The 127,166-nt window shown below is 39.8% G+C and overlaps 4 protein-coding genes across 11 annotated transcripts; 3 read left to right on the top strand and 1 right to left on the bottom strand.

Moving 5' to 3' along the window:
* Window positions 1-26,243: 26,243 nt before the first annotated feature.
* On the top strand, window positions 26,244-32,498 carry LOC126408092 (arfaptin-2-like). 7 transcript variants are annotated; one of them, XM_050073472.1, is made up of 10 exons: window positions 26,244-26,569; window positions 26,764-26,872; window positions 27,581-27,689; window positions 27,993-28,055; window positions 28,619-28,705; window positions 28,847-28,950; window positions 29,342-29,563; window positions 29,648-29,805; window positions 29,908-30,082; window positions 31,096-32,498. In XM_050073472.1, exons 2-10 carry the CDS (start codon window positions 26,774-26,776, stop codon window positions 31,249-31,251), a joined length of 1,173 nt encoding a protein of 390 aa, XP_049929429.1. In that variant the 5' UTR covers window positions 26,244-26,569; window positions 26,764-26,773; the 3' UTR covers window positions 31,252-32,498. The 7 variants fall into 7 exon arrangements, with proteins under 7 accessions (XP_049929429.1, XP_049929422.1, XP_049929444.1 ...); XM_050073465.1 differs by having other exon boundaries at window positions 26,244-26,648; XM_050073487.1 differs by lacking the exon at window positions 26,764-26,872.
* Window positions 32,499-34,578: 2,080 nt separating this feature from the next.
* On the top strand, window positions 34,579-41,446 carry LOC126408734 (FH2 domain-containing protein 1-like). The gene is made up of 12 exons (XM_050074386.1): window positions 34,579-34,772; window positions 35,285-35,840; window positions 36,713-36,774; window positions 37,485-37,587; window positions 37,705-37,790; window positions 37,878-37,978; window positions 38,091-38,161; window positions 38,252-38,359; window positions 38,480-38,550; window positions 38,633-38,750; window positions 38,843-39,007; window positions 39,094-41,446. The coding sequence occupies exons 2-12, from the start codon at window positions 35,475-35,477 to the stop codon at window positions 40,378-40,380; spliced, it is 2,538 nt and encodes an 845-aa protein (XP_049930343.1). The 5' UTR covers window positions 34,579-34,772; window positions 35,285-35,474; the 3' UTR covers window positions 40,381-41,446.
* A 1,573-nt stretch (window positions 41,447-43,019) lies between these two features.
* On the top strand, window positions 43,020-58,990 carry LOC126398833 (tripartite motif-containing protein 3-like). 2 transcript variants are annotated; one of them, XM_050058449.1, is made up of 13 exons: window positions 43,020-43,165; window positions 52,433-52,605; window positions 53,282-53,522; window positions 53,722-53,873; window positions 54,009-54,189; window positions 54,269-54,998; window positions 55,245-55,348; window positions 55,439-55,606; window positions 55,703-55,871; window positions 56,427-56,486; window positions 56,726-56,796; window positions 57,175-57,315; window positions 57,409-58,990. In XM_050058449.1, exons 2-13 carry the CDS (start codon window positions 52,460-52,462, stop codon window positions 57,559-57,561), a joined length of 2,316 nt encoding a protein of 771 aa, XP_049914406.1. In that variant the 5' UTR covers window positions 43,020-43,165; window positions 52,433-52,459; the 3' UTR covers window positions 57,562-58,990. The 2 variants fall into 2 exon arrangements, with proteins under 2 accessions (XP_049914406.1, XP_049914417.1); XM_050058460.1 differs by lacking the exon at window positions 43,020-43,165 and adding an exon at window positions 49,600-50,415.
* Window positions 58,991-60,700: 1,710 nt separating this feature from the next.
* frem2b (FRAS1 related extracellular matrix 2b) lies at window positions 60,701-118,216 on the bottom strand. The gene is made up of 24 exons (XM_050058437.1): window positions 113,003-118,216; window positions 111,779-111,868; window positions 93,600-93,746; window positions 87,658-87,888; window positions 85,201-85,326; window positions 83,827-84,078; window positions 75,662-75,811; window positions 74,639-74,848; window positions 74,336-74,533; window positions 74,054-74,218; window positions 73,578-73,760; window positions 73,364-73,494; window positions 73,108-73,263; window positions 72,537-72,840; window positions 72,193-72,324; window positions 71,663-71,994; window positions 68,649-68,841; window positions 68,419-68,523; window positions 68,152-68,279; window positions 67,923-68,057; window positions 65,046-65,172; window positions 64,245-64,432; window positions 64,009-64,155; window positions 60,701-63,156 (listed from the first exon to the last, which is right to left on the bottom strand). The coding sequence occupies exons 1-24, from the start codon at window positions 118,011-118,013 to the stop codon at window positions 62,656-62,658; spliced, it is 9,342 nt and encodes a 3,113-aa protein (XP_049914394.1). The 5' UTR covers window positions 118,014-118,216; the 3' UTR covers window positions 60,701-62,655.
* Between the last annotated feature and the right edge of the window lie 8,950 nt (window positions 118,217-127,166).

The following is a 127,166-nucleotide window of genomic DNA, read 5'->3' as shown; positions in this document are numbered from 1 at the left end:
ATTACACACACACACGCACACAGGGGTGAATTCATGTGTGTATTTTTTGTCCGTGGACTGGAAATATGGGCGGAGCTGGCTGAGTTGGACAGCCTGTTGATGATACACTCAACTTGAGTGTCATAGCAGACTCAGGTTATGAGATGAATGCTGTGACCCAAACCGAGCACCTTGGATCAGGGGCCAGTATATACACAACAGAACTCAGATGATATGAGTAAGAGGGCAAAAGCCAAGTCATTACTCAAAGCTTAAATTAAAGGCTCTGCGTAAACCAAATGAAATCTATCATTTTCCCGTCAACACAAAGTGGATACGCAGGAGGCTGCTCTGTTAACATGCAATCTTCAGTGCCAGGGTGCCCTTTTCCTTTCACTGACATACTGCTTTAAAATCTGTGTCTCCTATAGAGCTGTCAATGCTGTCATACTTTTATGATACTGAAAATCCTTGATCTTTCAGTTTTTTTTCTCTTAGCCTGCTGTTTCCTGATAACCACTTAACTATATGTATTTGTTTAGCTGGATGTCATTCACATATTTTTTGTCCATTATGACTGTTGGTCATGATAATATTGTAAGCCTACTCATCATGCCCATTGTTGAAGTTTGAGAAACGTGGACTCTAACAAGTTTCAAGGGACAGTTTATCCCCAAATCAAAACTACATTATTTTTCCTCTTACCTGTAGTGCTATTTATCAATCCAGACTGTTGTGGTCTGAGTTGCTGAGTGTTAGAGATATTGTCCGTAGAGACGTCTGCCTTCTCTTGAATGTAGTAGAACTAGATGTCACTCGACTTGTGGTGCTCAGAGCACCAAATGAATACATTTGAAAAACTCAACAGCAATGTCTCTTTTATAGAAAGTATGACCAGGATACTCAAGATAATCTGCAGACCTTGTTGTGAGCAGTTTCCTGTAGGAACTATTTTCTCTCTAACAAACTACACCCGACAACTGTATACCCATAGCCTGGTTCCAGACCATAGACCCCGCCCACTCAACTGAGTAGGCTTGCATTACTGGTCTGGCATACTTCAATGAATTTGCCAATTGGTCCGTCCAAACGATGGACGGACCAATGAACGCCGGGGGTCTAGCGATTAGCCAATCAGCGCCACGCTGATGTCAAGCTGTACGCCGGTGGGTAACTGGTGAGGCGACCGCTACAGATCCTACAGACCACATTAACGATGCTATCGAGGTATTTCACCACTACTCGCGTTAATGGAGGACCAAATTAAGGAAGCTGCTAAACTGGATTTAACGGCGATGCAGCTGGGCGTGCATGACGACGGAGACATTTTAAACGGGCAATGCTCGCTTGTTTTCTGCACCCCCGAGGCATGGATACTAATGACGTCACATTCTGGGTGAGTCGTTGATCTCTACTGATTGGTTAGGGAAAAAATCAAATTCCCTCCCCCTTGTAAATCGCCTTCAATGGAAGCCATGTCAGACTGAAGGTTCTGGGAGCTTCAGTCTGACACTCAGGCTAGTATACCCATGCAGAGGGAATCAGACATGCGCTCATAGGCAGGAGGCTCGTGTCTGTGACAGACACGAGCCTCCGCTACTGTCCGCTAACATTAGCTAGTGCTGTGGTGCTAGGTGAGCTAGCAGTAGATGCACACTTCATTCAGTGCTGTGATTCAACTGGCTGGTTAAGTTTGATAGAAAATAAATAGTTCTTTTATGAAACTTCTCATAAGTAACCAGGTCATGATATCGTAAAGAGTCATTGCTGTTAAAATGCACAACAAGCTGAGTCCCATCTAGTTGCATTATATTCAAGAGAAAGCAGACATCTTTACCACTGATATCTCCAACACTCAGATCACATCAAAACAATGTAGACTGATAAATAGCACCACAGGTAAGAGGAAAAATGTTTGTTTTTTTTGTTTGTTTTTTTAAAGTGCACTGTCCCTTTAATGTTAATTAAGTCATATCCTAGATTGCAGAAAACTGGAGAGACTAACACAACTGGATCCTCTCTTTATTGAATGTAAAGTCTAGGAAAACTGAAGGGTGTCTACGGTGTCATTTTGGTTTTCAGTTTGGAAACTAGCTAATACTTGTGTAGCATGCACAGAAGCTATATCAAAAGTGAACCGCAGCCTCACACTGATGTAAATAAATCAGCATGTGTACATGAATAAGTCTGTATGTAGTTTTCTATAAAAGCTTCTGTACATGGATTTCCAGGGGACTACATTTTGTGTTAACTTTCCGTCAAAAGAAAATAGTTTTGAACTTCTACTTCTGCTCCATTTTTTTATTTGGAAAGCTGTAAGATGCTAGTGCCCCTTGTTCTAATTGTTTTGTCCTTGCTGTTCACATTTACCATATCTATACTAATAGCCATGATGGACAACAATATGAGAATAACACCCAGGCTGACAAATGCCATAACTTCCCTTTCGAACTTGGAAAGCACACTCATTTGTATTCTGTTGCAGTGCGATCATTAGCTATGTGTTCATGCTGTTCATGCTTAAAGCTGCTTTTTTCACAGAGGAAGCATCCCGCCTTTGAAATCCTTAAACCTGCTGGAGAACAAAAGTGTTGTTATTAAAATTGATCAGTTCCACACTTTGATCAAAGAATTTGCTAATCAACTAATTTCATGCTTTGTTGAGTGATTTGCCTTTGTTAGCAGTATAGCACCCTTCTGAATAGATGCAATGCTCTCTTTTTCTCGCAACACAATAACAGAATGAGTTATTACCGCTTCAGTAGCATCATGCTTTTTACAGACAGCTGTATCTGTGAAGCATTTTGTTGCTTCGTGATTTGGGCACTGCTTGTTTCAGTCAAATTATGTTTAGGCAAAAAGCTGCATAAGTAGCATAATTACACAATTACCTTTTCTGATGGTAACAAAACATCTGATAGTGTTTTATTTTCCGTAGGCAAGTTTCAAAGATATGTCTTTAAAAAAAGGAGTGAATGTCTGAAGAGGATTTCAGTGTTTGTAACTAATGACCTTTCGCATAACATTAATTAGTAACAGAACCTCTGTAAAATGTATTAAATCTTTGGAAATTTATTTCTTTTTTCATTTTAAATTTTATTCTACAGTTGCATTCTAACTCACAGTTTGATAGATTGTTAACAGTGTGTGTCATAATGGGTGCAAGTTGTAGAGGACCGACACACCAAGCCAACAATTGGCTTTTGGTTGATTTGAGGCCATTGGTAGGCACCTGTCACCCTAGTTTTTGTGTTGTGACAGCCCTGTCTGTGTTTTTTTCCGGCAAATCTGCACTTTCGATTGGCATCAAAGATGGCGGAGCCCATCGGTGAATGTAATCACTCTAATTGGCAGTTCAGCTCAGTGCAGGAGAAGAGGAACGCAAGTCAGGAAAGCAAACAACAAACCAAATCAAGAGGTGTGAGATCAAACCAAACTTATTATATTATGTATGATTACTTTTTATCCATTGAGCTCTTTAAAAACAATTGGTAATTATTCCTGTTATTGTTTTCAAGCACACGGTTAATATAATTTGTTCTTTCAACATTGTTTTTTTTTTTTGTTAATGTGCTAACTGGCTAACTAACATCTTGAATTTGTCCTTTTGGTCTTCTGGTTTTCCTTTTTGAATGATGAATACAGACTACAGCTGCCTGCTGGTATGGAGAGTTTTTACGATCATTCAGGCGCGGAGCGTACGTGCTAGTTGGCTGTTGGCTGTAGTCTTTGTGGTATATTCAAGTTCACCTTCAACAAAACACAGGCAAATGGGATTGACCTTCATCGCCACTAGTTACTTAGTGTTGTTTTGATGTGTTTGGGTCTTTGTAATGCACTTCACCATGTAGTATATATACATGCTTATATAAATTTATGGCTAATCAGAACATGATAAGTTTTGACGTAGTCTGGAATTGGAGCTTGAATTTCTCCAGAAATCTGTGACCTTGACATGATGGTCTGGCTATTACATGCCTGATGAATTACAAACTCAGTCCATTAAATGACCGAGTAAGTAATTTTAATATCAAGACACAAGTGCCTGATTTTAATCTGAAAATTACACCTGAAAATGGGTTCAGTGATGTAGTTCTACCAAAATTATGGTAGATTCTTTTAACAGTGAAAAATTACTCTTGACAAGTACGTTTTTTTTTTTTATCTTACTGAACTACTACTCAACTGGTTACCAAGAGTGCAACAGGTTAGACTTTTATATCAACCTGAAAGATGGCAATCTTTTGATCAACACTACAATGTTAATTGTCTATTTTGAGGAATTGGCTGTCTGCATTAAAAAAGACCTGCAGTCACATTAGGTTTGGTTGATTTTCAGTTGACAGCTAATGAACAGAATCTAATGTGTACCTTTCATTACAAATGGCCAGTAATGTGTGATATAATGTATCTATCTATGATAAAATGTTGGGGAAAGCATTTGAAGATGTTTGAAATGTAAGAGTTTGTTTATATAGTAAAGGAGGGAAAACAAAAAAAATATATCCAATAAGCCCATCAATGCATTGCACATGTATCTGTCAGAATCATTTTGTGCTTAAGTTATATAAAAACCTTAAAGGAGAAATAACAACACATTTGCTTGTCCAGTTACATTTTCTTAACATTCTGTACTGTAAGTAGTAGAGCTACACTGGAGGTCAAACCATCAGCATAATTACTGGACTTAAATTTTTCGACTTACATCATTTTCAATAAAGAAAAGTATATATAATGTGAAAGGGAATCTACACTCAAACCTGCATGTGTGAAGTGTTGACAGGAATTCTAGAGAAACCTCTCTGTGAAGCTCCTCATTTAAAAAGGCCCTGGGGCACAGGGTGGGGACCATATTTTTACATCTTGTCCGAGGACTGAGGGTTTCAGGCAGCATGCCTACCTGACATTAAAGGTAGCCAAAAAATTAACCCTTACTCAGATGTTCCAGAGAACTTCCATGCTCTCTAGCAGTAGAGGGCTCATGTAGCCCTGAAGGCATAATGACTATAACGACTGGAGGATATAATGGGTTTAACATGGCTTCTGCAGAAGAGCTTGTGCCATTGGTCCTTCTCACTGTCTTATGTTCAAAAGCACATTCTATAATGAAGCTACCAAAATAGGCAGACCTTCAAAGGTAGTTAACCAGGGCAAGATAATGTCTCTCTTTTTTATAATCTACCCAGTGATCTCATTTTGATGACATAGTATATGATGTGACAGATAAAAAGATGAATACCGGCTGCAGAGATCAGTCACTTGTGAAGTGAATCACAGTAAAGGATACGGGCTTATGGACATAAGGAATGGGAATCTTCGCATTCGGGTGTGAGCTGCTTTGTCTGCAGGCCCTTTGGTAAGGATCAAACTCTTCTCTGGAGAAACCCAGGCTACCGTCCAGTTAAAATGAGGCCAGACCAGAGAGAGGTCTCTCTGCTCATGCTTGGATTACCCATAAACCCCTCATACCTGCAGCTTGCACGGAAGTCTCTGCTCCTTGTTCCCCTCAGCAGAGGGCCAGGCTCCAGGGATGCTCCATCCTCAGCTTACCACAATCCTTTCTCCAAACACTCCAGAGAGACTTCCCCCCCCCCCTCCGATCCTCTTGTCTCTTACGAGTTCTGTTTTTTCCCCTGCTCTCTCTTCAAGGTCTTGCCAGGCTACTTGCGTGACTAGAGGGAATGGAAAAAAACGGTTTCAAAACCCATTGGCACGCGAGCCCCAAATCTATTTTTGGAGAGCGTTCTTTTTTTCTTTGAAAACAAAAAAGCCACAGGGAGAAATAGGCAATACTGGGGTGAAGGGGGTCTGTTTCTCATTTGGCCAGGCCTGCCTCCTGTCCTGCCCCGCCAGCGTCAGAACCACAGCACTATGGGGAAAGAGGGTGGCTCAGACTAGGGAGGAGAAGTGTTTTTCCTGCAAAACCGCGGCCAAAACTATGGACCCTCATCTTAGCCCTTGTCACTTAGCAACCAGCCCAACCTGCTTCCCATTACTAGGCCATCTGCTTGTGTTTCAGGCTTTACTTTGTTTTGATTTGTTTCGCCCCTTTTTAACTTTTGTCTTAAATTCGCCGTGATTAAATTACTGCATTTGAATTCGTCCTTCATTGTTAATTCATTTTCATCAGGCATTGTTTGGTAGGCCTGCTGCAGAAGCATATACTGCAATGCAGTCTATGGCTTAATTCCATTCTGCCTCCATGATTTGTTGCAGTTATTGTGTATCGTGGTTTGTGGAGGAGACAGACAATGAGATAGGAATTCAATAAATTATGTATGAGGCATTTATTGTTTGACAAATGTGGATATATTCTTCACTCTTTTAGCTTGTTTGTAGAGGTTACAACAGCTCTGAATTTTGTGCATGTAACTGGAGTTGGTGCTTTAATGTAACAATGAAATTTCTGACCCATATCTTTAAAGCCATTGTTGCAACTGGAAAACAATAATAACGTTAGATAGCAATAAAATTATAAGCTGCAAAGTGCATTCCCTGAAAAAAAAATCAAAACAAAAAACAAACAAACACATTCCCCTTAATTTATTTGACAGCAACACAATTAACATAATTTTAGCGTAATTTTACAAATAGCATATGTTTCCCTCTTTGATTGTTGATGACGATGTTTCTTTATGCCAAGTTAGTATTTCCTTTGTTCTGTTAAGAGGAGGCTACAAAATGACATGGGATCTTGTCTGAAAAATACTGTAATAAATAAAAATGATGATGATGTCACTGTTTTTAAAGACTTTTATGAAGAGCTATTAAGGCTGACAACTAATCTGAGTTTGTAATGACAACAGTTGTAATTACAGCAATTTGGGCAAAAGATGCAGCAGTCTGTCAGTCTGATGGGCCAAAATATTATGGCATGAATGAAAATGGAGAGCTTTGTGGTTGTACAGTATAATGACTTACAGCAGTGTGCTGCTGCACTGATGACGAAGTGTTTCCCACCACTGATTCTGTGTTGGGAAATTTCTTGTAGAGACTTAGGAGACCCACTGTGCCCTTAACTGATTCTGTCAAAACAAAAGCCCCTTTTCCTATTTCACTGTACTGTACAGCAGCAGAGTACATGGCTAAAAGTATTTATGTACAGTATTGGTTCAGAGTATCCAAGCAAAGTACCATGACTCCTTGTTATCCACTTTAGAACAGTTACAGATGCAAAAGTGTAATTGTTGGTGCATGAACATGTCTAGGAGAAACTCATAGTGCACCTACATACTCCCCAAGCCAAAGAAACCTAGTGATGAGTGGAGACGCTGCTATTATTCCATATGCACTAGCATCAAACTACTGTACCTCCTGACCCTTAACTCGTAAACACGTAGCACTTGTTATGTATGATCATGCTTCAAACATGAAGAAGAAGTTATTGAGAGGATCAAGTGATCGCAATCAATTCTCCATTATTGGAGACATCAAATTTGATTAGAAAGATGAAGAGTGCTCTGCTCTGACAAAACTGAATTATGATTAGGGAAAGAACTATATAGATACCCAATTCAAAATAATCTTTAAGACATTTTTAAGCATTAGGTTTGTTATTGGCAAGAGCCAAACCTCTGCTGAAGGCCAGAATGACAGTTATGTTTTGGTAAGATTTCTGAAAGATAGAACTGGCTTTGGTTAAGGTTTGGTAAAAGAAGAAGCAGTAGTATCACTGTCTCCTCTCTATGTGCATTTCTATCCAGACCCAAGTAGAAAAAAGTCAGACCAAATAATAAACCACATTTTTTCATCAAATCTTTAGCCTCGCAACATTGCATAAGATTTTTGAAAAATTGTTTTATTATCCCATTTTTATAGCTTGAGAACATACCATGTTGACGTTACTTTGTTAGTGAGAGTTGGGATTATTTTCTTAGTTCATTATTTCTATGGGGATCTGGCTCTGTGTTGGGCAAATCCATTGGAGACTCAGATTGATTGACTGAATGCAAACAGATTCCAACTCCCTTGCTCTTAGCGAATCATAGAAGCATGGGGAGAAACACTGGTTAGTATACCTCTGCTATAAAATAGCCGCAGGCAGTTTCAGAGAAAAAAAAACACTGAATATACTGAAAGCTCAATAGTTTCCCAATGTAATGATCAGCCAACGTGCATCTCCTGTAGAGTACAGGTGCTGACGGAGGAGGATTAGAAAGTATCCAGGGGAAAAGTGGACTCATCGTGGCACATAAACATACTTTCCAGACATATTTGGTCTGATAAACCATCACTGAAGTCCAACTGTTGTAACTGAGGAACTCAGCACTCAACACCTGCTTTAACAGACATCTCTACCTTCCAGCACTATGCATCTAAGGGACATAAATCTAGGACTATGAAAACATGCACTGACAGGCCAAGTAAGAAGACCAGAAGAAGCCATGAGTCATTTTCATCACTCTTGTTATTTAACTATCAGACTGTACAAGTTTTACTTCAGAAAATAATTGAATTAATGTCCCAGTACCTTGTATTCATGTTTATCAAGTACTGACAGCAAAAAAACAAAACTAAACAAAAAAACAAAACAAATATGTATATCAAATTTTGTACATTTCAGGGCAATGAATATGAAAACACCTTAAACTCAGATAGATAGTTATGGCTAGTAACAAACTAGTAGACATTTAAAATCCTTACTAACTATAACTGTGTCTTACATTAACAACAGACTTCAGATTACGTTGTAGACAAGCATGCTGCCCTCAGACTTCCATTGATAACCAGCTAAAACTTTACCATGTTTAGTTTTGCCTGTTTGATATGATCATGACAGCTCCGACTGCTATTTCACAGGCCAGTGCAAACGTTCCACACTCATGAAAATCACTCAGTCAGCCTTTGGCCTCTTGTAGTATTATGTGTTCTGATCCCAATAAATGATGAACTTTTGCTGTTGACAGATTCATCCATCTATGACTGATAACCCTTAAAACAGACTGGGAAATAGGCCTATATATAGCCTAATAATAAAACAAATATTAATGGGCTTGTGGCAGGCAAAAGGCTTAGTAACTTTTATAAGTTTATAAAAAAAAAAAGTTCCCATGCCTGGCTCCACTGGCAAACAGTTATTTCAGGCTGAACATTTTCCACTCGGCCACCTGATTAACAACATAAAGAAATATCTAATCCCTGAAGCTAATTAACCCCCTGACATCAAAATACACCCAGGCCTTAAAGGGACTTCCATGCAATTTGGATTTAAACCAGACTAGCAGACTGATAAACAGATTTCTTTGTTTTAACCCATTGCCTTTTAGGTCTGGCTTTTAATAATTGTCTTTCTGCTCTGTGTTGATGGCATCGAGCACAGTAAAGCACGGCTGTGTTTGTGTTTTCTTTGAGCCGGAATGATTCCAGCACGGTCCCACCAAACAAGCTGCCAGCCTTGAGGTTTGAACAGTGGACTGACATACTTAACCTCATCAGTCGCTGCACACTTTCTCTCATTTGCATATGATACTTGGCTGTGGGAAAAATGTGGGGTACAATAATGAAGTTGCAGCCAAACGGGCAACAATAATTTATGATGATCCCCGATGATGTTTATATCAAATACACACACTCTCCACCGCTTTGAGGATTTATTATGGTGCACACGGTGAATGGAGAACATATGGCAGTGCTTAGCTGCCAAGTGTTTTTTTTTTTGTAAGGCTCACTATCCTCACAGCTCAATGAAGAGTGGTGAAATTGCTAACTTTGAATGGGGATGTTAGCACAAAGGTGCACAGTCAGGAAGGACTTAGTGATTAGTGTGCCTTTCTCAGCTAAAGCTCTTAAATGTCCCGTATTGTCATTATCATTTTTATTCAGTACACACCAAAAGTGCAGCTAAAAATATTTCAGTTGAAAAAAAGTCCATTTAACTTTCCACATTTTACTTTTAATATAAAACTGCACAAAGACTCCTGGAACCTTTCTCAGCTGAGAAACAGAGGGAATTTTTAAGCAGTGGTTTCTTTATCCTTCTGGTCCTGGGAAACAAAGCTTTGTTGGTTTTCATTCTAATCAAGAACTGAGCTACAGCTTGGATGCCAGGTGAATGCAAGTAACTGCAGTTGACAACCTTTTGTTATATAAAACAAGCAGTGCTCTACACCCTGAGGACCAGCACTGAAAACCACTGCTCTATGAGTTCCCTCATCCAATTTTATTCCACTCAAACCCATATGTTAACACCAATACAAATAAAAAGTCTAACACAGCTGTCACTGTATGGTCAATCGCATACTGATATTGCACTTTTAGAATCCCTCCTGTTGATGTATAGCAAAGTACTTTTGTATTTGGCCAATTTTGCACAAGCTTTGAACGCAGAGTGCTTACTAAGAATTACACATTGCTTTTATGTCTTCTTCGTTTGCAGCTATATCACATGATAAATTGGGTTTTACACATTTCCTCATTGACTTCCATTTATATCCTCGTTTCAGTGATTAACAAACCTTAATAGACTATTTTCAGGGCAGATTTTTAGGCATGTCATAGCAGGAACTACACAGCTGTAATTGATTGCATTAAAAATGGCTGCACTCCATTTAGGTCCTGGTATGGTGCATGCTGGCTCACTGGCTTGGTTTACTGATGGATCTGAGGTGTTGTTAACTAAATTCCTTCCACCTGTGCTTTGCCTGCCATGACAAGTTAAAACATCTGCTGTGAAAAATACAGCATCAGAAAATATTAAAAACTTAGATTCAGTTAATAGACCGCTGAAAGAAGGCAATATGGCTGCTTGGTGACTGCTAATGACACTGGAAAATGAGGATGTGTTTTTAGTGTTTAAAATGGAAACTGGTCTGAGCCTCCTGCAGCATTTTGTCACCATATGGGAACATGGGAAGTTTTTATGACCACCATGCTGCTGGTTATTTGTCAGTGGTCTCACAAAAGGCACTGGAAGCCACAAGTCTTATAAAACAAGTAGCTGAATAATTAAACATCATTGAAACAATATAAATCAGACAGTAAATTTAAGAGATTGGTTATGATACAGTGTATGCTGTACAACATACATAGGGAATATATATTATTTTTATACATATTTTAAATCATCATTATCATCATTAACATGGTGATCTAGCAGAAGAAAAATAAAGTTAGCCACCTAAGAGAGAGGCAATGTCATCAAAAGCAAATCACAAGGCATTTTGGGAGCTTTTCTGGCTAAATTAGCCTTCATTTTCTGCTATAAACAATTTTTGTCTCATTTTACCCGACACAGACTGCACTTCACTCTGCACTCTCACTAGGTGGTTGGGTCAGGAACTATGTTCTTTTTTCTGATAGCTGTTTACATGTGGGTATCACAGACAAGCGTGAAAGAGCCTCTCCAGTTTCCATTATACACTCACGTACCACATGCTTTGTGCACCTCAATTATCTGCAAGTGGCTTGTTAAAGGTCAAAGTATACGATACTTGAGTGTTGCACATTTAATGGAGAAACACCGAAAACATAACCTCTTGCCTTAATGTGAAAAATCAGTTAAAAAATAGTCCAATTTAAAAGACAGCGAATGTGAGTGTGTATGTGAGTCAATGAATATTAAGGAAAAAAATAAAAGGCACAGCTGAGACAACATGCTACCTGTTTTCATTTTAATTTTGGGGGGGGGGGGTTCTAGTAATAGCACTTCCATCACCTGCAAGTGTGAAATTCAGTAGGACAAGTGAGTGCAAAACTGCCCCTTCTAGCTCAATGCATGTTCTGGAGGAAGTGACAGAGATTACAGTATCAAAGACCCTACACACCCTTGGGACCCCTCAATGGGTGTTTTGACTTATCCTGGCTGATAACACCTCATTTGTAAGTAGCTATGTGTTTGCTGACTGTGCTCTATTGACATCTCCCTTAGGAGGCAGGGCAACTCCTTTTGTCATTTATATAACTTCATTCTAAACATAAGCTAAATAAGTTTAACTTATTTTTTTTTAGTTTGGTGAATACTAAGTAAGTCTTAAAATACATTTCTTATAAATTAGAATTCCATGCATAGCTCCACTTTTCTTTAAACTGAGCAGATGTCAAATTAGCTAGAATAAGTAAAACACCTGTGTGGACATGAAGAGCCTTATCTACGATAAACAAAAACTCTACAGTATATGATATTACTTAATTTTAAATTATTATTTGCATAAAGTCAGAAAATCAAATCTTGCATACATGTATACAGCAACATACACCATAGAATGTATAGGCCTTAATATGTCTCAGTTTACATTCTTTAGCTCTGTGGGTATTAAAGGAATACTTCATCCACAAAATGACCATTTTTAAATCAGTTTGTCATACTGTGTTACTTTATTTTTCTCAAATGCCTCCACAGAAAATGGTGAAGAAACTGACTGATTCGGGACCAAGTTTAACAACAGCAAAATTATACCAAAACATCAATTTCCAAACTCTCACAAACATGTGCATTACAATCCAAGTACTTTCCAAACACATACATGTTCGCTAGAACATTACTATTTAAAATTGAACTGAAAGTCTCTTCAAAGCCAATCAAGAAATCAAGATGTCTGTTTTCCATGAAGGCATGTGAAAAAAACCATATACCTCTTAAGGTGTTTATGGAAAGTGTTTTTATTTTATTTTCAGGTGGTGCAGCTTTATACCTGTACATATGTATACATCATGGCAGCAATAGTTCAATACCCATAACAATACACTGTTGTGTCTGAAATCTTGGGTGCCACTCTTCATCTCTGCCCTTGGTTCTTTCAGTCCACTAGGACTTCTGTCGTAAATTAATGCTCTACCCAATGACAGTGTGGTGAGAGTGGTGGGAGCCAAGAAGTTTGAACTTCACTTCTCCAGCCGGGCGTCTGGAACAAGCCCAGCTACTGAGAGAGCTCTGAACAAGAGCGGTCTACTTCAAGTGGAAAGTATTTAAGCCTACAGTCCCATCTGCTTTCACTTTGATTCCCCATCTAAATAGATAGTGTCTACAGCGTGTAGACGATTATGTGTTTTACACTGCAATTCACTTCAAAAATATTGATGTTATGGAGATTTTCTCTCGTCATCATAAGCTGTTCACTGTGCAGGGTCTGCTTGGATCTTGAAGTAACACACTCAGCATCTCATAAAAGTTATGGCTCATAATTGCAAAACGTTTTACTGCTCATAGGAAACTATTAAGTTTGAAACTTTAAACTCAGGCAAGAATGTCATTGATATCCTCCGAAACTGCCTGCTTGGTCCTTAGAGTCCCCTACATTAAAATAGACTTTGTTGTTGTAAGAAAAATAACCCAAGGGAGGACTGAAGTTTAATCTCACGCATAATGCTTATGCATATGGATAATGTTTAACATTTTAATTTATGTGAGTGTTTGTCTGTTATAGTGTGATATGGCAGCTGGTATCATTAAAGCTCACAGTGTCCATCGCTTCAACCCCTAATGTGCACTCATTATAAACAATTCTTACTATCATAGTATCCTTAGAATGAGACACAGAAACCTTTCTACTTGCCTATTTTTACTTATTAACTGAAACAAAAGAAATAGTTAGTGGGTAAATGTTGGCTAGAGCTAACTGCAAAGGAAGTATTCTAACACTATATCAGATCCAGTGTTGATAGCTCAATAAAGCCTTGTCATCATATGCAAGCAGCAAAAGAGAGGATGACAGAGTGACAGCATCAATGCATCAATACAACAAAACTGATGAAAATAACAGCAAGGACCAACATGACCGTTAACCTACAGAGAGAAAGCAGATGAGCCATTGCTCACACCCTAGAAACATAGTGAGAGTACAACAGACATTCCCTCTCAAATCAGCGTAGCAGGATGGTCAGAGCTGCAACCATTTTTGTGTGTACCATTACCAGAGTTGGGTATAACGCGTTACAAAGTAACACATTAGAGTGCTTTGATTACTTTTTGCAGTAATGAGTAACCTAACGCGTTAGTTTGCTGTTTGAGTAATCAAATACTTGAGTACATTTTCAAACAAGCCATCAGTTACTTCCGTTACTTTTAGAACGCTGGTCCTTCAGCTCTGAAACAGCAACGGCTGTCTTTTGGTTCTAATAACGGAGATAACATTAAACCTATCAGTCCGAAACAAGCCATGAAGCTTGTGGCTCGCTACGTGGTAGAAAAAATGCTGCCATTGTCTACGGTGGAGTCTAAAAAAAGGTGGAGGAGGACTCGCTGACAGACAGTTCAGACTCAGGACTTGCATTATGCCTGGTACACACTACACGACTTTTCTGCCCGTTCTGAAAGTCACTATGTCACATTACACGACTGTGGAGTCATAATATCATGCCGTGACTTGGCCGACAGACATGACACACTTACACAATGGTACTCACCAATTATCCCTGGTCGTCTTTCACGACGTGTGTGATGTCATCGGGTTATTCTTGTCCTATTTTTATTACGTTTACTATTATTTGAGTCTGTTCACATGCCAGCCGAAATGTTGTTGTAGTCACCAAAAAACGTCAGCAGATGGCAGGAGTTACATTTGAAGCACCATATGTAAACATTCATGCTACTGTATCCTCCACAACCAAGTTCCTACAAATGTTTCAGAATAAAAGCCTATTTAGAAAATGGAGGGATTCTCTCAGGCAAGGTTATATGGGGCTTTTAATCTGAAAGAAATTCAGGAAGTGTTGAGTTTGAAATGACGGTGCGATATGTTAACTTTATAAAGACAACGGAGCGGATAAAAAGTAAATATATTAACACACAGAGGGATTAACAAATAACGGACCGTCTATAATGTAGTTTGTTTCAAATGAAGCTGGGAGCCTCTGCAGTTGTGGTGAGTAAAAGCCCCGCCGCTATTTGTTAATGTTATTACTTTATGTCCGACCGTGAGGATGTACCATTGTTTGCTAGCTTGATGCTAATGACAGTAACGTTAACTCAGCGGGTTGACAAAGTGCCTCTGCTGTTTCACACCATCATTTCCCCCTTTTACTCTGTGTGGTAACATCCCTAGAGGAAATATTAAAAACGCTGGGGTGTTGTTGTCATACAGTTGTCTACGGCAGCAGATCGTTCTGTGTTTCTACTGGTCAAAGTGACGGCTGTGATGGGAGAATTGGATCTCAGTGAAGGGCAAGTGGTCCATAACTTTAATTTTGGAGACAAAAAAATGTAGGCTTAGCGCCCTGTGGTCCATTGCCCAATAGGAAATGTAGAATACTCAAAAGTACTTTAAAAGGGCTTGAGTTACTTTTCTCAGGGAGTAATGTTGGAAGTACTTTAAAAGTACTTGAGTTACTTTACTGATAATGCAGTAATGCAGTAAAGTAACTGGTTACTTTTTTAAAAAGTAATGCAGTAAAGTACTTTGATTACTTTTAAAGTAACCCTTACCCAACACTGACCATTACCATTGCCACTGCAACCACTGTAACATTGTAGCTAACACCCATGTAAATTTTGGTATAAACAAACTGACTTGCTGCAAATTGCAAACGCGCAGAGACTAGGTTTTGCAGTAATGACACAACAAGCAGTGGAGTAGTACATTTTCAAATAAACATCTGTTAATTCAAAAATATTACTCTAACTATTTCCCTGCATTTTTCTTGCTATTAAATGTATGTTTGTTGAAACATGATGTACTATAGCTGCCTTTGCTGGTCAGTGGACAGCTGACAGGCAGAGACAGCGCATTAATAGCATGCAGATCAACATATTTTTACATCTAACTTGATGAATTAAGAGTTTATTGCAACCAAACCAGAGGTGGTAATTATTGGAATATTGGACTGAATAACTAAATGGCTAACAAGACTAACTGAGACAGTTTTGGTAAGTTTTAGTATGTTTCTGTTGAGTTTGAAAAAAGTGAGTTTTACGATAAGACAACAAGGCAGTAAAGCTAAGGTTAGTCTTGGTTCTATAAAAGAGAGAAACTTGTATTGGTGTTTGGTTGTATTGCTCTTTTTAATAAGCAAAATAGGTGTAAGAATAGGCCAAAACTGAGATCTTAAACTAGTGACTGTGACACATTTTACAGCCCCACTGACGTGTGTTGCCACCATAACAACTAACGCCAATAGCCATTTTCTTTTGTACTAGTCAAGTCACCTCAGCAACACAGTACAATGTCCTTTCTATTCATTCCATTTCTATGGACCTCTTTATGTGTTGTACAGACCTGAGTGCCAAGCAAGCTTGTTGGTTAATACAACTGCTCTTGGGAGGCAGGTTCAAAATGAAGGAAAAAAGAATGACAGTATGACAGTAGAACATTTTTCGTTGCATTCAGTTGTGTAGCAACATCCAATTGTACATAACCTTACTCTGTCAAAAGAGAATCGATTCCAACAGAGCTTTTATTCTATTCATTTTGTCATGATCGAAACTAGCCATGACCAATGGTAGCAACTGCACCAGCAAGTATATGTGTCACACAGCTTCTAACATCTGTGCCACTTGTGGTGTGGCCAAACACTTTACAATTTAGAGCATTTCTACACCTTAGGCTGACCCAAACCTGTAACTGTTACCCTAACCCTGATCCCATTTTATAACAAACCCTAAGATTAACCCAAGCTAAATATCTTCAGACTGCTTTTTACACTTTTGTACTAACTAAATTCTTTCCTGACACACTGTAGTGGGTTTATCGACATTGGGCTATCCATATCAAATGTAATTACTTCAAGAAAATATTGCCAAAAGCTACTGTGTACTTTAGGGAAAATGGAATATCATTCTGCACCTGAAACATTAACATTAAGAAAGAAATGTGGCTATCTTCAACTATTATCTTACACAAAATTAGTTTGTGACTAAACATGACACATTTCCCATCCTTACAATATATTTTCAAACTCCCACCAGCCAACTTCAGTTTTACAGGAGACTGGTAGGATTTCATGTTGTACACTACATGTGAGATGGCTCCTACCTACATATTAAAGGGTGGGTCAGGTCTGATTATCATGATGTTTCTTTGGCAAGACTATAAAGGAGTCCAGTGTATTGGTACTGTTCCTCCCAAGACCCAGATGCTGTAAGATACAGATCAAAGGCATATGTGGGCAAACAATGTAATAAAATTATAAATAATGTAACATAATGTTCTGTTAATTAAACATTAAACAGGAATAAAGATTTCATGATGGCTGACTTGAAAATATCTTGATATTAAGGATAGTGGCTGAGCTGGAAACAGGCTGATGGTAGAGGGGTCTGCATGAACTTTGACCATGCAAAATATTGTAGTCTGCATAGTCAGCTATATCTGACCATCATGGGATCAATTTCAAGATTGGTCATAATGCTGTAGCTTAAAAGAGTATATTTCTTTTCATATTTAATAGCTAATTCCTTATTTGATTTCTTTTTTGTAATTACCTTCTCTGTGTGCTGGTTGGGCTGTTTTCCCATTATTTGCAAGACAAACTGTCTTTCTCTGTTGGCACAGGAGTTCAAATGAATATCAACACCCCATGAACACTGTATTGCTGGACTCTGCAATGCAGTCTTCACCCCTTTCTGCTCCTCTTCAATTCTTGGTCTGTCCTCATCTTTTTTTATTTAGCTCTTAATCATACCATTCATGTTAAGTGTGAGGGCGATCAAATTGAAAATCCTTTTTTAAAACTTGATTGTGATCCCTGTTGCTTTGAAAGTAGACCCAGTGTAACAGTATAATGTGAAAAGGTAAGTCAGTCTAGGTGCAGCGTGAGTGTAGTATAAACTGATTGGGGATTTGAGGTGTGCAGAGTTAGGGTTGAACTTCCTACAGTTGTTAAGGGCCTCATTGATCCTCCTTTGGATTGTGTTAATGAGAAAGTGGTGCTCTGATTTGCAAGTCTGGTTTAAAACTTCAAAGAGTATCCTTTAGTATTCACAGAGTGGGAGGTGAATCATGATTCTTCCCTTAAAGTCCATGGAAAAAAAAACTTAATAGACTCTTCCTTTAGCAAGGTTTTGACCGTTTCCAGGGGTTAGAAACCTCTTTTTGACACCAATTCCACCTACTGCCTTTTCAGAAACTTTTAATTGAAACTGAATAAACCGCGTAGCTCCTAATACTTCCAAAGAGCATCAAAACACACCCTAGAGACATTTTCAGTTTAAATTGACCACAGTTGTCTAACCCACATTGTTGGTCACATTTAACAGTTGTTTGGAAAAACATTTTCAGAAATGGGGACATACTGTTGAATGGTGCATCACTCAATGATACCACAAGAAGAGAGGAGCTGACAGTGCTCTTTCTGTCCACGTTTAACTCATGACATGTAATTTTACAGTCAAAATTTATATTTTTTTTCATTGGAATGTTTTTAATCTGTTTAAGCATCACTACATATGTGCTTACACATTTTTATGTCATGGCAGCAGCATATAAACCCAATGCCTCTTCACCCACACCAGTGGTGTTATAATGCTGCAATACAAGGTGCAGGCTTGCTCAGTAGAAGCAGTTTGGTGTTCAGTGCATTACTCAAGGGTAGGCAGAGAAACCAGGAATGAAACCATGAATCATTTGTCTAATGGATGACCTGTTGCACTGCAGCTGCCCCAGGAAAAATAATTTAAATTTTGGGATGGTGTGGGAAGCTAGAGAAAAAGGAACCCAATTAATTTCTTTCATTTATGCCTTGGTTTTTGTCCTTGCCAAAAGTGCAGTGTAGGAAGAATAAACAAACAAAATGGCTTATTCAAATGGCTGTCCTGCACACTGTGGCCCAGGGTGGAGCAGGTTGTCTGATGGTAGACTGAGCAGCAGGATACACCTTGTATGGTAGCCTTGGCCACCAGTGTGCGGTGGTGTGTGTGAATGGGTGAATGTGACGTTTTGTGTAAAAGCACACTGAGTGGTCGGAAGACTAGAGAGGTGCTAAAGTGCAAGTCCATTTACCATTTATTACACATGCAATTCAGGATTTAAGAGTAGGCTACAAAGCACTGCTACAAGAACTTGTACATATTTGTTTTGCCAGTCATGCTGCTGCTTTTAGGAAACATGAGTACACAGACAAAGAGGGTGTATTCATGGGGAATAAAATACAAAGTTGTTAGGCTACTGTATAAAATATTCAATATAGAAGCTTACTGCAGTTATTGTACCAGCGACAATTTCAAATATCTCCCCTGCAGTAGATTCTTTCTAAATGTATCAGGCTTCAGAATCCTAATTTAAAACAGATTTACATATCACTTTGAGCACTGCGAGACACCAGTCAGTATGTACTGTACCTCATAAAAAGTGTAGAAGCCTGGCAAAAGTTGGACTTTAGCTATTCATGCAGAGCAGATAGGGTCTGTAGTTGAGCCATTAACTAACCCAGCACATCTGTGAGGCAGCTTGTACCTTAAAAAGTGGCAGAGTTAGTCTTTGGTGTGTAGGGCTTTGGAAAGGGTACGAGGTTGAAGAGACTCAGAGGTCTGAGCTGATGATGACAGAGGGTGAAAACAGATCTCAATCAACACACATTGCTCAGCTCCACATCTGCTTTATCACATCTCGCCTGTTGCTGTGATTTAGAGGACAAGACGCCTACAGGTGCTGTTCCACTTACTGCATGCCAGAGGAATCATGTCCCATGTGATTAAGAGAAGAATAAAAGAGGTCAGATATACCACTGTGAGGGACTGTCTCTGCAACTTGTGTTGATATTTGCTGTGATGTTGGTATTTTTTCTGAGTAAATGCAGTAAGACTTTAGTTGATGGCTTTATTTAACATTGGTGTGCAAAAGTGCATAAAATAAGCATGGCAATTAGTCATGGAAGACAAAGATGCATTAAGCATATTTTACCTTTTTGCCCTCAGTGGAATTAAACAGATTATAAAAAATATAAATAAAAAATCTTACTGCATTTACATATTGTGCAATGCCTATTTGAACAATAGAGATTAAAAAAGCATTTCAAACCCACATAGCTGATGTTTCAGGTGATAAGACAATATGCTTATTCTTATCCTCTATAGTCACATGCAGTATGCATGCTTTCTGTTTAGGAAGCAGGGCAGAAAAATTCAGGAGGGTCTGAACACTTATCCTTGGCAGACGTCCTGATGTAGTTAAAAAGCCCTACATTAGAGGAGAGCTGGCCTGAAATGTTAATGCTTTTGATGTTGTTGAATGGTGTAAATCTCTCAAAAGTGTGACACAGCTTTTGAAAACACACTTGAATTGGCGAACAGCAATGGCAGTGCTTCAATAAATGTGGATAGGTGGATGTGATTAAGCTTTTACCAGGAGTCACACCTTCCCTGGAAAGCCTCTGCTGAGGTGCTGGAAGTGAGACTCTAGCCAATTGTCAAACCTATTCAGAAGAACAATTTGGGTTCCTTCTTAGTTGCCAAATGGTACACTTTTTATTCTCTCAGCTAACTGAGGCATCATGAGAGTCTGCTAGTCCCGTCTACATGTGTTTTGTGAATTTGGAAAAAGCTTGCAACCAAGTTCCCCAAAGTATCCTGTGTGAAGATCTACAGGAGTATGGACTATTTGGTTCCTGTACATTTAGAGTCAAATATGTGATGGTTCTCTGAGCATTCTGACAACTCGCTCAATGTGAGCATTAAGCTTTCAGACGGATGTTCTGTGTCCACTGATTTGCTTGTAGTATATTCATGGATAAGATATCAACACTCACCTGAGGTCTATAAGGCATCCAAATTAGTATGACACATTTTAACATCACTGCGTGTTTATCTACAGAGTCAGTACAGCATAAACTGTGTAAGTGAAGGATCATAATCATACCCAAATAGAAAACCTAAAAAGCTTGAGGTTGAGCGATGCTTTAGTTTGAGGAAAGTTGTGTATCTGAAGCCCCTTTCAGACAAGCACTGCAGACCTGAAATTATCTAGAAATTACCCTGGGGAGCTTTACGTAAGACCGCAACTGTCTGAATCAGTTGGACTGGACCTTCTACCTCGTCAGCTCCCTGGTACAAAGTCTGTGTAATGTCCAATTAAGCCCATCTGTGAATAGAGCAAGTAATTGTCCAGAGAATTCACAGCAAGTGAGGAGGTGTAATGATGATGTTTATCATGTGGCTTGTGCAAAACTGGAATAAAAACGAGGGTGAAGAAGAAAGGTCATTTACATGAAAATGTCTAACTGGAGAGATGGCAAGAGAAAGGAACTTTAGACAGTAGGGGCCGAAGCCGAAATCTTCAAACAAATTCAAGGAATGGCAAGTGATCTGTTGTTTATGACTAAATTACGAACCAGCTACGTGACCATAGTGTAATCCGCATCATGTCCTACCTCCTGCACACTCTACCCAGGAACCACCCTTTGTCTAAACCAAATAGAGCACTGGTTTAGTTCCAATGTTCCAATGAGTGAAGGTAAGTAGGTTCAAGCGCCTTTCAAGCTACCCTGCCCCCATCCCACCAAAGTGCTATCTCTTGCACACATAACCTAAGACTGCCCTGTCCACTGACTCTCTGCCACCCATTTAACTGATGTGAAGAACAGTTTTAATTACTCATTGGGGCACTTTGGAATTGTAACATTGGCCTTGATATTTCTAAATAGGACTTAATACAAACATGCTTTAAATATATTTTTTTTAAAGATATTTTTATGGGCATTTTTTGCCTTTAATTGATAGGATAGTGAAGTGTGAAGGGGGGAGTGAGAGAGAGGGAGAGACATGCAGCAAAGGGCCACAGGCTGGAGTTGAACCCAGGCTGCTGTGGCAACAGCCTTGTACATGGGGCGCCTGCTCTACCACTAAGCCACCGACGCCCCACATGCTTTAAATATTAATCTCCATTCTGTGCCCGTATGCTCATAGGCTTTAGATAGTAAACAAAAAAAGAGAATACAGATATACCCCAAGCAGTCATCTGAAGAGGCTTCCAGTACTGTGTACTATGTACCAGACCTGACTGATTTGATGTGAAGCTATTGGAATACTTCTTCCTGGATACAGTCAACTGGAGAAAAAATGCTGGGATGCTCCACTGGTGCATTGGTCAAGTTTTACTGTTATGCTCATAATGTTTATATCATTTGAGTCTATGACATGTAATCTAGGTTTCAGATTATGCAGTATTTCCTTTTCCAAGAAACACCATATTAAATGATGGTAATAAAATCTGTCAAAATAAAAAGTTCTCCTAACAACCCTTAAGTCAATAAATGTCATGGTTACATGTCCACAAATAACCCTGCTTTGTACAGATTTTTATTCAGTAGTTTAATGACTTTAAGACACCCACACTTTCCTTGTATTCCCACAGAATTTTTTTCCACACTTGGTGAAGCTGCATGATTACTTACTGAGCGGCAGCACAATGTATGCAGCAGTCTAAACAAATGTGAACATACAGTATGAGGAGGCATCTGGTAAACCAGAATCTTTTGCCTCATCAGTTGTTATGTTGCAATACAAGTTTCAGATGATTGGCATATCTCAGGAAATGAGCATAGACAGTTATTTTAATTGGCAGGAATCCTTTTGTCATGAAAGGTGGGAGTTATCATGGACATTTTTCTGCATTTGATGGCCATTTGCAGCTTAAATAAAGCCATAATTGACAGAATCTGCAGTGCTTCATGGCTCAAAATGTTCCATTTACATATTCTGATTTCAAGAAATACTTGTATAGCCATTATAACTAATCATCATTATAATAGCTTTTTTAAGTTTTGTGAGCAAGATATATTTATATCATACTACGATACAGTATTATATTTAACATGGAGTTCAAATATCTTCGTATAGCAGTCCTAATTCATGGTTTGAGAAAATGCCTGAAAAAATAAATGAGTTTGCAAAATTGGAGACCTGGAAAACAGAAAATTGCATGACAAAGTGAGTAAACAGTATAAACTAAACAACTGCCCTTTCGTGCATATCCTGACCACAGCCTCTGTGCACCAACCAAAGGTAGCGTTCATGAAAACAAAATTAACAACTGCTTTAACACTTCAGTGAAAATGCCAACAAGCCCTTGTGGGATTTACGATTCTTAAATTGCCCTCTCAGTTTATTTGCGGCCTCTGACTGGTTGTCCCTCTGATTATGCAGGTGAATTTAAGTGGAAACATCAGAGCAACAGTAAAGCCTGTATTTTCTGGAGGGCCATTGCTCTCACGCCATATAGCCAAGGTCGTTGTGCTCACTGACAAAGAGGTGGTTTGTATAGAAGAGAAAATATGTCTTGAAAATAAAAATGACCTTTAACACATAAAAAATATCCTGAAGTTTGTTTTTGTTTGTCTTTTCATGTGTTAAAATATTACTCTCCTCAGTTGTCTGGGACTCAATTTAAATAATAGAAATTCTCTTGACAGCTCTTTGTTTATTCCTAAATGAAAGGCTTAAAATGAAGAGGATAGTAGAAAAATGGAACAGAGTCTTTATGTCAGCAGGGATACATTTAAAAACACACATGTCAATCAAAATAATGTTTCTTGTCATTAGAAATGTAATTTACCCTTCTAAACCATGCATTATTTCACATAGACCCATATGTGTACTGTTCAAACTTTGTTCAGTGAAGGGAAAGCACATAAATATGTATTGTTCTTGTGTTGTTTTTTCCAGTCATTCTACGATTGCCATTCAAAGCATCTAAGGATCTATTATGTTGATGAATTGTTGTTTCACTCAGAGAGCATTGATTGAACCACCAACTGGGAAAAAGGTTGACAGACTGTTTGAAATAGAACATTAAAGACACTATAAAAAATTACTTCCATATGCTCTATAATGTAAAAATTGAGCACTGTTTGTAATTCCCATGGAGTGAGGATGCAGGCAGCACTGCTTTGCTTTTTTCTTCTGGATCTCTCTGTCTCACTCCAGTACTTTTGTTTGCTGGTGCAGAGCACAGGGGAGTGTGTGAGGATGAATTTACCTCCCAACATCTGGAAGCGTGCTTAATGATCATTAAAAACAAGCTGAACTATTCTCTAAAATGACAGGGGGAGGGGTACACTGTGGTTTGGGTCTCACGCTCCCCTCATGCATACGCTGACTTTGTGACACGCAGTGCAGTCTCAAAGGAGACCCTGCCTAAGACCTTTAAAATTTAATTTGGTCTTGTTCTAAATTTATAGGCGATACTAAATTTACATTCTCCTGTGTGAGAATTTGGTGTCTTAAAATTTATTTCCAAGGGTGAGAGTAGACAGAGTTTGACAACTGTTATAAAACCCCCACCGCTGCTCTTGTTAAAACTGTTGACTGTCATGAAGCTAAGATAATGTGTTGTTTATCCCATTAACATGCTGAAACATGAGAGCATTTGTGATTAAAGTCTGTTTAAACAAGCCCTAGGCATTTAATTGCAGCTTGCAATCCCTTACAATGCTAATAACTAACTGCTGCACATCATATCCTTTACCTCCACTCCAAAACACAATACAACTGGTTTTAAAATTCAAGCCTCAGCAACAGCAAGCTCTTTGGCCCTTGAATAATGTGGAGGTCAAAGGTACTGGAGCTAAAGGATGTTGAGTCAGTCACTCACTTCAAATGGTAAGTCAAAACATACCCATACAATTATTCACTCACCAAACAGGAACCAAAGTACTGTAGCTGGTCAACCACTGAAATACTTAGCTTTGTGATGATGGTAACAGCAACAGCCTCATTACCTTTTTATTTGTGTGACCTCAGTTCCTGCCCTAAAAAGAGTGGCAATAGGCTATAAGCTATATATTGACTGATGAGACTTGTATATGTATTCTAACTTAGTCTGTTGACAGTATCAAATGTAGCTGTATTTGCTCCATATGTGAAGAAATATATGCATTCTTGTACCAGATGAAGTTAGAATAGAGGTTGCTTGGGATTTACCAGTTGGACTGCTGTTCTCAACCAAAGATATTTAGGATCCAGTATGTAGGATTTAGGGGCATCTATCAGCAGAAATGGCAAATAATATTAATAACTACATTTTCATTAGTTTGTAATCACCTGGAAATAGGAATTGTTGTGTTTTTATTACCTTTGAATGAGCCGTTTGCATCTACAGTCAGAGCAGGTCCTCTTCTACAGAGTCCGCCATGTTGTTCTACAGTAGCCCTGAACAGAGAAATCCAACACTGACTCCAAGTAGGGTCATAAAGGTATTCATGGTGTCACACTCATTTGCATATACAAAAAGGAATAGAAGTAGAGCTAAAAAGAGACGTTACAATCCTGCATTCTCTCTTACCTCCTCACACCTGGCCAGCTGCAGTGTGAAGCCTGCGTGCTTGTCAGATTGTTAGTTTTGGAAATCGGCAAACATTTTGCAGACACTATTCAACAACCGGAAAAGTAATTTTCTTTAACTTGTAGGTCAAACTTTAGTTCGTCTACATACCTCTAGATATCTTGTGAATCCGATGAATGAGAATGCTCCAATGTAAACATACTTAGTTATGTTTGTATATGGTAAATACCTTGTCAGATGTAATACTGTATGAATTTTGACAGAAGGATCAAAAACAGAACATATATCATACCAGTCAAATAACCTTTGACGTGTTGATTTGTTGATTAAGGGAAAAACATGACTAACCCGGCTTCATGATTTGCTGTCTTTGATCTTGGGGGTGCAGTAGTCAACTTCAGTAAAGTGCAAAGGCCGGAAAAGAAGGTGGACAGAGATGAAGAAGAAGCAAGAAGGCGAAAAAAGTTCTTTTCAACATTTTAAATGTTTGGAAAATATGTCACTTTCAGGAAGTCAGCACATCAAGGAAAATTAGCCATTTTACTGTAGGAGTACAGTGTGGGTGGGTGTGAGGGGTTGGTTCTCTGTTTAGACCTGGAGTAATTACAGCAAAACTTCTACATTTGGAGAACATGTGCACTCTGCTCGCATCCCTGATTGAAACAAATGAGGCAAATAATTGGAAGTGTGGTGAGTTTACTAGGGTGAAGTCTATCTCCAGGCCTTTCACATCTCAAAACAAACGACTGTATTTATACAGTTTGATTTCAAGAGATATTGCAATCAATGTCGCAGGCAGGACGCAACAGCCTTCAGTCTAATGGTTAGTAATCACAACATTTGAAGGGCCAGCGCCTAAATGGAGTTACTGATGGAGAGTTACTGCATTGTGTGACATATCAGGCTGTCTTTTGACTAGTCAGTGAGATGATAGTGACATCTTCAGGAGCAGGGTAATACTACAGTTTAGGGATAAAGCTACGTCGACACTGTACGACGTGGAAGATGCAGCGGGGGAGGAGGCTTGACGATGATGCTACGTTAACGGTATTATCCTTCACAATAAAAGCATGTATTCACAATGTGGGCTTACAGTCTCTGATTTGGAAAACGACACGCATTGGACAGCATAGATTATCTATTTTACTCGAAGTGCTTTGCTTTTAAAGCCCTGCCATTTGACATGCAATAGAATAAAAATCACGTCAACCTTTATTTCGAAGTGATACTACTAAAGCTGTGAGCTGGCTGGATGCAGGGATTTTCTGTCTGAATTACATGGAAGCAGGCAGATAACGTGAACACTGCTGGAAAATAAACATGGATTTAGCATTAAATGATAATTAAAGACAACGGCGCTTTCCTGTTGAAATTAGTTTGCAAGCAACGGCTTGTTTCTCCCTCGGACGACTGGACCTGGCTCCAAATATCAGATTGCCACAGTGGTGAGGAAGCTAGCTGTCAAGTTGTAGCCAACTAGCCACATCAGCACCGCTGAGATTAGCTAGCCACGTTAGCAACAATGTAAGCAAGCTGTTATTTTGTGTCGATGTGGACCTGAACGCTTTATGATCATTATTTGGTCAAACTGCTTGCACGATACCATCTTTATGTGTCAATGTTTGGTGCTGTCTTGCAGAGATTTAATTATGGCAGACAGTATCATGAGCAAGGCTGCTACCATGGAGATCCCCATTAACAGCAATGGAGATACAGGGAATCTGCCAGAGGATGACAGCCTAGAGCAGGTCAGTTAGTCACATTTTCTCTCACCTCACTGACAGTGTCCTTTTATTAAACCTGTTTTGGCATCTTGTGCTCAACTTGTGCTTCTCTATCATTGTTCACATTATAGCACAGTTTGGGACTGAGGCTGGTTAGGCCAGCAGTTACCTAACCATGCACAGGCCTGTAGCTATGTACAGTAGCTATACACCACTATCACCATCAATACCTGCAACTGACAATGATGTGTTGAGTGCATGGAGAGGGACTAAGTCTGACATTAATTGGAAGCAGTCAATAAAATTCATAGTGCATCATTTTATGTCTCATTAAGGTACTGTGTGACAGGGTTAAGACAGCTGCAGTATCAGTAGTCCTACATGAATAATATGTCTGTTTGCGTGAGAAAAGTGATGCTGGATGCATCATATTGAATAGCAACACAGCAGATAAGCAAATTCTTGATGTGGTCTCAGGTGACAAAATATAACAAATTATTAAATTTGAACAAAAAAAAAATCCTTGTTTGCATTTTTCTTGTTCTTATTTTAATTTTGGAATATCGCAAATTATGCATCTGATTTTCAATAATATAATAATAATTGTTTTGGTTGGAAGTTACTTTAAGTTGTTAATGTGAAAAATGAAGTTGCAGCTTTCTGGGTTCTGTAATAATATTCACTGCATTTTTAAGCACATTAATTATTGATATTTTGTTGTAAATTCATCAGGATTTGCAGCAGGTGATGGTGTCTGGACCCAACCTGAATGAAACCAGCATTGTCTCAGGCGGTTATGGAGGACCTGCAGGGGGCATCATTCCTACCAGCACCATCAAAGGTACTGCGAGAAAACCTGACTGCCATCCCTCACAGGTTTTGCTTTGTTGTTTATTCTTGTTGTTCATGCTGCAAAGACATCATGAATCTATATCCCCTCCCAACAGGCTGCGCAGGCTGCCATGTACTGTGACAGAGACCTGTCAATGTTGTTGCAATCTTTAAGTCACCAAAGAGGTCGATACTTAATGCCTCTTTAAGAAACCATACTGAGAGCTTTTCCTCCTTGTAATTTGATGTGTCACTAGAGAGTTTGCTGACCTCTAGGTTCCTGGTTCACGTTACAAACGTCCGTATCCCATAGGGCCTGCAGTTCGCTTCAACCCTGAGTATCTGGACAGAAGACGAGCCCCTGCACCAGGACCAGGTGGCTGTGTATTCTGACGGTCCTTTCTGTTTTCTAAGTTAACCTTTATATGTTGGTCTGTTTGGCCCCGTGTAAGAGGTTTTGATATTGCCTGACCGATGGATGTATGCAACCTTGCTCGTACCTCTTCAACTCACAGCTTAAGCAACAAGAAATGTTTTGGCAGCTTTCAAAATTAGGGGTGCACTAACCTGATATTACAGGGCTGTCACTTTAAATGTTGTATTGCTGTCTAATAAGAATGTCCTCTTTTGTACTGTAAAATGTACTTTGGATGACTGTTTTGTCATTGCTTGGTAGTTACCTCTCATCCCTTTAAGTCCATTTTCATCTTTTTATAAATCCTTTTCTTCTGCATGACAAAACCTGCATGGCAGATTATTTTAGAACCTCTTTAACTCCAGTTTTATTATATTTCCTGCACCACAGAGCCTAACATTTTTCTTTCAGTCTACATACTCTGCTGTTCAGCTACATATCTCACTGCCAGACTTTTTCGACACATATTTCACTCCATGCTTTTGTCTCATCTTCACTCTTTATCATCACCATGCTCATTTCAGACATTCGCATGAAATCCAGAGGTGTCGGCTTGCCTAAAAGTCAATCTGCAGCCAGTCGACTTGCCCAACACACAGACCTGCATCCAGGTATCACCAGGCTCATCACCATGTCCACGCCATCCTCACTCATTCCCTGACCCATGCAATTTCTGCAAACCTCTGCTTTGTAAACTTTGATAGAATAACATGCCACAGCGTGTACATTGTTCTTGTTGTTTTCTCTGCTAGGGTCATCAAACAATAACACTGGCAGTTCAACTGAAGAAGTTTCTCGAGGTGTGGCAGTGGAGAAATTGGACAGTGTAAAGAAATGGGGCATAAACACATACAAGGTATCATGCATTGTATGTATGTACTTTGTTTCCAAGATTTCCATAAGCTGATAAAATGATATGTTGATTCTATTAATCCCTCTTACAACTGCCTGTATTGAACATAACATTTAAGATACATTTAAAATACATATGAGCAATTTTGTGGTATTGTTTGGTACCAGGCTTATCCATATTGCTTCTGTATCCGGTTTACTAAGAATATTCACTGTATTACCCTATATTATTACTGCTACATGTGTATTTGCTTCACTGAAATGTGATCTTCAGCAGTTTTTTTTAGCAACTTATACCTCAGTTAAATTGACTCCATGTTTTTGTACCACCTTAACCTCATTTAATTTTCCTTATGCTTGGTTTAATCTAATCTCTGTCCATGTCCACTATGCAGTGTACAAAGCAGATGTTCTCAGAGAGGTTTGGCAGAGGTTCAAGAACAGTAGACCTGGAACTGGAAGCTCAGATTGACGTGTTAAGAGAGACCAAGAGCAAGTATGAAAACATCCTAAGATTGGCCACTGCACTCACTACTCATTTTCAAAGCATGGTGCAGACACAACAGGCTTTAGGAGACACATTCACCGACCTCAGCCAGAAGTCCCCAGAGTTGCAGGTAGTGTACAGAATTGTTAAAGCTTTCCATGTGATGTGACGTGCAATTGAAGCTAGCAGGTAAAAGTTATGTGTTCCTTTTCAGGACGAGTTTGGGTATAATGCAGAGACACAAAAGCTGTTGTGTAGGAATGGCGAGGCCCTGCTCGGTGCCATTAACTTCTTTGTGTCCAGTGTCAACACCCTGGTAAACAAAACAATGGAGGATACTCTGTTGACCATTAAGCAGTATGAAAATGCAAGGTAACAAACCCTGATATCCAGCTAAGAAGTTGAGGAATACGATCTGAATTCCTGTGTGGTGAACACCTGTCTGTGACAGCCTGAACTTTTTTTTGCTTGCAGACTTGAGTTTGATGCCTATCGTTCTGATCTGGAGGAGCTGAGTTTGGGCCCTAGGGATGCAGCTGCCATGGTCCGCATTGAGATGGCTCAGCATGACTATCAGATCCACAGAGACAAATATGAAAGGCTGCGTAGTGATGTCACCATCAAGCTTAAATTCCTGGAGGAAAACAAGGTTTGTGGTTTACAATTGTTTTATTTCCTATATCTGCACATTTAAAAAGTAACTCCGTGTCTCTTGAAATCTTGCTTTTTGCTGATCTCCACTGGTTTAACAGTGATGTAGGTGTATTATAGGTTCCCCTGACATCATTGTTTGGAGTGGTTACACGTGCAACAGTGCACACCTTTAAACACACCCAACAGGCATCAGTAATGCTGGGTGTGGTCAGAAGTCAAACAGGCTTGAATCTGTCAACCAGTGAACACTGCTCTTCAGCCAAGTTACTCCTTAAAAAAAACACCAGCTCAGAATTGCTTTTGGACACATTTCTAAATGTGGAAAAAAATCAGCAAGCTGGTAATTTATATTAAGAAGAGATGGAGCATACTGTGATGCATTCCAGTCTGTCATTGCTTTGTCACATCATTGATTTGTGAAATAATGTCTAGTTTACAGTGTTTAGTAAGTCTTGTGTTACTTCTGACTTATTATGTCCTGCAGCAGTGGTGCAGGACCGATTTTCCACATTAGGGCACAAAATGCATCTTCTCCTTTGCTGGTATGCATCTATTGAGGCAGTCCAGGTCAAACTAAAAGAGACAGACAGGCTTCTTTTGCACACAAGCCTATTATTCTGTAAATAATTACAGTAAAGAGAGAGAATGCCTGAGATGTGTGAAATTAAACACCTGTGAGCTACACTGTTTAAGAACAAAACATAATTCTGTCTTATTTTTGGTTTTTGTGCCAAGTTAATGAAAAATAAGACAGATAAAAATCAACATTACTCACTGTTTGTAAGACTTTTCATGTCTCAAATATCTAAATAGCCTGCTGGACACTTGAGAATACATCATGGAGGAATGTAACATGCAAGTTGCTATTGGGTTGATTTCTCAGAAACTAATCTGAGCAGCTACTGCATGTCATCCTAATAGATGTCTATGGGGCTGTACTTTCCTGTAAACACTTGAAACTGTTTTTGTAATGGCAGAATTCCCCTCTTCTGTTTTTTCTTCTTTTAGGTGAAGGTTATGCACAAACAGCTGCTTCTCTTCCACAATGCTATCTCAGCTTACTTTGCTGGCAACCAGGAGCAGTTGGAACAAACTTTGATACAGTTCAATGTAAAGTTAAAGCCCCCAGGATCAGACAAGCCATCCTGGCTGGAGGAGCAGTAAAGAGCGCTCAGGGTTCAGCTGTATAGTGACGAACCAGTCAGAGAAGAACTTGGCATTATGGTTAGATGGACAAGATTGCAGCGCATAAATTATAGGACTGATTTGGCCAGTGATAAAGAAAAACATGAGATATCTCTTTTGTAATGTTTTTCAGTATCATTTATTACATAGATGGAACAACAATTTCAGTTGTATTTAGAATCTTTTTGTTAAGTCACAAAATTACCTTTTGTTACTTTCTTATTCTTTAGGTAGCACAATCATTTACATGAATATCACTTCTTATTTATGTACAGTATAGTCTACTGTTGTGGAAATACCCCTTGGCAGTTTTGCACATGCATTATTTTGTTGTTTTTCAATGTTGTCTAAAGCGTTATCTTATATTTCAGAGTATATTACATTGAAGGAATTCCGCAAATGAGATTAGCAAGTCAGTGGGATAATGTCAAAAATGTTCTGGAATGTCCTCTGAAATTGTACTTATGTTTCTTGAGTATGCATGACTGAACCGTATTCTTTGAATTTAGTTTAAGAGATTTAAATCAGAGACATCAGGATACAGCATAAGTTCTTAAAGTTATCCCACTTTGCTTCTAATACCGCCTTGTGGTATACCTGCCTGATCGGTTTACACTTTACATGCATAAAAGGGATAATATTATATTTTGAATATTGAGATTTTCTCTAACCTAATATCCAACCCATAATTAGTTTGAATCTCCTGAAATTTGGGTAGCTACAGATATGTCCTCCTGCAGCACAGTTACAAGTGTCTCTCTTGTTTACACATGGAAACAAGCCTCAAAAACAGATGTTACACTCAGTAACGTAGAATCAATTTATATATCAGATGCTTTGATGAATACAAACATCTGAACTATCATAAAGAAATCAAAATGCAACACATAGCCAGTGTTTGATTGACTATGTTTTAATAGGAGGCGTGAGTGTGCAATTAAAGACAGCCTTTGAGACTCACTCTTGAAGTCTCAAACAGTGGAAATACTGGATACGTGTGATACAACATGCACTCTAGGTTACAGAACAACTTTCAGTGTCTCTTCAAGGACAGAATGTATGAGTACATTTTTTCTTACTCTGTGTTATTTATTTACCAATCACTTTGTGACACAACATTGTATGTTATGTATATTTCTTTTAAAATCTAGTCCGCTGATTGTCTTTGTCTTGTTCTGCATTTCCAATAAATCTGCTGGATGTTTTGTTTCACTTAATTGTGCCGTGCGTTGAACAGATCTCTGTTTCAGATGAGAAGCTCTCAGATTATGTACAGAAAACTCACAGTATATGTTATTTGTATGGCACCATCAATTATGTACATGATAATTCAAACTGATATATCTCTAACATGCTTTCTATGACTTATTACGAGACTTATTATTTTGTTTCATAATCATCAAATTATACTTTAGTTTTTTGAAAGTGCCGTTCAGTAAGTCTACTTTAGAAAGGCACATGAAACGTTCACTAAACAGTGTTTGTGATCTTGGCAGCAGTTTCTTGTTTATGCTGCTGTTTGAAACATAAATTTCCTTTTTAAGTTCAGCAAATGTCACACACTAAAAGTACTCAGTGAAAGGAAGTTAGAAATGCAGTCTGGAGACCATGGAAATTACAGCTCTGTTCACACAACTAATTTGTTAACTACACCTAACAGTATCAGGAAACATTACAAACTTAGTTCTAGCTGTTGCCCACATACATGTAGTGAGAGCCTTAAAAAGAAACCTCAACTGTAGACATGATGATAAATACCCATGACATCCTGTGGCTTACTGTATGCATTATTTTGTGGTGCCTTTGATTATGTACATAACAATACAGAGAATGAGGCCGCTGGATACATACGAAACTACAGAGTTTTGAGGTATAACACAAGTTTCAGTATCTCCCCTTAAGGACTGAATGTTAGAGTTAGTTCTTATTTTGTAATAGACTGTAGGTCTACTGTTGTAACCTTCATATTCAGTATTGCTAGACTAGTTTTACCTGATGTCATTTCAACAACAGTAGCTTAAACAAGCCGGATGCGTTCTTTGTGTACAGTAGGTGTGTGCAGCACATTAACCCTACCAACATGGCAAAACAGTAACATTAAAATCATAAACATGTTCTTGTGATGATCTCCTTTTCCAGCTCCCCTCCCAATAAATCTGATTCCATCTCAGACACAGAATTGATCCTCCATGCACACCCCTAATCCCTGTATCTTGGTACAGGTGTCTTGGTTTTAAGCTTATCTTTAAATGCCACACAGCTCAGAGTGATCACATGCTTGGTCTGATGATGTTAAGTGAAGAATTTATCCCTTCTTTGCACTCCCGTCAGTCTTCTCTGAATGAAAGTATGCAGCAAAGAATATTAATATTTCTAGAGACTCCCCTGTTAAAATTCACTGTACTTTCATTACTCTTTTTGCAGTAAAAAAAATACATTCCTGGTGAACAAAATGTGGCAGTGGCCTTAATTATATTAACAGTGTTGTTTATGTGGAATGTTTGAGTGTATAAATTATGTTGATGCTTCTTTTAAAAAAAAAAAGGAATGGACAACAGCGAGCTCTATGAAATGCATTACTCTCAAAGGCAAGGAATGATAACATAAGTAAAGTTCAAAATTGCCTGTCCTTGCACTACTTGGCACTGCTGATTTTACAAAATATCTGACTTAAAAATAAGAAACACATTTCTTCCAGACATTTTTTTTAACAGAAAAATAGGATGAAGGATGAAAAATTGTTTCAATTTGTAGCTGTCATGTGGTATGCTGCAGATGAGGAGTCTAGTCAAAGCACTTTATTGAGCTTAAGTATTTGATTGTAAAGAACCACATGGTTTGCATACAAATGTGCATAGGGTAGTGCAGATATCATTCGGCTTATCATTTGTGGAACAGAGTTGAAGTGCTTGCCTCTAATTGACTACACTGCAAACAGTTGAAGGCCAGTCTGCCACCAGGCCATATTTAAACAAATGACATTGTGTGAGCTGGTCAAATGGCTTAATGTTTAACCAGAGTATGTTGTTTTTACTCCTTTATTCACTTGCTAATGTGTTAACAAAATTAGATTAAATAAAAAGGCAATCCAGCTCTACAACTGATTAACAGTGTATTCTTAACAGTAATTTTCTTAAACACCTTCAAGAAATCAATTATCTTTCCCCATCAGTCTGGACGTTAATCGCGCTGGAAGAGTCTACAAATGTAGTGGACTGCGTTCGTAGGTTCATGACAGCTCGACAGAAAACACAGCAGAGCCCCAAACCTCAGCCAACAAGCCACAACTCCCAGAGTTCCCCCTGCTTGGAAGGTGTGGGCTGTAAATTACCTGGGCGTGTCGTTAAAACGCAGGTAGTTTCGACACTCTCGTCTCGCGCTATCCGGGTTATTGACAGTCTCAACTTGGATGGTGAAGTTCCAACAAGACAGCGGAGGACTAAGACAGGAAAAGAGGAACTAATAAGGATAATACGTCAGCAGCTGAATAAAAAACAAAGGTGAGTTTTCTCTCTACTTCCCGATCCTTATGTAATACTAGTGTTAGTACATTACGAAACATTGTAACAAATGGTGATTTTAGTAGTGTATAGATGAAGGTGGATAAAGTTGGCCGGATTCATCAAAACACCAGGGCCTTTATAAGCTACAATTTAGCCTTCATGTCTATCTTTATTCACTTGTTTCTGCCTAATGAGCATCTAGATTGACTGCATTTAACATCCTCAATATCTGTTTATTCATAGTAGCCTACTTCCTAAAGTGCCCATAATAATCCCACAATAATTCTGGTGGATTTGGAGTTACTTCTGCATGATGAGTGTAATGTGTATCATAGATTATTACAATGATTTTCTTAAGTTTTGAGAACCCTTTGAGTCACTAGAGTCGTTTATTTTAGTTACTGTGGAGAAAGTGAATGCTTTATCCATTGCTAAACCCCAATGCTTCCAGTCGTAGTGTACATGAGACTTTTTGTAAATCTGTCCCCACCCTGTTCTGTTTCTTTCAGTCTGAATGCATCATCCTAACTGACAACATTTTGGACAAGTCTCTTCACCACAACAGCTGCAGCAAAATCCAATAAAACATTCAGAACAGTTTATATTTTGCTGCCAATTTATTATAGATTTTACTCCTGCTTGTATGTGTGACTGAGACCATGACTTTGTCCCAAACCTGCTGAAAGCTCCTTGACAAAGATGCAACCGGGAGATCCACCCGCTCCACCACCACCACCACCACCACCACCACCACCTCCGCCTCCACCACCTCCACCTCCACCTCCAGTCCCAGGCCTCCCTCCATCCCTACATGGCCCAGGCCTCTCTGCCAAGGGAGCGCACCGGCGCTCCAAGATGCGCAATTTTAACTGGGAAACCCTTCCCAAACACAGTGTGGTAGGAAAGCACAACATCTGGACAGCAGATAAGACTGATGGGGAATATGAGCTGGACACTGATCACATGGAGGAGCTGTTCAGCCACAAGCAGGACCAGCAACAACTCAAGGCCCAGAATCGGCAGAGTCTGAGGGGCCTGCCATCTACTGCTTCAGGAGGGGTGATGGTGAGTTTTCCAGCCACAGGATACAAGTGTCAAACTTTGCTGAGTCCGTAAAATTTTAACTCCAAGAGTATGTCGCAATACATTGAAATGTTTTCTATTTTTGTTGTGTAATGCTGAGATATGGAGACAGCTTCTTCAGCCTGGATTGACTTTTTTTCCCTCTGCTAAAACCTAAAACCAGTCTGCAGCAAACTCTATTGAATGTGGATATCCTATGTTGACCTCATTCCACGTATGACATAAATCACATGTGACTTTTTGGGAATGGGACTATAGTGATATTTTGAAAACATCACTTTTTAAAAATCTAAATAACCAGTTTATTTGTACAAGCATTACCGGATATAATGTTTGTCTAAGAAGCACTGTGTTTTGATTTAGAATCACTTAATACAAGGGTGGAGTTTAACTATTCTTCATCTCTGTTTGCTAAAGGAAGGTATAATTGTGTCCTCTCACAGCACTATTCTGTATAATAGCATACTTATGCTCTGTATTCCAGCTATTGTGTCTAATAAACAACATTTATTGCCATTAATTGAAAGTCTTAAGCCAAAACACATCTATTCATGACCTTCTCTTATGTTGTTTATTTGACGTTTCCCCAACAAAACTGGGTTAAAATCTGTTACCAAACTCATATTTTGACCTATGTCCCATTTTCCAAGAAAATGCATCGATGATGCAATGGTATCTTTGCCCTGATTGTTCAATACAATCATCTCAAAGAATCCCTAACCTTTGGAATCAACTGTCTGTTTGAAAAGCTGAGGTATCTGTGATACAAAAGACATTGCTGAAGCCAATAGTAAAATTATCTTAGCGACTGACAAGCTGATTATATCCAGGTCTGTGTCTGTTTCCATTCACAGGTTTCCATCCTCAACTCCAAGAGGAGCATGAACATTGGAATTTTCCTAAAGCAATTCAAGCGGTGAGTCAGTGGTAGTACTTCTAAGCTGTAATTGATTTTGCTCAATAATCTCGTCATACTTCCCTGTAAAACAGCACAGGATTAGGTAGACTAGTCTGCAGCATGACTGGATCATACGCACAAACATTTAAAAGCCAACATGTCCTGGCAGGTCTTATCTACGCTGTTCTACTGCTCCAACAGGTTACCTCCCTGGTAACCCTCAGATCAATTGTTGAGAATTATTGTAAATGTATTGCCCAAGGCTGTTTGGCATGTGCAACAGATCCAACAGAGATGGAAAAAATTACCATACTGCTGTTAACAATGTCCTGCAAACTGACAACATTTTCAGCGACAGTAAAACAATATATGTATCAACATATTCATCTAACTACTCAGGGCTTCTGTCTACTGTATTTTCCTCTAAACGTGTTCATGTTTCTTTATTTTTTCAAATATGTATCTTGTATTGATATTCCATCATTATAATGTCCTGTACAGCATGTGTGTTTTTGAGGATTGACATCAGATGTGCTGCTATTTCGCAAAGTTATTTGAGCAGGTAGAGGCTTGTAGGTGACAGTAGCCCAGCTTTTCCAAACATGCCAAAGTGTGGTATCAACATAGACACAGACTGCTCATGAGAAGTCCCAACCCTAAACAAAAACATCAAGGTAATTGGTGCCTAAAGATCTGAACCCTATCTGTCTCTTCGTCTCACTCTACAGGCCTGTAAAAGAAATAATTGAAGAAATTAAATCAGGAAGTAGTCTCGGTTTTGCTTCTGGAAAACTGAGGGAGCTGTGCAAGCTGCTGCCAGATGAATGGGAGGTACTTGTGTCAACTGCTCATACTTTTGTAATGTGTCAAATGTGTTCTTTAAATCTTCAAAACTTGTTACTTGTAATTTGACCTTACTTTTTTGGGGGGCTCTTTTAATGAATGCAGCAGAAGCAGCTGGTCGATTTTAAGGGCGACCACTCCACTCTCCCAGAAGCAGATCTGTTTATGCTAATGCTGGTCAAGATTCCCAGGTGAGCTACCTGACTGTAATTTCATATATTGCAGGTGTTAAATGTCAGTGGTAGTTTACTAATGATGGAAAACCTTGTGTCTGACAGCTATGAGGAGCGTCTCAGCAGTTTGGTGCTCAAAGAGGAATTTTTTCCCCTCATGGATGAAATGAAAGAATTTATTGCCACTATGACAGCAGCTGGAAAAGGTACTGTTTGTTTTCCTGGATTTTATATAAATGAGACTCATAACGATATTGAGCAAAAATAGAATTGCAAACCCGTTTAGACTTAGAATTCACCATGTGTGTCTCCTTTTAGAGCTGTTGGAGTCGGATCATCTCCATTCTGTCATTCGCCTGGTACTGAAGACTGGGAATTACATGAATGCAGTGAGTGTGTAATACGTGATAATGACGTTTTATATTATGTTCCTTTGTGTTTATGCATCTCTGAGTCTCACATTATTTATTTCATTACAGGGTGGCTATGCGGGTAGTGCAGTTGGCTTTCGAATGGCTTCTCTGTTGAAGTTAGCAGACACCAAAGCAAACAAACCTGGAATGAATCTTATGCATTATGTTGTCATGGTAAGTAACTTTTATTACTTTGATCAGATTGCAAAGTAGGGCCAGTTTTTCTGTATCCTAAGATATGTTTCTGAAATGTTTTTTTTTATATATATATACAAACTTTTCTATTCACCACAGCAAGCTCAGAAGGTAGATGTGGAACTGCTTAAATTTACAGATGAACTCAAACACATTGAAGCTGCAGCAAGGTAAACAGTCTTGTTTACAGGCACTCAGCATGTTTTAACCCTCTTTTTATTTACTGCCAATTGATCTTGTTTTTATTCTCAGAATTAATAAAGGCGAAATTGAAGCAGAGTTTGAAAAACAGGTAAAGAAAGTTCAAGATGCCAAAGCAGACATCTTGAAGGAGGAAGATCTAATGGCACAGATGGAGGATTTTCTTAAGGTGAGGAAGCGTTTTGTTGAGGAATTCAGCTCAGTTCGTGTGAATTTCGAGGGGGTTACATGTTCTAATGTTTTGATTTGGGCTCCATTTAGGAGGCTGATGCCTGCTTGGCAGAAATAGAAACAGATCTTCAGGAATTGCAGTCAGTGAGTGACTCTGTGGCAGAGTACTTCTGTGAAAACCCAGACAAGTTCAAACTGGAGGAGTGCTGCTCCATTTTCAACTCCTTCTTTGAGAAGTTTAAGCGGGCCATGCAGGTAAGCCTTTGCGCTGGCATGTTTTCCTTAGCTGAGCTATAAGAAAACACTGCTGCATAAAACATTAACTGTGTGATTTTCTGCAGGAAAACAAGGCTCGAGAGGTGGCAGAGATGCAACGGAGACACAGAGAAAGATTGCAGATTGCTGCTAAGCGCAGGTCCACAGCTACATGCTCCAGTAGAGACAAGGAACTTGATGGAGTTGCATTGCAGTCCATGCTACAGAATCTTCTTACCAATCGTGCCTCTCGGAGGAGAATCGGAACCGGAAGGCCCTCATCCATGTTTGGAAGTCCCACAGGTGGCAGCCCCAACAATGGAAGCCTATCAGAAATTACCTCTCGGGCAAACCTCCCACCTGGTGATGAAAAAAGTGGAGGCCCTATTAGAGTGAAGGACATGGGCAGAAAAGAGTGGAATTCAGCATTTGAACTCACAGAGAACCCTTCACAAAAGAAAGCCCAGTCTAATATCGAGGATAACAAGACAAAAGCTGACATTCCTCATGAAGAAGAGGTGAAAACTTCCAGAAAAGAGGACCTCAGAAATTTTACAAACCCAGCCAATAGGACCACCAGCATTTCTTCCTCCTGTAGATCTTTCTCAGCCACCACTGATGATAGCGAGGAAGATCTACAGGATAATAATGAGGAGGAGGCCCAAAGGTTACGTGAAGCATCCAAAAAAGTTTTGCGCTTTCAGAAGAGCCGTGGCAGTGTCTCATCTGGGGACCATTCTCTGGAAAATGTGAAATCTCCTGGTCCAGTTACCACCTTGCCGCGTCAGCGCACCTTCGATGAAGAGACAGATAGGTATCCTGGAGACCCTACCAATGAGGATTTAATTAGATTTTTGCTCAGTCCTCAGTGCTCCTCAAAATGTAACCTTGGCCGCCGCCATACTCTACCCACCATGGTCTCTAAAACTGAGGAAGAGGAAGATAATCTGTTTGCTAAGCCTCCACTCAGAACTCCTAAATCTGCAGCAAAAGAAAAAGGGACACAGGCAGCAGGGAGTGCTGGACACCATTCCTCAAAACAAGTGTTTGACTTTACTGATGTATCTCACAGCTTTCAAAAATCTGCTTCACAAGACCAGACTTCTCCATCAGCGGAAAAGAAAAGCAAGCCAAATGATTCTATGACCAATGCTTCCGATCGAGGGCTTGGGGAGCAAAATGAAATGGGCAAGGCAATGGAGCCCACAGGCAACCACTTGCAGAAGAATAGTGAAAATGTTCCCCCTAAGAGTACGTGGATTAAGGCTGAAAACCCTGGACTATTTTTTAGCTTTTTAAAACGCCTTGGAGACATGAGCAAACTACAGAGCAGCAAAGAAACTGTCCATAAGAGCACTGATTCTGCTGTATAGGCAGGTCAGGGAAGCACATGTAACTTTAGTGTCACTTGTAATATACTCATCATGGTGATGAGTATATTTTTGTTACATTTGTAAATCAATAATGTGGTTGTGCAGAGATTGAGAGATGGTTCCAGAAAAGTAGTTGGAGAGGGAAAAGTTGAGGAAAAGCTATTTTGTATGTTGTACCACTAGATGGCAGAATATAACAGTAACATTGTAAACTGTTGCACAGAAAACAGGGCTGTTGTTGATCTCCAGGCAATCTGTACATTGTCTGGTGAACAAAAGAAAGATGGGCACACACACTATAAACATTTTTAGTTATTTTTTTTATCTGTTAATAACAATATTACCTTGTCAGTACAGTGTTGTTCTCTTTAGTTTGATAAATGGGTCAATACTTACAGTGTGTGTTCTTTTTCCAGATCAAAATATACAACCTTGCAGAATGTATTGAGAAAGTAAGTGGATGTTGAGTGTGAGCATAAGAGAGCATAAGAGTAAGAGAGCATAGAGAAATCAGATTGTAAGTTAAATCGTGGTTTAATTATTATTTTTGATACTTTAATAACTGGATGCTTGGATTTAGTGCTGTTATTTTTCAGTTTTACAGTCATAAATATCTTTGTCTTTTGCCTCTTTGTTTCCCTCCCCCGCTGCTGTCACAGAATCACATCAAAAATGCTGAAGGTTGAGGATGCTTTCAGGGTCTTACTCAATTCAGCTATTGTTTTGAGCTAAAATGGGTCAGTGTTACAAAGGCTGCTTGTGCCAATACATCTAGGATTTCAAAATGTAAGTTTGATTACTGGCATCTATTAGCAGTCAATTCTAGGGTTACAATAATTAGCTTTTTAGGACTATGTCCAGCTGTCTGACTGAAGTGTTACAATGAGGTAATGTTTGTTTTTGCTCTTATTTAAACACAGCTAGAGTGCTATTTCTTTGCAGTTGAAATTGTACAGAACTAAGATGAATGGTCATCAAAATTACAGAGAAACTAAATCTTAAGTTGTGACATTGTTCCTTGTATCTCTCATCAGTGAGAACAGTAAATAAATTTGTATAAAACCTCGTTTTTTGTGTTAGAGAATCACTGAAAGTAAAAGGTCAAGACAAGTCTCTCCACCTAAGAGTATTCATATTTTTATATTATATATGTATGGTCACAAATAGAAATTCAATCACATATTTGTACAATTCTACAATTGTTTGTAATGTGTGATAAAACAGCATACTCATTAAAAGGTCCCAGGCCATAATTATTTGTATTTTACTACATTTGTTAGAAACATTTTACACCTGCTGTGACACATGCTGTCTATGATTTGATTGCATTGCATTATCTATGTATCTTTCACCCTGTTATTGCAGGATCGGCAGTTATAAATTGCTACAAGCAGCCATGAATATTTTTATTTCGATATTAGCTTATTTAATTAAAAAGAAAAGTAGCCTTAAAATATTTGACATGAAACAATGATTTGTTCTAATGTACAAATGTGTGATGAAATAGTTGGAGAGTTTGCATTCTCCTCATGTTACAAATCATATTATAAGCTATTTTGACTGTATCTGTCTTGGCAGTGAGAGGTACCTGCAGTCTGTATTGTGTGACCTACTCGCTGCTGCTGCTGCTGCTGCTGCTGCTGCCAGACTGCAACAGCCATCTTGACTAAACTACGATGGATGCAGTATCCATGGCAACTCCACGTTGCAGAATAAAACCCAAAGATGACTGTGTTTGCCTCTCACCCCATGCCCCACCCCCAACAAACTCCCTCCCCACTGCATGCACCACCACAGCAGCCTCACACAGTGCATCCACATTACAATACAATGCCAATTTTTTTTAATTCATCCGTTAAGTCATCCTCCATCTCATTAGGCTTTACCTTCAGCATCTATCTACCCATCCCCCACTCCCCTGAAAATAAACCTTCAGAGTGAAAGATCCATTGAGCCTGAGCTAGTTGCTTTGTTCTTCAAATTCCCTGTTCATGTAGTTCTATAAAAATATGTATCTTATATTATTGCATATTCCAATAGACTCATCAAGTGCCCCGATCGCAACCCCCATACCACCACCCCCTGACTCCACCCAAATAAATGTATCATCCATAGCAGACCAAACAGGACTCCCCCTGTCTCTCTGCCTTCCCCTGCACCCTCTCATTTTCCTGCTGTCATAATATTACTTAGCATTTTCCCTTTTTACTGTTACAAATGCAAGAAACTGAGGCCTCATGAGGCAAGATTCAAAAGAACAGAAACTATTGTGAAACAGTGAAATCACTGCACTACAGTCTATTTCAGGATTGTAGTCTGATTATTTTATTCAGCAATATATTCCCTGTGTCTTTGTATTCCAGTAATCCTTGGCACCCTATCAATTCAAAGCTTAAAGGTAATAAACTGCATCCTTTGTCCATTTAAGGGAACTGGGCGGTATCTAAGGAAGCCAAACCCCTTTGCACCAGACAGACTGTTCCTCTCAGTCAGTTCCTGAGATTTCAGCTCTTTTGCATATTCCCTACCCCCTCCATATGTCATGGGTTCCTCAACTCCTCCCATCAGCCATCTGACCAATGCTGCATGCAAGCCACTCCCCTAATCTCCTCCTTTCCCTTCTCCTCTTCCTTACTGTCCCCTTCTTCGCCCAGACAGACCCTGCCCTTTCCTTTCTGTCGCCCGGTCTCTGGATTTTGTTGTAGCGGATTGGGACGCTGACAATGGGAAGCTTTCTCTACGGCCTGCAATGCTGACACTCCACTCCCTCCTGCTGGGTATTCATGTGAGTACAATCTTGGCTCTTCACTTCTTTTTATCGTATCGTATTTCTGCTTTCTCATCCCGTTTGTGCCATCATCTGGAGTCCTAAATAATACAATGACTGGGATGAGAACAGATGAATAATTGATAATTCCATCCCATCCAGCATCTGTGTTGGTAAATTACATAGGGACTGTACTTATTAACCATGATGTCCTCACTGTTGTTGTTTTTATTCATCTGTCATTCAAAACATAAATTAAAAGCGTTTTATCCCAGCCTTGTTTAAATGCAACTGTTGCACTAAAACACTCTACTGCTCTGATTCTTTATTGCTTCCTCAACCAGCCCACACACTTCTCCATTTTAGCTCCTAGGCAGCCCTGGCTGCCGGCTCTGAGGCAGGTGGGCATCTCTGCTGCAGTCTGAGGGCTTGGCTCTGTAATCAGGCATACATGCTCTTTTGTTTAGAGGATTAGTGATCTTTCGTTGGTTTTTGGATCTGAATATTAATAGGGGTATATTGCTGGGAATCTGTGTGAGCCACATGTGAATCAGCGTGTTGTTTGCTTATGTCATACTGTGAGTCCTTGTGTTGCATTGTACTGCAGCAACAGCAACAGCCAATGCATCATTTTTCACACCTCTGGCCTCGACTGTGAGCAGATGGTTCAGTGGTTCCTTATTGATTGGTCTTTTGTTCAGGGATATGGCTCCTCTTTGAGTAAAACTATCTCAAAAGTCACACGTTTGATGAGTTCAGCTGATGGAACTGTGTGCCTGGTTTCACTCAATTGGCTGCCTGCACTGGGTCACAGAGAGGTTGCAGACGGTCCTGGAGGCTGTGCCTGAGGGCAGATACTTAGCAGGGGTTACATGTCTGTCTCAGGGTTTCATTCAGTTTGTATAAATGGCTTGAAGTCTCAGATTATATCCAGTGTTCTTTAGGTAGACAGGGCGGGCAGCATGTGTACTGTCATATACAGGGGTGCTATATTGAGCCTATTGAGGTACATTCTGAATTGTTTCAATACATCTTTGTAAATCTTGTGTAGGCTGCCAGGAACAGAGTTCAGATTGTAGTTTAGAAATGACTAGACACAGCCTTTGAACACAGGCATGTAGCAAGGATGAAGGATTGTAGCTGGACCCTACTTGTTGTCAAAATCAATTTGCTTTGCACCCAGACAAAAGATAAGATTGACAGAATGATAAATTATTCATTATTCAGGATAATTTGACCCTGGTCATTCCTTGTAATTGATCGAACAATCTCCAGGTTACATCACCTTTATGCAAATTAGGCCTATGACAGTAACCCTTACTGTGTTTATTTACTTAACCTGTGCACTAAAACCAAATAGTACAGACCAAATATGATTTAATTCAATGTCAGCTGAAATAATAATTTGTCATCTCGTCTGACTAAATTAATATGGTGCACATGTTTGGATTTTTATACCACCCCCTTAACCTTTGTAACTTGTTATCATAAGGTCTGTAAAAAAAAAAAAAAAAAAAAAAACCATGCAGGACAATAGATACTGAGCTGAAGTGAACTCAATTGTAGGTATTACAGTGCAACAACTTGGGCTATGAGAAACTACAGAAGAAATCCCATAGTATATTTGGTAATTTGATACTTCCATTTTACATCACTTCCTCAATAAAGATTGTCCATGAATCAGTTTCAGACTAACTGCATAGGCATATTGACTACAACTGATTGTATTCTGCTTATTATACTGATATGTTATAGGTCTACGCTTAAGATTGATCAAAGCCAATCATTGGACTATGTAATTTGCCCTCCCTTTAAGATAGATTTTCCCAAACCACTCGTTTAGGCTTGGCCATTTTCATTAACATCAGCACTTTAACTGGTTGAGGGCATTTTCTTTAAGTTCTGAATATGAGGCATCATAAGTATAACATAACCTCATGAAGAAGGATATAGTCACATAAGAAATTATATAATGTGCATTCTGAATATTAGATAAGACATTATGAGCATTTTTTTCCCCAGTCTAAGTTTTACATCAGTGATTTCAGGAAGCAAATAACTTCATCAACATTGCACAAAGATGTTCAGGGTTGGTGGTTTATTTTATCTTAAAAACTTTGAAGAAATCAAACTTAAATGCCATTCTTGTTTTTAATGAGCTATGTAGTTTAAACATCTCTGAGTACTTGGCACTATATAAAGACAAACTGAACCCAGACGATGCAGTGCCCCCAGGAAAGACAAGCACCAGCACCTTTTTAAGTTTATCATTTCAATATGTTATAGCCCGAAGATTAATAAAAGCGTGATCACTAAATCAGTTAAAGTTAACACAACACAGCACAGATCTCTGTTATAGATGTTGCAATTGCCAATTACATTTTTTCTTTTGCTCTTTATTATGATAGAGTTGCTTTGTAGTCCATTCAGCACTGCTACAGTGCATTGCATCAAACTAAATATCTATGTTGCTCAACAAACCGCCATGCCAAAATTACATCCATTTCATGCTACATTCTGAACATTCACTTGTCATGTTGTGAAGTTATAGTTTGTTTGCAAGTTGCAACACCACCAATTCTTCATAGTGCACACTGACCATTCATAATCAAATCATCAAGTATAACATTGCCAGTGTATTTTGACAGGACAGAATATTCAAGACATCATGTGACCATCTGAGTCACTATATGAGACACCACAGTTACGCTGTAGCTCTTACTGCAGGTGGATAAGGGTCGCAGGCCGGGGCCCTTGCTTGTGCGCTGACCGACCTTTTATAAAATCTGCAGTACATGTTGTGCCTGCAGACATACTGCCTGCATGCCGCATTGTCTTCTGCCAGCCTTTGTGATAGTGGGCTCACTGGGAGAGACACAAATGTCTCCTGACTCCCTTTTTGTGTCAGTGCTGATTAAAAATTCTGCTGACTACTGTACTTGACACGATGTGGTCACTCAGTTGTCAGATCTTATCAATGTACTTTCTGCAGACAAAGGCATAAAGATGGCTACAATTTTTCTGAATTTTAAAGTACAGTAACAATTGCACCTTACAATTGATTTCTATAGTTTTTCAATGTAACAAGTGTACAGGCTTGGTCAGCAACTTTGGTCAGGTATTTATTATACTGAATATGCAAATGTACACCAATGCCTTAAAACTGAGGCAGGCATAAAATATAAATACAAACACAGAGCCCAGTTGAAGGTAAGATAAGCCACATGGAAACAATGTAACATGGAACAAACAGCAGTAAATCAAATTGTTGCTGCACTGAGTCTGTTGTTCTCAAAAACCATACAGATTATGTCTACAGATTGTTTTTGTTTCATTATGTGAAACCCAACATCCACCGCTATGACCAGTCTGACAGAGACTGATGAATTGAGACAGATGCCTTCATCTGATGCAGTGAAGTGTGAGGGGAGCTTGTTAGATGGAGGAGCAGGGGTTTCTGTGTTGTGTGAATAATGATTGATGAGTCATCATAGAGCCAGGCACCCTCGCTGGCCCCACAACAGCCCCTTAACACTCCCAAAACACAAAAATGTACTTTCAGAAATTTGATTATCTGGACGTCCTGTACTCAGGTTTACATCAGCTTTGTTGTTCTAAACAGTACAAAGGTTCTTTGGGTTGTTATTGCTAGTACAAATGGGAACATGCAATCAGTCATGCTTGATCTGTATCTGAATTAGATTCCATCAGATATTGCTGCCAGTTGACACACTGAGCACAAGTTTCCCGTTTGTTTATTGATTTACCCCCTGTAGGAAACAGGAAAAAAAAGCAAAATTCACAACACTTTATAGAAATGTAATTTAAGGAAGGTAATGCCTCCCTGTGGTGAAACTAATTAACGTTGCTGGTTCAGTACATAACCATCTTTTTCATTTTTATTCTCTCTTTCTCTTTTTTCTTTCATTATCTCTCAGTCAAACTCAGGTATTTTTTCATTACAATCTGCACGCTTTTTAAAACTTCATCAAAGCAAAATCAGTAATAGGGAGTTTTTGCTAAATTAGATCAAAGCTATGTTTTACTCAGGCCGAGTGTAGGCAGGAACAATTACTGCATGATGACACATGCACAGGGACACAACAGATGTGGATGGAAACATAAACTACAGTCTATATTTAAACACAATCTTGACAGCACATCATCGAGGGCCAGCACTTTCTACTTCAGGTCACTGAGACTTTTGCCCATGTTTACTGCTCCAGCACACAGCTGACTGCTGAAATGAACGATTGGAAAAACTCTTTAGTCTGAAGTTCTCTCTGCTGTGACACATACTGTACAGCAGTAAAATAAATTACACAGGAATCATCCCAAATAATGGTGCATGTGATCTTAGATGCAGTTTGTAGAAAACATACCCACCTCTAACTCAAACATGGGAAGAGGAAAGGAAGGGAAAAATACTTTTTATGGCCCTTGAAGTGCAAACATCCTGGAATGCTGAGTAGTCACAGTGTCATTACTCAACTTCCAGTGGAATCACACCACAATGATGTGATTGTAGTAAGCGTGTATTAGACATTTTCACACCTGTAACAGGTTAATTGCTTTGAACGTCAGCGTTTTTTATTCTATATGTGATAATGGATACATTTGCTGTGTCATGATATATCAGAAAGATGTCCTTATTAATATTAGAAGAATGATTTCATATAATATCAAGCCAAGTATAGGCTACTACTTTTGTTTTATCAGCTGAGTTTTCAAAATCATTGCAAGTGAGAAAAAGTACTTAATAGTTCTTTCTTTGTTAATGCTCATAATAGCATTTCTTTCTAGAACCATGTCTAAGTTAGTCAAGATGATCCATGGATCATCTTGTTGTGAACAGTTCTCATCAGAAACTATTTTCTGCCAAAGCTTTACAAATAAATTGTGGATTTTATCCTGTGGATGTTTTTTTCATTAACTGACCTGTAAAAATATATAGCCTATATATCTAAATTATCATTATACGGTTTTCTGCATCACACTTTAAAGTAGCCTGACTTACCCAAGAGATAATATTTTGTCGGGTATTTCTGCAGAATCTTATGTAACAGGTCTCATAGATAATTTAAAAACTGTGGGTGAGAGAAGCAGATCATCTATTCAGTCTGAGTTTTTGGGTGATTCTTAGTGGAACATTTTCTCATCCACATCCATTAGTCACAAGGCAAGAAAAAATGTTTTTCTTTTGTTCATTTCACTGTACAAAGTAGTGAAATGCAGTGTACTAGCAGACATGAGTCATTGCTTTTGCATTTAAGAGAACAGAAAAGCCTTAGAGTGGTAATTTGCCGAAAGCATGGAAGCTCTTTAGCCCACGTACACAACTTATAATGACAAAAACAAGCGACACTCTCTAGGAGAGGTGAAGAGCAGGGCATGGCTACCTGCTCTTGTGCAGCAGACGAAATCCAAGCTGATTAAGCTAAGAACAATGTTTTCTCTGGATGTGAGCTCATGTTGCTGAAATCCAATTAAACCATTCATATCAGACATCCCTGTCTTTAGGAGGAAGGTGTTTAGCACACAAACAACTTACCTCAAGTATGGAATACCTCCTTATAGTCTGGTGCCTGTCACTGCTTCACTGGTGGTAATAGCATTTGAGTAGTGTAAGGGCAAGTTTATACGAATTTATGTGAAGTGTTTGCTTTAATTCAGATTTGAGTTGACTGGGTGTGATGGTGTCATCACAGTCTGGGAGATACAGTAATCCAGATGGCAGACAGGGCCTGACCCTGCAGGAGGACATTAAGCCACTTAACTGTAATGCAGGGTGAGAGTGGCAAGAGATGCTTTGCAGTCTAACAGCTGAATTCACAAACAACATTTACATTCAGTGGATTTCCTGCAGGCATCATGTTCCAGTATGAAAGATAAAGTACAGAGAAAACACAGTTGCATACTGACTCGGATAGCTGACTCCATCTGTATGAAGTGCTGATCATGCAGTTCCCATGACGGAGCAATGAAGAAGGTCTCGTCACATGCTGCCTCAAACATTACAGAATCCTGCAGATCCAGGGTTCTAGTATTTATGACATATTTAGGCTTGTAAAGTGCAAAATTTAACAATCAACAGTGATTTAATTGATGTTATTTTTGTCTTTTCTGTCTATAATTCGATGCATTTTTTGCTCTTATTATTCAGCTTTTCTCTAAGGACATGCATAACTACTCAGAGCTGCTGTCAGGGGGAGACTGTTTTTAAGAAAGATCCTCTTTCTGTGGTGAGGCGAGTGGGAGGAACTAAGCTGAGGAGGGCTGCTGACAGAACGGACAGGCAGGGAGGACGGGAAGGGAAGGCGGGAGGAGACTGTTGCAACCCTAAAGGCAGTGGATAGCCAGCCGAGAGGGGAGGAGCCTGAGGGCTTTGGCTCCTCAAGCTTCCTCCTGATGTCACCGTTCAGCTGCTGCAATTCAGAGTCCATGTGAAGGGAAGACAGTTCAAGGAGGGGAGGGCTTTTGAGGGGAGACAAGAGGAGGGGGAGGCAGAGCGGGTCGGGGAAGGGTTGGCTGTGTGGACGGTGAAAAGGCTCAGCAGAGCTCTGTAGTCAGTAGGCCTTGTAGTCACTTGGCAAGGAGCAACAATGGGGCCTGCATGCCTGAGAAAATCCCCATCTGCAAGACGTCTGTGGCTGAGATCAGGCCTGCTGATGCTATGAGTGTATTTATGTGGTTGTGAGAGAGAGAAGAGAAAAAGAGAGGACAATAGAAAGAAGGAAAAGAGATGAAGGGAGGGGAAGAGATGCGGGGTGGTGAGCTGTGAGCAGATCTGGAATGCCATTGTTAGAGCTCGCTGCTCTGTGTTGCAGAGAGGGACAGCTGCCTCTGAGGCCTGCTTGCTCATGTGAGACAGGCAACCCAGTTCACCGTAATTTTTCCCCCATCTCCCCACAGGCAGACAGACAGGTGGTGCCTGAACTCAGCCAGCTGGGTGTAAAGGGAAGGAACTAGGAGGAATTTGGGGAGTGGCATTTTAAAGCTTCCTCTTTCCTCTCCTTACTCTCAAAGAAAAAAGGCCTAGCTATATTTGTCAAGGCAGAGCCAAAAGGCAGAGAGGGGAACTTTAGCTCTTGCTGCTAGATGATGTGCAGGCCTCATAGTTAACCCTAGGGGCAGACCGAGAAAGCTGTTGTGTAGATGCGACCTCAAAGGAGAAATTACAAACCCTGCTGTTGCAACGGTGGATGAAAGATGAGGCGAGGCTGAAGAACTGTACAGTCATAGGACTGTGACGCATGAAGAGGCAATGGGTGAGTTGACATGGCCTTCTAAGGAGAGGCTTGTGTGTATTTTCTTAGAATTAATAATGGCTAGATCATGGCTCATAATTGGAATATTAACAACTGCAGTTATGCAACATTACAAATAATAGTAAGTCTTTCTTGGTTGAGTGGATCTGTTTTTGTTTTTTTTCTAGTTTAAAGTGCACACTGGTCTTTTAGATTTCCTGTGTCCTTGTGATGTGTCGATCTGCAATAAATATGTTCTTATTGCACGTCCTATCCTCAAATGTGCAATGACGTTTCACAGTTACTGAGAATGCATTACGTTCTAATCCACAAGACTGTTTTTGGGACAAAGATAGCATCTGTTCTCATTTTAAGGGTTGCTTTTGGGTTTGTTGCTTTGGAGTTGAATCAAGTCAGTTACTGCTGTTGGGCTCACATTGATTGTATTAGCACCACAACTTCATGCACACCATGAAGCACGTGTGTGTCCTATTTTATGCTATAGATGTGAATGTAAACTAAGCAGAGTTCACCTTTTCATATAAATATGCCCTAGTTCTTTCTTGTGTGTCCTAAACAGTATGCTGCAGAAGAGGGTAGCTCCCAGCAATGTTTGTGTACTTATTAAATCGGCCATATCTCACTCGGTCAACTGCATGTTCTCATTTTTTTGTTTTGTGTTTTTTAATATGTGGGTCCCAACTAATAAAAAGATATTCAGGAAGGATGTTGCTTATTAGTGTTACAAATTAAATACGTAGAGAGAAAACAACAAGAGAGGAGGCCTAATAGTTTCTCAGTCAGTCGATATAACATCCACAGTTTTTACAGAGAAATACATTACAGTTTTCAGGGTTTGACATTCACTATTGAATTTGTTTTCTTTTTGTTTGAAACAATGAATTGCCTTTGCTTGAGTTTTTATCATAACTCAACATGTAAGAGCTCTTCAGATACACAGATTTTTGCCAGACTTCAATTTTCATGAAAGTGTCCTTAGAAAGTTAAAGTGTCTGTAATGAAATCTAGGTGAAGTGGATGGAGAGTTTTTATTCAAAAGGCACTATGTAGTCTCAAGGTTATTAGAGGATGTTGCTTGAAAGACATGGTTAGTGACAACAAGAGCAGCATCAGAAATGAAGTGAAAACTACAAAGCACTAGTTGCTAATGGAACATTTTAACAGGGGGCTTAATAGTTTCTGATTGTACAGCTGAACTGAATAAAGATACCTAATAATGTTACAACACAAACAAGCTAACCATCACAACAGACCAATGGCAAATATGCTCCTAACATTACATGTAGTACAGATTGATGCTGTCTTGTAAGCAGTGTTGATTGGGTGTGTCTGTGGTTTTGGTGTTTATGTAATCCTTTCTGTGCTCATGTGCAATATGGCAGATGTACAACATGTCATTGGCACACTAAGATAATCTGTGCTTGACCCAGTGATACAATTTCATGTAACAGCAACTACCATCTGAAAAGAGAACCAGCAGGAATCCACTCATCATCTGTAAATCAACGAATGTCAAACAATAAAACAGAGGACACTGTAAAATATTGCCAGGAAGTACACACAAGATGCATTTAAGCATTTTTGTTAACTACATATTTATATATATATACATATACTAGACCTCTACCAACACTGTAAACACAGACATGTTGGCTCCTAGACTGCATAGTTTTCACGTCTGAGAGTTCTTCCCTATGGTGTTAATCACGTGTATTCATTTTTCTTCCACTGCATGAGCTTATTAGAATTTTCACTTACGAAGTCAAACAACCTCTGGCCATGCGGGTGTTTGTTAAAAAAGCTCATCCTACTGACACAGTTAAATAAGGGAGGGTAAGCATTAAAAGGCCAGCAGATACATGATTTGAACGAGGTTTTATGTTAACAGCATTATGACTCATTTCTTCCTTTGCTTGTGCTGAGGGTAAGTGAATACGCCCTCCTCACCCGGCTTGAATGTTTCCTCAAGGCTTTTTTTTTTGACCTTTGTCCTGTTTCTTTCACCCTGTGTGTGCAGGTTAAGCGGTCCCTTTGCCCCCTTTGAATGTCCGTCACTATGGCAAAGCGTGAGACCGGCAGCACCAGCCCTGTGGTCAGGCAGATAGACAAGCAGTTCCTGGTCTGCAGCATTTGTTTGGACCATTATCACAACCCTAAGGTCCTGCCCTGCCTGCACACCTTCTGTGAGAGGTAAGCTCTGAACCCGCCAGTCAAACTTTATTTGTACAGCATTCAATGCAGTTTAACTTGCTTGACAGGTGATATACAATCTAATGTAAGATTATCTGAATTAAAGAGTAAAACAAAACCAGGTGAGTATCTAATAAAAGCCATGAAACATTTTTAAGCAAAATTAAAAAATGAGACAGCTTTAACCACTTTAGAGCGAGATATACTGGAATTTATCCTTGTAATATTATTCGTTATTCAGAAACTGAGCACATAAAAAAAGACGTATAAATAGTTCAGCGCATTATAATGTTGTTTGTATTCACTTTGCCTGAAGTAAGTTTTTAATGGCGATACATTAAAGGGATGTTTAAAAATATTTTAAAATTATGTGTAATGGCCCAAAATTGCACCACTTATGCCAAGCTATTCTCTCGTCATCGTGGCTTCTGCATGATGTAAGGCACCAACCACTCTGAGGCTGGCCACATCAAAACAGACAGCATTCTTACTGGCACAGCATTTTTGGCAGCAAGCACTGATTTCCACAGCCAAAACTGCAAGGACCAGAATCGTATTGTCTTCTAAAATCTAAAAGAACGGTTTTACATGTTTACACTATGTTGACATTGGAATAGGTGCTAGCTTGCAGCTTCAGCCCTCTAATTTATTTCTTTAACATCTTGTTTCTTTGTAGATGCCTACAGAACTACATCCCTCCTCAGTCTTTGACACTGTCCTGTCCAGTATGCAGACAGACCTCTATCTTGCCAGAGAAAGGTGTGGCAGCCCTGCAGAACAACTTCTTCATCACAAACTTAATGGAGGTGTTACAGCGAGACCCAGAGTGCAGCCGACCTGAGGCCTGTAATGTTCTTGAGTCAGCAAGTGCAGCTACAGCTTGTCAGCCCCTCTCATGCCCCAACCACGAGGGCAAGGTAAAATAAAACAAAAAGACAGAGGGTGTTATATAGTAGGACAGATCTATAAGAGATCATCTACAAGTTCATAACAACACTGTGCACTGTTAAAAGATCTCATATTGTTTTGTTTTCTTAATGTGTTTTAATTTGTAAGCAGATTTACACACAGAAATATGATGTTCAGTTGTCTCGTTCTCCACTGCACCATCTGCAGGTGATGGAGTTTTACTGCGAGTCATGTGAAACTGCCATGTGTCTGGAGTGCACAGAAGGAGAGCATAGGGAACATGTGACAGTTCCTCTGAGGGATGTGCTAGAACAGCACAAGTCAGCACTAAAAAATCAGCTAGACGCTGTGCGCAACAGGTACGGGTTTCAGTACTTCAATCCATAATAAATTACATGATTGCATTTGGAAGATCTTTAAAGTACTGAGAATATAAGGAATGCTAATTTAAAAGTTTTATTCTGTTTTTGTCTTACTTGCTTTTCTTCTGGCAGACTACCTCAGCTGACGGCCGCCATTGAGCTTGTGAATGAGATCTCCAAGCAGCTTACTGAGCGGAAAAATGAGGCAGTTACTGAAATCAGTAACACTTTTGATGAGCTGGAGAAGGCCTTACACCAACGCAAGACTGCTCTCATTACTGAGGTGGAAAACATCTGCAGCTCCAAGCAGAAGGTCTGAGGTCTTTTCATTTTTTTCTAATATTTCACATTTTAGTTCAAGCACCACTGACCGTCTCTTTGGACATTCATAGGTGCTTCAAGCCCAGCTGACCTCCTTGCTTCAGGGAAAAGAGAACATTCAAAGCAGCTGCAACTTCACAGAGCAGGCCCTGAGCCATGGCAGTGCCACTGAGGTCCTGTTGGTGCAGAAGCAGATGGGTGAGCGGGTCAGTGCCCTGGCGCGACACACCTTTCCCGAACAGCCCCACGAAAATGGACATTTGGAATGCCAGGTAGAGACAGATGGACTGAGGCGCTCCATTCAGAACCTGGGAGTCCTGATCACAACAGGGACTGTAGGCCATACTAGTGTCGCCACTGGTGAAGGCTTGCGACATGCACTGGTCGGCCAGCACACCACTGTCACAGTCACTACGAAAGACAAGGATGGAGAACTAGTGAAGACTGGTAATGCTGCTCTGAGGGCAGAGATTTTCTCTGCAGATGGAGCGTGCACTGAAGCTGAGGTGGTGGACAACAAGAATGGCACCTATGAGGTTGGATATACCCTCCGCTCAGAGGGAGAATTCACCTTCTCTTTGCTGCTATATGAACAGCCTGTGAGGGGGAGTCCGTTCCGTTTGCGTGCCGTCAAGCCTTCAGATGTCCTGCAGTCACCAGACGACGTGAAGAGAAGAGTGAAGTCTCCGAGTGGAGGAGGAGGTCATGTTCGACAGAAGGCTGTACGCAGACCCTCCAGCATGTACAGCACCACCAAGAAAAAGGAAAACCCAATAGAGGATGAGCTGATCTACAGAGTGGGTGGGTGAATAACTGGCTAGATATGCCGTTAATCATGGTGACTGAGCTGTCTCATGTTGTTCTTTATAGCAAAATAAGCTATTTTGTTCCACACAGTTGTTTCCTCTGTCTGTTCAAACTGTTCAAATGACAAGTAAAAGCTAAATAGTTGAAGAGATATGCCATGCAAAGTACAGCAGAACTGAGCTGCACATTTTTTACACATACATAGTGCTAAAGTGGCCTGATGTCTTGTTGTTATGAAAGGAACAAGAGGACGAGATAAAGGAGAATTCACTAATCTACAAGGCATCTCCACCTCCAGCAATGGAAGGATTGTGGTGGCAGACAGCAACAATCAGTGTATACAGGTCAGTGTCATCCTCTTGAGCTGAAATAAAAATGTAATGACTTATTTACTTGCTGAGGTTTTGAAGTATTTGATGTTTCTCTTTTTCTAGGTATTCTCAAATGATGGCCAGTTTAAGATGAGGTTTGGGGTCAGAGGTCGCTCACCAGGGCAGTTGCAGCGCCCCACAGGGGTCACAGTGGACATGAATGGTGACATTATTGTAGCTGATTACGACAACAGATGGATTAGCATCTTCTCCTCAGATGGCAAGTTCAAGGTGAATGGTCTCAGCCAGACAGAGCAAATGTTTTCACTGCATACATTTAATATGTCCCACTGAATGAGACATATTGTGTCCCTCTGGCTGTCACAGAATAAAATTGGTGCTGGAAGATTGATGGGACCCAAAGGTGTGGCTGTGGATAAGAATGGACATATCATCACAGTTGATAATAAGGCATGCTGTGTCTTCATTTTCCAATCAAATGGGAAGCTGGTGACAAAGTTTGGAGCCAGGGGAACATCAGACAGACACTTTGCAGGTACTGTATGATACTTAGTACAAGTACCTATGATCATTTCATTAATGATGTCTCTTACAGGATGACAAGATGCACACCGAATGATGCTTTATGTCTCAGGGCATATGTTTGGGCCAGATTTACAGACTTTTTATGTTTTGAAATGCTGATTTGCACAAATCTCATTGTGATCAGCATGTTTCTATGCACCCTTTAGTTTTCTATGCAACTAATGTAAGCATGTATTGTTGGACAGGCAATGAATGATTCTTTACTATTGCATTGATAATCTTATACTGTAAACATGCATCTGATCATCATAGTACAAGACAGAGCTGTATTGGGGCGAAAGTTCATGATGCACGCTAATGCATGAAAAAGATTTGATGGTTGTCTTCTTGTCTGTCTTTCTCTCAAATTTTGGGAGAATAAAAACTTCTGTTAATAGGATTTGCTTGCCTTACTGAAGTCCCTCATTGATATGACTTCAGTTGTTACACAGAAAGCAGTATTTCAGTTGAAACTCACCCGTTCTTTCAATTTAATTTCTCACTTGGACCTTTTCTTTTCTTTTAGAAAAAAGTGGTGCAAACATTGCACTGGAACAAAAGCTTAGTAAATCTGGCCCTGTTTTCAGTAAGTAATTAATTCACTGTGAATGTCAGCTAAAAAAATAAATCTATGTTCTTTTTACATGTTGATGCATCAGCTCTGTCATGTCTCATGTATTGTCCCACATCAACTCTCAAGAGTGTGTTTGTGTCCTGTGTGACTTGTAGTCCAAAAATAGTGTGGAACTTCCTCTCATATGTTGTAAAGGAGTTGATGACTCATCTTTCCTCTCTTTCCCTCTCCGTCTCCTCTGCTGCTTTCAGGTCCTCACTTTGTGGCCGTAAATAACAAAAATGAGATTGTGGTTACTGACTTTCATAACCATTCAGTCAAGGTATGGCTTGTTGGAAGCATGTGCACAGTCTCTGTTGTAGTAAACCTGCATTGAAAGTAAATGAATAAATGGCTTACAGGAAAAATATCTATAATTGAATTAATTTTACTTTCCACATCAACAGCAAAACTGTTCAGCTTTAATGAAACAAGACAAGGCATAATCAGTCAAACATAAACATTAGGAAACATACAATTAACAAAATAAGTGATTTTTTTTAAGTTAAAAGTAAAACAAACAGCTGTGTGCCTGTCTGGCAGTGTTGTTTTAGATCATTTTAGCAATATGCTTTTTATCCTATTTCCTGAACATATTTGTGTTATATGTAACAGCAGAGTTCACTTTCCTATTCTCTTCCCTGTTTTATCTCGCTTGCAGGTGTACAATGCAGATGGAGAGTTCCTGTTTAAATTTGGCTCCCATGGGGAGGGGAACGGCCAGTTCAATGCTCCAACAGGCGTGGCTGTGGATGCCAATGGAAATATCATTGTTGCCGATTGGGGCAACAGTCGGATCCAGGTTAGCTTGAGAAAACTACATCAAGTTGAATGCAGAGAGCAAGTTTATAAGTATATCACTTAACTTTTTCCTCTGTGCTGTGTAACCAACCAGGTGTTTGACAGCTCAGGGTCCTTCCTGTCCTACATCAATACATCAGCGGACCCCCTTTATGGCCCCCAGGGCCTGGCCCTCACATCTGATGGTCATGTGGCAGTGGCGGATTCTGGGAACCACTGCTTCAAGGTCTACCGCTACTTGCAGTAGAGACCGGAGACAGCCATCTTCACCACTGCAAGCACTGACAACGACACAACACAATGTATTCCACAGGGTGCAATGACCTTTCCAATACAGCCTTTTGATGTGCACATCAGCTGATCTACTGGATATAATTAACTGTCTGATCCGTTTACCCTCCTTAACATGTGTATTGAAGGTTGTTTTTAAAGTTGGATAATGTAGCATCCTTGGGACAAGTAATGGACATAAAGCTATGGACTGGTTTTATGGAACGTGCAAAAACATTGTATGCTGTCGATGGTATTATTAAACCACACTTTATGTGAGACCGGACAGGGTAGGATATTGACTGAAGTATTTAATGAGCCATAACTTGTCCAATGCATGACGTTTTATTTTATCTTACGGCCTAGGAAACAACACAGTGTACCCACCACTTGCTTTTCTCATAAACTAGTTAATGCTTACAGTGAAACTAACCGCTACGCTTCTCCAGCAATGAAATGTAAAATTCTTCATTTTCTGACATCTCACATAAAAATGTCACCACCATCTGTGCATTGATTTGCTGTATGTACTGTATATACATAAATGTATATTGTGTATATTAGATCACTCCGTATGTATGTGCTATGATTTTGAAACACAAAGCCTTTTGGCAAATCAGAGAGCAGCAGTCAAGGATTCCAGGATTTAAACGTGGTGTATATGGCAGCTGTTTCAAAGTGTGCTTTTTAAACATACTCAGCACATGCTTAAAAGAAGAGTGTCATATTTATTTCTAATGTAAGCAGCACAATAATCTTTTTTGTTAATATCTGTTGTTTTAAAAGGAAAAAAAAAAAGAAAAAAAAAAGGTAATTTATTTTATTTTATACACTAGCTCAGCATTTACAAATTATTTTTCTAAATTGATGTGCTTCTTCTTCTTTAGAGCTTCAAACTTTACCCCTTTCCCTTAAAGGGAAATTTCACCTTAAAGCAGAATTCAGTATCCCCCCACATCTGGAAAACTTTAATTAGTGTTTGTGCACATGAGCAGCTCTTTTTCAAAGCAACAAACCCATCTTTTGTTTTAATTTAGAATGCCATCAAAAACGAAAGTCTTATATGTTTTCTGTTCAGAATTAATGGCTAATGGTATGGGCAATAGAAAGATTGTTTTGCCTTTAACAATTAAAAAGCTTTATCATTCATTGAAGTGCTAACACTTACAAACCAGAAAGAACACACATATCTCAGGAAATCTAGCTAAATTAGATCATCATGTCAATGGAACAACTTTAAATATTTGTTATTTATTTTGATGATCCGATTTTTAGGGAGATGTTGGGAGCTTTGTGAGAAAACTGTTAATTTGTGCAAATGTAGTCTGGATCCATGACCACAGAAATGATCGGGATGGAATATGAATTCTGTTTTACAGTGTTTTTTTTTTTTTCCTTCTTTTTTTGGCGTTCACATAAAAAATGATGAAATGATCTATAGTCTATTAGATGATGTTTGCCAGCAAACTCATCCATTCTTTAGAGTACACTCGCCTCTGATACTGTTGTAAGCCATCTAACAAAACGCTGTTAGATCTGAGTTTCTGCCTGCACTACTGTACATCAAGCCATGACTTCCAAGACCTGTACAAGTAGAGGTGTTGCTGCTCTTGCTCCCCCCAGTGTCCATTCTCTGTAAAGTCATAAGAAAACCTGTTGCCACAGCAGAAGAGAGACCAGGTGCAGGAAGAAGGCAGCTTCCTGGTCTGACATTATTACCCACAGCACTGTGCTAAACACCAAAACACAATTACCCTCCCCAGTGAAGAGATTTTCTAAGCTACAGGATATTACACTATCTCACCAGTTTAGTAAACCAGGAAGCTATTTTTCATGCACCTAATCTGTTGTTTGACTTGTTGCCAAACAGAAGCCCAGACATCTTTAAAGAGTCAAGGCTTTCCTTTTTCAGATGTGTCTGAAGCATTTACCCTACGCTGTGTCACACCAATACAAACAATTTTGTTTTCTCTATGAATATGCACTGGTAATAAAAGCACATGGTTTACTGAGTTGTTGTATATGCATTATGATCACTTATTATGCTTAACTTATACTGAGGGGAATTTGATCTGTTTCTAAATATGCACATTAAATTTAATGACTGAATAATGTAGTAAAGAAAATGATGAGTTAAGGGTCCACATCTTGGTTTCCAGTGAGCACATATTTAGATTTTATTTTAATACAAGCAACTTCTGAATAGTTCTTGTACCTATTTCTGGCCTTGCATCTCATTTTCTTGGTAGTCCTTAAATGTTTCATTCATAGATAGGTTTGGTGATGGCTGCCTGTGATTGTGGGCATTTTTATTAGTCATTTATGGGTGTTGTGTTATCTAGCGGTGAGCTGAAACTTCTCCTGGTTAGAATTCCTTAATTGTTGTTCAATGTTCAGGAGGGTTTTAGCAGGAACCAAATAACCCTCCTTTTCAAAATAATAATTAAAACTGGGGAAAAAAAACTGCATAAAACAGTTTCACCATACAAATCCATGTTTCTCTGATGCTGTTGGGCATGAGATGAGCCTTTAGCCCAACACCTGCTACTGTGTGCTCACCATTTTTCTCTGATAACTTAAGATTCAGATGATCAGGAGGTTTTTACTGTGAGCTGAATAATCTGCAGAGGACTCTTCCTCTCCAAAACAAACAGACTGTGATTTAAACCACTTAAAACATTGAATGAAGCAGTTTAATGTTTAAAAAAAATCAGTGTTTTTTCTATGCTCTCATCACAGTGGGGCTCCTAACTACAGTGGCTGACGCAAAAACAAGAATAGCACCATCTAAAGCCAGTGTTTGGTTTGTCCATTCTGGGCAACTATAGAAACATGTTGGTGCAACATGGCGATCCCCGTGGACGAGGACCCACTCCCTATGCAGATATTAATGGCTCAATGAAAACACAACAATTCTTATTTTCAGGTAATTATACACCAAATAATGCATATTTATATTACATTGCATCTCTGCCAATATCTCCCCCCAAATCCTACACACAGAACCTCTAAAGAAACTGTTTTGTGACCAGTACAAAGAACACAGAAGACATTCACTGGGACACTGCCCATAAAAGTTTCACACTAAAACATATATTTAGTCAAAAAACACACAATTTCTTGAAAAATTATTTATTTGCAGACCATGCTGTGCTTGTGGTCTATGTTACAAATACTTACAGCACATACAGTATGCATTTTTAACAGTAACCATTCCCAAAACATCCAAATGGTATATTTATAGGTAATACATATGTATATACATACATACATGTGCATAAAAAAAAGCTCAGAATGCACTCAAAGCATTAGAGTGGAATAAAAGAACCACAGTACATTAACACAGTGTCAAACTTAGATAAGCAAGCAAATTGAAAATATAAATCACATGTGGGGTAAACATTTCATGACAGTATGATATCACAGGTTGCATAGAATTGTTTTCAATTTTAAAACAAAAATGCAAATAAACTTGGCATTTAAAAAGTAGTGATGATGAAGTTAGTGTCTATTATACGATATACAGTAATATGAGGTAATCAGATTTTATGGCAATCCGGTGCCTGGATCTGGAAAACAAACAAACAAAAGCCAAAACACTGATACATGGAAAGCTTGTATGATGTTTATCTTATCTCCACAATGTTTAAATGCAAACATGGCACATAACCTATATATGTGTATTGTATACTGAAATCCCAACAACAAACAATTTACACAGTTTGAGAAAAGTAGGTTTAAAGCAAAATTTAAAGGGGGTGATATAAGATTTGTGTCGGCGCTAACAAGAATTGAAAAATAAATACATTTCAAACTAATAAATCAGGGAGAGGACAGCAGTTGTGACGGTAAAGATAACTGAGGGTAAAACGTTTCATTCCCTTTGAAATCTGCTAAACTTATTAGACAAGATATCAAGATTTAACAAAAAATAATAAAATAACAGCACAGTCAACACATAGCCCTGTTGTGAGAAGGATCAGGAGTCCCAGCTATCTATACTAAGCTACAGTAGTTAACACTTAGAAATTTAGCATACTATTTGCGCCAAGAGTGAAAATAGTTCCTGTTGGAAATAGTGGATCTGGAACCGCTACTATAGTACACTGTACATTGCAGACCAGCTGTCTTGAAAGTCAACTCAATACTACAGACTCTAACTATCTCACGTCTCTTATTTGATTTAGTGCCATGTATCAATTATAAAGACTTAAAATCATACAGTGTTTTAACTACTAAATATTAGGGGGGGGGGGCTTAGCAAGAACAATTGGCCATTGATAAATACTATTTTTCATTGGATACACTGTAAAACACAAACTGGTGGAAATACAGTAGATCAGATGTGTCTGTCCATTCAAATCAGCATTTAAAATCTTTTTTTTTTCTTTTTTACAATTTTAAACTGTCTTAAAATACAAAAATATAAATGCATGCAAAAGCATGTGCACAAGAAAACAATGTGAAAAACATTTTTTTCACTTGAGTGAATGTCTTACTGATCACACAGGACAAAACATAACATACATCAAAAAAACCTCAAAATTCTGTGATTTCTTAGGCACGCACTGAATCTAAGGACAAATCATTCTCTATACGAACAGACAGGTTTACCCAGTGTAAGCAAACTATGGACAGTGTCTTGATGCAGCAAATCAAACATACAAAGCTCGTTGTTAACAACTACTACAGTATGTAAAGTATCAACCTTCTCATGACCTACTCAGATTAACACCAAATGCCATTCAAGTTAAGAGGCATTTTCTGTAGCACCTTTGGAAACGTAATAACACCTTTTTTTGGATCAAAGGGCATCAAAAGCAAATCAATAAGTGAGTGCTGACAACTTGACTAGTGCCTTGTAACAGCTGCTAACAAAGTCCGTCTCCAAGTTAGTGTCCAGACCACTCCCTGGCTGTGGAAGTGATGCAGTATTTCAAGTAGATTTCTGAATAGAATCAAAGCTCTTGTAGTTTGTGTTGCTTCACACACAATCTTCAATTTTTATCTAAATGTGAGGCACTTGCAAAACAAAAATATTAACTAAAACTCTCAATCATCAGTCTGTTTGTTAGACCTCTGAGCTGTCACTGAGGGCTTGTGTCATCATGGGCTCTGCACTGCTGGAGCTCTTGGGTATGTCTTTCTTATCTTGCTTGGACCGGACCAGTAATACTGCCACAATGATGATGAGCACCGTGAGGAGCAGCCCGACAAAGACCCCAATGATTAACACTAGTCTGTCATCACTGTTGTCTTTCTGGTTGAGCTCACGGGGGATAATCCCTTTGGTGAAGATCTCCCTCTCTGGGCTCGTCCTCTGCTGGCTGCTGCGATCCAGTGTGATGTGGAGAATGTTGGTACCACGGTTGTTACTCTGACCTATCTCCTCTATTATATCGGGCACATCGTTGACCGATCTTCTGGTGCGATGTTGAACCTTTGGAGGCAGATTTGTGTGCTGGCTCATCACATGGTACTCCAGGCTTCTCTTTCCTATGCCACGGTTAGCGTTGTCTCGAGAACGGACAGTATAGATGGTATGAATGTACCACTCTCTCCCTGCAGACACCTGGAGAAAGTTACAGTTTTAAAAAATGTTACCTGTAGGTCATTTTATGGCACATCTTTCTGCAGAACACCATTTGTTGATGCTTAAGAGTTCAGTAATAAAAGAAAAAAAATCTCCATAAAATACTGTTAATACTATTATAAATACAGCTACTGTTAATGTAGCTTACCTTCATGGACCCATGTTTGTTGTGGGTTTTTTTTTTCTGCACCACTGTATATCTGGCCACCTCGAACATATGGTGTGACCAGTGAGTTACTGTGCAGTGGAGTTAAAAAGCAGACTTTTTTTTAACTACTGGAAAACACTCATTAGGCCTGTGGACATACTGATACTGACTTGTTCCTACTTAAAAAGCCAAGAAACACAGACTAACTGACCAGAGGAAGCTATCTGGACTCGATGAAAGAGGGAGAGTCTGAGTCACACATACGATCCTGTAATCAGAGGCCGCACAGTATAAAGGCCAGCCTGCACGGTGACAGGATTGCTCAGTCATAATAAGGTTTCCACGATGAAAGAGTCAGGTCAGTGAGTCTTTTTTTCCTCTAGGCTTGTTAAGAAGAAAAAGTAAAATATCAGAGGGAAAAATATCATCTTTTAAGGTCACTTTCTGTGACTATAATACACATTATTTTCATCTTGCTCTTTTCACTTGCTCTACACACGGCGGGATGCCACACCAGTTCCCTGAGAGTTACATTCCAGGCTGAGCTAAGTGGCCACACAAAAATGTGAGTTCCAGGACAAAATATCCTCTTGGATGCACCATAGATTGGTTAAATGATGAGAATGTGGACTATTCAAGCGTGTGCATTGAATGTGTCTCTTGTACTTGACCTTTACACTGACCTGGAAGAGAGCTGAGGACTCAAGTCTAAAACCATCTGACCCAGGTTGTCTCACTAGAGCTAAAGCGCTGTGGTCATCAACTGCAAGGAAGGCATTAAAAGCTACATTGCCAAATGACCGGGCCTGGGTCTCTGGCTGGGCCTTGTCCTGGAGTGAGAAGATGACACAGGAAGGAATGTAGGTTTGAATGGACACAAAGCACATGTGACGTGATGAGATATACTTTTGTTACTTACAATTATCTTGAATCTGTAGAGTAGTGAGGGAGCATCAGCCAGACAGCCAAATTCAAAGTTGCTGGGGTTGTATTTAGGGACGTATCCATCAGCACCAGTGCACAGGAATACTTTCTCTATGTTGCAAATGAAGGAGTCGCCCAAATTCTGCACTGGATCCACCATCACACGGCCATAAATTGTATCCCCTGTGGGAGGAAAAATACAGTTTTCATCGATGCAAAACACATGTAACACATCATGTGCATTAACTTCATGGCTTAATTGAAAGTTGTACTAAAATGGTTTGGTTATTTACACTGGTGCAGTTCTCTCAAATGATTTTATTTGGCTCAGACAACAATATCAAGAACCACAACAAAGTGCAGCTAACACTACTCTGTCATTTTTGGCAACAAGAGCTTTCCACGCTCACACTGAACAGCAGCTTCAAGGACTTTTCAGACTTCAAGACGTTGAGAAAAACAAAATTCAGGCTCTCCATAATTAGTTTGTTTTTGGAAATACATGAAAGTAGTCAAAATGACACTTCATAGAGGGCTTATTTTCATTTCAATTTTATTCTGTTGGGTCAGGAATTAATTTCTACTAAACTCGTTTCTGCTAAATCAACAAATGTATTCATTATTCAGGGATTTCTTTTTGATCTGTAGAGGGATCTGTAACAGTCCAGGATGCTAAGCAATGAAATACATGCAGCTGTCCATGCAATTTCAGTAACAATTTGGGCTCTGTTGCTTTTTTTAATCCACAAACTTTCAAGGGCAGTTGGCATTTTATGACTGTGTATTATTGCCTTACCCTGTGAGAAGGCAGTGTCACTCTCCTGTCCAAAGCCCATGGAGCCGTCTGAGAGCCAAAGCGTCCGCTTAGAGAGTAAAATCATCTGCGTGTTCAGACTGAACTCAGTAGCGACTGGGTCGCTAACCTAGAAACACATAGAAGACAGACAGACACACGAACCATATTCAGAGACAAAGCCAAGCAAAGTTAACAGGTGAACAACCTTTTCTGATTCTGGTAAACACACCATTGTAATTTTTGTTCAGATCACACACTATGCCTGGTAATTTGTAGACTTGTCAGTGTACACTGACACGTTTGAGGCTTGTATTTGCAAATAGTTTCAGTCTCATTATTCACATTGTGGACAATCAGACCAACACGTGTCAAGCTGTAACAAGTTTAGATAAAGAATTTGGTCACTTTTCTACAGTTCATATAATTGTCAGTGGGGTCTTTTTTAACCTTTTGTCATGCAAAATAAGAAATTCAAACATCTTTTTGTTTTTATTTCTGGCAAAGCAATAAATGAATTTGGCCAGCCTTGCTATTATAACTGTAAATGTTGTTTTTGATGCTGGGGTGGTTAGATGTTGGCATCAGCATCAGGAGCTGGATACATAGCACTGCAGGTGCAGCTAAATGGATTAAAGGGGGGGTTTTGATTAGAGATTTGTTCCTGTCAGCGTAAGTGAGAAGAGTTGCAGTTTTATGAGTGCTTGATTAGATGAAGAGAACCAGAGGGGAGTTTCCTCTTAGATTTTTCAAATGATGGGACAACAGAGAGAGGCAAGAAACTAAATAACCTAATAGAAGCCAAGGGGTGTGGCTTACAAGAAGTAATAAATACAGAGAAGGGGTGAATTAATCTTGTAAATTAAACTTTCACAAATATTTATATGCACAATTTTTTATGTATAGTAGTAGTTTGTATTTAAATAACCAGTTGAGTATCTGTGTCGACTATATCCATGTCATCCATGCTTTAACTTGTTTGCCATGCATAGTCTCATACTGAGGACACTGGTCAGGTGATCTGTTTCTCCAGATCACAGGTGCAAGGGGGTATGGCCTGAGGAACAAAGGGAAGTGAATTGTTTGGGTGGTGTGAGACGAATGAGAGGGATTATGGAGATAGATAGAGGGATAAAGAAGGATTGAGGAAGACTTCAGTTGAAAGGGGGGAAAGCATTTAGACCATTTTATGGTTGGACCTCATCCATCTAAAATCAACAAGGAATCAGTGTGATTTGAGAACCACAACTGTTGAGCAGTGGGCTGAAAATCACGACTAGGCTGGATATCCATTTCCCTATACATCTGGTGAGCTCAGTCCTTTTTTTTTCAGTGCATGGCTTTTTCCCCCTTTTTATTGTGATTTGAAACGAAGACAATTTGACAATTTTTGGTCAGATTACGCAATCTTGTTAAGGGGGACTTTTTTTGAGTTGGACAAACCTTGTGGACATTCAAGTGAACATTACAGTTATCTTATTGTGAGCTTATTTGGGGAGTGGGGGGTGTTCTTAATAAGTTGTTTAAGAATACATCTAAAGGTAGTGGGGGTCAGCAATTCTGCTGATAATGTAATGGAGCTGTGGAGTTCAGCATGTTAGCTGTACCAGATTAACCATCCCTCTTGCTTCCACTGTTCTTTTCTTTTTTTTTTTTTTTTTTTTTACATCCATCGCCTTTCCCTTGTTCTGTGCACAAGCACGATTGCCCCCTGTTGCTGTTCGGCTTGAATAGTGTTGTGTGTTTCAGTCTGAGCCACTTTGTCCCATTTACAGTGTATGATCACTAGATTTCTTTCATTGCACACACAGAACAGACAGCTAGTGGACCATAAGAAGATATTAGCTCAACTTGACAATATGTGTACTGGAAAAGAATCACTGATTGCACCTTTAGATGATGTTTTAATGCATTCCTTTGTTGTCAGTAGGATTTTTAAAGGCAACCCAAATTCTTCGAATTTCGTCTTTTAACCAGGTCTTGTGCTTATCCACTGTACTCTGAACTCTCAAAAAAAAAAAAAAAGACCTCTGACAAGGACAAATGCAATGAAACTGTCATTCAAGTCAGACTTCCAAGTTGGAACCTTGGGTAAGATCCATCCAGCCTGAATTCACTGACATAAACACACCTGACAGGTGGTGCACACAGTGAACAGAGTGCAATGATATTTTCATCGCTTATATTACTTTATGTAGTGTTTTATGAAGTGTGTGTGTTGTGAGGCATGCTGTAAGAACATTGTAGCTGCCATTTCCATCTCCATTTAGTTGATTTGTGCGTCATAAAAGGCTTTGCGAGCATGCATCTCTGTCTTCATCCACACAAAACAAATGCACACAACAACTTTATGCCATGGCTGTAGTGGTTCACACTCGGTGCCCGTTTACACAATTTTGAGCTGTTGTATGTTATTTTAATGAGCAAAGACAAGCAAGACAGTTGACTTATTTTATACTCCATTTTTCTCCACTAATGGCGCTGTGGTAATTGATGTAGGTCCTCTATAGATGCTTGTGAAGCTCAGAGACTTGACATCAACCATTGTTTATTCAGGGAAAATTGATTGAGCGTTAAGCTCTTTTGATACAAACATCAGTTTGCTGTGGGTGTCCATGTTGTCCTGAGCAGATGCACTGGGACACATTCAGATCTTAAGTCAGGAATACCAGTTCGGAATTACTGACTTCCAACTTGCACTGGATTGTAGCATTATTATCACAGTTGCTTTAGAAGTGTTGTCGTACCTCGGCTTCAAAATTAAGTTGATTGTTATAAGATGGCTGAACCTCTCAATGCATTTTTAATTATGTTGATGTTAATTTAAGAAAATATTATCTTCCATTTCTTCCTATCTCATTTTAGACAAGGTGAGGTCACCTGCTGAAAGCGGATGTCCACGTCAAAGGTAAGAGGTTCTCTGGGATTGCAGACAGGAGGGATGGTGTACTCTAGGCTGGGAGGGGATGTGCAGGGGATCAGCTTTACTGTGTAAGTGCCAGAGTAGTCACGCACCTGAGAGGGAAAATTAGGTTTAGTAAGAATTAGGAGTACAAACAACAGAAAATAATTAAACTGCTCCTTGGAAAAAAACAAAATGTTTACTCACAGCAAAATCAGATATAAATGTCCACTGCTGGATGGGCTGGTTGTAGGTGGGCTCATTCCTCACAAGACTGAGGTTAAAGGTCAAACCAGGGTGGTCCGGACACATGACCATGGAGGTGAGTGGAGAAGCTGATGGAAAAATACGTCAGTTAAGATATGTGTAGCATCAGCATGGTAAAAGCCATGAAGTTAAAAGCTGAGTCACATCATATACCACATCAAATTTAGACAGTTAAACCCTACATCACTTCTATGTGACATACTGTACCTGGATGTGCAAACACAAATAGGCCTCTGAATCGAGCCTCAGTGCGGAAATTGACAACAAGTCGTCCCTGGCCATTTACACGCATGCTGGTTGGATACAGAGCACCTGCAAAGACAATCACAGACACAGTTTAAATTTGGCTACTTAACTAATTCTTAATCCCAATTTGGTGAGCATGACATATTGTTAAGTTATCTTCAATTTAATGCAAACTGCTGTTTACGTGTTACCTTGTAGTTCAGCCTCTGGTGGGCTACCGACACCATCCCTCCATAAGATGGCAGTGTCGTACACAAATGTGAGCCTCAGCTCTGACTGTAAATCGAAGTGCTGCCATCCTCCTGCTCCCACAGGGGAGTGGAAGACATAGGACACATGGAGTGGGACTCGTAGGGTCACATAGGACTGAACCAGATTCAAAACCTGCAGTAAAAACCAACATGTTGTCTCAGGGAAAAACAATTAAATTATACTTAACAGATACATTTAGCCTTGTTATAGAGATATCAGGAGGAAAACATCAAGGTGCCCCAAATAAAGTGCATAAACAATATCTCTCAAGATAAAATATTCTACCACTATAGCTGATTCAAGTTTTATTTTGCATAATGCTTCAGTCCATATATTGATCAGAGTTGGCAATGCATATTGGTGAACTTAAAGCACACTTCCATGCCTATAATGATAACTTTAAGTAGGCATCAGTAAATTAATATGCTCGCAATTAATATGCATGTACAGGGCTTGAAGAAAAACGGTGGCTTAAATTAAGCTGCTACATTAAAAGGGCATAGTGGTTACATGTTGTGTTTTTCTTTTAATGAAGCAAAAGAGATTTATGGCTGCCATGTTTTTTCCTGTGTTGGACTGGATCTTTTATGCCTCTGCTCAGGTATTGCAGCTTACCACACTTTACTTAGATTCAACACAAACTGAAAAGCCTTAGCTAATCACTGTAAGCTTTACTCCTGAGATGGCCTGCTCTGGCAACCCTAAGGCGCACACTGGTATACATATATATATATATATATATATATATATATATATTGCAGATTGTTTTAAAACTCCAATATTTTGAGTCCTGAATGCTTTAAAATCTATTGTTAAAGGACAAGACAGAATTGCTGTTGTGTCAGTGCTTAAACTGATATTTTAGATGCATAGCTTGCACTGTACTTTGTTTCTCTTTGGATGTCATGTGTTTAAGTATTGTCTGCTTTGTGTCTGTGTAAAATCAACTGTTTGTATCTTGTGCTGCTGCTCCCCTTGGCAAGGACTATTTTTGATCTTGATGGGAACTATCCTGATTAGATAAAAGTTTATAAATAAATAAGAATAACTGTAAGATTGAATATATTCTCCAAGTGGTAATGGACTCTTGCCACCTTTTAAACTTAATCAATTTAAAACATTTCTATAGCAAATCTAATGTATCCAAATCACAACTTTTTTGGTTAACATAAAAAAAACACAAACTGCACTACATTTAAATTTGTTAGGGATATTGAATTGTCCCAAACTTTCTCTCTCTAAAAGAATTGTCCTAAAATGGTCAAAACATTTAAAGTGGTGAAAGTCCTCAGAGGGAGCGCTCTCTGGTATCTGCACTTTCCTCTGACCTGTGAGAGGTACCTGCCTACACTGGCTCTGTGTTCATGTGGAGGCGTGCCTCTGGGAGCTGAGAGCTCAGGCAAATGATTTGCAGAATGGCCTTCTGACACAACCTGCTGGGCCTTAATAGATTCCTATGGTCCTGTTAAGCTGGGCACTAAGCCCTACACTGTGACATGACACTGGCCCTGGCCTGCACAGAGCTGTCTTCGCTCGGGCTGCCAACCCACTTAGAGGAGCACTCGGGTCACAGGGCACCCACAAACAAAGGCACTTTCTTTTTCCCTTGATCCTGCCTGCATATCCTGAAACTGAACCTGTGACGCCTCAGTCTGTGCATCTACATACCGTCTTTTGCTCTGCTCAGTAACCATAGCAACAAAATCTACATACAGTGCTGTACAAGAGCTGAATGTATACCATTTTCCCTCTTGATGGAAAGACATTCCGGACAAGAGGAGAGGTTTTATTCCAACAAGAGACTGTCTGAGTAGTCTGAGGGTCAAAACTATTAATCTCTTCCAGAACTAGCTGTTATTTTCTTTTATAAATGATTGAATTACTGCTGAGCAATGTGGTCACTAATTAAAGAAGATAAAAGTGGAGTGCTTACTGCTCACCATTTCGTGCTAAGTATGCCTATTATTGATTTAACCGCAAGGTATTACTACTGACCAAGGTAAAGTTTATATTACCAGCAGCAGTCTGCTTACTTGTCAAGACATGTTTATTACTGCCACGTTCTCATTTATATCACGTGGCTACAGGCAACAAAGTACCACTTGTTGAGAAAGGCTGCTATCACCTGGGTGATACCTTTGTTATTAAATAAACCTGAAGCCATGTAAAATGAGAAACTCCCATTATAATAACAAACCAATATACACTCTTATATACCTTCAGTGCCAAATTTATTTGCGAGTGCTGTAGGGGTTTAATTAATAATCCTGGGAAGGGAGCGCAGTGGAGGTTTTCACCATGATGTGCCTCCTGCCTCTTACTGCCCTTCTTTATCAACAATCTACCTTAATTAACTGCAAGTCAACTAACAGTAGGTTTCCAAGGTGAATGCAAATGTTGAAATCTGCAAGGCATGTATGCCAGGAGGACACAGAGGGCTTTAATATTTCCTCCTTCCAGCTTCATATACAACAGCTGCTGCTGCAAAGACCTCATTGCACACATGGCAGAACAAACGAATACAGATTTTTATGAGGCTGTTGGTTATTGACTTGCCACTTTGAGAAGACAAATAATTGGTCTTACCAGGAGTTGAAGGGAGCAGGGTGTCGGGTTAGTCATTACTACAGAGGTTAACATGGGTCTGCAGACAATGATGGATGACGTCTCTACAGGCTAGTATTTACTTTAGGATCTTGAAAGGAAAACCATGTAGGCAAGCAGGGTTTTAATATGCCTGTAAATGATTAATTTGGATTGAAAACCCAGGGAGATTTTGAATTGAAAAGTGGGAAAGACTCGTTACAGGACAGAACAGACCAGTGACTGCTGAGTTCACATTCCTTTCCTCAAGGGGGTCTGCTGCTTTATTGTACTGAATCCTTGCTCCTCATGTCTAGAGATGACAAAAGGGGTCAGAGGTTAGCCGAAGCACGAAGGTGGGCCTGCTTACCTGTCCATCAGTCCCAATGGTGCCTCCACAGTCACTGAGTAGCTCAGACATGTCATAGTAGCTGGTAAATTCCCACAAACAAGCCTCCAAGTTGAGGTTTCTGTAGAATCGTAATGCACTGGATCCCCTGAGGGAAGTGCTGTATTGGTAAGAGGCCGTCTCACCGATTACTTCTGGATTTTTGGTGGCTTCAGTAAGGAAGCTGTAGCGAGTCTTGACCTCAGTGTAGTCCAACAAATTGGAGCAACGATGATTACCAACACGGGTACCGTCAGGGCTCAAAGTGAGCTCAAAGTTAGACAGGGCTCTGGTGGAAATTACAGGCAACATACCTGAGGAAGAATACACATAGCAGTCAGAAGGTGTAATGTTAGTTAGTGTAATGTTAGTAATGTTAGATTCACAATTTAGGAAAAAAACATTGAAATTGCTTCTTGTTAAGAGTGTAGTTGATGGGTGACATATGGAGTGAAGATGTTTCCAGCTTCACAGATGAAAACTATGGTAGATATTCAATCTGCTGTTCCTACCATCAATATGGGGCATGGTGACAGTTAGTTTGATGAGGTTCGGGTGGTCTGTATCTTCTGTTCCAGTGTACCGCAGCTTGGCAGAGAAGGGCTCAGCCCCCACTGTGCCTGCAACACGAGGCTGGCACATTCCTGCAACCACGCCGTAAACAAACAAACATCAAACGTTTTGTTCCCCTAACAATCCTCCACAGAAAATTCTTTTATGTTACAGTTTTCTGTCAGAACAAGGACAGCAAGTACTGCGGTGGGAGAGCAAAATGCAGCCAGCAGCTGCTTATCGCGTTGAGCCATTTCCATGAGAGAGACTAAACACTTTAAGCTGGAGAATGAGCTGCACTCACCCTCGTCCATGCTGATAGACACTATGGGGCTACTGAGCTCCAGACCTTCATCACCATTAGAGTTCACACCCCTTGCGGCACACTGGACCCTGGAACCAGCCTGAAAGTAGACTGAATCCAGAGTGATGAGCTTGGAGGAGGTGAAGAAGGTATCAAAGTCCACTTCCCTCATAGGGCTGGTGACACCATCTGGGCCGGTGGGAGCGCTAACAAGCCAACGATAACGAGTTAGGGTGTTGTTGATGTTCTCGCTTACACAGATGGAGCCTGTTTTGTCATAGTCTGGGTACTTGGGGTTACAGGCCTGAAAAGAGAAAGAAGAGATTATGCTTGGGAGTGAAATGCAGCCAAAAATCCTTGCAGCAGCCAAAGTCACTTCTATATACTCCTGATGAGCCCTCAAGGTAGTTGCTAATTGAGTGAAGTGTGCACATCTGCTAAATACTACCTCATTAACAGTATTTACCTGTAAAACTGCACTGAAAAAAAGTCTTGCCAAATTAATCATTTGTAGGGGAAATGACTGAAAGTATGCTATTAAGTATTCATTGGAATATCACTTGGGACATACAGTGACACAAATGACAGGGTATCCGGCCACAGGGAGAGAGTCCCTTGTTCTGTCGATGTCATCGTAATGCAGCAGAGAAACCACCATGGGCACCGAGGGGAAGGTGACATCTGCAATGCTGTTGGTCTCCTCAATGTAGATTATGGCTTTGCTCATCTGGTGATTGACAAGCAAGAGCAATTAGGAGGAAGTTAACAGAGAAAGATTGTTACACACTTGACAGTTAAATTATATGCTTATTTAGCTTAATTTTCACCTTTGTCTCTGCCACCATGTTTTCATCAGGCTTCAGGTGCACGGTAAACGCCTCCCTCATTTCTCTGACACTATCATATAAAATCTCCACCTCCACATAGTGCTCTGTATCACCCTCTTTGAACACAATTTCTGCCAAGAAAGGAGAGATTTGATAATTATTTTTCTAGCAGATTTGAAATATTCTGATAAAAATGCCTTGCAGGATCATGTACCCTCAGATATGGGATGGTAGTCCTCCCCAGAGGTAGCAGATCCATCCTTGGTGTGAACTCGGACAACAGAGACCTTGGAGGTGTCTCCAACACGCAGCACTGGGATCTTCACCACAGACACTTGACCACTTTCCTTCGGCTCATTCACACTGAATTTGGTCTCTCCAAACCTAATAATCGGTTCTGAGATAGCATGGCATATAGTTTTAATCATGCTGTAACTCTGACATTACAGCACACCACATACTAAAGCCCCTGCATATGATATTGTGTTGCCTCAGTAACAATATCACAAAAGACATAATGGTAGATCTGGGGAAACTGAGGTACAAATTGTCAAAGTTTTTCACAAACTAATTCTATGCTATTGGGATAACTTATAAGATGTTATAATCATCTAAATATTCTGAACATGGTGGCATTTAAACATAACTATTTAAGGAACAACATTTAGAAACAAAACAAAGGATTCTTACTGTCTGCATCGTCTTTGATCTTGATGAGTGTTTCGTTCTGCTTTCCAATAGATGCTCCATATGGAGATTCACTCTTGGGGCTTCCCAATACAAGACGGAGCTCTTCTTCTTCCTCGTGTTCTGTGTCATCAACTAGTACCAGTACACAGGGCTTTTCAATCTCTCCTGAAAGAAAGTAAAGGGAAAAGATACTGAACGACCATATATGTCCTTGCAAATGCTTTTAACATGTAAATAAAACACAAACCATGCAAAGGGACATGTTAGGTTTTATTACACCACCTGGTAAGAAGGTGATGATGGAACCATCTGTGTTGGGCCTCTCGTTGAAGTCCATCATGACCTGGGCTGTCCCCTGCCTGCTGTAACAGCGCACTGTGGACTTGTAGCTGATATCTCCACTACGGTATACAGTGGCTGAGATCTGCCCTGAGTTCTCATTGCCCACATACATGGGATCACGGAACTGCACTTTTGGCACTAAAACATAAATAAACCCATACATTAGCACCAGAAATACAGTATAACTATCTTAATTCATTAAGAGGAACTGTTTGAATGAATTTTGATTACAGCTTCACTCACAATCTGAAACAGAGTCATTTATAAGGATGGTAGCCTTGCTCGGCTCTCCAAGGATCCCATTCATGGGCATCCGGAGTACCAGTTCAAACTTCTCTAGCCCCTCCAGCACCGGCTGGCCCAGGTCATCCAGGATGGTTACACGAAACGTCTGCATGGTGACCCCCGTTGCGAAGTCCAGATTCCGGCTGATCCCAACGTAATCCACACCAGCTGCTCCACAACACAATATAGGTCAGACATGTTTCAAAGAACATAGTGCTTATGGGATATAGCGGATATAACACAAATGGACTACAGCACTTGATCATATTTCGACAGCAATTCTCATGTTACTTCATAATTCATTTGTGAATGTCAGGCAGCAAGCAAGATGAAAGGCTATACCCTGTGTGCTGACAAATCGACGCTTTCTATCTCGTGGTCGATAGCCATGAACAGTTGGAATTTGTTGCGTGATTAAAGGCGAGCTGCAAGAAACTGGATATCTCCCCAAGCGCAAACAGGTTATTCATTTGCCATTCTTTGAAGAGTCTGAGTATTGAGAGCTCACCCTTTGCCCACAGGCTTTTCTCATGTACTTATGACCCAGTTATGTGCCTAACTGTGGGCTTGCATTTCTACCACCCTACATATGATTAGATGCTAGTTATTTTTTACGGTTATAACGCTGGCAAGAGAGGAGATGTTAAGAATCTGTGCAAGAGGGAGAAGACTGCCTGAGGGCAGAAGATAATAGAGGCTGTAGGGAAGGCTTTAGGAGATAGTGACGAAGTGTATATAAGTATATCAGAACGCCTAACAGAGAAAGCCCTGACTTTTCTCCCCCAAGCCTAAAACAATGTTTACATTCCCCAGTTCATCCACCCAACATATCCAGCTCTAACATCTCCATGGACTGTTGAGCTCAGGAAAACAAAGAGTGGCAGGGTGATGACTTAAGTCTATTGTTTTTTGTGGTTTACATTTCTCTAAGCACTAACTAGCTAAAGCTGTCAAAGAATGGCGCCTTGCAGGGACACGTACCCTCAGCAGAGACAGGATCTGTCTTTCTGGAGCGCACTGTGACAGTTCCTCCTTTGGAAAGATCAGTCCCCGTCCTCCATACCTGCACCTCCACAAAGCCATCACTCTCATCCACGTGGTAGTCTGTGTTGCCAAAGTAGAAGACGGGAGCTGGGAAGAACAACAAAGGAAGGAGTGAGGAAAAGCAGGCAGGAAGATGTAATCTGTAACCATCTTTACGCTGTTTCACAACAGGATACCTGAATGCCTGTTGTAATTGCTGAGTTGAATCTGTAATAGCGTACTCTGTGAGATTACCTCTGATTATAGGAGAAATTGAGGGAATGTTTCCATCAAACCACCAGCAGGTAGTCAACACTGTAATTGTAGCCCTTAAACAACACTTTCTAACTTCCTGAAATTATGTTTTGGGGGGATTTCTACATGTGTATTCATTCATCAAGTCACAAAAGCAACCTAGAGGCAGCAGAATTTCCTGGTTCTGTTCTGAATGAGTCTGGTGGTGGAGCTGACTTTGATAGTGATGGGTCTGAGAGGCAGACGGGAGGCATGACAGGAGGTCTGAGGGATGTAGAACTCAATGTGCCAGCCCAGGCCTGCCTGACTGCAATTAGTGTTCCTATGAGCTGAGATTCCACTGCAGCCAAACTCACCCACTATTATTCTATTTAACCCTTCAGAGTCTGTTTTCTCTCATGTCATGATGCTTGTGAAATGGTTGCTTAAGGGCCAGGGCCTCTGCATATGTGGTGCAGTCAGCTACTATAACACTAACTGCTATCACAAAGAAACTATATATGGACTTAAACTGCAGGGAGTCAGTCATAGTCCATTAGAGCAATACAGAAATAACCTGAGCAGCCACAAGCTGAACCCAGTCAAATGTAGCAGGTTTTACTGACAAAATGCATACATTCTACATTCAATTGATCAAATACATCATTGTTATGATGACTAATGGGAGCAAGCCACTACTGAGCTGTAAAAACCTTGTGCTTTTGAAAGCAAGTGTGACCAAATAATGAATAAATCAAGTGAATGGCAATGGCCATGGGCAGAGTTGTGGTTTCCATGACAATGGAACCATGCACCTACAAAACGGTACTTAGCTGTTTCTCATCACACAGTATGAGGCAAAAAGGAGAGTGGGGATGTGGAAATGGGCGATAAATGCTTTGAACAAAAACAAATCCATAGTGTTGTAACTGCCTGATGATTATGTTATCTAACAAAACCAAAATACAAGGGCAGGGGAAAAAGATATTCTCTGTCAACAGTGCTGCCAGGCACAATTACCGATCAAGAAAAATGTGTTTATTATTTTGCACTATATCATTATTCTTTCAAGTAATCTTAGTCTCAGATGATATTGCATATTTTGATGCAGTCTGCTTTGGCAGTAACAGCTATACAAGATAAGACACGTTCTAAGGGGGAAATAGTCTTTTAGGCAAAGCCTTGGGATCTGTGGTTCTCAGAGGAGCCATCTCTGTGGTTGAAATAATATTTCCCCTAAGAGCATGCAAAGGACAGAAAACTTTTATGCTTTAATCTGTCCTGAGAGCACAGTCAGGACAATGAGTGCTGCATCAAGAGGCTTGCAGCTGCCAGAATTTCTCCCCACAGAGAAACCAAACAAAGATGGTTTTGGCTGCCTGCACTTGGTCCCCAACCGGAGGAGAAATCAGATCTACTAGCCTAAGGTTGGCAGCCAGGAACTTAGCCCCTGTTGTACTAGTCCAGTAATCAGATAAGGTTTGTGAAGCAGGCAGGCAGTGAGCTTCAAAGAGCTACAGCCCATTAACTGAAAGGTAAACCACTGGCTCCTGGGTTCCATCAGCCCTGTCAGCAACAGCATTCTACGCCACACAGCACATCTAAGGTTACCTGGATGTAAGTGGAGATGATCCAGATTTAGATCTACCTATTGTGTAAAATTATGTGAGATGTATTATCTTTCATTTATTCAAATAAACAACAAATTTCACTGATTTTCAGATTAGATTTCATATACTTATTGCATGACTTTTATTAGTATTGTCATAAATAGTTGCTTAACCACTCGGTTGCCTTCTTTGAAATCAAAAATACAAAACATGAGTCAAACATAAAAGCATCTTGCCCACAGTCATTATGTTGGCCAATTTATTGTGCAATATGCCAGAATAACAAAGGCAAACAAAGGGAATATCTTTTCTGTTGCATATGTGTGAGGATAAAATAAAATAAGCGGCACAAGGAGAGACGCAGGCCTCCCTAAGGGGACTGTTGCACTCCCACTGACTGCTTGATTCCACTTGAACTTTGCATGACATTCCCACAGCGCTAAGTGGCTTCTCTAATGGTGAGATTCAATTGAGCCCTGGCAAATGCTCCTCTGCCCACCGTGTGCTCGACAAATCTCCCTCAAGCAGCAAAAGCATACAAAAGCAGCTCCATATTCAATACAGAGTAATCTACAACTTTTACCGATGATGACTGTGAGAAACATTTGAAGTTTCAAAGAAGGCTCTGGATTGAGTATCTTAAGGCTGTTGATTAAAGTCAGCTCCTCTCTGCTTAAGTACTTTGGACATCTGTTTATATCAGAATGACTGGAAATCCAGGTGAGACATAATAACAGGGTTTGTAGGTTCCCCCTCAATTCATCCCCATCCAGGACATACTGCACACGCATGGGACCCGCCCATCTTTAAAACAGCTCATAATCATACCTTCAGAACCAGAGTAAAATTTACAGGCAACTGACACAGACTATAAATACAGGAGTGAAGTCCTGCTGTACAAGCATTCTCATGTCTTACAGCCCCAACCACCAAAACATTTTCCCGGATGTAGAGTCAATATCAAACAGCAATTATCTCTGCAAGAAAAGACAAGTTTTTCTAAACCCAGTGTAGTCAAAAAGCTAGAGTGGATACTGTAAGGGTGTGGATGTTTATGTGCAGATGGTCTGCCGCTGGGAAAATACCACGTATTCTGAGGATAGCAGCTGTCCATGCATGCTACTGTAGAATACCTGGACAGCTTGTAAACTTAACAGTCTTTCATGCCAAGTTGCCAGAAGAGTTACCTTTATGCTGAAAAATAGAGAAACATAATTCATGTCCCTAGTGTATAGTAAACTGTCAACATTAGCAATAAACTTGGCAAAAAAGCAGCAGCTCCACAGTATCGTGTATCTATTTGTGCTTTAGTTGGAGGCTTCAGTGTGTGTATGTGGTGTTGAGTAGAAGACAGAAACAAGGGTGTGAAAGGCTATTAGGCTGTGCGTTCAGATCTCTTGATTAGCAACATGAAACAACAAACAGTTATAACCTTTAGCACACACAACCGCACACACACTTCCCCACTAATTACCACGGCCACTTATTTGTCCCTCCTCTTGTTTACTGTTTCCTTCAAAATTGTGTTTTGCTGTCATTTGGATTTTGTTTGCTAGTCCTGTTGTGCCCTCACTTGTTTTTTGGAGTTTTCGGCTTCTGTTTATCTTTTGTAATTGAGTCCTCTCCTATTGTTTACTTTTAAGGTAGATTTTTTTCAGAGTTTTTCTACCTCTTTGTCCCCTCCACTTTAATTGCCTCTAGTATTATCCACTTTTACGTTGGAGTGTCTACACTTCTGTGTGTTGCCTATTACAGCATGACTGGATTAACCTGGTAGTGGGCCCAGAGCACAGTGCCCTTGCTTTAAATCCACTCTTCCCTCTCTCTGTGTATTGTGCATGGTATAGTAGAAAACACCCTTACCATGTCAGCTGATACTTTGTTGTAGTGATGAATGGTTTTAAACTAATTTTCAATTAATTAAATAACCACAAACCCAGTAACACACATAGGACCTGAGGAGATCGGGGCTTTGGCCCCTTGGTAATCTGGCCTTGTGATAGACAACCTGAACAACCAGCAGGAATCAAAAGGGCAGCAACCAGACAATGATCCCTTATGACCTTTGCACCCATGTAGACTGACAATGTGTTAGTTGTAGGTCTGGACAGGCTGGAAGCACAGCAGTTGGGAACTGATTCTGTGTGCATCTCTGTGACTGTGGGCAAATATTGTACGCACATATAATCTTTACACTAATTTGATGCCCACAGGTAACATGCTGTTAACAACTTGTTTTTCTCAGTTTAGCTACTGCATTGTGTTAGGAGTTAGAAAGATCAGCCATCCCTAATTTTATGACTCCACTTTTAACGATTAACAGAGGGCATATAGACTAAACCACGCATTTAAAGTCAAAATAAATGTCAAGAATGTTCCAGTCCCCCCTATGCATAAAATTGATTATCAATTATTGGTTTATACATAGGGAGAATAAAAGTAACTGTACTAAATGTAAGCCATCTACTAAACAATTTGTTTCTGATTGAATTTCCTGGGGACACAAATTTGTAAAATGGGAAAAGTTTGGAGACCACCCAGTGAGATTTTCTTGAGTTTTGGTTACACTTTCTGTCTGCGATCAGTTGCCAACAAAGTTCCTTCAGAGGCAGAAATATCAATTCCTGTGCCATGTTAGAGTCTGGTGGTTTTCATTTCAAACAAAGCAGATTTTAATTACACTCTCTCTGCGGGTGAAGGTGTGCTAATTAGTGAAATTAATGTTTTGGTTGGAAAGAAAACATACATTCTCTTCCATGGCACACATCCACAGAACTGGTTATTATTGCAGTACAATCCAACACATTTAGTTGTAAAAGCTACAAACCTTCTCAATTTAGATTCCCATAAATTGTCAGATTAACATCAGACCTTGGCAGACAATACGAGCTCCACCCCCTCCTGCACTTGTGTGGTTTCTTGCACGTGCTTGTAGCTATGTAGGTGGCCAAGACTGTGTGTTTGCACGAAGCAGGGAGTGCATACACTGGTGCCCTGTGGCTTCTAACTTCATCATATTGTGCTACTCTGGTTTGCTGGCTTGGAAAGAAGACATGTTGCTGACATGCATTTTTGCTGATATCAGTAGTGTGTGTTTCTAAAAACTGTTTGAGCCCACAACTTGGTTTAGCTGCTGAAAGCCCTCCTGGGGAGCCCCAGCATAGACCACTCACAGCCAGGGACAGGTGCTCGGCCAGGCACCGACTCCTTCCTCCCACATACACCCATTGGACAGCTCTTACTGCAAGAGGGATGACAAAGAAGGATGTGATGCCCCTATTTATCTCCTTTCCATATATACTGGAGTGGAGTTGGAAAAGAAACCTGAAATAAGCACTTTATTAAGTCAGGATAGCTGAACTAGGAGTGAGGATGAGTCTCCTACTGCCCTTCTGCTCTTCCAGACAGATGATTGGTCTTGTTTTGCTCACCTCAGAGCTATTTACAATTTACTTCACCATCAGCACTCAAGCCATTTCATTATCACCTTCTTTGGGGAGATATGAAGGCTTGACACGCCTTACTTCTCCCTGCTCTTAATGTTCCATTTATTCTGAACACCTCCAGCACCTAATCCAAATTATACTGAGGATGTGGTGCTGTGTAAACTTAATACATATTGTGTGTGTGTGTGTCTTTGTGTATGGGTGTTCAGGCAGTCAATCTAATGTCAGGTACTTGTGTCACAATAATAAGGAGCCAAGTTGTTGGACAATAGCTCCAGGCAATGTTTCTCTCAACGTCACAATGACAACAGAATCACCATTTAAGAATAACAATAAAATGCACACAAAGGATGTTTCCACAAAAAGAGGCTGTAGTCTGGCTCTTACAATCATGCTGTATGGGGCATTCTTGTGAATGTGGTGCTTTCTGACAACTGATATGCATAAGGAGATTTTGATTGTCACTCTGCCACCCTAACAAAGCCAGAGGCAAAGAAAACATGATTACAGATAAAGCAGGAATAAACCTGAGTACAGACTGTTAACGCTGGTTGTCAGCCTGAGTCTAGCTAATCCTATAATACAGTGAGCCTTCTTTTCTCCTGTTCCTGTGTGATAATACACAGAGGACCTCTAATATAGGCAAAAGCATGCCAGGAAGTCTCAAATCTGAAGAGCAAGAACATTTCTTAGTATATTTTATAATGAATTGACTGTTCAAGCTACAAAAATTGGATTACTCAGGCAAGTCATTGTTTATAAGAGTTGCACACTGGCTGAGTCTCTATAAACCAGGGGCAATCATGAAATACAGTTTGCCTTCCAGCACTCTGAAAAAGCAGTAATGCATGAACACAAAGATGCTATTTATCAGTAACAGGAAACTGTGCCCCTATAAAGGAGTACTTTCTTAAACCACTGACCCTTTGCCTTTGTTATTCTGAGACCAATTCCAAAGCAATCTTCAAGTTAGCTTATCTCATCCTATGTATTACTTCCTAATATCTGTGCTTTATTTGTCTGCCTCCCTGTTTCTCGAACAGCCTTGACCTTCATTTAAAAATGTAAATGCCAGGCAACCATATGTGACCGAGTCAGACAGTCACAGGAAGACATTAATCAATCAGTCAGCTTTCTGGCAGTTGTAAATACATGCACGACTTGCAGTGCTAGAGTCAGAGCCATCCATAAAGATTGTGACATAGCTGCAGTGGTAAAGCACTATTTTGTGAAGCAGGCTGAATGCCGTAAGGACCGACTGCTGTACATCCTATTAAAAACTTGTGTGTCTCAGCAGCTGCCTTGGCAGTCTGGAGTCAATACCCAGGAGCAGCGGAGGTCAAAAGGCCTTGTACTCACTCTCAGGTTTCACCAGACGGTGCTACAGTAAGACAACATTCCAGCCACGTAACCTCCTCCTTCCTCAAGCAGGTAAAATCCACTTGAAGTGTGTCTGCCTCGAGTCCCACGGGAACAGAATAGGAGTATAACCTGTTACATTGTCTAAAAACTGATGTATACTGACAAGACCTCCTCAGCACAGGTTCATGAGCAGATGATTCACCTTTAGCATTTATTTTGGCTATGATCTTAAAAAAACAATTAGATGTCTGAATATGTTTCTTGGGAGGGGAAATAAACTACTGAATGTGTCCTCATTGCTAAAGCACTGGAGGTTCACATTATTCAATGTGATTATTTCAGCAGTTTTCATGCTGAGGGAAAAGGTGTGAACAGCAGGACCATCGTCACTGACCAAAAGCAGCATGTTTTGTTTAAGGTTGGGCAGTCATTAGTTATCTGGATCAGTGCTAAGCTGTACTCAAATCAGGATATTTTTACAATATTAATACATTTTACAAATCAAAGTCTATGGCATTTTCAGCAGCATGTACAGCACTATGAAATGGGAGGGTCTCTTACAACTGGAGGACTCTAACTTACTTCAACTGCATGTAAAATAGTACTCATTTCCCAGTGGTCATGATTTTCTGACTAGGCCTACTTAAACCAAGCAATTAGATAACAGAATGCTGAACTGAATATTGCATCATCTCCCAAATTATGTTGCTTTAAATGGGTTTTGATTCAGAAAAAAAGAGACAGTTCCGCAATCATGCCGGGATTTTCAGCTCTAGTGTTGTCTGCCTGCAATCACAGAGTCTTGACTTCACAGCAGTGCTTCCGGAGATCGACAGAGTGATATGGAACTGAGGAATGGTCGTCAGGTGTCGGGGAACAAAAAGGCGTCAGGAAGATATGGGAGACTATCAGCCCTCCAGTCTGAGCCTGCAGATATGAGATAAAGGCTTTGCCTCCAGGAAGGAGGCTTGCACACTCAAACGCTTTCTCTTCGAGATTTTGCCAGACAAGCACAAACACAGACAAAAAAAAAAAAAAAATTCAACACACATTTCACATGCACAAGGACATATTTGCCGTCTGTCTGCCCACCTGCCTAACTGTTTGAATTTCTCTATTTGGATCAATTCAGCAAAAAATATCACACTTTCAAAACTTTTTCAAAACTCATTTTCAGCTACTGTCAAGGTGCTTATCCATAAAATAAGAGATTGCACATATACAGTGACACCTCAAACTAAATCAGATAAAAGCCCTTCTAGCCAAGAGACAAACTCAGGCTGCCTTTTCTTGTTGCTTTTATCAGAACTGAAAAAAACTTTGAAAGAAAAAGAAAAAGCACACAAAACTCTCTAAATGCCACACAAATGCCTCAATAATCAAAGTCTTTTAATTTCTAGTACCTGCCCAGACTATGTGATGCTGTACTGCATTCGATTTCACACGTATGATCAGTGAAATGTCATCTTACCGTCTTCCATATCGGGAATGATTGTGATTCTAGCTGCGGGGAACTCTGAGCCCAGACGGCCCCCCATGGGCACGCTGAGGGTGACATTGAAGCTTTCCTCATCTTCATACAGGGAGTCGTCAATGATCACAACCCGGCAGGATTTCTCCACCTCTCCCTTGTCGAAGCGCAGGAGGCTGTGATGGTCCTCGGGCCTGGAGATGTAATCAGAGTAGGACAGCACTGTGGTGGGGACGGTGCCTGTGGCAGAAACTGAGTGGGCAGAAAACACAATCACAGAAAACAAAGTTAATGATCTAAACTCTTCCACAATACACTATCTTTCTTTCCCACACAAATATCAGTACAAAAATATGATTTCTCTTTTCCCTGAAATTGTTTTTTCATGAGCAATGTTAACATGCGTCACTGATATAAACGACCTGAGGATGATTTGCCTAGAAATTATTTTCTTAACTCAGTTATTCACTTACTTTTGTTTAATGCACTTTTCAAAAGTTTGGAATCTCCTGCCAGAAAAGCTTGATTCAGTACAGTCAGATGGCTGGCAGGATCACTCAATATTTTTTTGAATGGTCTTTCATGTTTTTAGATTGTATAAGGTCCTCATTACAAATAGATGTTTTGTTTGACAGAATTGCCAAAAAAGTCTCGTACATAGAGTACCAAATGCTGTACAATGGTTTAACCACAGTTACAGCTGAAGGGCAGAAAAAGACAAATGTTCTTCAGAGCAACAGCTCAATAAAAATATAAGAAATCACCTGTCATTGGTAAAAGAAACTGGAAGCACAGCATCAAATGTGTGTAGATTAATTTAGCAACATTCTTCAAACTTCACAATAGAAATAAGGTAAGAATCAGAATCAGAATCTGGTTTCTTGCCAAGTAGGTTTTCACATACAAGAAATTTGCTTTGGTGTACTAGTGCATAACATAAAAATGGTGAGAGATAATGAAACTAAAAATAAAAGCAAGCAATGCAAAAATCATGAAATATAGGATAGCGTAAAGTTATAATAAATAAAATTTAAAAATCCATTAAAGAATATGTATAATATGTGTGAATTTAAATGAAAGAGCTGTGCAGTTTTTAGAAGTGGTAGTTTGTGCATTAGTGTAATGCACATAGACAGTGTTAGAATTTGATTAGGGAATATCAGCTGAATATACAATGAACTCACAAATCTCAGTTTAAAACTACTCAGTCTAAACTGAGTCTGAGTCTAAACATTTGAATGGTAGTGTGTATACTCACAACTACTAATATCATTTGTCGTTCACTAAAGAATCATTGCTCAATATCACTTGATTCATCACATCTATTCCTACAAATACACAAGGTTAAATTCTTAACCATAGCTCTCCTATTACCTTGCTGAGTATAGCAGATGACCATGAGCTCCTGGCTGATGTCTCCACTCCTGCGCACTGGGATAAGCAGCTCACCAATGTCCTCCTCTATGTTGTATGCAGCTGAGGGTATGAACACTGTTGACTCTGTAGGTGGGAAAAATCAACACACATTACTTCACATCACATCACATCATTACTTTGACATAATGTGTTTATATTATTGAAGTTGAATACCTTCATTAAATGCTGATTTTGGGTACAAGAAAATCACTTGTGTATTATCAGTTTTCTAGCAAATTGAATGTGATATATTGAATGTCAAGTGAATTGGACTGAATAATCGGAGATGAAGAAAAGGGAAAGGCTTTGAGAAGTCAAATCATATGTGACACTATTTGCATCAGTAACCTTTAATATACAGGATTGCAGCGTACACGCTGGGACCACTGACAGCTCTCATTATAGCTCTGCTGATGGTGCTTCAATCATGTTTAATCGAAACCCATCATCTGCTGTTTATTTATCTGCAGCAAATATTCCAGTCTTGACTCTGCTTGCTCTGATACACAGAATAACACAGAGATGTGGATGCTATTTGTAAGATAATGCTGCTCAGTATAAGAGTAAGGAATCCTTTAGAGAATTAATGTGTACAAATCTGCATCTCACACTCATTTAAGAAGTCTGTTAGTTGCCCACATAAATTAGCTGGAATAAAAAGGTGTATTTATTCTGTTTGCAAGCAGAGACATGTTAAACAATTAGTTTTTTGGCTCAACAGTTTTATGGGCAGCTCTCCATCTTTTTGCCTCCTTCCTTCGCTGAGCTGCATCCAGGAAGGTAATGAGCTTGCAACATTACAGCCATGAAATCCACAGAGCTCAGACAGAGGCTTTGTCTCCCTCTCGGTGAGCACTGTGGTCACCCACATTAATAAGGTGTTGGTAAGTCAACAGAACTTGACCTGTCCTTTTCCATCCTAGAGAACATGCAAACAATTGCATGGATTGATGTGGTCACTCTTTACTTCTTGTTTCAAACACTGAGCTGTTTTCAGTCTGAGCCACTTTAGTCTGTCTGGTGTGAAATAATTTATTTTTCACAGTTTCATGGTGGCGGCCCCCAGGCTATTCCATTTTTCTGCTCTCAGTGAAAAGAACCAAAAATGCATTTTTATGAGCCTTCAGAGTTTATTTGACCTTGAGAGGCCAAAATATATTAAAACTTTAGAAACCCTAAACAGTATAATGATATGATAATAGACATATGGTTGTAGGAAGACAATATCTTTAAAAGGCATGAAGAAATAAAAACAGATTTTCACATCTTGCACAGAGATGGCTGCCAGTTTTGTTGATTGCCCTCCAGAGACTGATGTTCTGTGAAACAAAGTTCCAACTAAACACTTTGATTAGAATAAATTGTTGACAGCAAATTATTCCTTTTCACCCAATGAAGCCCTATGGGATAAGGAATATTATCCATATTTATACAACGCAGTTGTCTAACTCAGCTCTATTAAAGTCAAGCTGTTTTCAGAGACACTGTTCATCTGATTTTACAGAGCTCAATTCAGATGCAAGGAAGGTCAGCATGGTTATCTCCATATCCCTCTGACCTTGTTTAGCTACACTTGTGGAAAGAAAATACTGCCCATAAACATGGTTTGCTTTTTATTCATTATGTGGCTATTTCCATAATTGAGTTGGGTTCAGCATGTTGTTTGTTCCTCTCAGCATGCAGTTTTCATGTGAATTAATTTTGTACTTAAAATATCATGTGCTCTGATGCCCTCAGGCAGACAGACAGATGCATTTCCCTAAAAAATGAATACAGAGATGAGTGCAAAAGGACTCCTGGACCTAAACTAAAATCTGTGCTGCTAGATAAAAATCCAGCCTTCACAAATTTGTAGCCTTTTTCATGTCTATTGTTTGGGATTACCTACTTTAAGTAAATGCATTGCTAATCCTTTTCTTTCTTTATTGATTTTTCTTTATCGATTTTTGTAATCCACAGAGAAAGCACAGGCACTTGTTGCTGGCACTCAAAGTAGCTAGTTTGTCATGTGTCGGTCATTGAAACTGCGCCCCAATTCAAAATACAACTGACATCTGTGTCCTTTCTACAATGGATTTCTTTCTGTGTGACTGTTGAACATCTGTGCAAAACGCTGCCACATGATTTGAGACACGTGACATCAAACGCTCAAACAGTATTTCACATAGCTGGAAAATATTCTGCTGTCAAACTCCATTGAAGCTTTACTTGAGACCAGAGTGTGTTGCATTGTTAGACAACAAAACCCAAATATACAAAAAGCAAGGTACTTTGCTAATATTTGTTTTGGCTATAGTTTAAGAATGAACTTATTCAATCTCACTAAAACTGAGTGCAACCCCTATTTTAAGTAAGATAATTTAATGTAAATATTCAAATTCATGTTAAATCCCTGAAAATGAAATCATTACTGACCATCATCAGGGTCCAGGATCTCCACAGTAGCAGACTCTGGGAATTCAAGGGCTGCCATCACTGGTTCAGATAGAACAATCTGGAAGGTCTCTGACACTTCATACTCGCTGTCTGACAGGATCCGCACCTTCCAAGTGGCTGTGGTCTGGCCCGGATTGAACTGCACCTGTTTTTGAGATTTCCCCCGGAAATCTTTGTCCTTTTCTGCAGTGCCATCCTTTGTGCCTATACCTTAGGAAGGACATGGAAAAATTATCTTAATTAGGTAACATCTGCTAAGCATGTGAAAATGCCATACATCAGACATATCAGAGAATGTATCACCTTGTTCAGGTTTTGGTACCAGCAACCATTAATATACATTTTCATACCTACCTTATAATAAATGTATATATTTTTTAAGTATGTGCATTCTGCAAATCCTGACATTTGTATGACTATGAATGGTCATACAGCAGTTACACAGATATTGTCAATAAAAGAATACAGTTAGACTTCGGCTTTTCATCTCCTCTAAAACTAGGAAAATGTCACATCCCAGTTGGTCTAACCCGACAATATCTGCACATCTTCTGGGTGCAGTTTCCCACCTCCAGTGTTTCAAATGGCCATGGTTGGAATAAAGCCAATTACCCCTCATGCCAGCTTGGTCTCAGCAGCAGTGGTTGGAGGCTGACTTGCACTGTCTGACCTTCAGCATGTGAGCTGTTTGATGGGGCCTACAGTCACTATAGCTGTGACACTGGCAGGATTCCTGTTGAGCAGGAGCACTGAAGCCGGTGAAATGTCACACAGCCTGTCCATTGTCTTTGCTAACTGGCCGCACAACAAGCAGCAGGGGTCTGGCAGTAAATAGAAAGAAAATGCCTGCACACCCAAAGGCAATCCTGTAGGCTTCCATAAATGTAGAAAACAAGAAATTACTGGATAAATGGAACACAAGTATGAGCATGAGTAACAGGAACTTTTTTTTTTTTTAAATGCTGTTTGTTCACAACTAAGAAAGGAAGAAAGAAAAAGCAGGGAAAAACTCAAATATCGCATCAGGACTACACACAAGATCTTCAAAAGACCACAGATTGAGAAATGCATGAGTTTGGGCTTTTAAGAAAATTACCATTCTGTTCTTTGATGAAAATAAAACGTGGGCTTTGATATGCAAGTACAGACAGAAGGAAAAGGCCCCTGCACATATGTGCTGAGATAAAATGGTCAAGCTCAATGGAGCTTGAAAAATCAGCAGTCTTCAAAGAGTAGCTAGGAGAGGAGAGAGTATGATTTGCTCCTAACTCTATCTCCCGCACAATGCCTGGATTTGATGGCCCTGATCACAGCAGTCACTCTGAGGCTTCGCAGCAAGTGGGCTCACTGTAGCCTCCAAACTGGTGCCACCTGCACTGCGCACATTGACCAGTGAAGCGGTAGCCCCACCAGTGGGCTTCTCTGATCTGTGTTCACTCAGGTGGGGCTGGGCAAGAAGAGATATCCACACTCTTCATGAGAAGGTACTGGCCTGGGATCAGTCACTATCTCATCCCAGCGCTGAGGCAGATGGATGGCTTGAATTGTCAGGCTGCTCTGGCGGCCTGCAAAAATAGTTCGCTGCTCTCCAATCCCCAAGGCAGCAGAAGAAAATGGAAACTTCAAATAGTGAGTATGATTACGTGGACATGAATAACCCATTTATGAGACTTATCCTAGTTATGATCATATTTGGGATATGGTGTTTACATGTGCCTAGACAAATCAGGTTATTCATATTCCCCGTATACATTGCAGTTTCTTTCAGAGTATTCCAGCTAGTATATTCAGGTTTCTTATAAACGGAATATGGTGTTTACATGCTTAAACACATAAACGGGATATTCCAAAAACCTGATCATAATGCACTCAATGAGTGTGTTTACAGTAAATGGACATGAATGACCCACCCACTGAGTGCACTGCATTGAGTGCACTGCACTTAAATAACCTGTAAATGATTCGTTTTCTCTGACTTGAACATATAAACACTTAAGCCCGTTTATGAAAACCTCAAATATGTTGAGTGGAGTACTCCAAACGAAACCGGGACAGTGCTGCATGTATACACCTTATCCCAGGTATGGAAAGCAGCTGACTACCTGCGCTGGCACGGCTTAAGCCAAGTAACATAATAGAAATGCAAATAATGCCGTCTCACTTCTGGAGCGATGAAGAAATGGAGTTTGTCTTTCGGTAAAGAAAAAGAGGCTGCTATCTTCAACCTGTACTCCCCTGTCCTATACGGGGCGACAGTGACAGGCTGGCAACAGTGAGGAAAAGTGTTAAACGGTAGTGTAGCTGATTTCAGGAATACATTGGGTGAGTAACTACATAACAGTTAGTGTGTGTGTGTGTGTGTGTGTGTGTGTGTGTGTGTGTGTGTGTGTGTGTGTGTGTGTGTGTATGTGTGTGTGACAAAGAGAGAGATACACAGGGCAGACAGCTGTTAGTGATTGTAGCAGAGAAGAAATTAGTAGTTAAGCTGTAAGTGTTCGTAACTATTCGGTTTAGTGTTTAATATTTCCTGTCACTCTCATCTCCCATTGTCTGTTTGTCTCGTATATCACGTCGCCTGTGCAAACAGAATGCAGTAATCAGTGATCGGGTTAATAGTATTTTTCGTGTAAAAGGGAAATATGAATAACCTGATTGTCTGTGTTCATGTAAACAACATCTCCCAAATATAATCATAACTGGGATAAGCCTCATAAACAGGTTATTCATGTCCATGTAAATGCACTCAATTACTGTGAGAAAGTAATCACTGCTCTTGTGCTTGTTCTGCTCTTGTTAGTTGTGTAGGTCCACCTGCAGTGGGAATGCTGCAGAGATGTTTTTGAAGCATGTATGATAAAACACTCTGTCCAAAATAATTATTTCTTTGGTTTCTCATTAAAACCACAGTTTATCATCGTAGTGGTTTCTGAACATTTAAATATACTAATTTTAAACCACAAACCGTATGCAGTTCCTCCTCATTCTTTTAGGTCAGCGAATATTTTTCTTGACTAAAAAATAAGGCCATTTAATGAGACTGACATAAAAAGAATAGAGTGGTGTATGATCAAAGAATCAATGCCTGTGGATGTAAACATGTACTTACTTACTGTGGTGAGAACTAGACAACATTAAAGCTTTCACCACTTCTGTATTTAGAAAGAGATTTTTTTTGCTATCGGCACTTTGAGAGCACTGTAAAACAAAATGGTTCTGAACTGCAAAAAAGCATTTAAATTGCAGCTTCTTTTGTGCGCTTTCCATCACCGACATAGAGAGGTACATCTTCCTCCCTCATCCATTATCATCCCCCTTCATGGTGCCTCAATCATAAGAAAACTGCACTGTGAAAAGCTATGGTTTGGACTTGAAAGCACACAACAGTAATTTTGGACATTATAAAAATGCGAGGCATGTTTTGTCTGGGCACTGCACACAGAGTGCATCCAAAGTTTAAAGTAACGCTTCTTTAATTTATAATGCAACCATTAATAAAACAGTAGTGTTGCTCCAGAAAATCAAAACAAAGGACAATTATGTGATTGTTTGCCAAAGATCCTTATACAAGATATATTATTCTGTTGTTTAATATTCATTTGCAAAGCGACCACTGTGTGGTCATCACAAAGGCATATCAGTCGATAATTTTAGTGTTTATTTTATTTTGTTCTTACACCATGAGCAACATATACGTGCATTTTTGCTACCACAGTTGTTTACTTCTTGTTGTGGATTTTTATTGACTGTATCTGCCTGTATGTCTGTACGGTATGAGATGATCTGCCTTAAGATGTGGATTTTTTAATTGACTAAGTAGACAGAGGTAGTAGAGGCAGAGTAGATGTACTGTGCAGTGTGAGGAGCGATAAAGGTCAGCAACATTTGCATATCACCTCGGAGATGTTTCATTAGTCTGACACCCTGGGTCATACAAAGACACAAATGACAGTAGAGCAAATGATCCTATGGGATTTGACCTTTAACATCAGGTTATTTTAATCACACCTCATTTTTATGGACAGTATTCATGCTGGCACTAAAAAAGGCCAACGGTGCCAGCAGTAAGAATTCCTGCCACTCATAAATGTTTACAGCGGCTTTTATTTTGTTGATGTTGTTGTTTTAACAGTGTTAACAGTTATTGCCTGTTTAGGTCCAGCCAATAAATTCCCTTGACTATTATTTGGAATGGTGCCTTTTCATGCCCACCAACCTTGGGTGAACTTTCTCATGTGTGCATGCAGTCCCTGAGGGATTGTCCTGTGCCTTTGTGTGATTGGAACGTAAATACTGACCGAGCAGACAGGTGAAAGGTCATGACTTGTGTGACCCTAAGGGTGTCTAGGGCAGCCTTGCTTAGCCAGTTAATTTGGTGGTAAAGTAAGTAGACCTTGGGCAAAGCAACAAGTGAATAGTTCGTGGTGTGGATCCAGGAATATATCCACTATCTCTACAACACAAACATACAATTTGTGCACATTTTTTCGTAATCTACTGTACTTATCGTAATGAAAAAAATCTTGCACATGTATCTTGTGGTCCTTTTCTCACTCTCTTATTTTGTAGTATCTAGTTAATATTTTTCATAGATTATTAATTATATATAACATTTATTTATTCATTTACTTACTTACTTATTTATTCATTCTCTGCCTGGCATAAGCCTAAAGGGGATCAAGTGTTTGATCGTGTATGTGTGTGTGAGTGTGTATATCTGTCTGTCAGTCTGCAGCTCATCTCCCAAACTACAGGACCAATCAATCTGACATTTTGTGTGCACATTTATGACCGTATACTCAAGGATCTCTTGTTGTACCAGTGATTCGCAATTATTGAAAAACTTGTTTTATTCGCTGTTTTATACTGTTATTGACTGCTGATGCCTCACTCCTCTTAAGCGGCCGGTAGAGGCCTCAAGTTTTATGGAAATTGGCTCTGCTAAAAACAAGCCTTACATGTTGCAGATCACATTTTGGCCTCTGTCATGGCTCAACTGACATCCATAGAAAAGTTTGGTCTCATTTGGAAGTGGAGCACCTGTAGATTCATTCCATACCCGATATGTTATGATCTACTGCAGTTAGGCATGATACGAGATTAATTAGTCTCTGTTTTTGTTATCTTTGCCACTGCCATCTTTTAGTTACAGGAGCTGGGACGGACAAGCTGCAATGAGATTTTATTACATCTGATGCACAGTGTCACACCACACTGGGAGCCTTCTTGGGATTAAAACATTTTATCTGCCCAATTTTGTAGACTTGCAGATTTTGTTGATTTGGTCACTTTTCCTTAGTATTTGCACTTCTACCATAAGTAAGTCAGTAATCAGGCTATCTTTTTTGTCTGTTTAAATTGTTTTTATTGTTGTTATTTTCTACTTTCTTGTGCTGTAGCCTACAGACAAAGTTAATACCATTCAAAATCCAGTTATGGATACACGGATCAAAGACTTGTGGCTGTGTTTTAGTCATTAAAATTACATTCATCCTCATTTATATTGTATCTATAGTTCACATATAGTGCCTGTTAGCAGGTAAACCTGAGCTGCTCTGTGCAGCGTATTGTGGCATCATCAAAAATAGACAAGGCATGTATTTGTATTAGCTTTTAAAACATGTTGCTGCATCTACTGAAATTACAAGAATTATCTAGAGTGCCTGCCATTAGTTTGTGCAGCCACTTGGCGGAAATCCACACTCTATTGAGTGCACTTTGTGGTTTATTTTATTAATTTTGGTGCAGCTGTGGATCCAGATCAAAATAAAACTCAACCTTTTTCTTAAAATAAAAAAGAAATTAAAATGCTGCGCACTCTCAGTGCTTTCCAGTAACTTTTAGTAATAATAATGATGAAAATCACCTCGGATGCAATTAAAATTACAAGTGACTTGATAAAATCAAAGGCAGTGTCTGCTTACTAACGAAGGAGGTCTCCCCCAGGTAGCCACGACGTTTCAGCACCACCTCCAGGAACTTGACTTCTTCATCCACCACGTAGTGTTCCTTCTCTAAAGAGATCCAAGCCCAATTCAGGCGGAACTGCTGATTCTTCAGTTTGTTGCCTCCTGCAAACAAATACAGTTGAAAAGTTAAAGAAACTTAAAATGACTCCATAAAACTCATCACACAGCAAGGGAAAACACAGAGGAAAACTCAAAAAGCCTCACTGAGACTTAATAATCCAAAACATGTTTTGAAAATTAACATAGCTATTTGTTTGGGGGTGGCACACCAATTTTCAATACACCTTATTAGAATTACTTCTTGGTTACCTTTAGGACTTGACTTTGACACTCGTCAGCACTCAGTGGGAGGTATGAGGAGTGCACAGCCCTTATGCGAAAGGAATAGAGTTTCTGCCGTCTAATTGCTTCATTTCTAATTATGATAAAAGGTGTCTGTTTCCTGTCTGAACTGGGTTATTTTATCCTTGTCTTTTGAAGTTGCATTCAAAGGCTGAGGCTACAGTCCTGGAGGGCATCACTGCTACCATTTGACCATAAAACTCAAAGCAGAGGCACGTACACAGGCATCAAACACACACAAGTACACAAACACTGACAGAAAATGTGCACACGCTGACTCATAAGGAAACCACACCACACTTTAATTTAATTTTAATTTCTAGAGCACTGACTAGAAGTCTAAATTATTATCCACCGGTTCCTAAAAATCAGCATGCATCCACCAGGCTGCACAGTGAGAGCTGCTGCCGGCTGCTGTACTGGATCAGGATGGTGAGATACAGATGACTGAGCCACTAAACATCTGGCAGCTCTGAAAGTGGTGGAATAAAAGTGAAACAGCCGGGAGGGTGCAGTGACATTGTTAAGAGGTTCCAAAGCATTGCTGTTGTTTGTGTTAGGCACGACTGAGAGTCTCTACCCCGCGCCCCACCCCTGTTGTTATGGCCAGTAAATCTGTTACGTCCAGCTGACTGCTCCACTGTGTCCATTTCCTTCCTCGATGGGCACGGTGAGACCTATACACATTCACCCTGGGTGTTTTATTATGTGTGAGGGCGCATACATTTACGAGTTTGTGTTTCTGAGTGTGTGTGTGTGTGTGCATGCGTGAAATGTTCTCTGCACCTGTTCAAAGGTTTTTCATTTAGTCTAATAGTATACATATTTTTTCACACAGAGTAAAATTGAGTTTTAATGCCTGAACATAGGTGCTTTATGACAATATTGTGCCATAACTGGGACACAGGGATAAAGTCAGTATGGAACTCAAGGACAACAGGGATCGCAGAGTGTTATTCCCCCTGTCTCACACAAAACCAACAACTCATTTGAAAAATTTATCTGCGTAAAGTTCATTAATTCACAATGAACACATGGAGCTACTTTGATGTTTTCTACATGATAGAGGCCTTAAAGTTACGACTACCAAGAAAGTGAGATGCTAAAGAAATATGACATTCCCTAATTTGTCGTCGCAGTTCTGGTCACCCACAATAATGGGCTTTATCAAAAATGCTAGGAAGAAGAAAAATACAGAAGACAGATGCTGATATTCCTTGTAGATTCAGTTCAGAGTGAACTTCAGACAGACTCTGTGATGTTAACATCGAGATGTAATTGGGACAAAAGGCTGCAGAAACTGTGAAGCTTGAGCAGAAATGCTCTGGCTTTTTTCTCTCTCCCATGAAACATGAACAAAATGGCTGAATCATTTAGTTGTATACATTGCATGAAATTTTTATGAACACAGAATGTCTTTATCTTTTGAAAAGTAGCCATTTTCTTTAACCCTCTGAGATGCCACATCCACACAGTTGTGTACAACGATGTAAATCCCTGACTTAGTCCCTGATGTAAGACTCAAAGCATTGTTTCCTGCACAGTTTATACTATGAGAAGACTTTGTCTCAGCATTTCTACTGTATATGGAAGTCAAAATGGTTGTGTGATGACTTTTCTCAAATGTCTGTAGTGGTCTGTTCAGCCATGAAGCCACTGTTTATGTGCACAGCGGATTCCTCTGTTAATCCCAAATAAATTGCTATTTTGTGTTATATTACAATTTGCATCACAAACAGCATAAAAACTATTATGAGGGACATGCACTGAATAAATTACATGGACAGCAAGAAAAGTTGTTTAGTGAGTCAATGCAGCATTAATATGATTTAATAAAATCACAAATAAGCATGATATCTGTTATGCTTTTTAGAAAGCTAACAATAAGAAAAACGATTCAATCTAAAACCATAAACGATGTGTACAAAGAAAACACTTTATATAGGGTAAACAGTTTTTGGCATATTGTGTGTTTAAAGCAACAAATACTGAAAATATGGACTTATTATTGTATTTTATCAACTGGTAACACAGACTTGGAAGCCATGTTTTTTTTAAATGAAAACATCTCAAGTGATAAATTTACAACTCACACATTCTTAAAGTCTACTACAGGGTTTTTGCTTCCTGTGTGTTCCACATCCGTCTTCTGGAGACAGGCAACCTGTGCATGACAGGACCTCCCCGCTCTATTTGGATTAAAGCCAGCCGCATGGCACGCATGCCACCAGTAAACACTGCATGTGTGATCCCTGAGTTGTGAGGGAGACCGTTCTCCACTGAGGTAATGGAAACAGAGAAGGTCTTGGCTGTTTATCTGACTTCATATGTTGGCACAGACTTTGTCACGGTTATAACAACATTGATACACTTGATCTCACGCATAACTCTAGAAAATGACGAACATAAATGATATGCATCATCATGTTTCTACAATTGAACACTCAGGCAGGGACATTTTAGAACTGCTTGTTGGCAGGCTTTTTTCCTAAGTACCTCATACATTTTAATAACAACATCAAATGGTTACGTTTTACATAATTATTTACATGACACTGAAGAAACAGCCTACACATCAAGCTAAGCCTCAAAGGGGCTGCTCTCACTTTCAGGATGAATCACATTAAACACCTGTTTGCCTTCAACAATATTCACAAACATAAAGTGGCTCTATTAATTATTCATATCCCATATAAAGCAAGATCTGAGAAGGATACATCCAGCAGCGCTTTCAAATGTCAGAGAAAAAAAGGTTTATGTTCACAGTTTACACTACATACAATCACACTATGACATGAGCAAATATTGAGTTTAGAAGGCTTTAAAGTCCCGGCAAAGCCTCAGTGTGGCCTTCAGGGAGCTGGGGAGTGGAGGTGCTTGTTTCCAGAGGACCACTTCACTCCTCCAGATTTCTTTCTAATTAAGATAAGCAGGGGTTGGAGTAAGTCCACTTCAAAGAGGCCCCAAGGAAAACACCACAGTTAATCTTTAACCAGCACTCACAGCAGTGAGACAGAATTTAGTGAACAATATCGGTATCTCTTGTGTTAGGGTCTTTGCACTGATTTGCATAAGCATATATCATATGCAAGGAATACATCACATCAACTGAGTCACATGAGCTTTATGTTACATTGTATTTCTACATAATATCCATATTCTCATTAAAATCATGGTAATGAGTCTGAGTACAAATTTTAGTTGCTAGTCACTTTGATTCATTTACTGAATTAATTGACTGCCTGTACTGCATGTACACTGACTTGTTGGTTTCTTCTAAATCTTTTAGCACTTGTAGTGTAAGTCTCATTTAATAATAGAGTCAACCAAGTGTCACTCTCTGCTCTTCTAACCACTGACCAGCCTTTTTCATGAACCTTTTCACAAACACCCTTTTACTTTTCATGTAGCGGCACTTCTAAACACAAGTTCTGTCCACTCACATAGTAGATGTGTGAGGGACAGAAGCCTTTTGAGAGAAGCCAAAGAATGTGAAAGACTGGACTGTGCCAACCTAATGCCCCTGTCTCCTCCCAGCATACATGTTGCAGACAGCCCTTATTTGGTCACCATGAAGCATCGTGGGGCCATGATGCCCCGTGGACCCTCATCTGTTCATTCAACCAGGCAGACAGACAGGCGGCCCTTTGCCCACAGAGCCAGCACCATACTGATTAGGCAGGATAAATTGGGACAAGCCTGTGAATCCTGCTCAATAGACACAATGCATCTAAAAATACTTAATGATCATATACTGCAGACTTTGTGCGCTAAAAGTTTCCATGATGTGCAATAACTTTAGTCCACTGTAGCATAAAAATGTCAAGCACAAAGATAGATGAATAATTGTATCGTGAACCAGAGAAGTGCTCACAGGCCAGAGATTTTAATTTAGTTTTAGGTGTGTCATCCACAAGAAAATCGTTTCAAATGTTGCTAAAACAGACCACACTGGAAGAGAAAGCCACGGGAGCTTCTTATTTTAACGTCTTTAACTTCATAATAAAGGCATTAAATTTGAATACCAGTGAAGTATATTCCTTCTTTTCGTTTCTCATTAGCAGCAGATAAAGGAGACTAAAACACTTTTATGACCAGTGCTTTAGCCTCCTTTTTATATATGTAATGGCAGTTTAAGCTCATGGAGTCAGTCACCTCAAGCTTTCAATAAATTTTAATTTTACTGTTTACTTTAATGATAGGGAAATATCAAAATAAATGGTGTTCCAAAGTGACAATTATCTAAATGGTACTACAAATAGTAAATCCTGCATCATGCATACAAATATTTTATAACGTGGATAACAAAATGCTTGGTAGGGAGTTTTTGCACCTACACTGGGAGCCACAAGGTCTTATCAAGCAGGTTTAAGTGCCTTCATTCAAAGCCCTGAATCTTTATCAAACAATATAACCATCTCTTTTTTGTTCTTAGATCAGAGCAGCAGGGCCAAGTGATGGTGATAAGGGTTAATCAGTCTATTGGTCTGTCTATCAAACATTTTGATCCTGAACTAAGTACATCTGCAATTACTGACCAGGCTGTAAATATTAAGATTATTCAGGATTATCAGAGGATGAATCCTAATATTGGATGATCCTTGACCTTTTATCCAGGACAAATTTTCCTCTTGACTAAAACCCCTAGGTACTGAAGGCACTACATGTTGAAAACTAATGGTCAGACCTCTATGAAATTTGCTATGGCTATTTATGATCCCCAGAGGATGAACCATTTCCTCTTGCACCAACTCCAGCATAAACTTTAAACTTAAAGCACCATAAGGAGTAATGCTCTAACAGACTACAAAACTGCCACTATATCCCATCAAAGATTTTAATATTGTATTGTATGGCGAACAGTGTAGTCTCTAGGGGCTGTTAGCAGATCTTTCGACTTTTAATCTTGTTCATTTTAAATTCTGCTGGGGTAGTAGGAATTCGTTTTTGTTTTTTCAGCTCCCTTTTGCTTCCAGGACTAGAAATGAAAGAGAAAATGGTCAGTTTACATTTATGCTAGAGAATAATCAATAGCAAACACTGTTCTAAAGAAAATCTATGATAAGGCTTTAAAGAAAACATATCATCACAACCTCTATTAACTCTATAAAATCAGTTGTCCCCGGGTTTCATTATGTACCAGACCATACCAGCATACTTTTCACCTCTCCAATTAAGGGAAAAGGGATATGATAATCCTGTTGAAGGAAAGAAAGCACATGGCAGAGCAGAGAGAGAGAGCGATATGGTCTAATCACCCTAAGCCTTGTATCAGCAGTAACGAGTTGGCCATGGCTTGAAAGATTTAGAACTGTTATGATTTCACAGGCCCTAAACCCTTTTCTACAAGCACAGCCTTTCACAGAACTGGTCCACCATAAATCTGGCCGCTCCGCAGGGTCCATTCTGGCTGCTGTCGCCTCTGTGTCCGCTCTGACACAGTGGTCACTCTGAAGCGACATTTCAGGGGCCTGAAAGAAAGGCCAAAGGCACTTCTGAACAAAAGTGCTGGGTCAGAGAGCCATGCAAGGCTTAAGGCAAGCAAGGCTTTGCTCTCAGCAGGGAAAGTTCTTTGAGATTAACATATGAACCACAACTATAGAGGTGATTTAACTCTCAGCGCTCTTTCCAAATTTGGAGCACAACGGGTAGAATTACTTTCTTTCCTTAAACTTTCAATGACCATTTCATGAATAAACATTTGCTAACACTGTTTAGAAATGCAATAACCAAGAGGTGTCTCTGTATTACCCTCTTGCTCAGAAATAAGACTTCCTATTCATTTCTATGGGAACACAGTTATCTTGTTATGTTGGCTGTGATGAAATTACCATACAATTTTGGAGGCTTTTTGGAACATATTTTCAGCACTCTATGGGTGTAGAAATAAATCACGTAAATCATTATATTCTTCCCCTCGTTCAGCCTCATGCAGGCAAAATCTGACACTAAGATTGACAATTACTTCAACTGCTCAGAGTCAATACACAATAGTGATGGGTGAATGAGCACAAAAACTGAATAGCTCAAAAGAACAAGAACATATTTTAAAAATGCTGCACCAACAACCAACATTCACAGAAAGTAATTCAAGGTAAAAAAAAAAAAAAAAACTTATTAGTTTATGATTTAAATGTACCTCCTGTGAAGGTGCTTCAATGTTTTTATGAATGTTGTCCTCCACAATGTGACAGGCAGTAAACGACCTTTAAAGCATAGCAACAGCCTTCTCGTTCTCACGGTTTCTGTTTTTGATTCCGATTTGCAGCATACGGTTGTTGTGGAAACTGCTCCGTAACTTACTTCCTGGGTCACAATGTAGGAGCCCTCTTGCCTGTGTAGAAAGGCAGTGAGGAATTCCCAGAGCTCTTGTTTCAGATGGGGCTTCTTTATTTGTGGCCCAGGAGAGAAGTGTGTCAGAGGAAATACTGTACAGTGTGATTGTAGGGAAAGGTCACTCCTGTCCTGGGAGTCTGCTTCACGCTCTAGTGTCCTCAAACACTGCCACAAATGACATCATTTGTCATCTGCTACTCTACTCTACACATAACCAACACATTGGCTGGAGAGATGCATTCTTTAAAGTTAGTGAGGAACATTAAAAATTAATTTGTTAAAAAATATGAATCAATGGTGTACTTAAAAAAAAAGTCCAAGGAGCAGAGAGAAAAACAACTCAATACAGTACCCTCTGGATATTTACTAAGGTCACCATTTCTCTGTGTCTAGAAATTACTGGCATCCCATACAAGCAAACATCCTGGGTTTTTAAGTATAATCCTATTAGCCTCGCCTGGAAATATTAGTTGAAACAGAATCGTTCCAAACACCTTAAGGATTAGCAGGCGGCCAACTCTGGATGCACAACTCTGCAGAAGATCTGCTCTGTCGCGGGTTGCTGATTTCTAACCAGGGGCACAGGGTGTCCTGCCAAGCACCCAAGGTCACAACTTATCCCTGATCATGGCTACATCATTAGGGCTTGGAAACAGACTGTTCAGACTTGGTTGGGCACAAGTTATTCTAGAGTATTTCCTTCTTTTTGGTTAAGCTATAATCATTAACAAGATCATGACTTATATTAACTCTATTTGCAGAGATCTAGAATAAACTTTCATTTCTTCATTAAACACTATCATGCATGTGAAAAATGTACAATATAATTCCACTGATATTCAGACTGTAAGATGCATTTTTTTTGCTGGGGTTTGTTTAGCAGAATAATTACTGCGATTAAAAAAATGAAAGGATGAAAAGTAAAATTCTCGTGTATCTCTGTACAAGTGAGAACATAAATCAATTAGTCAACCTTGCGTTTCGGAACCCATCCAAAAGAGGCACACAAGTCATTGCTGAGGGCTTTGCTTGTGTCGATTGTGTAGGTGAGGTCAGACAAAGTATTCCTTGATTGCCCTTGAATGGCATTCCTGTCTGTCAAAAAGGATGCAGCCTCAAGTGTCTTAATTAACAGTCAGCCTCACGGTTTAGAGAGCAAAAGCCTAAACTCTCAATAGCAGGGGAAATAACAACAAAAGGCTGAATTAGCAGCTGCAGGGCTTTCTTCAGCATTCACTCGTAAAGGTCATTGTGGATTTAAAATCAAGAGTGTTTCGCTCATTACCAGTCAATTGCGTACAGTATGAACACCCTGACAGCCATGATGCCAAAGTAGCTTTGGTAATTGTGTGACCCACTGAAAAAGATATAGTGTCAGGGGAAACCTGCAAAAATATATCTACAATCATTTACAGATTATATATTAACTCATTACCACACCTTTATAAATAAGGTGAAGGTTGTAAAAGAATAACATGCAACAATCCTTATTGGGCTAATCTTGGAAAACACATTTTCAAGTCGTGTCAGACACTCCCTGACTGAACAGATGAGCTCATGGAGACAAAAATTTGTCTCCATCCCAAGAACTGAAAGGCTTGCATTGTTACAAGTGCATGTGCTAGATGTAAGCCAACTCTCCAATGCTGCTGGCGACAGAATAGAAAAGAACGTAGGTAGTGAAATAACAAGGGGATACAAGAGGAAGTGTGAAAATGTGAGAGGAAACAAAGCAACGTAAGGATGCGGGATGAAGGGACTTGACAAAGACAGGGGGACGTGCTTTTTCTTGACCCTTGAATGCACAGTGTTTGCTCTCTTGTCAGATCGAATAATGGTGGACTGTTTGCTGAAAGCAGCAGTGTGAGGCCATAGAATATAAAACCCCATCCCAGTCCCACAGACTCATGTGCTCCATACTAATAGAGCGGGGTGTTTGTTGAGGCTGTTCTCAGGGCCTTCACTGGTTTCATTTATAACAACATGTTTCAGCTGTATTTCACAGTTGTTACTTGCAAATCCTCACATGTAGAAAGGCTTTTGCCTGAGAGGAAAACGCTCCCTGAAAAGCTGAAATGGTAATTTCAGAAGTAAGAAGTGTTAAATGACTCTTGGTTCTTTGTTTATGACTGGTGAAAAGGAGCCTTTAAGTAGAACTGCGCAAACCTGCATGTTAAAGATAAGCATGCTAGTCTGCATTCATGAAAAGAGGGGAGAAAATGTCTAAGGATTTAGTGTTGTTATTGTCTCCTTCTCGTAATATTGGACTGCAGATTAGTCTGTGCAGCGAAACAAACCCAGGGTTCAAAAACATTTACAGGTATGTTAAAAGAAGATTACTTCTAAGGATGCTTGCAACTTCTTATTTAGACCCTCAAACTGCATGTATTTCTTCCTGGGGTTTGAATCATTGTAACAAAAACAAAAAAAAACAACAACTTCTGGATGTCTACTGAGAATGAATTTTTTGTGCAAAGTCAGGGACACTCTGGTAGTTGCAAGGATGAATTCTGTGACTTTGTGGGTATAGTAGTGGCCATGCAAATAACATTCCGAAGCGTATTTGTGTACAGGGATTGTATAATTCTGGCATTATATAAATGTAGTATATTTAATCCTATCTTCTAGTTATATCTGATTTATATATATATATATATATATTTATATATATATTTATATATATCTATATGTATATATATATATATATACACACACACACATATATATATATATATATATATATATATATAGAATTATAATTTGGGCAAACTATTGCCACTGTGTTAGTTTCTGAATGTAAGCAACACTGGTGCAATGGTTGAACAGAAAATGCATTATCATAATATACTGTAACTATTACAATTATTTTACAGTTTTCCATGTTATATTTTTAGCAGGCAATTTAATGCAATGGCTCAATGCTGTAAGAGTATAACATAGATTATACTAATCAGTAGCTTACTATGTATTGAACTATTCAAGCCTGTACTGAATGCAGAGTTTTAAGCCACATAACATGAGCTGACATTTCAATCTTTATAGTCATTATTTTTATTGTTTGATGGGAGATTTGGTTTGCAGCAGATAACTAAAATAGTCACACATAATTTAAAAACTCATAATTTCAAACTTGACAAACGACATCTACACAGAATGGTTATTACACCATCAATTGACCATTCTATTAGCAGTTGTGATAAGCAATGATGTTGTATCAGCAGTCATTATTCTGAAATACAAAGGCAGCAACAAAGTGTTTCTAAATCTAAAGACGCCTGACAATAAATGGGCTATATCAACTGAGCACAAAATGGCAAAAACTCTGCAAACATGCCACATAAAGTTAGCATCAAATATGTCAAAAACTCTCAACAAAAAGTAAAGTTCACAAGCTTCAAAAAGCTGCTCTCTATGTCAGGCTGTTATTCAGAGACCATAGGTGTTCAAAGCTAACTCAGAGATGCACGACCTGGTGTATGGAGCTCAACACCTGGACCCCCGAGGAATAGAATAAAGTAATAAGATGAGATGACTTCTATTTCACAGACACAGAAAACTATTAGATCTGAAGGACAAAAGCTAAAAGTCAAAGGGGATAAACATGAGAGGAATGCAGAAATTGCATTGTTGCCAACACCTCTATCTGTGACATTTTAAGTCACGCACACAGAATGCCCTTTAAAAATTATTAACTCTCTTTAGAAGGTAAATTAAGTGTCAATTAAATCTGTTAGCTGACTATCCCAAAGGTTTCACAAGGGTCCAATAGCACTAAATGTCCCCTGCCTTTAATGAAACACAGTGTGCTGAAAATAAGGGTTTTTGCCTATGACTCATTGACCAGTGATAACCTTTAAAGTATTACAGAACAATTTAGAGGTAATTGTAATAGCTTCTGCCAATTACTTGGGGATTTAAGGAGCTAAATGTAACCGCTGTATCAGATTGCCAAGTGGTCTAGACCTGTACCCTGTGGCCTATCTTTGTTTCCCTCTTCCCATTTACTTGCTAATATGTAACTCCTCACTCAAAGCCCAGGTCCTGGAAAACCAAGATAAGCCCAGGCATGGTCTAGTTAATTTCAGGCAGCAAGACATTCCTCACTATTCTTCATGGGGGGAGGGATGATCTGGCGCTCTGGACATTTCCCCGGTTGTTCCACACATGTTTTAATGTCTTTTTTATGCTCCTCAAAGCCACATGGAGCAAGAATTTAAAAGAAGATGAGCCTATATTTGCGGTAGACTAATCAAGTCTATGGCAAATATCATAATAATTTCTATTCATATGTAGATGAGGCTGCATACCCGCAGGGCTCACCTACTACATTTGAGCCCTCACAACTTGTCAACACAGGCGGTGTTTAGAGAGTGAACTGCACATCAGCACATTCATGCCATCGCTACAGGCGACAGGAAGCAGCTTGACGCCTTGCCCCCACCAATAATGGGACCAACAGAGCACTTCTATCTTTCATCTCTTCTGACTGCTCTTCCCTCCCAATTCTCTTCTAGATGGCTTCTCATATCCTGCCTATCAGGCTTCCCTTATGGAGGAAAGCAGGTGGTGGTGGAGGTGGTGGTGAGAGGGAGCTTGATCCACACACAGAATCCCCAAAGGATTTCATCAGCACCTTTTATGAGATGAGAGCCCTGTTACTCTCAAGACACTCCAACCATGTTCATAGGGAGAATATGAAATGCAAACCTTCTCAAGAGAGTTTACTTCAAACTGTGTAACATTTTCAGTTCCTCAGTACTGTATATATTTTCTTGGCATACTGAAATGCTGATGATACCAAAATGAAAGGAGCTGATTTTTGCCTGGCCTACATCATAGCAGCCTAATCAAAAGAGACAACAGCTTGAAATCAAAGACAAAGCAGTTATCAATTAAACTGCAGTTGATGCCCAGCATCTTGATGCAACATTTTAGCAGTGCCAGCTTCATCTCTGATTATGGGATCAGGCAGCTGGCCCCGAGATGGATAGATGGTGGGTGATTTGTGTGTGCGACTGTGTATGTGTGAATGTTTCTGCATAAAAAGTGTCTACAAAGGAGATGTACCCTGCATTGGGCTCCAAGCCTGAAACCCTGGCTAAGCTGGAGAGAGTTGTGACACTACAGCCTTAGCCCAGCTGTCACAGGCTTATCATGCAGCAGGGCTGAGAGGAGCAGCTCCGGCCCACTGCTGGGATTCAGGGGCCAAAAACACATTATCCAGAGTGATTTTGCAAAATTGAACAAAAGCTCTGCCACTGTGAAAAGAGAGATGTCACAGCAACGACTGGGGCTTAGGGTTCCTGCTGTTTTTTGGGAATATCAGATTTGTCAAAACACAGTCTCATTAAAGTGTTTGATATGTTACGGCCAAAAATCAAACAAGACACAAATGGAGTGCTCCCATAAGAGACTGAGATTTTAATTTTGCTTTCATTGTAGATGAAAAGACACTAAAATGGTTTCATTTTGCTGAATAATTCAGTTTTCCAATCCATGTTCCACATTTATTATCTTCTCCTATTGCAAGTGCTAGAGAGCTATATGTCTTTTTCTAGATTGATGGGACTACACACTTTTTCCACATAAGAGGGATTTTCTACAAATGTATTGCTTGAACAACCCCAGTTCTGCTAGACTGATATCCTAAGGCAGGTATGACGACACATATCATCATCCAGGGAACAAGCCTGGGCCTGGGGTTTCTATACTTTTGGGAATTTGCCTTTGCTTTGTTAACCTTGGCTCCACACACTTACTTTGGCAGCGTATTAAGACAGAGGAAGGGAATCATCACATAAGGTTTTCCCCTCTCGTTTTTAAAAGGAAAATGAGGGCACATCAGTGTGAAAGGGTCCTTGCCACGTTTAACCCAAATCCTATGTGATATGCAATCACTACAGTAATGATAAATTTATAAGATGCTGTCACTCTTCTAAATCATAATTGATCATTAATACATTAAGAGCTCTCTTTTCCTGTCCCTGTAGACACATCTCAAACAGTAGACGATGCTTTTTTTTTGACTAAACACAGACTTTTTAGCAGTATTTGGCACTCAAGAGAAAACTAACTACAATGGAGAAAAAGAAGCATAAAACAAACTGCTTATAGCAATCCAAAAAACGTAAGCCAAGGAAATTCAAGTAAAAAGAAAAATCTTCATTGGCTTATTCATGATATGAAAATGAAACCTCTCATCAACATGTTTTGGCTGACTTCCGTTGTACAATGAGCCAATCATTAATACTGGCTTTTTTAAGCTTTTTCTAAGAAGAAAAAGACTTTACTCCTCTGCTGTTCACGCACATTGAAGGAAAATAATTTGCAGATACACCTTGCTGTGTTGTGTTGAATAGAGAAGATTGGTGCTGGGTAATAAGCATTGCAAATACAACTGCAATGCAGACCGGTGAGAAAATTATAACTCAAAGTTAGCGACTAAGGTCATAAGGGATCAGTGAGACGCGAAAATCACTCTCCATCTAAAACGATTAGCCCAAATCCTCGCTGTAATTCAGTTTTTCATCCCCAAAGTGAAGCAGCTGTTACCCAGGAATAGCTCCTCTAATCAACTTCCAGATGTTTTATCACAAAGCATTTTTCCATAACAATAAAACGACTACCTAATATTTTATTGGCTGCAGCACAGATGGAATGTGAGGAAAACCTAACGCCCCAAAAATCCCTTTAAAACACAACAACTGGACCAGCTATGTAATTTGCTGAAGCTTAAAGCATACTTTATCCATACGATTTACACTATACTGTAGGTTCCCAAGGACAGAGGAATATTATACACCCTAAGAAAAGTGTAGGGGAGACATTTTCATTAATAACAGGATAGAAACACACAGAGAACTGCAGAGTCATCACCTGTGTGGCGATGGGGATATTATAGCATACACAAAGTCTATATTAACCTCACAACTGCATGTGAGTGCATGTTTCCCCTTACTTTTGTTGTGCTCTAGCACGCTATGGAGAGAAAGATAATCCCCCCTAACCTGGGATTAGACAGGAGGGGAGACGAGGGAAACGGATTCAAGTATGCACTCAGTGTCACAAGCGATTACACACAGATAACATGGAAGATGTAGAAGATCTACACGGCAGATGTTACTGCATTCCGAAATGGTTCGGAGGATTTATTAGGTCAAGGTACTCACGATGACCTGAACTTATCTTGTTACACGAGGCAGAAATAACAAACAAAACACGCTTGTTGAGGAGGGCGGTGCTGACTTGCACTGGAAACTTGAAAGGAGGAAAATGTCTCTCTGTTTCAGGGGCTGCTATGTCAGAAGAAAATGCTCCAGTCAGGAATTTTACTCATTCATCTATAAATCTGAATAATTGATTTTCATACTCTATGCACATACTAAACAAATCTCACAAGCCAAATGGGAAACACAAGGAAACTTTGGACATAGCTGTGGAGTTTGACCTTCAGAAGTAGCATATTTTTATGAACTGAACAATCAATGATCTTTTGCTGCCTCTTTGAAGCTCAGTAAAAAAATGAGTTGGTAGTGAGTGCTTGGAATGAAAAACAAAGGCTACAGCAGTTTGTCTGTCAGTAGGAACATCCCTGATGCTGACTGACTGGCTGCAGGCAGACAGGGATTCAGCTCCACAAACAATTGCCTGGGAATGCCAGGGCTTGTGTGTGCACAGGTAAGCTCACCTGAATACACCCGAATCCTCAGGACACAAGGGGTGGGCTGGAGTCCACCAAAACATAGCAATTAACTGACTTAGAATGACAGAATCAGCCCCCTCCCCAGCGCACATAGATATACAAACATCCAGATACCAGTTGTGTTCTAAACAAGACAATTTCTGAGCATTTTAAGAGGTTTCAGTCCCACTCGTCTGTTCATGACTTCGCTGTCCAGGTGTGATGTCTTGTTAAAACAGGAAACAGACACCCACAAATTAATATGTGTCATATCAGTCCTCTGTGATCATTCATTCGAAGCTTTGACAAGCTTGACAAATAGTAAGACACACAAGCAGCTCTGAGAAAACAAGCCCTGTTATCTCCTTTTTGGAAAAAAAGGAGCACTTTAAATAAAGCTGTAAGGCAGGGTGCAAGATCTCTAAAATAAGGAAGGAACTGGAGACAGAGGAAAAAATAGCACATAAAGTCCACAAATTACCAATGATTATACACTATTACAAAGAATTTTCAATATAATTGTTGTCAGTTTTGTCATTATGTTTGTTCTACCAAAACAGGGCTAGAAATAGTGTTTTAGTCAAATAGTAAAAATCCTTTTATTGTGACACGTACTAATTAAAAATGATAAGCATTTTGGGATGTGGCCTAATTGCCATGTTATTATTTGTGGCAAAAAGCCCATCTGTTGTCTATATGTGGCCAAGTTAATTGAGTGAAGCAGCAACTTCTCTTCATCTAAATTGCATAAGAATAATTTATCCAGCTAAACAAACATCCTACTGAGTGTTTGCCATCCCGTTCTTATAAATTCATGAATATTTCACCACTTAAAGCAAAGGTCATTATTGCAGCCAATATTCACACAGAAGTGTGCCAAACAATTGACAAGAGTAGTTCAGATTAAACATAGATTTAAATTAAGACTCTGAACAGCCCAAGTTGAAATGACACATCAAGCAGCAGATGCATTGCTGCCAAGAAGATCTCAGCCCCTGGCAGCTCAATTTAAAAAAGCCAAGACTGTGCCCTGCTCCAAGACAATCCATCTCTCAGTGAAACCATGATCTCAGCTTCAACAGCTAAAACAACCTTGTGGTCAAACTGCTATAAGTATTTGGATTGAGGGTAATGAATGGCTTGGCACTTTCCATTCATTTTCCTGTTGCAAAACAACATGCCAAGAGAAAAAATGTGTGCCCTGCCATATAATGAATTCAGGATTTAAGTCACTCTAATTTTGCATTGACAATGTAGTCAGTACAAATCCTTTAACAATTGTATGTGTGGGGCACTGATCTTAGTGCAGACAACCTATCTTTAAGCAAAGGGCAAAGAGATAAGAGATAGGTTAGTGGCTTTAACTAGAACTGAGATGATTAGACAATGAATCAATTGTCAGATAAACTGAAAATTAATCTACAGTAAGAGTGACAACTGATAAATTGTTTAATAATTTATCAGGCTAGATCTTGTTAGGTGTGCTGTCATCAGCTTCCAAAAAAATAATGATTTACTGCTTTTCACTGTTTTACATTACTGAAAATTTCAAGAATATCGTTATATTTATTTGGATGAAACAAGCAATTTGAAGGCCTCTCCTTCACTCGATGGAAATTGTCCTGTGGTGGATCTTCCTCCAAGAAGAAGCCAAAAGTGGCAGTAGGGGTACCACCTCTAGTCAATCTAGTTTATCAGTGAGTGATCATCACAGTCAAAACATGCAAGAGCATTTATGGGTATGGTGGAGTGGTGGGTATGTGGAGAGTGGGGAAAGAATGGGGGAAGCTTGCCTAGGATGTAAAATGTGCTAGGTCCGGCAAGGAAAATGGAAAAGGGTTTTAATTACTACTTTCTGCCATGTTATAGATTAAATGATTAATCAGCTGTTTTAAGGGGATAATCAACCATTATTAGCTACAACCCTGGTTTCAATCCTGCCTCACAGTATTGTATTAGTATTGTATGTATGTACTGTAAACACGCCACAACCCTAAAACTCATTCATATGCTGAAACATTTCATTGCCAATATTAATTGGCAGTCATACACATACTTAAAGCTGTGCACACATTCATGGTTCATCACAGCTGTTAGCCAAAAACTCCTGGAATCCCACTGAGCAGCTGCAACATGAAAAGTAACTTTTCACCCTAAAAAAAATGCCAAGTGCAGTTGGTAAATTTCCCAATGAACTTGAAGTGAGGAGGAGAATGTTTTCCACCGCTGAACATGACATAGTGTAGCTGTGTGCCAGTGAACACCATTCAGCTCCTCCCCAACACGACTGTTCAAAGAGCTGGAGGCTCTGTCTGGGGATTTAGGGCAGCCACCAGCACAGCTTAAATCTTATTAAAAAAATGTTCACTGACTGCCTTACAAGCTGCAGTGCAGTATGTGTTGAATCCTTATGGATGGGTCATCCAACAAGACTTGAGCAATTTGTTAGGCCATTTAGGTACAAACATAAAGCACAAGTCCCATGCCACTGAATGATAACTTAGAGCTATGTGATGTGACTGTTGCAATTTCATATTTTGTATTATTTGAGCACACAACTATGAATGAGGGCAGAATACAACATATGCTGTTTTAAATCCTCTTATCAAGTCTAAAAGTGATGTAAAAATTGAAGGGAGTGCTGGAAAAAGTGAATCTAATTGCCATTTCTGAAAGATAAACTACCAGTGCGGGATACATGTCATCAAGCATTAACCAAGCTAAAAAGTGAAAGAACACGACAGAGGAAGGAAAGTCCAGAGAGATCCTTGAAAAATAACCCAATTGAGACAATAGTAAAGGCACCAACTGAACCTCACTCAACAACAAGAGAGCTCTGCATGGGCTTGGCATTTGCCAGCAGATCAGGTAAAGCACTTGCATTCAGTATCACCCTCTGATAAGGAGTTGTCCCCTTCATTTTAGTCATCACTCATTAGCACCCCATCCACCTGTTGGCATTGATGTTAACCTGTCTATTATTCAACTGAAGCCACAGATTAGTCCCGAGTCGAGAGATGAGAAAATGTGTATGGGGGCCCACTGAGGTGCTTGTGGGAAAAGAGGGCCCCTATTAGAAAGGTCCTTTGTGCTCACTCATCACAGCTGAAGGGTAGCAGAAAGGACACACTGTCAGGCACGCTGCTTCTGCTAATCGGCAACACCGGCATGATTGCCTCAAACCATTCACTGAGCCTGTGCCTGATTACATATCTACAGTGGAAGGAAGGTCTTTGCTAATTGTTCTACTAATTACTTACTTGCTAAATTAATTATTACTCTCTAAATAAGGAAGCTGTTCTATGCAAAACAATAATGGGTTATCATGGGTGGGGTGCTATAGGACTGTACCTATGTTATACTGCACAATAAGACTAACATGAATGTTCAAATAAAGGCTAATAAGCGTGGAAGCTCTGACGTTCAGATTTTTTGTTTCAGAACTATTGGTTAAATAGAAATTAATGGAGCATGACATAAACAAAAGTTAGCAATAAATAGTATATTATTCTTTCCGTGTTGTTCACTGCATGCCTATTCTATCATTAACTCATGCTGAAATAAGGAGCAGTGTAAAGTCATTGTTCTGGAAATTCCTCCCATCTGTGCACACAGCTTTTGCTTAGTAATTCTGCTAAATTAGGCACATTATGAAGCACACACATGCTTTTCCTTTCCCTTTGAAAATAAGTAAGAGTTCAAAATTCAGCATCTTAATAGTGTGCTTACCACAGAGTATAATTTCACAAGGACATGTTCAGGTCAATTAACTTACCACTGTCCTCAATGGAGAAATAGAAGATGTCATTTGTAGCATTGTCGCCATCCTTCAAAACATAGCATATCTTCATGTCGTCAATGTCAGCTGAAAAAGAAATACATTTGCATAAATATCCATGATAGACTTATCATAAAAGTTTACATTAGTTATGAGACTGAAATGACAAATGGGAAATATGCCCACTTTGTTCCTAATAGACTTTTTGTCAATAACTTCACTCGAGCCCTGCTTTAAGACTGCACGCTGAGACGGTGCGAAGATATGTGCCTGCTGTATAGTGCCTGGGGTATCTGAAAGGAGAAACTGCCTGGTAACAAGGACTGTATATCTAGACTCCTGAATGACAAATAACATAAAGAAAAGCTTGATTATTGGGGCTCCATCACAGTGGTCTGTTTGCCCTCCTGATAGTGTGGTGCTAGACAGGGTTCTTTATAGCCCTGGATCTGGAAGATTGTGGAGTTTACAGCCCTTGCCGTCTTCAATATTTGATGTCAAAACATTTCCCTTCAAAGGGACCGATGCATAAAAATGCATAGCCACGATTTTCAAATGCCCAGGAGATAGTGTCTTTATTTACTGTCTGTTTATTCTTGTGAGAACTCTTGAAATATTGAACAGGCCTCTTGGGGAAAGCATCTCACAGTGACTCAGTAAATAAAAGTAGGGAATACATGGATATTGACTGTACACTGATGCTGCTACCGTGATATTTCGCATTTACTAAGATTTACCAAGACACCCCTCTGGTCTGCTTGAAATATAACATATGTACTTATGTTTGCATAGCCAGTGGTCTGCTGTGAGCCAGGCATTCCACCTATCTATCATCATGTCTGTAATCCCCTTTCCCTCTGTTAGAAAATATGACTCTGGTAATGTACAAATCACCATCATTTCTCTCCCAAAGTGAAATACATTAGGCACTGTTTGAAAAATGCACTCTCCTAGTGAGATCTGGTCAGCCTGAGGCACTGGCATACTTCATTTCTGTAAATAGGCAGTCTCCTGAGTGAAAACAAAAATCTTATGTTTGAACTCAGCATTTTTCAGGCATCACAAGGGAGTACATTTAGCAGAGTGAGTAAATGTAAAGCGAGTTTGAGAGTGGGCTCAAGGGAATTAAAAAACTGTCTCCAATATGAGCCCTTGCAGTGTGTTACAAATCTAACAGCATGTCACAGTAATGCAAAGTTGTTTGAAATGTAGCTCTCTTACCTTGTGTGAAGGTGTTGATAGTGGCATTTCCTTTGCCTAGGTTGATCAGGTAGCCATGTTCTGGGGCAACAGTCATCCTAAAGTTCACAGAATTCTGAACACTGTCTCTGTCCTCTGCTTTAAGGGTCTTACTGGTGATCACAAACCCCAGGTGGCCAGTCTCCAGAACCCTCAACGTTGGGGCACCCTTGTTCACCACAATCTGTGGTACCCCGTTATCCACTGAAAGGATGGTAATCTTCATCATTTGGGGCTTTCGCGTCTCAAATACTGTGTCAGGGAAAATGTAAAAGTCTGTGTGAGTGCCGTCAGTGACAGTAAAGGAGAAGCTGTCCTCTGTACTCTCTGTGCCATCATGCTTGTAGCTGATCATGTTTTCATTCAGGTCCTGCTTTGTGAAAGAGGTGACAGGCCGGGTGTTGTTAAAGAGCAGGCGACCATGAACTGGGATTTGAGTGACTGTGAACTTCAAGAGGCGGTCAACGGTGTCTCTGTCCTCCACTGTTAGCTCAAAGGGCGTGATGAGTTTGTTCTCTCCCTCGGTCACCACCAGGCCATGAATTGTCACCACAGGCTTTTTATTGTCCACATCAGTGATGGAGATGCGGAAAGTGCGGAACACAGGGTTGTAGCCATCAGTCACTTCAAATTCAAAGCTATCCATTTTCACTTCATCATCAGAAGTGTGGATGTAGTAGACTTTGTTGCCAGCCAGCTGGAGCTGTGTGAAGGATGAGATGGGCATCCCAGGTGTGTCAGTGCACTCCAGGTGTCCTCTCATGGGAGCTCTTGTGATCGTGAAAACCAAGTGTTCATCTGGGCTGTTGAGGTCACTGGTGCTGAGCAGGTCTGTTGTCAAGGTAACTCTGCCTCCCTCTTTAAGGGAGACACCTTTACTGATCACATCTGGGAAAACCATGTCAATGCCACCCACTGTGACATAGAAGTATCTGTCAATCAAAGGGTTGATACCATCGGTCACATCAAATTTGATGAGGTCTCGAATCCCCTCTTGCCCATTATGAATGTACACAATTAAACCTTGATCAACTTCATTTTGTGTAAAGTTCATTCCAACTGTGATATTTTGCAATGTCCCAGAAGGCGTTGCCCTCTGTAAATAGCCCTGACCGGGCCCAAAGCGAATAATATAAGTCAGCATGCTATCCTCAGAGTCCAAATCAGTAGCTTTTAAAACATTGCTGTTTATGACTTTCACGTCACCTATTTCAATTTCAAGGCCGTCATTGATTGCCATCCTCGGGGTCTCGTCGTCCACAGGGATAATCATAACAATTACTGTTTTCTCTACACTGAACTTTCCGTCTGTGAGAACAATATCAAAGCTGTCCTCTGTGGTTTCTGAGTCATCATGCTCATACACAATGCTGGAGGCCTCCCTGATTTGATCCAAGGTGAAGTTAGAGACAGGGATAGTGCCAGTAGTGAGCTGATTGAGAATAAATCCATGCTTGGGGGGTTTGGTAATAATAAATGTGAGCTGATCAGAGGGGAGATCTGCATCAGCACCATTAAGAATGGGAGTGTCAATGACTATGTTCATGCCCTCCATAACTACAAACTCTCGCATGTAAATCTCCGGCTTTTCATCATTAGAGGGGATTATGGAGATAGGGAAAAAGTGCCTTTCAGAGAAATTGATGCCATCAGAGCATCTGAACGTAAACCTGTCCTCCACTGGCTCGACTCCTTTGTGAATGCTTTGAACATAGTAAATGTGATTCCGTCTGATGTCCTTGATGGTGAAAGCACTGATAGCTGTCCCGGACCTGGATTTCTCTGAGCCTGGGGCAGGGGAGATATTTTCCACATACCCTGAGGTCGGCTGTACAATGATTGTGCAGAGGAGGTCATCGTTGGAGGTGTCTGCATCATCAGCACTTATATGAAGAATTTGAATGACATTCTTCTCTCCCTCAACAACATTGAACTGTGGCCCCACAAAGACCTCTGGAGCCTGGCTGTCCAGGGGAAGAATAGTTACATGCACTCTGACACCTGTGATCTTATTTCCTCCTACAGTCCACTCATCGGACATATCTGTCAAAGTGAGATTGAAAAAGTCCTCTTTTGTGGTCAAGCCTATCTCCCCACTGGTATGAGCATAGACCACAAAGCCGTTAATGATATCAGCTTGGGTGAATGTGCCAGATGGGACGCCTTTCACCAGGATTTCACCTAATGATGGTGGGTCCTCCACAATAAAGGTCAAACGGAGGTCATCTGTGTCCTCATCTCTCCCCTGAATGACATTACTTGTGATTTCTGTTGCTCCATTTTCCAGTACATCTACGTAAGAGCCAATGGTGCCAGCTGGGAGACTGATAGTTGGAGTCTCATCATCAATTGGCTTCACACTAATCTTTATTGTAATTGGGACAATGTGGACGCCATCACTGACATCTATTTGCATCGAATCTACAGTTGATTCATCTCCATTATGGATGTATGAAATTCTGTCATTTCTGATATCCTCTAGGCTGAAAGTGTCTCCTCTTGTCATGTCAGTGAATGTAAACTGGATCTGGCCATGCAGTGGAGGCTGAGTAATGGTGAAGGATATCTGTTTGCTGTCTGTGTCTGTGTCTACGGTGTCCAGCTCAGCACTTGTGATGATATGTCTGCCGCGTTCAAGCACAGTAAATCCAGAGTTGGTTATTTGAGGTGGCTTGTTGTCCACAGGCTTTAAAAATATAGTGAAAACTCCTTCTACAGTATTTCCAGAAACATCCTCTACAGTGTATTGAAACTGCAAAACATGGCTGGTAATTCCAAGTTCGAGATCAGGCGGTTTGTAAGCTATTTTATGGTGGTTAATTTGCGCCTGAGTGAAAACTGTGACTTCAGTGTTTGGCTTTTCAGTTAATACCAAAGCTCCCAATACAACAGGGCTGTTCTCATCAGTATCCGTCGGTGGCTTGATGATTGTGTATTTGAGATCCCGATCCTCTGAGTCCAAGTCAGTGTAACGAAGGAATTTCTTTCGGAAGTAAGTAAGCTGATACTCATGCACAGTCATTTGTAGAGTCGTGCCAGGGTACAGTTCAGGTGGGACATCGTCAACAGGGAGAATTTTGATAATGAACGAGCTCTCACCCGACTGATTTGGTGGGTCATTGTCATCATGAACTCTAAACACAAACTGATCCATGACTGTGCTGGTGCTGTGAGGCCCAATGTGCTTGTAAAACAGTTTACCGTCAGTAATATCCTGCTGTAGCCATTCAGTCACTGCTTTCTCATACAACTCATCCTCCGTATTAAACTTCCAGGTTGATGGGTCCTCTGGGGCCTCAGACTGACGCAGCAATACCTGTCCAATCGTGGAAAAGGGAGGCTCAATTGTGAATTTTATTGAAGAATCCTCTGAGTCGATGTCTGCGGCACTGAGCATGAGTGAGGAAATTGGCATCATTTGGTTTTTGAATAAAACTAAACCAGTGTTGGCATTGATTATGGGAGGTTCATCATCGGTTGGCACAACAGTGATGGGAAACAGAAACTCCACCTCATTTGTGCCATCTGTCATTCTGAAAATAATATTATCACTGTATGTATCACTGCCATCATGTTGATAAATGACTGCTCCAGCATCAAGGTCAGCTGGGGTGAAAAACTTCCTCCTCGAGCCCAGAACAGTTAATTCTCCATGCTTCAGCCCATCAATGACAATGATTTTGACTTTGTCTAAATTGTCCTCATCGCTGATTTCCAGATTCTGTGAACTGGACAGAGGCCTGGACTGACCCTCGTACAGTAACTGGCCAGTATTCCTCGTCACCACAGGGGCCAATGTGTTCATAGGCTTAACAACAATCATGAAAGCAAAAGGGTCTGACACAGCCCCCTCTGTGTCCACAACCTCAAACTCAATCTGGAAAATCCGCTCAGTGTCTGAATCCACAGCAGGGGGTTTATAGGCGATTTTCAAGTCTTTGAGGTCTCCTTGGTAAAATGAGGTTATTGGTAAATTCCTATCATCTGTGCTCACTATGTAGCCCTCCTCAAAGGACAGGGAGGATGTGATGTTGAAAATTAATTTGTCCGGATCAGACTCAACATCCTCTGCAGCCAGCATGTCCATGGTTATTGCTGTCATTACAAACTGGTCTACCTCCATCATCATCATGGCAACAAAACTGGGTTTAGGAGCTGTGTTCTCCTCTCCATCTTTAATCCTCACCAAAATTTGGAAAAACTCCTGCTTGAGCAAATTGCCTTCCTTATCATGCAACTCCACAAGCATTGGAATGTAATCTCTGTTTGGTGACTTCAAAGCAAAAGTATGCAGATAACGGATGTTCATTTTAATAAATTCATCACAGTCCACCATTGTTCCCAGGCTGTCCTCATCCACAAGTTTTCCATACCTGGGCAGCACGCTGCCACTGGAGAGAGAGGCTATCTTGCATTGTTGTGCACTTTTATCATAGGTGAATTCTAAAATTCTTCTATCAATGGGGTTACTTATGCCGAGCAGTGTCTCGACAGTGAGTGGCATATTTTTGGTTAACACTTCCAGCTGTGTGAAAATGACTTCCACCTCCATCATAAATGGTATTATAATGGTATCCGTTTGGGTGTCATACCTGAGTTGTAATCTCACTCTATCCCTCGGAGGACTCCTGGAGCCAAAGTGAGAATACTTCACGTCGTTGGGGCCAAATTCACACGGAAACTTTTTCGGAGACAAGTGTCCAGGCCTCTGAGACAAAGGATCATTGTCCAGGACCGTTATGCTGCATCTATCACCGGGCTGAACTTGGATAACCAAATCGTTGATGGGATCAATGAAAACTGATCTCCCGAAAGGCACGCGGATCCCATTATTGGCAACCAATATCGTGTCCTCTGACAGCTCGGACCTCAAGGCGTATGATAATCCATAGCTGTCAAAACCCTGCGCAACTGCATCACCTGTCAGAATCACCGCAAGCAGAACAAAAGCAGCGCCAGTCCCGTGCAGATGCGGGGGAATAATCCAAGCCATTTGTAGTGTGGAACCGCAAACGAGACACGTTGAACTTTGCGCATACAGCCTTATAAACTAAGTACGGCGGTTAAAGTTGCAAGGAGATAAAATCAGAGTTGGATAATATCACGCACCTATGGGCACTAAGGTGCACCATTCTCTCACAGCAGCTGTACACTGATAACATAAACTTCATACTCCTGCTTTGCTGGAGTAAGGACAGTTACGCCCTCCTTTCAGCCGATTGGTTAATATCTCCGCTGGAATGCGTTTGTCAGCTTTTAAATGGATGTGGCTGGTGTCATTCTGGGCACACAAAACGATGCCGCGTGGGCTGGACCTCATCAGGTTGGATAAGGTGAGAAAAATACATGAATAATGCGATGTTTGGGTATAGGTGAAGATCTATAGTCTGTAGTATGACCAGGAATATATAATGTTCGAATTACTTCATTTTACACTGTCAGATGTTATGTTTTAATTATCTACATTTGTTCTCTAATCAAAGCTACGCAATCACCCCAGACTGGCAATAAAGGAAAGCAATCAGAAGTAACAACTGTAGAAGAGTCTTCACTGATAATCTAACTGGAGAAAAGCTCTGTCTCCCTCTCGTGGTTTGGGCTGCTGATGAGGGACGATGCTCCGGCAGATATTGCACACTATCCTCGATATTATGCACATATGCCACTTTCATATTACTGCTGAAAACCAGCCCGTCATAAAATTTCATGACCAGTGTAAGAGTATAGTTCTGTGTATAGGGGGCACATGATGTAGGAAAGTCATTATACCAGCTTTTGACTGTGGTATGTTTTTATTCACATCAGAGCTGATGGAAAGGAAGCACTGCAGGAATCTGACTGCTTCCAGTAATGCAATGCAGCCAATCCATGTGGCCACAACACGGCTACTCATCTTGACATATTTCACCCTGCAAAAAAGCCCACAATCCACTCTTAAATCATGAGTCAAAAGTTCTATTTATTAGAGTCGTGCAATGACATAGTCCCATTTCCTGCTATCCTGCTCTCTCATCACACAGGTCCTCCAGGTGTCAGACGCTTCCCCCAGCAGAGCATTCTCCTCTGGCTCCTGACAAGCCCAGTCATGATCCAGCGTCTCTCTGCGCCACTCAAATGGAGAGCCAGTGTTGATTAAGAGGACACCCACACAGACATTGTGCAGCATAGCAAGGCAGGATAGAATGACTCAATTATATTAAAAGTTGGTTTGATTTTGGCATGTCAAGCACCACTACACATCCAGATAAGAATCACAGACATTTTAGACTTATATGTGTCTGTGGGGGAGTCTGAAAATGTTGAAGAGAGAGGGGGGCATGCAAAATCTTATATTGTCTCATTACCAGGCTCCTATATGACATTTATACTGTTTTCACGTTAACTTAAATGTCAGAAAATTGGGGGAAAATATCTGATATATCTAACTCAACCATGGTATTCATAGCTACAGGTGCAGCTGTTCTGTATGTTTGATTTACCCCACTGCCTTTGTATATATTAGATGTACACTCATACTTATGCTCCCCTGTCAATGTGTAGCATCTCTAGAGCTTTATATTGCCAGGAAGAATTTGACTTCAACTATGCTCAGTCCCCTCTGATCCCCTTTAGATGCTTTTCATTCCTTCCATAAAAGTAGTGGGTGCAACCACTGTGTCTGCGCCTACCTATTGTTGCGCATTAATGACATACAAACCGTCTCACAGCTGGCATGTGTTGAAAATCGGTACACAGTAGCTGCCACAACAAACTGTGCAGTTGAGTTGCACTGGACACTGTTGACAGGGTCCAATTATAAATATAGCCAAGCAAACTGCAAGGCAAAGCCCCTAGGCCTTGACAGCTCCTAGTTACAAGAGAAAATGAAAAAGAAGATGAATAGAACTTTCTGACAGCAGCGATGGCAGAGAGGGAATTGGATCATACCCAAACCTTCAGGCTTATTTTTGAGGCGAGGGGAAGTTTGATGATGTTCTGTCATATCACATTTATATCAAATTTATTGTAATCGACCAATCCTTCTTAGAAGATAGAACTGTTGGTCTGTAAAGGAAGTGAGGATACCAATCGCACTCCTGATGTGCTGGTGATTTATTGTGAGGCAAAGATACACATGGTGCAGGTGGGGTTTAGGCTGACATATTGCAGTTCAGCTCACTTTTGAATACTACTTATAAATGTTTATCAGAGTAACAATAGGCTAGATGATTTTAGGTTGCTCATTTTTAAGCTTTTCTCGCTGCTGAACAATGACAACAAAATATTCAAAGCTGTTTGTGCAGGAGTTCATTTAGATTTTCTTTGTGGCAGTTAGCACTATAGAGACTCAATTTGTTTTGCTTTGTGATAACTGGTGACAACTAAATGTGCTTGTACCAGCAGTCCAAAGACACACACTGCCACGGATTGTTGTTGTACGGAAAGACTAACTTTTAATTTCCTCTCAGCTGAATGCACTGCCCTGTCGTCATTACACACACACCGACAGGCCAAACACTGAAAGTGACACCACTGTCATTGTACACTGGTTAACAGAGACATGCATCATGTAAGGTGCCTTGAGCTTAGAGAAGTGACATCAAGTTAACCTGATACACAGATAATGAGGTGCTGCAGGAAGAGCGTCAGTGTGTTCAGTGCTGAAATCTATAGCCTAACAAACCTGTAATCATTATTTTGTTTGTATGTCTGTACACACGCTGTCTTTATTAACATTAACAACCATTATCATTGTTCTGCATTTGTTGTCATATTTCAGTATTTTGTACTTTTCTTGAGTGGCTATGGCACTACTGAACTGTGACTGGGAAAAAAGTCCTAATGTGGTTAACAATAAATAATAAAGTAAATACAAATGACAATATCCAACATAATTTCTAGATAAAATGTGAATTTAGAGAGTATCTCTAATCAATTCCAATTAATTTCCTCTGGCTGGAAATACTTATGATAATTGTCTCCTTTGGTGTTACCCCTCTGTTTGTGTCAGTGTTGCTAAAGTGACTCCATTCTAACAATGCCTTGGACTTATCAGGACTATTTCTGTTAGTGGTTATTCCTTGGAGACAATGCAACCCCGGCCTCACTGATCTCATTAAAGCTATTTTAGTTCATTACGTCTCTGTCAGGGACAATTCTTTTGATGGTTGAAGCCGGAATGGTGGCAGCAGCTACTCTGAAGTCTTCCCCTATAAAGGTAAATTGTGTAACCTATAGAAACACAATGAAGAGCCAACCGGCAGCCAAATCCATCTTCCCCGGCTTATATTACTCTTGGGATACTACAGATCTAAAAAGGCAGCAGAACGAGTCAAGTTTAATCATATTCTTTATTTGTGCTCCCGAATTCCCCAGGTGTGTGTGGACCCATGTATGAAGACTATAATATATGGCCAGAGCAATCATACTGCTTACAAAACAAGTCAAGGTTTATTTACAGCCCACTTTTAACAAATAGGTTCATAGCTGTGCTTTGGAGAAATAAATGAGACAAAAATAGATTTAAAAAAAATCCAAGGACAATCAAAAGAAAAGGAAAAACAAGTACTAATAATGGGGACACAAATCTGTGTGTGTATTTGTGTGTGTATGGACACAATGTAGTGGTAGGCTAAAGCTCTCCGGACCCATTATGTTGACCCTCACTTAAAGCAGGGCATAACCTCAGACTTTAGTGGTTTGTTTAGAATGCAGGAGTAAAACCACAGAACAGAGTGGTGCTAATGTGACTAATGTCCTGGCATCTAAGCAGAATAATATTCACCTGTCTTCCAATTTTAAGCCACAAAAACATTTTTTTTTTCTGTTTAGTAGTGTATAGAAAGAAATTTTGTATTTAAAGATTCATCTATGTCAATTTCATGTAAATTCTGTAAAACAAAAACAGAAAATACTTTATGTAAGTGTTAGTCAATCGTAATGTATATATAATATATTGCTACATGTAGATTTTAATCATAATAGTAATTTCCCAATGCAGGGGGAATAAATGTATGTCAGTCTTTTTTTTTTATAGTAAACAGTGCTGCACAAACTTGTGCATCATGACTCACGTCCTCTTTATAACCTCTGGTCAAACAGCTGAGCACTTTCAGTAAGTGACTGATCCAGCTCTGCTTAAGAACCACAGCAGGAGGTTCTTTCTGCCAGCTGCCATCTTCCTGTACAACCAGGCCCCACTGTGTCAGAGCAGGGGTGTGAAAGGTGAAGCCTCATGCTTCCCCCAAACAGACCTAACCTGATACAAACATGCTCACCCAGACTCATTCATCTTTATAACATCTTTACATTATCTGTATCATAAGTGCACCAGAACGTTACATTATAATTTAATTTAATTATCCATTTAATTTTTCACTTCTTACTCTATGTCCACCTCACATGTACATATAGTAAAAATTCTCCCTCTTTTTTATTTAAGTTAGTTTTCTATTGTTGATAAGTACTCTTCAGATTTTTTGGTCATTATTGCTCATTAAGTATTGTAAAGGTTTTTTTGTATATATTATCTGCGATGCAGATACAGCATTTGCTACAAAACTGCAAACTTTCAATATTTTTGCAGGTGGGAGGTACAGTATACAGTATAACATCTAGGCAAATCAAACATACAAAAAACATACTATTTCTGTGTTAAAAGACAAAAATCTGGCTGTTACTTGTGGTCAAGTCATGTAAGTACCACCATATTTAAACTGAGGATTGGTTCTTTTCTTGATTTAATGCATGCATATATTGTCTAGGCACATTTGATAATCTTTGATAAAAAAAACAACAACTAACATACATAGAAGGCATTCATTCAATCTATCAGTGAAATGTTATTTTTAGAATAATGTAAAATGCTGAGTTCATAGAATGTTATGTTAGTTTTGACAACACTAAAGATGTAGGTGTGTTATCCGGAAATACTATGAAGAAATTAAATCCGGTAAATGCAATGTTTTACATCATCTCAAGTCTGCCACAACCTACAAACAAGTTGTGTAAAACGCATCAGTCTGTGCTGGTGCAAAATAAAGGTCTCTGTCTGAGACATTAATTGTTTCATGTTGTTGCAGTCTTGTAAGGACACCATGTTACAGACAGATTTTAATGAAATACGATGTGCAATGCTGTGCCCAAAAGCCTCTAACAGTGCAAAAACAATTGTAGGGGCACCAGGGTACTGTCAGAACTGCTTTCATTATATTCTGACTAACCTAACTGGTATGGTGGCAGTTAAGGACACAAGTAAAGGCCAACCAGCAGACATTTAACCATTCATCCGTAACTGAAAACTGCGTCTTTGACTTCAGACTTTTATGCTATTAAAAACTCAAAATCTCGGGCATCCTGTGGAGGTGTGGTCGCCTACAGGCCAAAGGTTACATCATTTAATCGGATTGCTGCCAGATACCCCGCAGGCCTTCCTTCTCCTGATGAGTTTTAAAGCTGATAGGCACTTAACATGTTTGCCCACCCCGCGGGCTGAACTCATTTCTGCTGCGCAAAAAGCAAGAGAAATGAGAATTCACCTGGTGGGAGTCACTGTGTGCCATCTGCATGCTGTCTCTTCATCAGCAGAAAACTGTGAGATTTGTGATTGATTATTATAAAACACAAAATGCAATTTGTTTAGCATCTGACCATCTGCACTAAAAGAAAATTATTTATTCATTTTAACTAAAAAAAAAAAAAAGAAAGAAAAAAACACCCAAAATGGCACAATAAAACAAACAATGCAATTCTAGAAAAAGAAATGGTGATAATCCATAATATTTCCATTAAACTGAATTAAGTGTAAGGATTTTATCTTCTTGTGTGCAGTGGGCTTAACAGCTACATATTCTTGCAGTTCCTCTTTGCTGCATTTTATCCTCCACAATCCTTTTGAGTTTCCAGTTTCTGCTGAGCTGAATGCGTTCTCTTTCTACGCTGTTTGATCTAAAGTTGGGGACTAAGTCAGCAACAATATCATCTAGACGTAACAGAGCACATTCACTAGATGCTCATGAAAAAGCTGCACACACTGCACATGTGGGGACAGTAATGCTTTCTCTTGGACTGCGTTTCAGGGTTATCATTGTTATGTTATTATGAAGATTTATTTTTGAGAAAAAGATCCAAGTACATTTTGTTGGATTTACTCTGACAAAATGAAATTTACTGCCTCAGAGTGACAGCGTCTATGTGGGTGCCTATTGTTCCAATAGTCTGGGGAATGTCTCAAATATTCCTAAGTCCCCCTGCCAAGCTGTAATTGACTTAATCTTTCCATTAGCCCCAAGTCACCAAAGTCAGCTGTCATCTGTTAGAGTTAACTGTTGTAACAAGGTGCTTTTCATGCTTCCTGATAGATGTGAAATTCAGCTATGAGACTTAAGGGCGATTTTTAACCCCCTACCTCACAGCACTGCACACAAATGTACACACATCTCTACTGCTGACAGCTCTAATAAGCACCAGCACACAAACTGACAAACTCTTGCTCATTTTTGTCAGTTGATGGGGTGTTGCTGATCTTATTGAGTTTGGTAAATACCCCTGCAGACAGACATAAACAGAACCTATAACCTTCACACATCTTCACCTCTCCACAGGAAGCAAACACAGATAACAAATTCTTGCAGAGTATATGGAGAAAAACTCTATACTGCCTCCATTTATATGAGGAAAAATCTACTTTTTTTTCTTAAATTTTAAGAAAGTAAGCTGCAGTATTCAAATGTGCACATTTTGCGTATAATACCCTATAAATTCCAGCATCTGTGAGTATCATATACTTCACTGCCACTGCCAGAAGATGGCAACATCACATTATACATCTAGTGTATTGCAACATATACACTAGAGTTTTACATCATAAATAAATTATGACAACAGCTACATGAAGTTAGGAGACTAATAAAGAATTAAAGTTGCAAATGCAATTAAAATATGACTTGACTGTAGTGAATTTGTTGTAAATTTGTATTTTCATGTGTATTAGGCTTAATTGACTAATATGAAGCTAATGTAAAGTACTGACCTCAGCATTAAAGCTTCATTGTTATTATTAACATGTAACATCTTAACCAAAAACAGGGATTATAACTTCAATCATCAGTTAAGGAAACTGTAAGTCCACTTTGAATCACGTTTTCAGTTATGTTGAAAACATATTTATGTGCTGCTTGCACTCAGATCTGGTACTAAGTGGGAATAGTAACCATTATGAAGCAATAATGCCATACCTGTGGATACAGTTTTCAGATGTGTTCAGTTTGGTTCAAGTTGTCTTGAGCTATATACTGTTGCTGTGTTGTCTCACTAGTGAAAGACTGGCAGGCCTAATTAGTTCAAGACCTTATATAATGACTTTGAATTTCTACTGTGAGCTTGACTATTGCATCAGTGTTCATTTTTAGAAGCGAGGTCGAAACCTGGCCGATACATACTACATCTAATTGACAGAGAGCTGGACTGCAATGCCAAATGAATTCTGCACCCAGCTGCACAGCAAAGACTGATGACCTCCTGTGAAGCCAAACCAGAGATGCATAAGACACAGTGTTAAATTTTGAAAATGCATCGATTCCACCATTAAATATTTGACATGTTTCTTGTACAAGAATGCGAGCTGTTTGTGAAGAGCTCATATAAATGAAGGGAATTCTGCTGAAGCCAGCATTCCGCTCAGAGAAGACTCAACAAAGACTGATAAACTGATGTTATTTCAAATGACACAAACAATTTCAGAGTGCTTGCAACCACATGTTGGAATGTAAATGTTTAAATAAAAAATGACACATAATAACTCTTCTCTGGCTTATTAATGAAAACATGGTTACCTCTAGGCTGGATTACTGTAATTCCCTATTATGAGGTTGCTCTAATAAATCTTTAAAAACTCAGCAGCTGATCCAGAAGGCAGCAGAACGTGTACTGATAGGAACTAAGAAACAAGATCATATTTCTCCTGTTTTAGCTTCTCTGCACTGGCTCCCTATAAAATCCAGAATTGAACTTACAAAGCTCTAAATGGTCAGGCTCCATTATAGCTTTGAGAGCTAATAGTACCCTATTATCCCACCAGAACCACTGAGCTCTGAGAATGCAGGGTTACTTGTGGTTCCTAAAGTCTCCAAAAGTAGAACAGAGCCTTCAGGCTCCTCCTTTGTGGAACCATTTTCCTGTTTCAATCCAGAAAACAGACAACATCTCCACATTTAAGTCTAGACTTAAGACTTTCCTTTTTGATAAAGCTTATAGTTAGGACTGGCTCTGGCTTGCCTTGGACGAGCCCCTAGTTAGGCTTACTTAGGCCTAGCCTGTCGGGGGATCTTCCATGATACACCGAGCACCTTCTCTCCATCTCTCTGTCCCCTTGTAATGGTTTTGGGTCCGTGTAGCTCTTTGGAGTTAGGCGACAGGCAGAAACTCACTTCCACACAAGTGCGGGATTTCACAAATGCTCGTCATTTATTTTTACGTCAACTTAAAAACACACCAACCTTACCAAGCCCGGTTGTACGGCTACTACAATTTCATACATGAACAGAATAGTCGCCACACTTACTTAAAACCATCACTGTTGTGTTGAGAAATAAAAGAAATGCAGGAGCACATAGGTATCCGTCCGACCAGCGTGGGGTGCGCTTTCAACAGAACCAACTCATAACAAGCGCTGCTTGATGACGTTGCTGTTAAGCGACACAGAATACACCATGTTAAAGGCACATTTCATATATTGGACTGTTACACCCTCAGTCTCTGAAAAGTTAGTTCTTCTTCATTAACATTTACATCCCATTACTGCATATTGCTAACTCAGCTTTACTGCATGTCACAAGCTCGGCTTCTTCTCTGGAGCATTTGTGCTCCACTGTCTCGCAGGTTCCCTCGTATCGCTGCTGCTGTGGTCCTGCCTGATGCCTCCTACTACTGCTGTTATTATAAGTCGTACTTCCAGTATTATTATACACATATGATTATTATTGTAACATACACATACTAACATATAATGATATATACTTACAACATATGGTAGCACAATTTCTGTTACTATTATTATAATATTATTACTAAAATGAATGTTATTGTAGCTATTGTTCTTACTGTCTGCCCTGCTCTGGCTCTGTCTCTTTCGGTCTCTCCCTGTCTCAATTTCTCTCTCTGTCTCTCA

Source organism: Epinephelus moara, chromosome 2 (genome assembly GCF_006386435.1).
Source record: "Epinephelus moara isolate mb chromosome 2, YSFRI_EMoa_1.0, whole genome shotgun sequence".
Classification (NCBI taxonomy): domain Eukaryota; kingdom Metazoa; phylum Chordata; class Actinopteri; order Perciformes; family Serranidae; genus Epinephelus; species Epinephelus moara.
The sequence above is the reverse complement of the archived record's forward strand: the minus strand, read 5'-3'. Positions and strand labels throughout refer to the sequence as shown.

Bases quoted from the DNA above. Each gene is read 5' to 3' on its own strand.
- LOC126408092 (XM_050073472.1), top strand. From the start codon at position 26,774: ATGGCAGACAGTATCATGAGCAAGGCTGCTACCATGGAGATCCCCATT. The intron at 28,056-28,618 runs GTGGCTGTGTAT...TGCTCATTTCAG, and splicing joins AGCCCCTGCACCAGGACCAG to ACATTCGCATGAAATCCAGA. The intron at 29,564-29,647 runs GTAGTGTACAGA...GTTCCTTTTCAG, and splicing joins AGAAGTCCCCAGAGTTGCAG to GACGAGTTTGGGTATAATGC.
- LOC126408734 (XM_050074386.1), top strand. From the start codon at position 35,475: ATGCAACCGGGAGATCCACCCGCTCCACCACCACCACCACCACCACCA. The intron at 37,791-37,877 runs GTGAGCTACCTG...TGTGTCTGACAG, and splicing joins ATGCTGGTCAAGATTCCCAG to CTATGAGGAGCGTCTCAGCA. The intron at 38,551-38,632 runs GTAAACAGTCTT...TTTTATTCTCAG, and splicing joins CACATTGAAGCTGCAGCAAG to AATTAATAAAGGCGAAATTG.
- LOC126398833 (XM_050058449.1), top strand. From the start codon at position 52,460: ATGTCCGTCACTATGGCAAAGCGTGAGACCGGCAGCACCAGCCCTGTG. The intron at 55,607-55,702 runs GTGAATGGTCTC...TGGCTGTCACAG, and splicing joins CCTCAGATGGCAAGTTCAAG to AATAAAATTGGTGCTGGAAG. The intron at 57,316-57,408 runs GTTAGCTTGAGA...GTAACCAACCAG, and splicing joins GGGGCAACAGTCGGATCCAG to GTGTTTGACAGCTCAGGGTC.
- frem2b (XM_050058437.1), bottom strand. From the start codon at position 118,013: ATGGCTTGGATTATTCCCCCGCATCTGCACGGGACTGGCGCTGCTTTT. The intron at 75,812-83,826 runs GTAAGATGACAT...TGTTCTTCCCAG, and splicing joins CATTCCCGATATGGAAGACG to CTCCCGTCTTCTACTTTGGC. The intron at 68,058-68,151 runs GTGAGTAAACAT...TTTCCCTCTCAG, and splicing joins CATTTATATCTGATTTTGCT to GTGCGTGACTACTCTGGCAC.